This window comes from Pempheris klunzingeri, chromosome 19 (genome assembly GCF_042242105.1).
Source record: "Pempheris klunzingeri isolate RE-2024b chromosome 19, fPemKlu1.hap1, whole genome shotgun sequence".
In the NCBI taxonomy this organism is placed as follows: domain Eukaryota; kingdom Metazoa; phylum Chordata; class Actinopteri; order Acropomatiformes; family Pempheridae; genus Pempheris; species Pempheris klunzingeri.
The window spans coordinates 7,018,653-7,162,831 of record NC_092030.1 but is presented as its reverse complement, the minus strand read 5'-3'; the positions used below and the strand labels follow the sequence as shown (position 1 = coordinate 7,162,831).

At 40.7% G+C, this 144,179-nt stretch overlaps 9 protein-coding genes across 9 annotated transcripts; 6 read left to right on the top strand and 3 right to left on the bottom strand.

Moving 5' to 3' along the window:
• Positions 1-46,626: 46,626 nt before the first annotated feature.
• Positions 46,627-47,877, bottom strand: htr1ab (5-hydroxytryptamine (serotonin) receptor 1A b). Its single transcript, XM_070851018.1, has one exon. The coding sequence runs from the start codon at positions 47,875-47,877 to the stop codon at positions 46,627-46,629; it is 1,251 nt and encodes a 416-aa protein (XP_070707119.1).
• A 1,793-nt stretch (positions 47,878-49,670) lies between these two features.
• rnf180b (ring finger protein 180b) lies at positions 49,671-55,970 on the top strand. The gene is made up of 8 exons (XM_070850900.1): positions 49,671-49,722; positions 50,626-50,716; positions 51,399-51,494; positions 52,002-52,754; positions 53,315-53,443; positions 53,730-53,949; positions 54,315-54,440; positions 55,495-55,970. Exons 2-8 carry the CDS (start codon positions 50,660-50,662, stop codon positions 55,689-55,691), a joined length of 1,578 nt encoding a protein of 525 aa, XP_070707001.1. The 5' UTR covers positions 49,671-49,722; positions 50,626-50,659; the 3' UTR covers positions 55,692-55,970.
• Positions 55,971-58,637: 2,667 nt separating this feature from the next.
• c6.2 (complement component 6, duplicate 2) lies at positions 58,638-76,855 on the top strand. Its single transcript, XM_070850394.1, is given in 21 exon segments — positions 58,638-58,769; positions 59,061-59,233; positions 59,940-60,070; positions 61,134-61,272; positions 65,859-65,990; positions 66,877-66,893; positions 67,278-67,451; positions 67,626-67,767; positions 69,119-69,257; positions 69,679-69,873; positions 70,167-70,410; positions 71,092-71,214; positions 71,350-71,516; positions 72,020-72,245; positions 73,168-73,336; positions 73,549-73,660; positions 74,231-74,363; positions 74,536-74,730; positions 74,948-75,035; positions 75,298-75,542; positions 75,698-76,855. Coding segments are annotated over 21 exon segments (3,255 nt in total). The 3' UTR covers positions 75,877-76,855.
• A 1,931-nt stretch (positions 76,856-78,786) lies between these two features.
• Positions 78,787-88,600, bottom strand: c7b (complement component 7b). The gene is made up of 18 exons (XM_070850671.1): positions 88,190-88,600; positions 87,365-87,426; positions 87,033-87,108; positions 85,936-86,077; positions 85,584-85,728; positions 85,307-85,445; positions 84,961-85,089; positions 84,269-84,512; positions 83,666-83,779; positions 83,352-83,518; positions 82,547-82,775; positions 82,238-82,409; positions 81,823-81,910; positions 81,505-81,637; positions 80,847-81,038; positions 79,944-80,040; positions 79,640-79,821; positions 78,787-79,217 (listed from the first exon to the last, which is right to left on the bottom strand). The coding sequence occupies exons 1-18, from the start codon at positions 88,253-88,255 to the stop codon at positions 79,039-79,041; spliced, it is 2,556 nt and encodes an 851-aa protein (XP_070706772.1). The 5' UTR covers positions 88,256-88,600; the 3' UTR covers positions 78,787-79,038.
• Positions 88,601-95,217: 6,617 nt separating this feature from the next.
• Positions 95,218-106,679, top strand: ghrb (growth hormone receptor b). Its single transcript, XM_070850229.1, has 8 exons — positions 95,218-95,344; positions 101,173-101,308; positions 102,021-102,199; positions 103,076-103,254; positions 103,367-103,511; positions 103,958-104,048; positions 104,224-104,293; positions 104,803-106,679. Exons 1-8 carry the CDS (start codon positions 95,242-95,244, stop codon positions 105,673-105,675), a joined length of 1,776 nt encoding a protein of 591 aa, XP_070706330.1. The 5' UTR covers positions 95,218-95,241; the 3' UTR covers positions 105,676-106,679.
• A 494-nt stretch (positions 106,680-107,173) lies between these two features.
• LOC139218598 (coiled-coil domain-containing protein 152) lies at positions 107,174-111,776 on the top strand. The gene is made up of 8 exons (XM_070850230.1): positions 107,174-107,236; positions 107,862-107,967; positions 108,457-108,525; positions 108,838-108,902; positions 109,525-109,660; positions 109,995-110,122; positions 110,530-110,640; positions 111,648-111,776. The coding sequence occupies exons 1-8, from the start codon at positions 107,174-107,176 to the stop codon at positions 111,774-111,776; spliced, it is 807 nt and encodes a 268-aa protein (XP_070706331.1).
• Positions 111,777-115,205: 3,429 nt separating this feature from the next.
• nim1kb (NIM1 serine/threonine protein kinase) lies at positions 115,206-117,645 on the top strand. The gene is made up of 3 exons (XM_070850947.1): positions 115,206-115,470; positions 116,249-116,517; positions 116,878-117,645. Exons 1-3 carry the CDS (start codon positions 115,206-115,208, stop codon positions 117,643-117,645), a joined length of 1,302 nt encoding a protein of 433 aa, XP_070707048.1.
• Positions 117,646-119,709: 2,064 nt separating this feature from the next.
• Positions 119,710-120,407, bottom strand: LOC139218745 (growth arrest and DNA damage-inducible protein GADD45 gamma-like). Its single transcript, XM_070850416.1, has 3 exons — positions 120,265-120,407; positions 119,937-120,144; positions 119,710-119,823 (listed from the first exon to the last, which is right to left on the bottom strand). The coding sequence occupies exons 1-3, from the start codon at positions 120,405-120,407 to the stop codon at positions 119,710-119,712; spliced, it is 465 nt and encodes a 154-aa protein (XP_070706517.1).
• Positions 120,408-126,171: 5,764 nt separating this feature from the next.
• Positions 126,172-126,818, top strand: LOC139218865 (growth arrest and DNA damage-inducible protein GADD45 gamma-like). Its single transcript, XM_070850592.1, has 3 exons — positions 126,172-126,272; positions 126,384-126,591; positions 126,705-126,818. The coding sequence occupies exons 1-3, from the start codon at positions 126,172-126,174 to the stop codon at positions 126,816-126,818; spliced, it is 423 nt and encodes a 140-aa protein (XP_070706693.1).
• Positions 126,819-144,179: the final 17,361 nt, after the last annotated feature.

Genomic DNA, 144,179 nt, shown 5'->3' with positions numbered 1-144,179 from the left:
CTGGCATAAATGAAGACTTACAGTTCTCTAATATTTGAGGAATTACTTCATATTTCTTTCTGTGTTTTACATTGACAGAAAGTACAAAGTCAATAAATAGGCAAAGAGGACTTCGTATCACTTAAATTTAAAAAACACAGAGAAGCAGCAGGTGTAGTTTAGTGTTCCTTTCCAGATTAACACAGGTGGACATTTGGTTTTTCTGGAGGTTGAACCAGTGCCCACACAGTAATTATGACCTTTTTTTAAAAAGAACTTTTTGCTTTATGCAGCACAGGAGGCGCATTGCTGCTGCAAAATACAAAGAGGGTAAAACATTAAAGGGATTTTTCAGGTGCCACTTCATCAATAGAATAATGGGGGTAATTATCACTGGAGTGGAGAAAGGTTCGCAATTTAGATGGACTGTTTGATTGAGACTGCAGTTTAGCCACCACTAGATTAAGTCCGGAACAGAGGTGCCCATTTGTGTGTGTGTGTGTGTGTGTGCGTGCGTGATTCTGTGCGTGTATGTCCATGCCTGTGGATATGTATGCAGGAGGGAGTGGAGGGGTCTCAGGGACTTTAACCCTAGAACACTAACGTTGGGTGATTTTCATTGTTTCATTGTGTGTCTTTTTTCTTTTTTCAGTTCGTTAACGATTCCCTAATTTTTCACTAATTTTAGAGCCTTTTAAAGGGTCCCCCCATGATACCTTTTTTTGTTTTATGAGACGCTGTATAGGGCAAAATAAAAGAAGAGTACTTCAATTTGCCATGTATTGTTGTACTTTAATATATTTTGATGAGATGTATTTTTTTATCGAGTGTTTTATATCGGGTAAAATATACCAGATGTTAGTGATGGTGTTACTAACTGTTAGGTTAGTGTTCTAGGGTTAAAAAGAAAAGGGGAGCATCCTCAGGGGAGCATGAAAGCTCTTGGTGAATCAATTTTTAATATCTTACAGTCTAAAATGCATCATGATCTGTGTGCAAACTTGACATTTTGATCTGGGCATGGTGTCAGAGGAAGCTCAAGGTGTGTCAAAGATTCATTCTCTGGCGACAAGAATTATAAACAAAGGAAGCAATTTCATAAAAATCTGGCAATTACATTTTGAAATACAGTGTCATGGAACAAAGCGTTATTTGACTTAATGTTTCACCTGATGGTGGCACTAGAGGAAAGTTCCCAAAAGTCATATGGAATCATCCTCTGTCTACCACGAATATTCACAAGTATCTTCCTCTGGACCAAAGTATTGTCCAACAGACTTACTCATGGCATTTCATGGCAGTCTCTCCAATTGCTGTTGAGACATTACCTTGAAAACCAGGAATGTCAATCACTTGGTTGCACTAGAGGAAATGTCAGAGGCTTACCAAAGTAATTAGGGTACATCATCTGGGAACCATGAATATCTGTACAAAATGTTGTGCCGATCCATCCATTAGATGAAATATTTAAGTATAAGTGAAAAACTTGCTAGCGGAACCATAGTCATTCACAGGTTCCAGCCTTTGGGGATGAATATCTGTACAAAATTAGATGGAAATCCATCTAATATTTGTTGAGGCATCTGAGGGACAAAAATTTACCCCCGGGGATCAATAAAGTATGTGTGCAATTGCCATTAGATAATTGGTTGAACAGGGTTTCAGATCTATTGGGTAATGGATCATCATTATCCGATTCAGCTGCATATTGCTGAAAGATGTAAATTTGATGCTTTGCAAAACCATTCAATATCAATGTTCTTTTCTGGGAATAGGATTCAAACTATAGAGCAGCTAGACCTCTGAGAGCCCTTCATCATTTTAGAAGAATAGAGTGAGAGAGGTGACAAAAATACTTTTGATCAAAACCTCTCTAAATTGTTATGGAACTCTAAGTACCACAATCACCTAGAATAACTTTATTCAGTTACAAATGATGGTCTATCCCGACCAAATGTTGTAAGTTCATGAGTGCAAGTGACCAATAGAGTGCAGAATTATAGAATGAAAATAAAATGGAAAACACATTTTGAAAAAGACTTATCAACAGCCTAGTCATGTTGTAAAATATTAATTTGTAATATGTAATCTGGGCAACGGGACCCCTGAAAATGTGCAGTGGATATTTTCACATAGTTGTTAATTCATGTGCTTTTAGTTATGCACACAAACCTTGTTGTGCTGTAAACAGCTTCCCCAACATTTTTCTCCTCATGACTTTCTTGATAGCAAGGTAACAAAGCATGATATGTTAATGGAAGAAATAAAATCTAAAAGTTCAAAAGATAAAACTAAATGGTCAATCAACTACATACCCAGTGTATATAAACATTGAATCAAATGACCTCACTGTAAGTGATTTGACACATCATACAGCTGCTACCCATTCCAGTTCTGAACATTTTAAAAGGGCCGTATTGTTGCTCTTTACAGTGTATAAACGAGTCAGCTCATCCCCTTATGCTCACTTTTCCAGTCTCGGCAATCGCCCGAACTTAATGAGCCAGTGACCTTTCACAGCATCATTTTGCACAGGAAGACTACCGCTAAATCATAATCCACACAGCCTTACCAGATTGTATGATTTGCATTTATATTGACGGGAGAAATGTGATGATTAATGCAGTGGTGGGTGCGGTGACTGCAGCCTGGTCACAGTCAGATAAAAATATTGGGTCATTTGGGCGCCTTTTAGTCTCTCCAGCCAAACTGAAATCAGACAACTTATTTTTGTGTTTCACACATTGTTCTGATGAAGTCCCAAAGGTCTTTGTGAAGATTGGGGTCGATGACGATGACAAATCAATAGCTGCTGAGAGAAGATACCAATATGAGAAAATGCAGGAAATGTATTGAAGTTTTGCTCTTTCTCACATTGCTAAGGGCAATTAAAAAAGGTTTTGATTAGTGACACTGCACCTCAACCAATAAGAGCAGTGATACACAAGCATAATTAATCATTATGCCAAATAAACTTTTCAAATGACATTGCACAAGCAATGTTGGAGGGAACCTGAGAACATGGCTTTCATTGCCAGTGACTGCTTCACTGTAATTGTTATGCATATGACATTAAAAAACTAGAAACATTACCTTTGCCAATAGTGTATCCATGTAAAACATTAACAATACTGAAATATGATGACAACAATATTAAGCAGTCATTAGATAACTCCAAAAACATCTAAATTCCTAAACCACACATACATATACATCACACATACACATCTATATTTCTATATCTTTAGACTTGTCCGCAATTTCGTTGTATGCTGTTAACAGTTGTACAATGACAATAAAACCTCTTATGTCTTATGTATGGATTGCTAGAACAGTTGTAAATGATATTTCTAATGTATCAAATGACAATGCAAAGGTAAGGGGACAGTGGGAAAGGGGTTGCTTGTAGTGATGAATCAACAGAGAATTATCACCTCAATCTGCAGCGTTTACAGAGCTGTGTGGTGACTTTCAACTCATTGTTTAGCTGTTCAGCTGTATCTTTACTATTTTGGTTCACTCCCAGCGCTGTCATAGTTTTTGAGCCACAGCACGCAGCTGTTTTCTTGAAAATACACTCTAAAATCCACTGCACACTGGCTGGTCAGCACCAAACGACAGCAGGTGAACTTAGTGAAGCATCACGTGACCTGACAACTGCATACCTGAAGGAGTGTTCCCTAAGAAAGCAAAACGTTTTTTAAGTGGCTGTTACCTGTCGTTCTCTCAGTTTAAATGGCAGATCACAAAATCTGGCATTTTATAACCAGCTAGCGCCGTTTTGTACACTTCTGGGTATTGGGACACCAGCATTATCAGCATGGATGTGTTATCAGCTCCTTCATCGCTCTCTTTGACACCTGCCTCGTTTGTTTTGATCAACCAAAGCCAGGCAGTTACCACCCAAAGGTCATCACTGTTAACTTTGGATGGCAGAACAAAATCCTGACAGATTCACACAAGTAGCAGCTGCATCATACCCCCACTGTTGTGATTGAAAGAGCCTCCCCCTCTGTCGCCATCCCCTCAGTGAAATGACTCGAGGCGGAAATTACCACATGCCAGTGTGAAAGCTGTTCATGGAGTTGGTGGAGACCAAAACCTAGCTAAAAAAAGAGTGATTATTAGACCTACATTCACCTCCAAATGAATGGAATGTTGCTTCGTAACAGATGAATGTGTAAATACGTTTTGATACCAACTTATAAGGTGATGATATATCAATGATGTGTTCACAATTAGTTTATTCATAAGTTTCTCTGGGATTGTATTAGGATAAGCTAGTCATCCCTGAAAAAAGGGGAAATGTAAAATACCTCTTTGAAAGCATAATGTAATTCCCACTTCTGGGAATTTACTTGCAGCATCACATGTTCAGTTATCCAGTGTAATATCTACATCTACAACACGGAATGACATGAACGATTGTACAAACATTAATGGTTCCCAGTCAGACAATGTATTCTAATGACCTCTGCTGCCACCATGAGGTCCACATTGATGATAGTGAGTGAATTGTCTCAACAACTATTGATTACATTGCAATGAAAAATGCATCAAACTTTCTTTTCAGTGACAGGAACCTCAGTTATGCTTTGTGTTTATTACTATATAGCATTCTAACACACTAAGATGAACATGATAAACATTATACTTGCTTAAAGTCAACATGGTAGCATGATGATGTTCACTCAAAGTGCAGTAAGTGTAGCCTCACCAAGCTGCTAGTGCGGCTGGAGACTCTTAGTTTTATCAACGTTAGTAAAAGCTTTACAGTGGATGTAGAGCCAACATTTCTGAACCATAATCATGCAAGTAAAGCATAAATAGGTAAATATTATAAGCTCGTTTTCTGTCATTGACTGCATTTACAGTGTGACACACTAATTTAAGCCATAATGACAAATGTGCTGTGTCCAGGTAATATCTTCAGACACAGTTTAAATACATCTTGTTGACATCTTGTGATGAACATTTTTTACTTTTCTCTGACATTTTATAAATCAAAGGATTCATGGAAAAGTATTTCTCAGAATAATAAGCATCAAAATACTAGGACCATACCAAGTGTACAGTTTTAATAGTCAAATTCAAAACATACACATGCTTGTTTGGTTACATTTACCAACATTCTGCACCACTGTACTTGAATTTTGGTTTGTCCTGATTGCTCCTTAATTTAACCTCCATTATGCTAATGACATCCTATTTTATCTGTAGCTATGAATTTGAATATGATTATCCTTATCAGAGATTGAGATATGAGTCAGTCATCTTAGTCCCAGATTTAATTAAAGTAACATATTGTCCTATCAGTATAACCCAATTACCGTTAGTTTTGATTGACTGAATGAGATTTTTCTCTCCAGGACTTGAACACTATATAAACAAAACCCAAACTCCTACTGATTCACAAGTGCTGACACACTCACACACACTTCAGTGTTATTTTTACTTTACATTTTAATTACTCTCTCAGTTTTCTAACACAGCTCATAATAACTTTTGACTTTCTTGAATGACTTCTAGGAAGTTGAATTCCTTTGAGAGACAAGCAGGTCTGTACATTACGTGTTAGACATTTGTGAACACATTTAGGGATGGTTTCCGATGATTGCTCCAGTAGATTTCCCTGTTAAATTCTTTCCTACATAGAAGTAGTCAGGTCATGTGAGCTTCTCTATAATGTGGAAACCTGCTAACCCATGTCAGACCCACGCAGACAGGCAGATGGTAGCAATGGGTGATGCAGTCTGTTTCCCACCGCAGAAATGGCTGGAGGGAACAAATGAGCAGGGATCTGTGAATGACAGGAACTGTGGCATTTTAAGATTATGGTCAAGCTTTCTTCAAGTGAACAAAGTATTTCATGGCAGGTAATCACTCTTTTTTTTCTTTAGAGCTTTTGCAATAAATCTCACAAAACACTAGGAAGGTGGGCCAAAGCATTACGCCAGCTGGTGATTGCACAGCCTTTAGTTAAAATAAGTGAATATCTTTTAATTTAAAGACATCACATTGGGCTATGTAAATCTATAATTTTACTGTTTTTTTTGACATTTTATAACCTGAAGACTTAACTGGTGAAATATTTGTCAGAATAATCAATAAGCAAAGTAAACTTGCAGCCCTGGAACACACAGACAGAGTTTTAATTGTCATCAAATTTAAAAACGTGTTAATTTTTACTTGTTCTTTTCTTATTTGTGTTCACTAATTTTATATTGATGATTTATTTTAACAGTAGCTATAAAATTACAAATGAACATCAATATCGGTATCAGAAACTGCAATATCTGAGTGTGATTTTTTAAAATAAGTCCAAACTAAGCTTTTAAAGTCTAGAATGTCTCTGTAGTTTGGTTAAAAGGCATACAGTGGGGCAAAAAAATATTTAGTCAGCCACCAATTGTGCAAGTAGGTATGGTGTTCTTTGGATGCAACTCAGCATTCTTTCTCCTCCAAACACGACAAGTTGAGTTTTTACCAAAAAGTTCTATTTTGGTTTCATCTGACCATATGACATTCTCCCAATCCTCTTCTGGATCATCCAAATGCTCTCTAGCAAACTTCAGACAGGCCTGGACATGTACTGGCTTAAGCAGGGGGACACGTCTGGCACTGCAGGATTTGAGTCCCTAGCGGCGTAGTGTGTTACTGATGGTAGCCTTTGTTACTTTGGTCCCAGTTCTCTGCAGGTCATTCACTAGGCCCCCCCATGTGGTTCTGGGATTTTTGCTCACCGTTCTTGTGATCATTTTGACCCCACGGGGTGAGATCTTGCATGGAGCCCCAGATCAAGGGAGATTATCAGTGGTCTTGTATGTCTTCCATTTTCTAATAATTGCTCCCACAGTTGATTTCTTCACACCAAGCTGCTTACCTATTGCAGATTCAGTCTTCCCAGCCTGGTGCAGGTCTACAATTTTGTTTCTGGTGTCCTTTGACAGCTCTTTGGTCTTGGCCATAGTGGAATTTGGAGTGTGACTGTTTGAGGTTGTGGACAGGTGTCTTTTATACTGATAACCAGTTCAAACAAGTGCCATTAATACAGGTAACGAGTGGAGGACAGAGGAGCCTCTTAAAGAAGAAGTTACAGGTCTGTGAGAGCCAGAAATCTTGCTTGTTTGTAGGTGACCAAATACTTATTTTACCAAGGAATTTACCAATTAATTCATTAAAAATCCTACAATGTGATTTCCTGGATTCTTTCCCCCCATTCTGTCTCTCATAGTTGAAGTGTACCTATGATGAAAATTACAGGCCTCTCTCATCTTTTTAAGTGGGAGAACTTGCACAATTGGTGGCTGACTAAATACTTTTTTGCCCCACTGTATATAATTTCCTGTAAATTCATTAATGCCAGTGATAATTCTGAGATTAGACATCTGAGATTTTGAATGATTGGTTACCTTGTGTTAATAATGACGATATAGAGCTAATGCGTACCACCAAGTATTGAAAGGACCGGCCATATAGGTGACCTTGTGTACGTTACTCCTTATGGCAAACTGACAGACTTTTCTTTGCCTTGTTAAGCAAGAATAGTTAACTTGTCTCTCTATCTTTCATCATCAACATTTCTGTACAGTACAGTCGTTTTAGTGTTGATATAGACTTTTGGTACTTCTGCTTTCACTGCTTTTCATGCATCTCTCCATAAGTAGCTCAGAAAGAATGAAGCTTCAGGTTTATATTCCCAGGCCAAAATGAGCGAAAGCCCCCCCCCTCAGGCAGAGCCCATGATCAGCAGCTGGGTTCTGACATCAAACTGGGGGAAGATAGATCACAGATGTGGGAACATGGATGGGAGCTAGAGACTGAGCTGTTTCAGGCAGCAGCTTTGAAGTGGAGGCCATCCATCTATCCATCCAAACTACGGCCATGTTGTTCTCTGTGCTCCAGCTCCATCTGGTGTAATTGAAGTTCCCAGGTGAAATTGGTGATGTGATCCTACAGATGTGTTCCATATTCTGTTCAGTCATACTTTGTTTCTGAATGTAAGGCTATACATAAAATTTATACAATTTCTTTAATAAGTTAAGATGTGCTTAGAAGGATACAGAAGTAAATCGAATTTACCCAAATCACTCACATAATCAGGCCTTTAAAAGATAGTAAAGGAGTAGGCTAGAATTTTTCTCTAATTGTCAGAACACTATGAGAAGGCATGACCAAAATGCTGAATTTATTTTGGTATGGACTGAAACTCTTTAAACACCAGCTAATATTAGGATGGCCTTGGTCATCTGCAGATATGATTGCTTGCAGCACACTCAGCTATGTCGGAGCTTCTATGCTTTGACAGCTCTGTTATTCCAAAGACATTTCTGGGAAAACCAGCGACATGCTGCAAGTCAAAAAGCATCACTCCTATCAACAGTAATGAAAATACGGCCCCAGAAGAAAGTTCTTTCTGTGCTTGAATTATTTGAATTTTTTCTTTCTACACCTAGACTCCACTGCAGGCCTGTAATTTAGTCATTTTAAGAGCAAGGCCACTTTTGCCTTTGACATATTTTAAGGTATTGGGACATTGCAGCCAAAATGTAACACACCAAGGCCAAAACAATGCTGCATAACTATAAGTGAGATCACATTGTATGAAGACAAAACAGTATACAACAGATAATTAGGACAATTAGTGACAATTAGTTTACACCACAATTAGTGTAAAAATAGAATAGAATAGCAAGAATAGAATAAATCTTTATTGTCATTGTTATGAAACAATTTAGAGTTTAGCAGCTCTACGCATTAGCAGCATACAACAGTGGATCACTGTGAAGTGTTCTGAGCTAACTTGTGTTATGAGTTGGCACTATATAAATAAAATTGATTGTTTAATTGATTGATTGATTATTTGATTTTCTCATTAGTCTTCATTTTGCATTCACATTTTATCCACCATGACATGACTGAAGTTCTTGATGAAGGACAATCGGCCATGTCGTATTTATATTACCTAGCTTGAGTTCTTGACTTGCACAACCACTCTCACATCCTCACTTTCTCTCTTCACTCCCTCGCTTTCATAAGCACACACATGAATACAAAATGGCAGAGATTCTCAGACAGTACAGCTGGACAGGCACTAGCCGAGATGACTATCATTACAGTGCATCTTGTAAGTATTCCAACTCAATCAGAGGCGATACAAAAGGCCTTATCAGAGCTGACGAGCTGCCCTCTTGAGCCCCCTTCTTCCTTCTTCTGCTGATTGCAGCTATCAGTGGCTGTGTGGGCGAGATGCCGCCTGATAACTCTTCGTCTCAAATGAACCCATCGTCCATGTTATCCTTGGAGAGGTGATGTCCTCGGTAGGTGTTATGGCAAAATGCAGTGGTGTGCACACACCCAGAGGCTGAATGTTAAATGTAGTGCACTTAATGGTTGAATGTCATACACCATGTGCTGAGAAATCAGTTCATATGTCATCCCATTTTCAGTTTAAAATTACTGTTATTATATGTGTTATTTAGACCTGAGCATTTATTGTGTTTGCTGGTGAAAAAGAGATAATTTAGAAGGAAATATTTACCTCAATAGTCTACCATGAATGTGTCCATTAGTGACAAAGTCAACCTTTGATGCCAGACTGCTTGTTTATGTTGCATGTTGCATGTTGAATGGCTAATTGCAAGAAAGAATAAGATGAGGGAAAACCCTTCTGTACCTTTGCCTTTTTTTTTAATTTTTTTTTACAATTGATCATGCGCCATGGCAACCATAGCATTTGTCTGTACTATGTCAGCATCCAGCTTGTCTACCTGCAGTTTCAAATATTGAAATAAATAATAAAAATAGCAACAACAACAAATGGCATCTAATTATTATCTACAGATTATGATGCTGATACTGAGTATTGATCCCACACCTGGCATGAATATGGTAATATTATGTACCAGAGATTGCTGATGCAGTAAAAATTGAGTTGGCAGCCTGCTGCTGGGCTGTATGAATGTAACTGACAGCAGAAGTATATATATTTCTGATATTTAACAAATTGTTATGTAGCCTGCAAAAATATTAATACAGTCAGTGAAACTGGCAAACCTAAACGATGTTTTACTCTAAGGTACATTATCTTATATTTCACCTCATCATTTCATCCGCATATGCAAATTCAAAATGTGCATAAGACGAGACATATGGTGACATAATCACTGTTCTCTGTGTTATTGCTATATTGTATTGTGTATATTTTTTTGTCAGTTCAGATTGAGACATCTTGTATGTGATCAGGTGGCAGACGCTGTCAGCAGTGGTGGCAGATCATTAGCAGCTACTGCCTAACAGAGCACAGTCATTTTCAAACCCGAGGGTAGTGAGAATTATCATCATCATGTTGAGCAGTTTAGAAAGCGATCATAACTCAGTGGAGGTTCCCTGATATGAGCTGGTGGACGAAAAATGATCAGTAATAATAATAATGCTGTAATGTTTTCGGAGGTGGTGTTACCTTCACTCTCACTTGCATCACCCTGAGCTTCACACACGGCTCATTCACAGCCTGACGTTCACAGGAAATAGTCACGCAGGCATTTCATCTGATGTGGTATTAGCAGCATCTACACATGAACACGTGAAGTCCTGACCAGAAGGTGGAAAGACACACAGGCAGCTGGTGGCTCTGCTCATCTACATCTTTGTTTGTATTTCTGTCTCATCCCTTTCACTTTAACTCGTTTTCTTTTGAAAAAAAAAAAAGGAAGAAAGAAAGCTTTTATTTGTCTTTTTCTGATTAAGCTCATATGAAAAATACATCTTTTTTGAAGGTTCAATGTTGTGAGTTTTTACTAGCTTGTCTCACTCTTATGTACATTCCTACATTTCTAGTCTCTTCTCATGCACAAATTTAATATGCCTCTCTGACCAAACAACTTTTGTCTTGTGTTTTCGGATGCTACTCTAGATTCTTTTATTTTGTCTTTCATGTGTTACGCAACCCTCTCCAGGTCTCCAATCAAACAAAAATCCTGTGTCGGGTCTTCTTCCCACATGGTCCTGCAGTTTATGCCTCATCTCATCTCAAATGAGGCTTTAGTGAGGTCAATGAGGAAATATATTCTTCATCACTCTTTTGATGAATTTCTGCCAGTTCTTCCTGCTTTAATCGTCTTTGTTGCTTCCACACTGTCAAAGTTTTATTTACAAATTCTTACATCATCATGTCCAGCCAATTATCAGCATGACCACATTCCTGCACACAAGTATTCTGGTCCAGTCATTCTGCCTGAATCCATGTGTTTGGGCTTCTACACACTTGCAGACTTTGTATCAGACATGTGTATCAATATAGATGTGCCAAAAAAGATAAGATAACAATGTTGGGGTTTAACATGTGGTAAAGTTCAATTTGGCTATCAGAAATAATTAATAATTATCAAAGATAATTAATAATTATTAAAATGAATGGAACTTTGAATAAAGTCCACCTCGATTGGGGCACTACCTCGAAAAACAAGGAAAAGACAGCCGTTTTAATTGATTTAGTCTCATAGAAATACTAAACTATCAATTTGGAATTATGTTTTATAATTAATTTAATAATTACTACCAAAATTACTAAAACTAAACTTAATGGCTGCACAGTAACTACAACACATCACAATAATCAAACTCACTGTACATTAAAGCAAATCAAATACATTAACAAGGGTAGACCATGTATGCAGTAATGTTGTACTAATTATGCCCAGTTAGAGTTTGTTACCAGTCCTTAAAGGGGGAGAAGAAGAGTCCTTGAGATGAGTTGCTGGTTGCTGGAGAAAAGGGGTTTGGTTGTGTCCTTGCTGTGGTTACAGGCTGGAGGAATCCGGTCGCTCCTTGATTCTGGCTAGTTAGCAGCTTGATGCTGCTGGCGCTGATCTATTTAGTTCAGGCAGGACCTTGTGTCGCTACCATGAAGGAGGTGGCTGCTCCTGTACAGGCCACACTGAGACAGAGCGTAGCTGAGCTTAGCTCCTCTCCTCTTTAGGGGAGAGGTCAGGGGAAGAGAGAGGGGTCTCTCCTCCAGGAGAAGCATCTGAAAGAGAGTTGTCTCTCCTCCAGGGGAAGACAATGGGAAAGAGACAGTTCAGTGGGGGTGAACTGGTTTTGTTGATTTCCCAGTGCGGTGTGACTGCTGACCCAGTGCTTCACATCAGTGGTTTGTTTGTTTGTAGGTTTTTAATCTTGTCAAGTGTGTCAATGTGTCAATTTACATCACGCGGCTTCTGCTTTCAGTGTCTCAACACATGGAGATGAGGGATCAGATGACACTTAAGGCTCAAGTTGGGAGTTTCAAACACCACATTCTCATGGACTTTATAAAGATGTTGAGACACAAATGGCAGAAAGTGAGAACAAAAATAAAGGAAAGAGGCCCAAGAGGAGGTGTGCACGAGAGATAGTGAAGACTCCAGGATTTCTCTCATTACCATCACACTGTCAAATGTGCGATCGCTTAACAATATAATTAACTTAAAAGCAAGACTGAGCCATGAAAATGATGACAAAAACTGTGTAATCTCAGTGGCAGAGGACTATGTATGTTTAACAAGTGGTCCACACAGATGCACGTTGATCTCCAGGGTATGAAATCCTTTCGGTCTGCCACAGGAGTTTGAGCAGATCCCAATTTTTCTGACATATGTACCTGAGCTGAAACATGAAGAGGCCACAGGTAGGATAGCTGAAAGCTATTTCACTGCACTCACTAGATCAGCCATTCTCAGAGACTTTAACAACTATGATCTAGCCTGCCACCTTCCCATGCTCCATCAGTACGTTGACTGTCCAATGAGACGCACGAGAATTCTTGATAGGTGTTTTGGCAACATATCAGATGCTCATAGAGAGCTAGGTCGTGTGCCACTGGGGAACGTCGATCATAGTGTTATCCACCTGCTGCAGAAATGTATAGCTAAAGTAAAGCGAGAGCAATAATTAATAATAAATAATAAATAAGATACAATAATTTTTTTTTTCTTCTTCTGCCTATAGTGTGTGCATTACTGTGTTTCTTGACATGTTATCGGCACAGTGGGATGGTGGTGGTGGTGAAACCATTGGCTGGAAAGTGTATCATGTGCATGTGCTGAACACACAAAGTGACAGGCTGCCATGGCAGTCCCTGGGTCTGCATCTTCTCTGTTACTGCTTGAACACCAGTCATTCGTCTCTACTCAGTTAATGAGATGTCGAATGTTTCTTTTGCACACTGGTAATTGATCCAACTCTCCTCTTCAACTAATTGACCCATATTAATCTTTGATGTCAATGAAAATGGATTTTACTATAACGGATGGTTTTACTCATTCATGGATTGTCTCTGTTTATGGATATAAAACATTTGGAGTGATAAGTTATTAGTTTCTTAAACCTAATATGGAGTTCTGATCAATGTTGCCAGATTGTACAGAACCCACCCAATTTTTGGTTTTCATTTAGGAAAGGGTTTTTTGTATATGTGAGAGCATATACATGTAAATGAGCAGCTTCGGAAAAGATTTTAAAAAATGTTTCAACTTATTTATAACAAGAAAGAAATTACATTTGTCAGAACCTGTAATCATCACTGCCTGTCAAGCTGAACTACGAAATTGAGTGCTCTATCAATCTCAATCATACCACTCAAATGAGAGGTGATTTATTGGAACGTAGCCTAACTTTTTGTTGAAAAAAGTAGCCCACATTATCACAACCCATATCAAAAAGTTTTCTTTCTTCCCAATCTGGCATAAATTTGGGCAGATATCATAATAGAACTGTGTCATGTCTCGTCGTATCTGTTAAGTTGTCGGTGTTCTAGTCTAGCCTAGTCTTGTCTCTCACTTCCTATTTTATTTTGAAACCCTAAACTCTCCTCTCGTTTCAGGCTGTTTGACTTCCTGCCCTTGTGTGTCTTCCTGCCAGTGTGATTGTCTGCCCAGCCCTGATTGTCTCCACCTGTTCCCCATTACCTTGTGTATATATTGTCTGCGTCTCCCTTTGTGTCTTGTGCCGGATTGTCTTGTCTCGTCCAAGTGTCATAGGTCCTTATTGTTCTGAACCAAGCCATAGCTTATGCCAAGCCATGTTTGTAGTAAGTATATTTGTTTAGTGTAGTAAGTATCTTGTCCTGTAAGTTTCTTGTGAAATAAAAGCTTGTTAAAACTGTCTGTGAGCTCTCATGTCGTGCTTTTGGGTCCACCCTGTCTCTGAGCCCCGTGCTTAACAATACAATCCGGCCAGACATGGACCCAGCCGAAGTGAGCTCGCTCAAAACAGCTCTGTCAGCTACTGAGCTACTACTACTACATCCAACATTCCACGTTAGCAGACTGAAACCCGTCAAGGACAGCTCAATGGTGCCTCCTCCTCCACCACCTCGTCTGGTCCAAGGGGGTCCTGTGTTTGCAGTCAAGGAGCTACTGGCCGTTCGGAGGAGAGGTCAGGGGCGCCAGTTCTTGGTGGACTGGGAGGGTTACGGGCCAGAGGAACGGTCCTGGGTCCCAGCCAGTTTCATCATGGACCAAGGTCTAATTGAGGACTTCTTTAGACGCCACCCTGACACTCCTGGGCCGTCAGAATAGACTTTCAGTAACTGATTTTGGTGCCACTGCCTCTGTGTGGTTTAAACATTTAGGCAACATAGGCACTTGCCTAAAGCAGGAAATGGAGTAGGGTCAGGAAAAACTGGCCTGAAGTGGCACTGTAGAAATTACAGTAAATGTTTTCAGTTGCAAAATTGAAAGAGACAGCAAAAGAAGAAGCTACAGCAACTCAATGACAAGACATAAACAGAGAGGAGCACACTCAAATTTAGTGTATAGATGGCACAAATACAGTTTCACCAGTTTAAAGTGGGGAAATTATTCAAACAGCATTAATTCAGTTCAACAGAATTGCCACAATTAGTGGATTCACTCATTTCAAGTTTTCAAATGCAGGTCAGTTTTGGTGAGGAATGGAGAGCTGGGGAGTCCAAAACATAGGAAGCTATAATAGTTTATTAAGCTGTGTCACAACATCCACTTTTATTCAGTGTCCTCAGTCAGATAATAAACTTCTCTGCAGCAGATGAATGGTTTGCAGACAGTTAAAAGACAGGAGAAAGCTTGTCTCTTTCTTGACTCGACTGATACACAATCCCAGGGAGGAGAAAAAAAAGAGTACGAAGGCCAGGAGCTACTATGACTGACTAGTGTGTTAGCAGAACTAGTCCACTGGCTGTTTTTTAGATTACAATAAAAAGTCAAATTTGAGCCAACTATTCAAAAATGAGCTTTGAATGCAGACTCATAAGATGGAGCAACAGAGAGCACTGATTCCCACTGCAGGCAACATCACTCACACACTGTGGTGCCAGGCCAGCACCCCCTCCACACACACACACACACACTATATAGCACATTGGGCACAGACACGCACAGGGGTAGTGGTTAGGCGGTGGCGGTGGGTTTGGCTTGGGGCACCATTTGTCCGACGAACCTCCACTGCATCCAGTCCTACATGGCAGGGACTGTTCTCTCCACTTTCATCACTGTCTGGCTTGACTCAGCCACCACACAGGACAAGAAAGCGGCTGCACTCAGACTCTATTTGAACTCGTTCCCTGTGGAACACCAGAACATTACGAGCACTCACACTCACAAGCCATTAAGCACAAAAACATGTCCTACTGCGAACTATTGGTAAAATATGTTCACAATGACAATACAAAACATTCGTTATAATAGTATAGTAACATTAACATATTGGCGACATATTGGTCCACACCCTGAATGAACATCTGCACATCACTTTGACTTACTGAACAATACACATACTCACCAAGACTACAGTACAACTGATTTTTGATCAAAATAACATTATTTTCATGTGTAGTAACACATGTAGTTAGCCTTTAAATTGTCAACTGGTGATCACAAGTTTCCAGAATCCAAAGGGATGTGTATAGGGATATATACACTCTTGCCCATAAAGTTGGAATAATTGTTCAATACCCCCAATTTTGTTAAAGCCTGAATACACAGTTTGCAAAGGTTAATTGTGGGTTAAGTTTCACTGTGATATGTTTGGAAGAGTTTGATCAATAAAGTTGAGAAGATATACACTTTATTTATCAAGAATAAATCACATTGTCACAATCATTTCATGAGAAGAGGTAAAAAACATTTTATTCCAACTTTATGGGCAACAGTGTATATCAAAATTGTTGTTTTTATTTGTTTCTGTCACTTAACTGCTCACAACGCAGGTCATATGTACAATCCCTGTACATTATTGTACAGCTGTACATGTGGCCATATCCATATATAATTCATTGTACAATCCATACACTATTTATTCTAACCTATTTTTTCATGCACTATTTTACACCAGCAGCCTGTAGACTGTATAACTATTTGATCTTTTTATAGCAGCTGTGCTTGTGTTGTTTGAACTGTTTTTGTCTCTGTTTCTACATCTGCTTCCCCCGTAATAATTGTATGTTCATTTGTCAGTACTGTCAATACTTAATGTGCCCCAAAACTCTCATTCTTATTCTGATGATTTCAATGTTTTATAAGGTGCTTTTCCCGCTTTCTCTCTCGTGTTTACTCCTCCTCATCCTCAAAACAAGCATCTACAGTATATTTCCTCACATTGTCTTCTTTTCTTTCATACATGTACAAGTCTTACTGAGGCCGTCTTTTCAGGCCTCTAGCCGCTGAAGGAGCTTAAATGGATGCACTTCACTTGTACAGTCCTACATTTTCCCGTTTGGCCCATGTTTGTCAGCCTTGTTCCATTCTGACCATTATCAACATACCACATGACCCACATTTCACTAAATGCTTTATCCGCATGTTTCTGTGACACAATTCACCGTAACCATAGTGACTAAAAGCATATGACTTTTTGTCTTTGTCAAAGCATTTACATGCCCACTCCTCACAGGACAAAGAGCATATTTTAAGATTAAAAAGGCTGTCTGGATGGAAACCAGGTTATGAAAGATCAGGTTGGACGTCATGCTCCCTCAAGCAAACACTGAGAACTAGATCTTTTTACAGTTTACATAGAGACACGTGGAGCTCTGACCTCCTACTGTAAAACAAGTACAGTGCACGTTTCCTATCTTGCCTCAGTTTATATTACTCAAGTATTCATTTTCCAAGGCATCAGTGTCAGTTTTTAACATTTTACAAAAAGTCAAACTGTGCTGCATTGTTACACTTTCTTAATTGCATCATTCACCCTCATGGAAGAAGGCAGCTGCAGTCAGTTTGGATTCAGTGCGATGGATTCAATGGATTCCATCTGTGAGACAGGCTGAAGGCATGTCTGACAGCCAGTGTTATAATTATAAGATTATTTAATTAACTTTTTGATAGTTTTACCCATTTCCATTGTATTCCCAGTAATTGCGAAAACAATATTTACAATGATGTAGTTACAACTTTCCTTCAAAGGCATTTGATTATTTAGAAAACTACTTGGGCCTTAACTCCTGAGCCTTAAAATATAAGGCTATAAAATGTAAGCACACGCATAAAAACCTGACATGTTGATACCTTTTAAGCCTATTCCAGCAAACCAGTGGTTCTGCAGCTGGATTATTGTATTTGTTTTACATTTTTTTCTCTTGTGATGGTATGGAGCAAAGAGAGATTGGGACTACCAGCTGCCAGTGCATCTGTCAGAGCTGTCAGAGGGGACACACCCTTATCAGCAGGAGGGCTGAGGAGGCTGATCTGGCGCCAGTTATGTGAAGGAAATTCACTGCAATCACCTAGTTCTATAATTGACAACATCTGAAGCAGTCCTTTTTACGTTCCTCCAAGTTCAGGTTATAAGAGGCTCCATGTTATGGGGCGTCAAACACCCATAGTGGAAAAGGGCTACTTGTTCCTTTCAGTCTCAGCCTGCCACTTTGTTGGCTGCTATGGTCAGCTTGGATTGTGTTCACAGCAGTTAAAGTGGATCCAGAAGGTGACCCAGACTCAAGGCAAATAAATAAACGTCAAAACATATCAAAATATCCCAAGAAAGGCAGGTAACCAACATGTCCTTCTCCGTGGTCACATCCTCCTGCCTTCCCTAGAGAGTCCTGATGTGCTCCGTCGTCTTCTCAGCTGGAAAACCTCCACAGGGAGGTGTCCAGTAAGCAGGTGTGATCACATGTGCGAGCCACCTCAAATGCTTTCTTTCAATGTGAAGTAGCAGTAGTTCTACCGTGAGATCCTTTCAGATGTCAGAGCTCCTCAGTCTGCCCTTAAGGGTGAGACACCATTGCTGGGAAACTCATTTTGGCTGCTTGTGTAGTTGATCTTGTTCTTTCTGTCATTTACATCCTGGTACATATGTCTGCATTTCTGCTGATGCAGCACCTATCCACCTGTTGATCACATGTTTTTTTTTACTCTGAATAAGACCTCAAGATACTTAAGTCTTTCACTTAGGACACTGACTCACTCCCAACCCCCCCTGTTTAAACAAATAGCCCACCACGGCTTCAGACTGGGAGGCACCTGTGCTCACCTTTGACCAGCAAATTTGCACAAACAGTCAATTTCTCATGGTAGAAGTTTCATTATACAATATTATACAGTCAGACTACAAAATAGACATTGCATTCTGGGATAAGTTTCTCTTCTAATCTGTGTTACCATTTCTCAATAGTAATAGAGTGGTTGTGGATGGGAAAGGCCTCAGGTGGAGCAAAGAACAGCTCTGTCTTATTCAGACTGAGCTTCCGGGTGTTGTGCCAACATGTGCTGGGAGATGTATCCCAGACATGCAGGTTTCAGACAGGAGAAAAGACAGTTGCATTCATTTTATAACTCCCACTTCCTCATAGAGGAGGTGGTAGAGGAGGTACATATCTAATTTTAACACCTCAGGTACATTCAGAGAAATTGATTCAATTTGCTCCCAGACATAATCACTCCTTTTCGACTGCTTCTCCCTGTGTCCTCATGTTGCCCTCAGTAAGACAAAAGCTTGCATTTCTCTTGTGAGCCAACTGGAGAGATGCTGTTAAAAGGATTAGACTGGATGCTTTTACTATAAAATTCTTCTATTTAAAGCTAGATCCAGATTAGTCCTCCTATTATACCTCTATGTATATCCACAGATTGGCATCTCTTTCCAGCTGAACTGATATGGACCCATGTAAAAGGCCTGTGGTATACAGTGACAAACCCAGAGGCTCTGTTCCAAATGTTCCCTTTAGCTTTACAGACTCTGGTCTGCTGAAAAACCAAGGCCAGAGTAAATTATCTACTAAAGAGATGGCGGCAGAAATTTGACACGTGACCTACTGTAAAATCTCTCCACAAGGTCTGCTGCATATGGAAATAAACCTGGATTCCGATGAGACTGAAGCACGGAGCAACAGCCCAACGTCCCTGGGACTGTCCAGAGTTGCTTTTCCCTACCTGTCCATCAGATATCATCACATTTTCCTGCCATTTTCCACCTGGTTGCCCTACTGCACACCTGCTTCTTATTCTATATTCAGCCTCCCCAGCATAATTACCAACTACATTCCATCTTGCCTGTGCCAGACTGCCTGTATTATGCTGCACTATGGTCTCATTATCTTCGCTGTAACCCGTTCCTGTGTTTAAACATAAGAACATATCGAGACCTGCCAGCCTGCCTTGCCCCTGTTCACCGTCCAATGATTTCAGGAATCGATAGAATGATCACAATGAAACATGTTTTACATGTCTAATAATCTATAACTTAGTATGTTAAATATTTTGTGCATATTTTAATGTTACAGCTAATTTTTGAACTGGTAATTTTTTTGGTAATATTGAGCGTTCACCGTCACGTAGTCTATACCCCACAGCAGCCAATAATCCATGTTTTAATGTGCTTTCTCACAATGTTTGTTTGTTTTGCATTCCCAGTGATGTAATTGCTGCTGATTTCTTGTCTATGTTAGCTTAAAAGTCACCTTGAACGTTCATTAACAAAGCTATCTCAATTTATGATCCACTCATTAGCTCGTTCAGGAGCATTCAATCATATCACACAGCTTCAGAATATGGACTGCAACACAACTGTAGATATTGATCAGATTAACTGAGGAATTTTAGGCCTTCTCGTCTAATCAGTTTGAACATCTACTTCATGGTGTCAAAGGTTCTCGAGCAAGCTAGTAAATAGACCCTGAGTTCAAACTGAGCTTACTTAACCGTGGCAACACATGAATTGTGATTTTTAAAAAGTTGAGTTTTTGAGAAAAGTTGAGAATTGTTATCACAGTTTGAGTTTGAGATTGATTGTTTCTGAGGTTACAGATGAACTTTTAAGCACGACTGAGTAATTTTAAGTGAACCACACACAATCCTTACCAAAAAATGTGTTCAAAGGCACCTTGACAATAACTCAAAGTATGACCTCTACATCCATGAATATGGAAATAAGCCCGGAAATGATGAAGTCAATTGAACCATCACTTGATGAGTGTGAAGCATCTATTAAGCATTTGGTTAGAGACTAATGAAGGCCTCTTAACCCACATCTCATCTCCACATTCAAGACAAACTAAGTCTGACACCGACATCCACTTTGAATCATGAGGCGTGAAACCAAATCTAAAATATACACTCAGGCATCAAAGGTTTGAAATGTCTAAACGAGCTGTGGAGCTGAAACTTCTTATGGAGTTCTATTGTGTTAATTTGAAAATGTGGACTCTCTGATTGTACATCACAGCTTTTTAGAAGTAGTCTGCTGTCTAAAAAACGTCTAATTGTGTCAAGTTGCTGCCACAGAACTAATACAGGTTTGGGCTTGTGAGAAATGCTGCTCCTTAAAAACCTCCGAAACAGAATGACCACCTATAACCGTTTTCCTGTGCATCCGAGAAGTAGTAAGGTTAATGTGGTTAAACTGTCACAGTAAAAACAATTCAATGAAATGAAAGATCACTAGATCACTGGATTCTGAATTACATACTGAATTACATATAATGATGAACAGACCTGGGACCTGCGGTAATAGAATAGGACTCGACTCGATTAAGTTATATAATAAAATGTGGACTCGGACCCACACGTGTCTGGCGTCGTGCTCCGAGGCTTCCTAGGGGACACCCCTTAGGACCTTTGCAGCAAAGCAGTTGACTCTGACACAACCTATCCTGCTGTTAGGAGTCACATCAGAAAATGCTTGTATGGGTTGTTTTGTGTGAATAACCATCATCTGACAGCTAATGTTTCTTGACACTTCTCTTTTAGCATTAGAGGTACTTGTGACAGTTTTCTTTACCACCATACAGAACCAGGCTAGCAGTTTCCCCCTTAAAGCTTATTTTCCAGCTTCTAAAATGATGAACTATCAAAAATGTCTAATAAAACTATGAAACTACAATAATAAGCCAGAATTATTGTTACCTTGCATAATGTTACCTCCCATAACTTATTGTACATTTCCCCGTCGTTGGAATAAAGGAATATCTTCTCTTCTCTTCTTTTTTGATTTTTATAGTGGCACACACAGATGCTGCAGCCACTTCAGCCACTTGCCCCAACCTGTGACACGTGGTGTCTAAATGATCTAAGTGGTCATTTCTGCAATGGTGCAAAACATAAATTGTAATATTTTTTTGGACATTTTTATCCATTTTACTCTTTTTAATGAACCAAGGTACACTATTCAACTTAACACTGCTTACTCTTAACTGTTTTCTTTAATTGCTCACACCATAGCACTGAAGGATTACATTTTCACTCCTCTTGTTTTAGGAGTGAATGACAATAAATTCCACTTTGTACCTTTTGTATTTTGGTTGTTATCTTTGGGTGACTGTGCAGCCTCTTAGGGATATTAGCAGGCCTTAAGACCTTCAACTTTGTCGTGTCTGTGTGTACAACATGTGAAGCATTTGTGTTTGTACCACATTCAGGGTGAATTGAAGAGTTTGGAAGGTCAAGCTCTTCAGTGCTCCTCAGAGTTTTCTCTCTGACACGGAGACACAATAAACAGCAGCACCAGTTTTCACGCAAGCCAGCCGATGATTGCCGTCAAGAGTCTCAAACAGCTTTTATTTTTTTCTCTATGCGTCTATTGAGACGATATTTACTCTCAACTTTTATGTTGTTTCTCAACGTTAAGAGTATGAAGGGGAGGTTCATGGCCTCAGTATTATCATCATTATTGTGGCTTGGTGGACGCATGACGGCAACAATTACCTGAAATATACAATAACATTTTTAGTAAAGGATAGCAAGTCCTGCTCAGCCTTTGTTGTTTGTTGTGACTATTGCATTCACATTCTCCTTTTTAATTTCACATATGAATATGATAAATATGGATGTATATCAAATCCTTTCAAGAGACCAAAGCCAACAAGGATTTTTTTTTCTTACTCAAGTGTTGACAAATACATTCCTTCACTGTCTATTAAAAAAAAAAAAAAGTCCACTACCTAAGCTTTTTCTCAGCTTTTATGACATTTACATCACATCTCATGGTCTGCCTTAGTGGATGGAAAGTGTTCAGTTGTCATCACATGACCTTAAGATGGTTCCATACATCTTCCACTTTTAATCAATTCATTTAAGACATTTGGGAAATAATTCACTTTCTTGTTGTTAGATGAAAACATTGATACCACCCTCATATCTGTCCTTAAATGTGAAGGAACAGCCAGGACACCGTAAGCTTAGCATAAGGACGAGAAGCAGGAGGAATCAGCTAGCCTGGCCACAAATAACACATTAGATCTTATCTGAACAGGACATGTTGTGTAAAAAGGTTGGTTGTGGTGTGTTTTTTAAGTTTTCATTTTAACTGTTCGATTTTTCTACAGATCAAACAAAAAAGATTAAAAAAAATAAATGGTCTGTATTTGTATAGCTCCTTTCTAGTCATTTCAACTACTCAAAGCGCTTTTACATCACATCCTCATTCACCCATCATTCACTCAGGAGGAGACTTTTCTTTCACACACATAAGCCATGCTTCAGGAGCAAGTTGGGGTTCAGTGTCGAAACACAGACCTTCCGATTGAGGGTCGACTCACTCCACCTCTGAGGGTTGCAGTGCATGTGTGAAAGGGGCTTTAGTGTGGCCAGGCCTCTAGTTTCTGCAGCCAGTCTTTCTAAACTAAGCTATAGCGTCATATTTATTGAACAGATATTAGGCTGGCATCAATCTTCTTGTCTAACTCTCAGCAAGACAGGGAAAAAGGGCATTTCCCAAATTGCAACACTATACCGTTAAGTTTACATCAATGAAACTCAAGACTTGCAGCACACTTGTTTCACATTAAAGGCCTTTCAGTGGCTCTTCTTTTTCTGGAATCGATTTAATGTGAAACATCGGTGTGAAAATAGTTTGAAAAAATCCATACACTGAATTCACAATGTGACTTGAAATATAGGAGTGAAGCTGAAAAGGTTAGTCGATTATTCGATTAGTCAATTGACTACTATTTTAATAATTGATTAACTGTTAAACATTACCATGACAGGAACCCTAGAATGTGTATATTTGGACCATTGGTCACTTTCAACATCAGGAAAAATTGTGGCATTGTTCACAATTCTTTTGACACATGAAGACCAAACAGTTATTTGAGTCTGGGTAATGAATTAGGAAAATAATTAGTTGCATCTCTTTATAAGAGAATTGATAATTCCATACCCCCTCAGCTCCTAAACATTCTGTACTGACTGCTTAGAGATGAAAATGACATCGGAATACAGCAAACTGGTGAATTTCCCAAAATGTCAGGAGGAGCTTTTAGATGGAGATATTTAGCTGTGAGTGTGTTTGTGTGGACAGATGAGGGGTTCAGGCCGGCTGCAGAGCGGCGCCACCCTGGCCGCTGGTGAGCACAGGGCGACGGCTGACTGAGAATGAGTGTGGACAGCTGAGCGACTGCGGGGCAGCCCTGGCCGAGGGTCGTCATCTGATGACCTTGTGCTGTCTGCCATGGAAAGCTGATCTGACAGCGCGAGACCTGAGGCCGCAGACACACATGTGGAAGCACAGATAGCCACAAGGACGCACGCTGACTGACGTGGTGTCAGGAGGACTGCGAGGACTGGGAGGCGTCAGGCTGTTAACAATGACGCTTTGCACATCAATTAGATAATTAGTGCTGCCTTTTTGTCTCTTTTGAATCGGCAGTGTAGAGTTGGTCTGGTGAATAGTTAAGACTGTGACACATTAGGTGGGTCAGTAGTTCAGTCCCTGCAGTCAGTCTGTGCTGAGATGTCCAGGAGTGAGATAATGAGCTCCTGAGGTGTTACTCATGACTGTGCCTGCCCATCAACTCATGAACAGTAGATATATGAAAAGACCAAAAACTGGCACAAACTCCTCACCATTTTGTGACTGGCAGCATTGCTCTCTGTCTTAATTTGAATGAAAAATTAGATGAATATCCTGATTTACAAGTGGTTGGCTTTTATCAATTTTGATTGTATTTTTCTTTTTTCATGTATCATTTATGTTATTTTGTTCTTTTACCAGCAGGTTTTTGTGAGTTAACCAGGCTAGAGGGCAGTAACTACCGCTGAGGACACTGAGGTCATGTTATTAAAATTACGTTAGCCTGGGAACCAGACGAATCTGTGAGCTCATGTTTTATTTGGCAGTCCTCCCGTTCAGACTGATTTTCAGCCAGCCTGGCATGGTTCAGGCTGATCACAACCGGTTACTTAATATGGGGTGGCTTTTTCGTGAACAGCCAAGATGGCTGCCGCTGATGGCGTGTTCTGTTGAATCCTCTATCAGGTCAGAATTAAAGGCAGAGTCTGCAGTGTGGGAGAAACTAGCAAGAGTAGCTAATTTTGAAATTATAAATCCAAAAATATCCCACCCCCTCCCCTTAGGCTTTCCTATACCGCACAACACGAGTGTGCCGCCTGACTAACATTACTGCTGGAGGATGAGTCCACGCCAAGTTCCTCGTTTGTTCTGTGCACCACGCTGACTCGAAGCCGTGAACAGCTGTCACAAACATAGTGCTACCTTTAGCTCAGAGTTAGTGCTCACTGGGCTCAGGGGCCTAGCTTTGTGCTGTTAGCTCACTAAACGGCAGACTTTCATTTGTTCTTCAGCTCAGTGGATGTGCGCTTCATGCTGGGAACTCACGACCGTCTGCCGCTGAGCTGTAATTCAACTTTTGCCGACACTTTCTATGCCATTCTATTGTGATTGAGCTTTAGCAATATGGAGGACTATGGAGGCCATTCACAATGGGTGCTTTTACAGCATGCAGGCGGGCAGGTGCAAAGGTAGACAGGCAGGTCTTTCGTCCCATCATTTCATTCGGTCTGAATGTATGATGGTTCATTGCAGGCCTGTGACAGGCACAGATCCCGGATTTTTTTGGTCAACCTATTTTATTGATTGCTGTCAGCTTGTAATGAGAATTCCACCAATTAAAACAAAAAGTGCTTTTTGTTGAAGTGTAGATCCTGCCTTTAAGCAAACCGGATGGTACATTTTCTCTACAACTGCACTCAGAGTAAAGCTTTTGTTGATAAGGAAGATGTGTTCGCCATATTTCCGATTGGAAATTGGAAATGTTTCATTTACAAACTGGCCTTACTGGTTGCCAGAAAGATAGGGCACATGTTTTATTGCTCTGATTGGTTGTAGCTCTCTCCAGTTGCATCCAGCGGCATTTTGGTTTGCAGCCGTTGATAATGCTCCTTTGAAATCAAAAATGAACTGAGAGGTTCCAGACTGATTTGGATTTTTGAATTCATCAGGCAATGCCAGGCTAGGGTTACATAACATTAAATGGAGTTTCCATTCTGTAAAAACATACATGTTGATATTTTTAAAGCCTGATTCTCATCATTATTGACTATATATTTTAAAATGCAGCTGCTTCAATGCAGAAACCAAATAGATTGAAAATCTACTAAAGAATTACTTGTAGAGAAGCAATGTTTAGAACATGTAGGAAGATCAAATTAGCAAGAGACATGATATAGAAAATTAAGTCAGTAAATAAATTAACATAGAAATTGAATTATTCTTAATACAAACTATTCAATTCAATTCAATTCAATCACAACAGAGTGTCTCATAGTGCTTTACAAAGTTCACTGAAATAAACAAGTGTAAGCAAACAAACAATCTAGTTTGGTGTCTTCAAATCACTTGATATTGGCATCAAAGGTGGATGTGGTTGCTAGAATAAGGTAGCAATTGGCACCGATGACTGTGAATCCACAACAGCTACAGACATTATTAAAGAGCCAACATCAGTTATGCAGCAGCACACTCCAGGAAGTCACTGCGCTGGGCCAATATGTCAGAGGGCATAATTCATGTATAGAAAAGCCGAACCAGTACGGGGGTAATGTGTTCTCACTTGTGTGGTTCTGTTAAAAGATGAGCTGCAGCATTCTGGACCAACCACAAGCGTGAGAGGGAGGCCTGGCAAACACCAACATACAGGACGTTCAAGATGACATGTTAAAAACAACAAGTCCCTTTAGGGCTTACTGTGTTCCATAGAAGAACCATATGATGAAATAATCTATCACTGTTTTAGAATTTCTCCATATCATCCCATTTTTTTCCCAAGTTGTAGAAGCATAATAATGTTTTAATAAAGCAGCTTGCATCTAGTCATGTCAAGTCAATTCAATTTCAATATCCCAATCGCAAGTTTTCCTCAATGGGTTTTAGCCTTCAGGTATTTAATCTATTAGCCATGTGTTGTCTTATTGAGCTCACCATTAAAGGCCGCTTTGCTGCGGAGCTGTCTGAGCTCCAGCAATGGATTCAATTTCCTGGCATCAACGCAACAAATGTATCACAGAGTTTATAATTTCCTTCCACAAACACATTCGGTATCCATGAAGTGTACTTGATATTATTAACAATTAAATGCTGCAGCTCAGGCCCTGATGCAGCAGACGTTGCACCATGCCAGGATGGATGCTATTCTAGGCTGTATACTTTACATAACTGGTCAATGACCACCAAAGTTATTTTACCCATTTATGGGTTGACTGGACAAAGGAGGCCTAATCACTCCATAGTAAATATGGAAATAAATTAGAGAGTAGACTGACGCTTTTATGTAAAATACTTCTATGAATGAATGTGTCCGATTCTTCATGCAACTCTCAATGCTGTTTTTAAGAAAATAGTCAAAACACATTGAACCAACAACCCCCCCCAAAAAAAACCTTCAGAACAACAGATATATATAAAAAGGGATGACAGATGAATTAAGCACACAGATTGTGATACAAGATTTTCCTCTATTGTGCTGTAGCAATATATAGTCTTTTACTATGAAATGGTTATGAACGCTTTGTCTTGTTCCTTTAATGACTCCATGCATAATTAAATGTACTATTCATGAATCTTTATTTAGATGGATGCAGGGCATTAACAGTGGAGATGTCTATGGTGTGCTAGCATAACAGAATAAGCTTAGCCTAAAGGTTCACTTATTAGTTTTTTTTTTTCTGGAGTTGTCAATCACATCTTATAGTGTTCATCACAGAATGGATGGCTCGGGTGTCCTGTATTTAGGGTACATGACCAAAGATCTTCAGGTGCTGTTGGTAAGTGCTGACTCCTTGTGCCTTGAAGGCAAGATGTTTGACAGCCACTGAAGGGATTCCCCCTGGGATGCTTCTGGGTGTCCCTAAGTTAGCGGTGTCCTTCCAGTCTCAAATTCAGATGGGATTATCATCATCCATTCCTTATGGATTCCCGCACATGCCTTTCTTTACCCTCCATCTTACTAAGAGGATATTCTACTCCGTGTAGGAGGCCGCTCAGTATCAGTAGTGGTAAGTGGTAGCTTTGTTTGACTGGCAGATGACATGTCATTATTTCCCTTTTCAAAACTGCATTAAAATGCATTTAAAATTCCAATACCTGCACTCAGGGTGTCCAACCTGATACCAGTGATGTTTTTTTCCTTAAGTTACAATCTGGAAACCTTTCTGTGTGAAGCTGATTAAGCCCATATCTGTATGTGCACAGCAGTGCAAGGCAGTAACAAATCAATCCTTTATCGTTTGTTCGCGATGTTCATGCACAGACATCCATTTTAGGCTTTTCCGAACTGTAATTTTATTGTTTAGAAGGTTTTTGAAATCTTTACAAAGCATCAGCTTGATTACATGAGACACACCACTGCATTCACCTTGTTTGATTTGCTGCTGTAGTATTACTGGCGTCTATCCGCTATCCTTTGTGTCCACTTGGCAGGTTTACTCAGCTCAGATGATTGACTTTGATCAAAAAAACCTCTGCAGTTTTTGATCAAAGCACTTCACTGGTGCGTGGCTCGTCTTTCACCTTACGAACAAAAACCTGCCAAACAATAAAGAGCACTGCAGTGTTTTTCATCTCCAGTTGCCAATACTTCTTTGTTATTGTAAAGATACCATTTTCTGGGCTTGCCTCCTTTATCAAGTTTGGTAAAAATGTAATAAAAACAATTTTGCCCATGCAGTGTGTCAAAACAACCCAAGAAAAGGTGCAGAAAATATCTAAATGTAATTTTAGAAGAAGCTATATTGATTTTCGTTTTTGGTAATGTTAGCAAACTGCAAACGCTGTTGTCCACACAGTTTTACAGTACAAGCCTACCACTGGCTTCACATTCTAGTGCAGCTATTGAGAAGCATGCAGGCAGTGTATCAGCAGTAACTTTACACATAAACGTCGCAATCAACTTCAGAATAGTAAACTATTTAATGAAGATTGGTGACACTCTAATCTCAGCTCCTAATAAGCTAAAAAAACAATGAAGAAAGATGTTACAATTGTTAACATGGCCTGAAGGTTTTAGCTTTTGGTTTCATGAATAAATGCTTTTAGTGCCACATTTTTTATGAACATTAAAAGAAAAGCCATCACCCAAACACTGATTGATGAATTGTGTTTATTTTAAGCCTCTATATACTTTATTAAGATGGTTCATTATGTGATTCCGTATGCACACAAGCTCCAGTTTGTTGTCTTCCTGTCTTTCTTCCCCCACACTGTGTCATACTGAAAGGCTTTTGAAGGTGGTTGTAGTGAGCAGGATGTGATGGACAGTCTTGTGCTTGACAGTGCGGGTTAACAGTGGATGGCCAGTCAAAGAGCACTTAACAGCTCCCTGCTAGTCTTTAGTCATACTCACAGGGAAAAAAAAAGTCCAATCATTGAATTCATACTTCAGCCGTCCGTTGGCTCCGTCAGCCTGTCGGAACAGCGGCTCCACACTCTGATGAAAACGGCTACATTAGCTCTTCACATTAAGAGCTCATGAATAGATTTACATCTCGGGGTTGATTAACTGGAGGATTCTCTCTGCTGCTTTCACACCACACTGTCTTTATTTCCCCGCTGCAGGTGCCATCGCCATGAGCTTTAACACATCATCGTCATCATCGTCAACATCATCATTACATTACTGTCCTCGTCATTATCATCCTCATCTTTAGTGCGTCCGCATCCTTGTCACATCGTCGTCATCGTCACCCTCCGCCTCAACGTTATCATCCCTCTCCTCCACCTCATCATCATCATCTTCATTCTCATCCTCATCACTTTTAGTGCATCGTCATAGTCATTATCCTTATTGTCATCGTCATTATCATCATCATCATCATCATCATCATCATCTTTCAGTGGGTCCTGATCACACTGCCATCATCATCATCATCATCAGCATCATTGTCACACCGCCAACTTCATCATCATCATCATCATCCGTTATCATCCTCACTATCATCATCAATAACATTGTCATCATTGTCAACATCATTATCATCATTATTAATTATCTATATGACATATTACATGCACGCTTATTTATTGATAACAACTATATAACTAAAATAACTAAAAATAGTGTTCCCAGCTCTCGCTCAGTGGTATTTGGACCCATGAAAAATGTAAACTTCAATAAAGGAACATTGCAATGAAGAACACTCAGGCTACAGCCCCATAACAACATGCAGGAACAAATGCCTCCTTAGTTGCATTTTGAGTACATTTTACAAAGTACAAGGTCCACCATTGTAGTTATGAAAATGATCCAGTGGTTGCTCAGTATAGTATATGCAGAAAACAACAAGGACTGTTCATGCAGTTTTTTGTCCATCCGCTTTACTTATGACTCTCCCGAAAAATTTGACTTGAACATTAAAACGACACAACAAAAGAATAAATAAATAACCTAACTGAGGATATCAGAACGAAGACATTTGTTTCTTTTGTCGTCTTTGTGGTTTTAAGACACAGCACTGCTCATGAATTCTTTTCCAGCAGGTTGTCTGGGCAGATCACCTCCCCCCTTGAAACTACAATTGGGCCTCTGATAACAGATCTTTTAATATTACTCTCTTCTTCAATATCAGAGGACTGTGGAGGTGCCTGGCAGGGATATTGAGTGAGAACTAAGAGATCCTCCCTTTTGGCTTGGCCCGGCATCAAAACTTATTAGACAGATAAATGAGAGCTGGACTTGCGTTGGAGCGGGCCTCTCTCTGTGCCCGTGTGTCATTTATTTGTCCCCTGTATACCGGCTCAATCAGATAGTGGCCAGCCTTTCATGACTGCCACCATCTCTCTGCATTTGTTGACCCACACTGGCACAGCCAGGACTAATGTTGGCTGCTTCGGTGGCACTGAAACAGCCGTTTCCCTTTCACTTTGAAACTGCTTTTGTTCATGATGTTCCTTTCCCCTCCAGATAAAGCTTTGATCCAAAGGTCAGACGTGTACAATATGTGGTTTTACTTCTCTTTTTGGTGTTTTGTTCTAAACTGATTTATCAAAGTAAAATAGCCTTGTAAACCTTTTTAACACAACCTTTTTCTTTTTGTAGTAAGAGGCTCAATTTGCTGTCCTTTCTTTCACGTATGGATGATGTGCAACAATGTTATAGCAGAGGGATTAAACCTTGTCTGAAACTCTTGAAGAAAATTCTCCTCTCTTCAGTAGACAATTTGCAAGCTACTGTTCTGCCTTAGTGTGTGCCTGTATGTGTGTTTTGTTCAGACCCACACTTATCTGAAAATTCAGTCCTTAAAAAAAGACATCCTTGAGCAGTTTCCTGTAACCATGGTAATAGGAAGTGCTCTCCAATCACATCTGTGTATTGTGTGTTAGGGAAGTACACTGCTTCCTGCTGTTTTCACTGGCTTCCTCCCATTGGTGTGTGCTCAGGATTCTTCATTTGGTCCTGGAAAGACATACAGTTCTTAACCAGTGCTCTTGTTGTGTTCAGTTTTTCTCTTTTGTGCATTTTTCCTACGTACTACTACAGTGCCATCAAATTTGAATGAAGTAAGTTAAAATTTTTTTGGTAAAATTTTCCAATGAACATTAAGTGAATTAAGTATATCTGTATATATTTTATATATATACATATGTGTATATATATTTATATATGTGTGTGTGTAAATATGCGGTTTGTTCATTAATATCAGAAGAAAACACTGATAAAACGCTGAGATCGATTCACTTTGATCACAGACATTGTTTAAAAACTACACTTAAGTTGACATAAACTGAGATTCCTGGCCATTTAATGCATGGTTGTAATAATTTAAGGGTAAACTGAAGAACTAGGGAGCAATGTTTTGTGCGTGGATGCTGCTTGTTTGTATCATATACAAGTGCACAAGCACATTCGAACCAGCACCAACACACAAAATACACAATCATGCTGATGGTTTCATGCTGTTCTGTTAATTGACAGTTGCTGGCAGTTATGACTGCTAGCCAGCAAACATATATACATATATACAGATATATTGTATATATATATATATATTGTATTCATCAGGTTGATGTATACACGACGCTGGATGTGTAGATATATGGTGAGATTACCAGTTTAAATAAGGAAATGCAGTGAGAGAGGCTATATGTAAATATAACATTGTTTACAGAAAAATGCCACGGGGTGTCTTCAAGTTTTAGAATTTAATATTTTAGAATTCTTAATATCAACAAATTTAAGATCTGAAAACATTAAGAAGTAACTGTATACCAGCCTGTAATTTCTCTACCCTCTTTTATGAAAAATGTGCTGAGTTGCACATGTAACCACAGTGATGCTATCATGTACCACCCACCCTGGAGTACACTTACACATCACTGCAGCAAGGCTGTAAGTTAAACCACTGAAGGTCAACAAAAGTGAGATTTTCAGCTGGTGTTAAGGAGCTCTTACTGATATGGTATCCTAAAATATCAGTTTTTAACCCTGACTTGTGTAATAGGTGCAGACAGCAGAATGCATGGTACAACACAATGGTTTCTTTTTGAAAGAGTGATTGAGAACTTTTTATGTTACATAGCATCCGACACTTAAAGCCATTTGAAGTTGCCCCCTCGGAGACACCCGCTGACACTTCAGTGTCGTCAACATGTGGAAATAATTTGCTACAAGCAACACTCCACCATTGGATCAAACCTGGTTGCAATGCAGGTTGCTCATCAGGTCACCAGAAGCACCTCTCTCCAGATCCCCTCCCAGCCTGAGACTGCTGTACAGAGGGACCAAGACCCAATCCTGCTGGACACTGACCAGCCCATCTCGGCGCAGGCCATCATCAAGCCTAAGCAGGGTATGGAGGGACCCCTGCAGACACCACAGCCACCCAGGACCTGCAGCTCGCCTGGCCCTGCTGGGAAATCATGCTGGAGTTTGGATGTGAGGGTGGCTGTGCTTCTGGTTGCTCTGGCTGGAGCTGTAATTCTGCTGCTGCTGTACAGGCTCTTACAGCTGAGACACAGGTGTGTACATGTAGCAGAGTAGCACGTGATGAAACTGACCAACTTCATCCACACTTTTATACAATTTTTATCATATTTATTCATATCTAATTACAGGGATATTACTGTCTGCAGGGGTATCAGAATATGTACTGTCTCATGACCCAGTTGAGGCAAACATAGATAGAACGATTGTGTTTTGCTTTGTGTCGTGTCCTGCAGGCTGAGACTGGCGAGGGCGAGGCATGCTCTGGAGTACTACAGCTTCTTCCACACCGCCACCTACACACTTAAACACCCTGCGCCATGTCAGGACCTGCCTGTCAAGAGCGGGACAATCCCTGACGTTACTCTGCCTGTCCAGTCTGTAGCCCCAGTAACACCTACTGTCACCACCCCACTTCCACCCCCACTGGTGTCTTCTCCACCCCCACCCCCACTGCCACTCCCTCCACCTCCTGTCCTGCCTCCACCACCGCTACCCACTCCACCTCCTCTCCCTTCAACACCCTCTGTCCTGGCCTTCCCTCTACCCCTGCCAGTGATCCACACCACCCCACCCAGCCCTCACCTGTCGTGGGGCGCCTGCTCAGACGCAGATTTGTACTCTAGGATTGGTGCTTTCAGGCCCTCCAGGCTCTCCAGCCTCTCCACCCAATCGAAAGTTATTCTGTTTGAACACTCGTCTCTCTGACATCTGACACAAAACATGACTGAAGACGTTCTTTTGACAGACTGATAATCATCCAGGAATGTTTGTTCAAAGTACTGCATCCTGTATGTATGTAATATACTGGTTACAGGCAAGGCATGTATAAATATTTGAGGTTCAAATATTTTCAGGACTCTCCAAAACTAAAAGAAAAACAAAAGTTAGATTTTTGTGAGGCACTAAATTGTTTTTCTCTACTAAAAAGTCTTGGACTTTGTGCCAAACAAGAAAATTACAGTTTGGAAAAAGAAAACAGCAACACAGCTCTCTTAATTCGACTGGTGGATGTATTGCGTGACAGGCCTACAGTGGAAGTTTCTTTGTCTGAGCAAATTTGACAGCCTCATGTCTATTCTGAATTTGTTTTGAAGGGAAATAAGATAGTGAAACTTGAAGTAAGATTTGTTTTTGTGTGCTGTGTCCTTCACAAAAAAGTGCTAGTTTTTGTTACAGGTCAGTCTTACAGGGGACCATCGATGGAGTTTTATTTGCAAATAGTAAGTTTGTCTGTTGGTACTATAATTTTTATATATAAGAAGTTGAGAAAGGTTCAAGAAAATGGGGCTTTTTTAAAGAAATGGGATAGAGGTGAGCTTAAACACTAAACGAACAGCAACACTCAGAACTAGCTGCAGAGGTCTGGCTGATGCAGAGTCTCAGGCAAAGAGGGAGATGCAGTTGTCCAGGTGAGAGTTGACAAGTGCCTAATGGTTAGCTAGACTAGCTCCCCAGTGAAGAAGGGGCAAATCCTCCTGATGTTACACAGGAACAGAACAGCAGGTACTAGTAGTAACTACTACTAGTAGGGTAATGTCAAGGCTGAGTGGTTTGCTTGGTTTTCATTTCATCATGTTACTTTCTTTAATTTAGAAAACCCCTGACAATGTTTCTATAAGTGACTGAACTCATGAATAGAAGCTCTGAAATGGCTCATCATGGAAAAAATAAGGTGATTCATTAAACTGGTCATAGGATGTCAAAGGGCAGTATGAGGGAAGTATGATTTAAAGTGAACATGGTGTGAACTCTTTACGTTGATTGTCCTGCAAACCACAACAGAAAACTTGAGAGAATGAGTTCTGAATATGAATACCAAGAGAAAGGTTTGTCTTTTATTTTTTTGAATGCTGATGACTTATACGTCTAATATATAATGTCTTCGTTTTTACAGTGTAGCAGAGGCCATTGTTTCTCCAGGCGGGAGGCATTTCCTGAGCTGGTTTTCCTGTTTCAGACCATTCTCTACATTCTCTGTGTTTCCTCTGACTCCCTCTGTGTTAATCTTACTTTGCATTTTACTCACTTACGGTCTTCATCTGTGACTCTTTACTTTTTAATTCAAAGATTTATCTCAGTTTCAGATATGAATTTAAGCTTGTTTGTCTCTTGAACACATTCAGAGTCACAGTACAGCAATTAGCCAACCCAGACATTTACAGATGAGCACAGATTAGCTCGCTAATAGCCACGCTGGCACACAGCAAACATCAATCTGTTGCTGATATAGTAACCTTATAACCTATACTTTTGCTGATTTTATCATTACAATGTGGGTGGTATATGCAAATGAACAGTGTTTAACCTTCCTCTGTGTTATCTGTACCCAAAGCTCCCCGCTTATTTGCCAGAAAAGTCTGCTGTATGATACTACAAACTTACTTCTTTGTATGCCCACTGTGAGAAAATGATTTTGATAGTTAAATGCTGGAATCAGACGTTATATGAGCCAGTATACAGTGCATGAAGGAGGAACAGCCCGCCACAGCTGAGAGTCTAGAACCACCAGCGGGTAAAGATGGTCGTGCAGGGCATTCTGGTTGTTGCAGGTTTTCTGCTCTTTGAGTAAAAGGGAATGCCACAGTCCTTTCGAAAATATTTGCACCTCGTTAATGCATATACAGCCCTGTAAATCCCTTAAAGATTAATTTTCTTTCAATATTTAACCATGTTTTCATAACAGGCCTCTCATTTATAATTCAACGCTAGTTTGTGAATTCATGAGGGAAGCAGTTTTGGTCAATGGTTGTTGATGGGGTGAAAACCAAGACCTTGGCTGACAAGCCTCTTTAGTCTTTTCTCTAAGTCTGCTGCTGAGGCCACTGTCCCCATACTAAAAGCCAGTTAATTCAATCTGTGCATGTACTGCAGCATTGTCTCTTAATTGGTTGTAAGCTGAGCAGGAAAGACATTCGTAACAATATACTGCTGTGGCAATTAAAGAAAATGAGGGAATGTCTTGCAAGGATGAATGTAAATGTGTTTGTGTTCTACATCTGATTAATATTAATTAAAGGTTTTCACCTCAAATTGTTAGCGATCTATTTCAGAGTGCTCATGAAATTCTGCACACGGTGGTAAAAATACAGATACAGCCATTATCATCATAGTGGTTCAAGCCAAGATATCTTTTTTATTTCATATAGTTTTTTTCTGCTTAAATTATAAAGAGTAGGTTGGTGTTACACTTTCAAATGTAACATATGCATTCACATTACAACTTGAATCCATGTCATAATCTGCCGTTTTACATGGAGGGCACCTCATAGAAGTGGTTTGAAACTGACTCACTCACTGCAGTCTTCTCTGTAACACGTTACCAGCTGTTAGCTAAAACAAAATCAACAAATCAACAACAAAAAAGGCCCTAAGATATAATGTTTGTGCTTACGTTACTCCCATTTAATCCCCTTTAGGGTGTCTTGGTATTTTGATATTTTAAACATAAAAAATCTTAATAGCAAAACGGTTAGTTAGTACCCAGATAGAAAGTGAGTCCTCATCATGTCAGTGTTTGGACAGATGCATGTCCCCACTACATAATTAGCACCAAATTAAGTTAGAAAAAGGTTGTAACACTCACTGGTGTAAAAATAGTATATTATGGTAGGCTATAACTTTGTTGTCCTGTAGGTGGCGTGGTGGCAGCATGTCTAATTCTGCAAAGGCAATTATTGATATTAGCAGTGCTTGGCTTCAGTGCTTCAGCCCAGCCAATCTCCCTGTCATCAAGCTATTGAATAGGTGTTTTCATCACACATATGTCCCAAATACATGTGCTAGCAAGGGCCTGCAAAGCTAACTAATACGTTCAGGAGGCTGTTATCACCCAAAGCTGAAGTCAGGTGTCGTAGTATGAGGAGCGATACTAAGTCTGCATAGAGAGGAGATTGGGTTGGTTGGTCAAATGTGTTTGTGCCCTGTGTGGAACTAAAAGTCTACGCCGGGTTATTTTAACTAATGTAGCTTACATCAGATAGTCAGTCAGTTGACTTCAGTTACTAACTAACCTAAGCATCCTCGTTTCATAAACCTAATCACATAGTTTTGGTGACTAAACCTAAACAAACTGTGATCATTTCACAATGCTAACCATATGTTTATCATTGTTATCCTGATGACGAAGGTCTACGACGCCTGCCACTGATACTCTCTAACAGCCGTATATGTCGTTTTGGGAGTGTTGATAATATTAGATGATGTGCACCTTCTGGCCTACTGGTAGGTGCAGTATGCCCCATCTGAGGAATTCCACTGGTAGTGATAAGAACTGATAAAGGGCCATTTAATGTGCTGATAACAAAGGGGGTCAGGCGTTGACATGAACTTGACTGTGTGTCTTTGTTCCTGAAATGAATCCACAAACACGTGTTGTATGGAACGGTCTTGACTGATAGTTGACAGACTGCTGGATCATAAATCTGACCCCGACGCCCTTTAAATGATGGTCTGTCCCAGCAGCTTTTGTCTCAAAGTGCAGATTCTTAGTAATTGCATCTGCCCCCTTCTCAGTTTCTAATCTCTGCAGTCACAGTGAGAGGAAATGTTAATTGCCCTCAGTGTCTTCCTCTCTACATTACACCACAACAAGTCTTTTACTTGTAGAATTGATGGATGCAAGTGTGCACTTAGCATTGGTCATTTTGACTCAGCATGGATAATAGAAAAAAACTGAACAAATTCTCTCAAACTTTGCTCCCCAGGCACAAATCCTCTTGTTTAACCCTTTCATGTCTGCTGTCAGAGAAAACACTTGAGTATGTCAAACTCTGTTGATTCTTGAAATTGAAGAAAGAGATTTCTTTGTACGTTTTATAAATATGCAGAAGTAGGTGTTTGAGTTTTCTTACTATCAGTGATCATTGCATTCAGGCTCCATCGAGCACAAATATTATGTCACATCCTTTATGGACATGTGACATGCATTCCAAAACACCTTCAACTAGAAAAAGTGTCAGATGACATATGTTGCTGAATGCTTGATGCCTTGTATGAAGCACTTTGTAGCACAGACTTTGACAATATGATTACATACAGTTTTAAATTTCAATTAAAAGTATATTTAGTCAAACAAAGGGCTCCAGGAAGTATGTCCCCACCAAGCAGTCCGGGCTGATAAAGGCCGGTCCCCAGTGCTAACATGAAGACGATGCCTGACAGAATAATGAAGGGTGATTCTCAAGCTGAGAAAATGGTGCTAGTCAGTGAAGTCACCGTGAACAGAGGAGTGGTGCATTCACTATGTGTCCAGCAGCTGATAGTAACACCTCATTAACAGCATGTCACAAGTCGGCCCGCTGTGCTCCTGTTGAAGTGGACCAGCTAACATGAGAAAACCCCTGAGATGCTTTTATTCAGGATCAGTCTGACAAGTCTACCAGCGCCTCTCTCTGTCAGTCATTCTCCAAAAGCTTACATGGGAGCAGTCCTCTAGCAGTAATAAGTAACACAGTAATGTGTGAGAGCATCCTGGACTTCCTGTTCTCTCACAAGCCGCACTGACTAACCTCCTGGAAGAATTCAAGGATGTGACCACAAGTTGAAAGTCTTCAACATACCTCCTGCATTTAGATTTAATCAAGTAGACTTTATTTTCCACCAAAAAGTAGTATTCCATTAAAAGCCAAGTGTACAGGAGGGCATTATAATGTGGTATGATAGTGGCACCATAGCATATTTAAAATAACAGCAGACACACCTTTGTTATTCTAATACAGAAAATTCTTTATTACAACTGTTGGCAAGAATTTCAAAGGTCAACGTGAGATGTGTGAACTACAGCTGCTGTTGAGTCTGAAGTACCAGCAGCTCTCCTGCAATAGAATAAAATCCCCATGTCTGATAAGAAGACTAAGTCACCATTGGCTGTGCTACATTTGTTATATATTTAATCATATGTCTTACTCTGATGTATTAGAGGATAAGTCTGGTGTATTTTTGTCTTCCTTATTACCAATAAAAAACTAAAACCAACAGTGCATAAGTGGCTCTAAGCTCCTTTAGACCAAAATAGATTTCAAATATATAGGTTCATTTTTAAAAAGGTAATTTATTTGCCATTTTACAACACAGGGTTGCACAATGAAATAATATAGGATTGGCTCCAGCCCCCTGTGCCCTGCTAAAGGACAAGAGAGGGAATAGCTAATGAAAAAACAGCTGATCACTGTAGTTTCCAGCAAAATCACTCAAACAGGTATTTGTTAGTAGGATTAGTTCATTGGTGGTTTTGTTCTTATTACCTTATTATTTAATACAAATGGATATAGTGCTTTAGTATACCTCACTAATAATCGGCAATGCGCAGTCAAGATATCGAGAAAATTTGACTCATCTTTGAACAATAAAACTAGACTTCCAACTTCAGAATGTGTCACAAGGCCCAGACAGTCGGATTTAAGAGGCAGATGGAAAATGTCATGGATTGATCCAACCTTAATAACTCCGAATGAAGATGCCTGGTATTGATCTGCCAAGAGACACAGCATTATAAACTGTTGTGCTGTGATGTGATTTTACCCATTTTACCATTCAAAGTTTTATATTACAATTTAGGAACTGACGGCAATGAATGAATGAAGAAACAAGCGAATGAATGAATGAATGAACAAATCTACTGTGGGAGAGATGGTTATTCCCTGTTTAATAATCACAATCCCTTCTCAGCAACTAAATCAACAATATAATGCTACCTGTGAGATAGCTGATGTGAGATGTGTGATGATGTAGATGTTTTGAAGGTGTGCTCAGACTGAATGCAGAGAAAATCTTAAGGAAGCAAGTGGACACTAATTTTCCCGGGACGGCGCAATTTCAGATAAAGACCAATGAGATGAATGTGTTTCAACTTCAGCTGAAAAGTTGCACTCCTCCCAAGGCTTTACAACTCCAAGTCATGAACATACACAGGTAAGAGTAAAAAGGAGGAAAACTGGAAGAAAATAACAAACACAGTTGGAGTTTCTGGTCATGAAAATGTTGAACAGAAAGATTTAAACACCATCGTCTTCCCAACTCATCAAGCGCTGCAGTTTGGTCCGTGGCCCTGCTCCTCAGAGCACCCGTAGGTGCTCCTCTGGGGACAGTTTTGCATGCAGGGCACCCCGGTCAACTTGCCAATGACAAATGTGCAACATCCAACTATAAGTTTGCTTAGAAACAGTGCAACATTTTATGAGTTTTGGACATGCAGGAAATGATGAAGTCAGATGGCCTTTGTTGTCATAGTAACGACAATAAACATGTGGTTCAGTCTCTGATGGTATTTATGCCTGTTCTTCAATTTTCTTGACTTCACACTTGGTGGGTGTATTACTCAGGACCCAGTATCAACTGCAACCTCTTGAGATCTACGAGACACATTCATTAGTAGTGTGCTGCTATAGTACACACTGTGTGGTGTATTGACTATCATTATTACATTGTAGAAAATTCAAATATTTCAAGCATCAGTGATGCAGCTTTCGGAGTGAGTAATGGTTAGCAATGGCTTCTTTAAAAAAAAAAAACTTTATTTGGATGAGTGGTTCTTGATAATACTAGAGTTATTGGCCTGTTCCGAACCGGCACTGCACTACTTTTAAATGAGATCAGAAAACAATCCCATTTTTTTCTGCATAACTTTCTGCATAATATTTCTTACGCGTTTTCATTTGCAAATCATTTTTCACCCTCTTAGTAAAAACCATCAGCTGACGCATCCAGACCAAAAGATAAAGTTGTTCAGTGAACTTTTATCTTCTTGTGCTTAAATCAGTTGGAGAAGAGAAGGAGCACCTGCAGAAGGTATCAAACAGCAAGACAACAAACGATGAGCCTCTCTTTGATGTCCCACTTAAAATGACTGACTGATATTCAGGGTTTTTTTAACCAAACCTGGAGCAGGCTTTAGGATTTAAGAGAAGACAAGGAGGGAGAAGGGAAACCTGTGAATAGTTCACTGAGAAGTAGTTACAGAACAGTACCTGACCAAGTTATTGGTCCATAACATACATTACATAACAAACTAGCAAAGATTAATAGTGAAGACAGAAGATGGCCACAGACTTTCAGAAATGGAATATATATTTCTTTTACTTCCAATGCAGGACTGAAACACAAAACAGAAAACTTTGCCCAGTACTTGAGTTGCTGAAGCTGATTTAATAAAGATGTGCACCTAATCAGTCGTGACATTATTGTTGGAGGATCCCTGTGAAGCATCACGACCTCACAGCAGAGCCTTCATTTGTTTGCTTATTGCACCACGAGAGACACCCGTGTAAGACCAAGAATGCATCTTTGACTTGATCCCTTCATCATCACTATCAATCACTATTTACACTTTGACAACTGTGTGACTGACATTGTTTTGAGTTGCATTCAGATACTAATGTTATATCTTAAAGAAGCAAACTATACTTACATTGATCAAAAGTGTAAATTCACGAAGAACTAAATGTTAAATGGAGCAACTCTACACATTTCTGTTGCACATTTCATCCACTGTGAGCAGATGATGACAATGAGTTGCTGAAGTTTTGTAACTTTACTAATGTAGTAATGCACTAATACTAATGTACTAGTACTAATGTGACTTTTGAGAAAAAGAAATAGTTGATTCTTCATCTTACAAATGAAAAACTGAATTTACAAGTAATATAATGCATTTTTGCTCATGTCAGCATACTCAGGGGTTTTGCTGCTGGCGCCTCTTGTGGTCTGGTATGACCAGTGTCTTATGGAGACTAATGTTATGTTATGTACTCTTATGATATCACTGAATCTCTTTGCTGGATTTATTACTTGTCTACACTTGTGCAACTACAACAGTTGTGTTGCAAAACTGTAGTTTTGCATTTAGCATAATGCCATATGCAATCATCAGTAGTGGAGCAGAAAATGAAAACTTTGTCCTCATGGCACCAGAGGAAATATCATCAGATCATTAAAATCAAAAAGGTTTACTCTGGAGATGTGATCAAGTTGTTAAAAACAAATAACTGTTCTAAAGGGGACAACGACATTACTTTAAAAATCTGTAATTTCATTGTACACTTCATTTCTTTAGTTTTGTTGAGTTTATATGCTATTGTTCCTCTCCAGAATCATTTATTATTAGAGCCTTTATTCTCCATATATGCTTGTCTATAGACAAGTTTAAAATGTTTTGTATACTCAGTGAACTGCTGTGCACTGACTAAAACATTCTTTGGGTTACAATTAAGTGGACTCAATTGTTTTTGTTTTAAACCGGTATAATATTGTTTCCATTTTGCCTGCAGTTAATGCCAAATTAAATTGTCATTCATTCTGAAGAACACTACAATAGATGTATAGCTACAGGTGCTGTGGAAACTGTGGGATCCTTAAAATAAAGAGCTTTCACGTGCTGAGAATTATGATCATTATCGTCAGCAGAATATTTCATTCAAAACTAACACGTTTAGTTGTGAACTAAGCGTTTTAAACTGCACAATGATGTGTAAACTTGAAAATTAAATCCAAGAAATCTTTTAGTTTTAAAAATGATGATTTTTTTCATCTTTCAGCCCGAGTTTAAATTTCCTATGATTCCAACCCAAGGACATATAGATGAATGGGCTGAAAGCAGCACAGACTGCACCACCTTTTAATGGGATTGTCTCAGTTTTCTACCAATAAAACCACCAGAATAACTTTAAAGCTGTTGCAATCACATAGAAATTCTACATGTGGAAAATTATCTTATACGATGATTATTCATTCATTGTAACTCAATGTATAGAATGGGCACCTCTGCTTTAAATCTCCCCTATAATGCTCATAAAAATATATAACCACTATTTAAAATGAAAGGTTGATTCTTTTTTTTTTTTCAGAAGATCATCTGCAGCTTCCGCTCTGCTGTTTTCCTCAAAGCATGTTAACAACAATAGTTTCAGGAAGAAATCCAAAAAAAGACGAGGAGGCTTTATTCTCTCTTTGGGTGCTGCGAGGCTGTGAAAGCCCCGTAACGTAATTTCTCTGACAGCAGAACGCCGCCGGAGCTCCTGCAGGGCAAACATGACTGAACAGTTCAAGAGCGTATGGCTGAAATTTAATCCACACTCTTCCTCCAATATGCAGGTTGATTTACAGCCAAGAGCACTCGGTAGCAGTCTCAGAGGAAGCTCGCACAACAGACCTTAAGAATACACAAGCATCTGCCATGATACATTTAAACAGTGTTATTGTGTTTCAGAGGCTTCAGCACCATTCTGCACGTTTGTAAGTGACTTTGTGGAATTTCACTCCTGTCAAGAAAAGGTTTAAAATCCAAGTCAGCAAGACGTGTTTCTTTCTTCGAGCTGTTGTTCATTGATGTTTGGAGAAATGGTCTTTTGAAATGTCTCCTGTCAAAAGGACAATAGCAAATCTGACTGACAAATCATGCTGTTTAGAGGGAGTAAAACTTGAAGACAGCAACAATTGTGTTGTGGAGGAAATGTATCAATACTGATATTTTTTGTCTTGATGTGACAGAACACTGTAATGTGCTGCCAAACTGCAGAAGGTTTGGATCAATGGATCATGGATCACATGGAACAATCACAGTTTTCTTTATTTAATCTTTTATAATTAAGACTCAGCTTAATGCTCACTAATAATAATAATCACTGTACTGTTGGTTAGTTTATTTTATATCATGTATTTTAGCAACATATGATATAATATAATAAAAAGTGAAGCAGCACAGGCTGTGGTACAGTATGCTGACTTTTAATCTCCAGTATGGGTCAAGAACCACAGCTCCTACACATCCCTTATAATGCAGCACAGTGGCATCTTTTCGTTGGACCCAGCCTGCAGCCACCAGCCAGCCTGGTGAACACCTACTTCTTTTAAACTCTGTGCCCCCAGTTTGTAACAAGAGGTTTCTGTAAAAAAACGAGCTGCGGCTAAACCCATGATGAGATTACCCTGACGACATCACTATGACATCATCAGCATTCATTTCTCAGACCAGGCATGCCTCCTCTAGAAACCACAGAAGACATTATATAAATCACAAATCTGTTCAATGTTGGTGAATCAACCAAAATATCATAATTTATAAATTCACCAGAGAGTGGACGTGGAGTTCTGCTTTTTTCTTTGTTGCCAGGGTCACAGTATTGTTCAAATTATTAATTTGAGAGGACGATTTAATATTTTTCCTCTTTTCATTGCGTCTAGATAAATTCATTTTCCTGATAAAATATTTGTCAAACAAAGAAACACAGAAACTTCTTTTAAAAGCATAATTTCCAGTTAATTACAGTTGTTATCTGACAGTTCATGTCCCATCCCTGCCGGACTTCTTTTTCTTTTTCTGCAATGTAGTCGTAGTTTTTTCCACAATGCTGCCATTATGGTTTCAAGTCCCCACAACCCACACACACACACTGTTAGTTTATCATTTTCTTATAATCTAATTTCTAGTGGAGGTTCCATTGTGTCCAAAGATGCCAAATACGTCAGTTTTTGTCAAGAATTGATGTGTTAGACATCTAGAATATTTCCGACTTCTTTATAAAAAAGTATGGAGTCATTCTTATGAGCTGGAACAAACTAAATCAGATTATGTGCATGTGATCCTGTCAGACAGAAAGAGTTCATAAATAATAACTTTATACAGTTATTTCAGATAAAAGTAGGAAACTTATAAAAGAGAAAAGTTTGACACTCTTATCAACAGAGGCTTGTAGTGCAGTAGCAGCCTCTGTGTAACGCTGAGGAAAAAGAATAAAAAATACACCTGCTTATTGTCTGAGGTAGCTGCCAGCTGTGGACCCCTCATACACACCTCTGTATTCCTGTGTCTCAGCAGGCCTTTGATCAGGTAATTGCCCCTTCGGCCCCCGGAGTTTGCATCCCCCATATGTCGCTATGGCGACCATCTCTCCAGCATCCATCTGTGTGCCCCCTTCACGGCCTTTTTAAGATGGACTTATATGTTATGAAGCTGTGAGTGAAGGAGGAAAAGGGCAGCGAGGCGCTACAAGAACACCCCGACCACTTCAACAGCAACCTTTTTATGGTGACGAAGGTGTGTGTGTGTGTGTGTGTGTCTGTGTGTTTGTGTGTGTGTTCCTTTTTCTGTCTCCCTCCCTGGGAGTCTGTCTGTCTGCTTGCCTGCCCACCACGGCCGAGACGCTCTCCATGTCTGTGTCACCAACCCCCCTCCCGGGAATGACCAAATGCATTATTTCAAACCGTAATAAGGATCGTCTTTGTTTCAACATGATCCCGGAGCCACTGCAGATCAACACACACGCGTTGTGAGAGGATCAGAGTGCAGGCGGAGCTCAGTGGAAACAATTTGTGGGCTCAGGATGCTGTTTGAAGACACTGTGATGGGGATGACACATTTTCTGTGAAGATTTTAAGACAAGAACTTAAGTCCCACTGTGACAATACAGTCCACAAACATTACGTGTATATTAACCAATCAACAAAAATAATTTCTCGTTTCATTTCCCATTGAATAACTCACAGCTTATGAAAGTCATCTTTTTCCCACTCTCTGTGACAGAATCACATAAAATATTCTGTTTCAGCTGTTCATTGGAGCTTTGTGATGTTTACAGCAGAGACAAATTCAAATCAAAGAGTGCACCTTTCCATCCACTCTGATGTATTCAGCACACAAAGTTCAGCCTAACATTTTTGGAAACTTCTGGGTCTTCACTAGAATTTAAAATAAAGTTCTGTGAGTTTAAACGGTGCTTAGTGACTGATCCACCAACAGGTCATTTAATCTGAAGAGGTTATGTAGCCAAATGGAGTGAGTTATTTTCTGCTTCACATCCACACAGAAAAAAAGCAAATCCTCACCTGGAAGCTGCACAGCCGCATCTTTCAGCATTTAGTGTCTCTTTATGTATCTTGCTTGAGCGCGCTACAGAACTGGAGGTCAGATGTTTATTACTATCATTTCCGTGCATATCCATATCCAACAGTTTGCAGGTCCAGAGTGATAATCATCTGCACAGAAAGAACAAAAACCCTGAAGAAAAGACAGGAAGAAGCATATCTCCAAATACTAATATTCTAACTAATATACTAACGAGATTTGGGACCGAGACAGCAGCGTGGGGGATGTTTATATTTCAGTGCAGATGTTAAACTAAATATTTCAGTCTTTTAATGAGAACATAATATATAGGGAATGGTGTCCTGGATACGTGGATGTAGAATGCTGCTGCCATGGATAAATAATTTCTGATTTCCAACATCTGTGGTTTTTCTAACTGCCACACATGCAGTTTAACGTATTTGAAGAGTGCAATATAATAATGTTTGGAGTTTGCAGCTGCCGTTATCTACAAATGTCTCGGCTATTTATTCACATTCGTTCATTCACCACAAAATGTTACAAAATAATGAAAAAAATACTCATCACAGTTTCCAACTGCCTAATATGACGTCATCAAGTGTTTTCCAAGGATATAAGTCTGAACTGCACATTTACACATTTGAGAAACTGGAACCAGAGATTTTGTGCAATTTTAGCTTCATGACTGACTTTACTCAGCTTGGAAGTCGGCCACTGGAGATGTGCATTCACTTCCCCTCATTTTACCACTTATTTTAGATATAATTTACCTTGTATTAGTATTCGTTTTTATTAAACAAGGCCCATGCACAGGAAAAGAAAACAGTCATCTCTAGATTAGGAGAGATGATTTAACTAATTTCCATCTGCAGTCTTTCTGTTTGCAGAATTCAAAAGCGTAGATAGATTGTAATAGATTTTAAAATCATGACTCAGTCATGAAAAAGTATTTCTTTATTGAACATTACAGAACAGGATGAGGAACATATAGCTTCAATCACAGCTTTATCTATGCATAGGCTACAGACATGTCTGGGAATATTTCAATACTGAAAACGATGGTGATGATCGACAGTAATCATTATGAGCATCATTCTGTATTCAGAACAATGTATTTGTGCCACTTTTAAAGGCTGTCAGTCCACCTGAATCGCCATCACAGTCTGCAAAAGTGACACTTGATTATTTTCTTGAAAGCGCTCTGGAAGTCTTTGTTGAAGTATGCGTAAATGATGGGATTGAGCAAAGAGTTGGAGTATCCCAGCCAGTTAATGACATCCTCCAGCCAGCGGGGCATGTAGCACGAGTCCTGGCAAAAAGGCATGACCAGGGCGACGATGAAGAAGGGCAGCCAGCAGAGGATGAAGGTGCCCATGATGATGCCCAGAGTCTTCACCGTTTTGCGCTCCCGTGCCAGCGCGATCTTCCTCTTCGCCTCGGTCGCCTTCTCGTGCCTACTTTCGAACAGCGGCACTGAGCTCGGGGTGTTGGGCAGCGGCAGGTTGCTTTTGGAGTTGCTGTGAACTTCGATGATCTCCAGAGACTCACCGTCCTCCGCGTGCTTAACGGCGCCGTTGACGCTCGGCAACGGCCGGGGCTCCACGCTCCTTTTCCAAGTCTTGCCCTGCGCGTCACCGGGAGTCTTTTTGTGGAACAGTGCGGGGGATAACGCCAAGCAAGAGTCGGACACTTTCTTCTTCTCAGTTTTACGCACCGTCCTCCTGATCCGAAACCTGGCCGCTTTGAATATCCGCCCATATAAAACCAGCATCAGAGTCAGCGGGATGTAAAAAGCCCCGAAAGTTGAGTATATTGTGTACCAGGGGTCTTGTCTGATCTTACATTGTTTGGGGTTCGCCCTGTCCTCTGCCATGCTGCTGGGCTGGGAGCGCATGATTAACATCGGCGGCACTGAGATGGAGAACCCCACGAGCCAGGTGACACTGATGAGGACGGCGGCTCTCCTCGGCGTCCTCTTCTTCATGTAGTCTATGGGCTCGGTGATCGCCCAGTATCTGTCCAGAGCGATGGCGCACAGGTGCAGGATGGACGACGTGCAGCACAACACGTCCAGAGAGATGAAGATGTCGCAGGGAATCTGCCCAAGAGTCCATCGGTTTAAGACCTGGTAAAGCGCCGCCATGGGCAGCACCAGAACCGACACCATCAGGTCGGTGACAGCCAGAGAACCGATCAGGTAGTTGGCCACATTCTGGAGAGACCGCTCCAAGGCGATGGCCGCAACCACGCACGCGTTCCCAAATATTGCGCACAGGATGAGCGCGCCAAGCAGGAAGGATGTGACCACTTGATAACTCAGCTTCACCTCCTCGTCCTCAGGTTTGGGGGTTTTGTTGGAAGGGATTTCAAACTGAGACCAGGCTGTCGTGTTGTTTGCGCCCTCCATTGTTGGTCAGCTCGAAGTGTTAGGGGAGCTTTTGTTACTCGGTGGAGAGCCCGGTGCTCATCACACCGCCGCACCTTGAAGAGCGCATAGTGGGTCTGTTGGACTGAGCTGTGCAGCAGAGATGGTCTGAACTGCGAATCTCGGCTGCTGACGGAGAATGATGCTGCCTATTTATACCAGTGATGGAAAATGCGTCATTTGTCGGTGAGGATGTAACGGAGTCTGGCTGCTTGTGTCTGTTTTGTCGCCAGCTGTGGCAGTGAGGATGTGGGAGTTATTGACTAAACACGTATACAAACTCTATTATTTTTATGGTCTCGAGGCTGCAACTCCAGTCAATTTGCATTTTTCAAGAACTCAACTTTCTTGAAACGAGTGGATTTTGGCATTTCGGCGAGAAAATAAGTTCTTCGGCTTGTAACGCAGCTTTTGAAAACTCTGTGCCCGTCAGTTACACTTTATGAGTCTCATTTTATTTATGTTAGTGAACTGATCTGTACTGTGGGCTTCTGTTTGTCTATTAAAGAATAAGTGCAACTACACTGTAAACAATTGTAATACTACTACTACTACTACTAATAATAATAATAATATATAATAATAATAATAATAATTATTATTATTATTATTATTATTGTTATTATTATAAGAAGAAGAAGAAGAAGAGTATTTTTGATCTTGAATATATGGGTCTAATTGATTAAAAACAAAAATTAAAAGGAAAAATGTTTTGGGCTCAAATGACCAGATTAGCATTTAACATGCTGTTTATTCTCATGTGTTGGACTTTAATTTCAGTTAACGGAGTGTTAGAAGTAGTGAGTATTGCTCTTCTGTTTTCAGCACCATGGTCAGCACGCCGGGGCACGGGTATGACACTGCCACCTGGCGTTGGTCCGCTACCATAACAGTTGGATGCTTATGGATGGATGATTAGACTGAAACATATCAAGAAACATTACAAAGCAGCTTCCTTTTCTTTAAACTGTCAGCTGAATGCTTGCACAGTTCACATTTCACATTGCAGTTACATGGGCTACTTGTGCTGTAGATATGTGAGAATAGGGATTGGCCATTTGTGTTTAATAAATATGCCACTTCTAAAATGTATTAAACAGTTGCACCAAAACAAGTGACATCTGTTACTGTTCGTCCCGGCTGGATCAACCTGTGAGGCGGCTGCTGGCCCCTCTGTCTGCTTTGTTATTGTACCCTGTCTACAGTAAAGTGCTGCTGCATGCCCAACAAGGAATACTGTACTTTAGTGGAGCAAATCCCCTTACAGATTACAAACAAGAGAAGAAACACACAAAAAGAAAGGGAAAAAACAATGCTTGACTAATTGAATGTGGGACTTTTGGGGCCTTCTTGCTGGTAGTTCTGGGCAAATAGTGTTAATAGGTTCAGAAACTGAGAAAACTGTTCTTGCTGTTAGTTTCAAGGCTAAATTAACACTTATGCAACAATTGATATTTTATGCCACAGATGTTTTTTTTAAATGTTTTTACTTCATTTATCTTGGGTACATTTAGGCCAGACAAGGCATTTGTACAGTGCAATGCCATTACAACATGACATGACCATAAGATTTTAATTTCCTTTGTGAAAGACTTTGCTGAGGTGGCTGTTGGAATAACTACATTGCACTGGTTGTTTTTTCTCGTGTCTTTTTCGTTTCTTCTCTTGGCGGACTGACTCTCGAGCGTCTAGTTTTTGGTCTGTTTGACTTTCCGTAGTCTCTCAGTTTTCGTGACGTCACGGCCCCTCTTAAAGCGAAACGGCAGCTTAACTTTCTTGCTATTTTGCTCAGGTCTTCTTCGTCACTGCTACTCTAAAAGTCATCAGGTAGGCGAGTCTGAATGACAAAAATAGCCATATGCGGAGTGTTGTTTGCTAAAGACTGTTATTTTTCGGTGAAACCCCCCCACGAGAGCGCCTGTTGTTGTGGTTAACAGAGCTAAGTTAGCAGGACATTTGTGTTATTCTGCCTGTGTGATTGTTAGCTATGCACTGTACATGCTAGAACATGAGAACATTGAAGTGAAATGTCGCTGTAAATGTAGTTCAAACACCGTGAGAGAGGCCAAAAATCCTCTCAACCTTTACATTAACTTAATAGCCCTGTATGGAACCGTCAACATATGGATCAACAGGCTTTAGATAAGTAGACACTCGAAATTCCCAGCAAAAACACAGTGGACAGCCCTGTTTACTTATGGTCCAGGGCTGCTTTTCAGGGCTTTAGCCCACATTACACAATAATGAGTTAGATGTCAGTGAGCTTTGATGAACTGTGAGACAGACTGTGAGCCAGACCACATCACCCAACATCAGTGCTGGACCTCAGTAATGCTCCAGTGTCTGAATGGGAGCAGATCCCTGCAGCCAGCTTCAGAGAGGTGGTGCCAAGTGTTCACAGAAGAGAGGAGGCTGTTGTAGCTCCACATTAGTGCCCATGGTTTTAGAATGACATGCTGATAAGTCACTGGGCTGTAATGTTCAGGTGTCCACCTCCTTTTTCATAACGTACCTCATTCATTTGCAGGTAACCAACCGGATCATTTTCTTTGTGAGGTCTTAAGAGAATCACTCTGAAAATAAAGTATATAGACATGTCTGATATATATATATTTATGCATATATATTAATGCGGGTGTGTTTTCAGTTGTGTGTGTTTTGACAGTCAGTGTTCTCTACACCTGTGCTTAAAATTTGTTTGATTTATTCAGAAAAAAATATTTTATTTAGATTTTATTTGGAGAGCCTGAAGAGAGAGCGAACCATGCTCCGCTGCAGGAGGTGTCGGAAAGGCATCATAGACTCAGCATGTCTGTCAATGGTAGGTGTAAAGTTTATGTGTCTGATGTGTTAGACCCAACAATTTGGGTCTAAAGTTACTTCCCCTTAAAACTCACTTCTTGCACATATTGGGTTTATCTCCACCCAGTAAGCTGCTACATAGTTTGCTGGTGAGGAGTTGTTGAGTTTGTCTGTTAGTAAGGCAGGCAGGCAGGTAAGCCAATATAGCTTTATGTATGTTGCACATGTTAAACACAAAGGCAAGTCTGTGTTCTACAAAGTCAAAGAAAAGCTTTAGAATGACATTCAAAACAATAAGCAAAAATGCAATAAAAACAGAATAAGATCAAGATAGAATAAAATGGTTTTTAATCAGTCAACACAGATGCATGATTTAAAATGCAGTTTACAGTGCTGTAATGAGCTGAGAAACCAAACAAAGGTGTCACATTAGGCTTTGGGAAGGTTTTCACTATTATTTCATATTTTATGGACTAAATCCCTTATCAATAATATCACCCCTCCCCCCCAACAAATTATCAGAGATAATATGAGATAATAAACATCGAGATTAGTTACAGCCCTAATGATGGCTAATAGTCTATACAGTTGTTAGGGGACATCAGGTCAGAGAGAAGTCAAAGATAACAGCTTGTGTGTCAGTCATTAAAAGAAGATAGCCGGCTGAATGTCTGAATGTGTGTCTTTTTATGTCGAGGCAGGTTGAGGCCACAGATGAAAGCTCAGCTGCTGTTTGCAGCATTTGGCACGTGAACGTTGACACGTTGCCAGAGTGGATACTGACCTCGGTTCACCAGGTAAGTGTGTCAGCTCGGAAATGAAGTGAATGCAGTTTTAAGTGATTGTGTTCACTGCCATTAGATGAACGGCAAAAAATGTTGTTCCTCCTTTTTCTTTTTCATGCACTGTAATTATGTTAATTATTGCAGCCGCAATCTGTCATTATCCTGTCCAAATGCATTTACCGTAGTTTTATACATGCTGGTATAATAAGTCAATTAGTAGTAGACCTATAGAAAATGAATCGACTGCTTTTCTTCGGTTTTTGGTCTGTTGGGCAAACAAGACAAGTCTTGGCACCTTGGAAATGTGATGGGCATTTTTCTCTATTTTCTGACATTTCATAGACAAAACAATATTACAAAGAAAAAAATCAGCAGATTGGTTGATTAGAAAAATAAAAGGGAGTTGAAGCTCTATATTTTGACTAACAAACACATGAAGGGTTTAATATCTTATTTTCTAAAAGAGCCAAACCATTTCAAGATGTGGTTGTGATTTATGTGTCTGTGGTTTCTGTCTAGGCACAGTGGACTGTAGGAAAACTGAACTGCCAGAACTGTGCAGCACGTCTGGGCGGCTTCAACTTTATTAACCGCTGTGAGTGTCCCTGTGGCCGGGACGCCACAGTCCACCTCAACAAAAGCCGCGTGGATCGTGACCACAAACACTACGTTCTCATCGTCCAGCCGCGGAGGATGAGGCCTCGGAAGGAACAGGGTGGTCTGCTGACCGACGGCTCTCAGACCAAAGAGCAGTATAACAGGACTGCACTGGACAATTTACAGCTTAACGCTGCTGCTGCTGTCGTGTCCCACGGCAGTTCTGCAGAGGCCTCTAATTCACTGGCTGACAGTGAAAACACACAGTCATTTTCTTTCAGTCCTCTCTACTGCATCTCTCACAGGAGACGGTGCAGTTTGGAAGATGATGCCGCCATCAGGTCCTCATGCTTTTGCCCTGCAGGCCCTATGGTTAAGTCTGCTGTCGAGACGACAGCGGCAGGGACAGATGAGTCCACACAGCCACCCGAATGGTATCCCACAAGTCAGCAGTTTGACACTGATGGTGAAGCATCAGTCAACGCTATGGCCAGCCATTCATCTGTTTCTGGAAGGACACGATCACCTCTGGATCAACAGCTGCTGCAAACTGTGGAGGACGTGGAGTCTTCTCCAGAAAACACAGCTGTCCACGAGGAGGTTTCTGATTCCACTCCGTTCCTCGGAGGGAGATCCATCTCTGTCAGTGTAGCTGAGCAGGAAGAGGAAGTAGTGGTAAGTCGTTGGTATTTACAGTGAATTTTAGAAAGATCTGCAATATCAGGACTGTAGCCAATTAGCATTTAATGTGATATGTGACAATATATTAGCATCCTATTTATTTCCAATGTTACCATGTTTTTTATTATTTGCGTTGGATTTTTTGACGATAAGAAAAATCTTGAATTGGGGTTTTACGCTGTCTCTGTATAATGTAGGCAAATTCTTTACAAAATATCTTAAATAATCTTAATAATGTCCAATAGAAATTCTAGAATAAAGCCAGACTTTTCTTTAACCGCTGAGGCTCAGATAGGCCCAGAAACCCAGAACCCAGAAAGAAATGCCACCTCTACAAACAAGTTTATGCAGTAAAACATTAACCCTCAGACCATTCCTGAGTTCCTCCAAAGAAATTGCAATTTATGCAATTAAGAGCACTGAGACATGCCCTTAGATTCAGAATAAGAAACAAGAAGAAGAAAAAAATTGTAGCAAAATTCTGTTTATTGAGCTATCTTGAAGACGAGTCAGGGGTCAGGATTATTAATGCTTTGTGTGCGTTGCCTTCTCAGCCTCAGGCCTTTACAGCCTCCCTGGCCTCAAACCGACTGAGCAAGAGAGAGAAGAACCGTCTGAAGAGTCTTCGGAGGAAACAGAGGAGGAGAGAACAATGGCTGCACAGTCAGCTGGAGCAGGAGCAGGTGAGAGAGTTCACACTGTCCTTGAGCCCGTACACAGATCCTCACTCAGTTACTACCACTGAAATAAACATGTAATCGCAGCTCTTTTTCAGACACATCAAATAAAAAAGGCCCTGAAAGTTATTGGATGTTTTTGCATAGAAAACCTGTAAAGGTACTGAGGAAGCCATTTAACAATACACATCCTTTCTCTTTGGAATCCATGCATATTCTGTCCCCATAACGTAAATTATCAAGTAAATGTAATGTCCTCTGAAGTGATGGAAACACATCTGTGTGTGTCCAGGCTGAGAGTGTGAGCGGTTCACTGCTGGACAGTGAGGAGGAGGACCGAGAGGGCCTCACATGCGCCGTTTGTCTCGACGTCTACTTCAGCCCATACAGCTGTCAGCCCTGTGGCCACGTCTTCTGCGAGCCATGTCTCCGCACGATCGGCAAGAACCAGCCGACAAACACACCCTGCCCCCTGTGCCGCACCCTCATCTCACACACCAGCCTCCACAAAGGTGAGCCTCCGTCAGGGCTCATGCCCCAAAACAACACATGCTGTCCCCGTCTCTGATACTGCTGTTAGTTTACCAGATTAGTAACGACCATTTTGATTAGATTATTAGAAATTACAAACATTTACTGTTTTCGGCCTTTCCAATGTGAGGATTTGTTGTTTTTCTGTTTTATACAGTTGCAAATTAAATATATATATATATTTTTTTTAAGTAAGACTTCACCTTGGGCTCTAGGAAATTGCGATTAGTTGTTCTCCTGGTACCTGTGTGGGGGCGCTCTCCAGTTTTGAATGTAAGTGTGAAAACGTGTCCTCACACCCTGTGTGTGTATAGTGACAGTGGATGTTGTCCTCATTCCTCTTCAGATCTCAACCAAACGGCCAAGACTTTCTTCCCAAAAGTGTACTACGCACGCAAGCAGAACTTCCAGGGCGCTTCGTGTGCAAAGTGGCCTCTGCCCAGCTGCCGCAAACGCTTCCGTGCATTCTGGGGTGAGATGGTGTTTGTATTTGTTGTGTTAGCATATATATTTTTTCATTTATTCTATGAAGCTGTTCCAGCGTATTCTTTGGATTACTCTGAGTAACCAGGATGCTGTTTCTGAAAAAGAACAGATTTAGATTACCTCTAAATGTTAGTGAGATGTGAAATGTGAAACATACAGTACAGTACAGTTTTGAAGGCAAAAGGTGGTCACACCAAATATTGATTTGATTTAGATTTTTCTTCTGTTCGCTCGCTTTGAATTTTGTAAATTGATATAAAAAAATTCTTACTTTACAGCATTTCTTCACACGTACCTTTTGCACCGTACTATATGTCTCCATATGAATGATCTAATTTTTACACTTTCCATGACCTTATTCACTGCAAAAGCAGACGTTTTACTGCCTTTTCCCTACAATTTAGTGGCAATAAAGAGCTTAATCTTTACAGCAGAGTTCAGTCCCACAGATGCCTTAACAAACAAATAACAAATAAAACAGCACCAATACAAATCCAGTAAGATAAACATTATTACAGAGTTATCTTGCTTCGTACCATCGTATGGTGTATGGTGTTTGTAATAATATTCTACACAACACTGCAACCTCCAGCAATAATTTAAAAAAGATTACAGCACTCTTTCACTTAAAAACATCTGTTAAGTTTTCTTTTTGCCTCATAATTTATGGGAGATGCAGGATGCCAATGTTAGAATGAAAATTTTTGAATTTTAGAAAAAACGGAACCAAAAAGTTTGACGAAAAATGCACTGTGCTTTGTTAATCATTAAATTGGCAGACAATGTGCAGCCTGAAGTGGAAAATTAAACTGCAAACTGGACTTTGATGTCGTGGTTTCAGATTATTTTTCAAGAAAATGAAATGAAAATGTTGTAATGGTCATATTATATATTGAATATATATTCCATGATATTCAGCCATAAGCCACATTTCAGGAATCTTGCGAGGAAACATTGTCAACAAATAATGACATTTTATAACATTTTAGATGACTTGAATAATTTTTTAGGGTGAAAATGTTTTATCTGTTTAACTTTAGGAGAACAGAGACAGGCAGCGATGGCTGGGAGACGCTGGCACTTTGCCCACAGAGGTTTCATGCTGGGTGCTTTGGACCTCACCGACATGCGAGGATGGCTCTTCGACATCGGCCTGGTCATCGTCTACATCCACTCAGTCAACTGGATCCTGGCTCTCCTGTTCCTCTGTTTCCTCATTTATTACTTCTTCTTTTAGGACACTGAGGCGTGCTCAAGAGTTTGCAGTGCAGTAAAGGTTTTTTTTTTTTGAAAGAGATTTCACCAGTTTGAGAGCCAGACTTGTTACGTCAGTGGTAAAGTATCTCAGAAATCAATCACAGGTGGTGGTGACATATATTAAAGTAAGGAGCAGGGATCTGAATATTTGCAGGTTTGAAATTTGCACAAATGGTCAGAAAGGTTTACAATATGGATTAATTTAATAACTTAATATGGAGACTACTGGTCTCTATAGAACAGATATTTGCATATGACTGCAAAAATCTAGCTGCCGGAAATGTTCAGGTTTCCGTTTGTTGTCTGTTTTTAAGAAATATTGACCAATCACGTTTGAGCATGCAGCCTCTGTTGAGAGCAAGAGAGGCAGAACACATTGGCCAAAATACAATCTTAGGTTACCCATCGTCTGATGCTGATTTAGCTTTTAATTAGCTTTTCTTTTTTATTCGTCTGCATTCATGTGCAGATATCTGTTTATGGAGATTAACCAAATCTCAAAATGGCTGTACTGTGACCCAGACATATTTTCTCTTGCACTCAGAGGCTAAATCTTAGTCAGACAGAGAATAGCGGATGGGTTCTGAGAATGACTGACTTAAAAACTAACTTTGAAAATGTAATAATGAAATACATTTTCTGAAATACAGAAAAATGCAGCTGCTATAGTTTATGAAAATGGGGGGGAAAAAACAAAAGAGAAGAGTGATATCACACAGACATGAGATTTATAATGATATCATCGAAGTCTCTAAATTCATCTGTAACTATTTTTTTAGTGTAGCACCGACAGGATGTTAGAAGACAAAGTGGCACTTTACTGAAATGGAGGGAGAGTCAGCAATAAACGCATATGAAACTTTAAAAGAAAATCTAGTATGAGAGTCATCAACCCTTTGTAGTTTTACTCCAGTGTCATTGGAGGTCGGTGAAGTTCACTTCAGTCTTTGTGTTTCATGGAGCGATGAAATTATGTAGAGTGAAGATAAAATTGGAAGTGAGCTACATTGCTGAGAATGTTTTTCTTATTCATGTACAGGTTGTATTCACAAACCAGATGGATGCTCAGGAACCAAATATCTGACAAGTAAAGACAGATAGATAGATAGATAGATAGATAGATAGATAGATAGATAGCCAAAAGAACAGACAATCAGATTCACAAATGGGGAAAAATGCCCATTTCAGTACAGTGCCTTTGCTTAGTTTGTGCCTTCTGTCTATACGTCTGTAAGTAATATGAAACTGGAATCAAATTTAAGTTTTAGCCTGAAGTTTTAGCTCTGTGACACAGAGAATACTGTATTCATAGGAAGTTCTCAGTGAACATTACGTCTGCATTGAGTGGAAAGATTTCCAAAAGTTTGATTTAAAAGAAATGATTGGCGTTCATGTTGTTTAAAGAGTTTATTGTCTCGCTAAAAATGAATTCTAAAGGCTAAAAGTTGTATCTTTTCAGCTACCAACCACTTGTTCTTTTCTCTGGTTGAATCTTTCTTTCTTTGTTTCCCTCGCTCAACAGCTCAATATTTAAAGTAATAACGGATTAGGCCATACAAAGAAATTAATGGAAATACTTACAACTACTGAAATTACTTACAATAACTTATCGCAATGGTTCTGTGTAATATTTGTCAGTGCTTTAAATAAACAGAGACACTTCTTCTATGAGCTGAATCAGGGTTCATTTCTTTTCTAGAATACTTGAGTTCAGTGGAGGGAAAATGTTTAAACGGGTAAAAAATGTAGTGCTGCTCCAAAGTTGGATTGAAGTTGTTGTTTTTTAATGTTACAAAATGCCCAGTAAGCATCGGTTTATTCAAAGCATAATGGCAATCTCTCCATAAACTGACCTGTATTTCGGTTTGGTGCTTAGTTTAATGCCTCTGATCGGCCCTGTTTCCAACAGCCGCAGACAAATACTGATAAAGCCACTGTAGCATACGGATAACTGTGTCTGACAGACGAAGCTAGAGACTAGCCGATGAACATTTAGCTGCTCAACAGCCAGACATTTATCTCAGCTGGTGGAGACCAAACCAGAGATCCGCAGGGTCTTGTGACTGACTCACTTCCTCCACATGGAAGTGTCAGGTGGAAGTGGCCCCCTTATGCACTTGTCTCTGCGATATTACTGCCGTCATCCACACACCACCGCAGCCGCACCGCCGTGGTCGCTGACATGTTTACGAGGGCTTGCGGTGGGGAAATATTGGCCGCCTGCGGATTAATCTGAATATTGTTCCGTGCCGGAAATGTTCCTGAACATTTCAGGGACAGACTGCAGTGTGAAAGCAGATGATGTGTCACTGTTGCTGCCTGGTTGCTTGTTTTTGAGTTCTTCTGCCCCCTGGTGGCTTAAAGAATGAGTGCAGCTTTAAAATGAGAGCGCAGTCATCCAGAGCCTGTGGAGCTGACTCTCTGAAATCCTCTCCTCCCAAGCTGCACGTCTCCATTCATGTCTCCAAACGCCTTAAAGGCTCATCCCATATTATCACACTGAGGAAGTGCTGCTCGTTGTTGTCCTGTTGCCCCCAAAACAGTTCATTGTCAGTCGATGGGTGACGACTTGTTTTGCTGTTGGCTCCCTCTGAATCCCCACGTGAGCGCGCGGCGGAAGGCGGAGGAGCCTCCCTGTCGGCCTTCAGGAGGGGCTGAAGGTGACTCTCCTCTCGGCTGGGATGCAGAGGGAGCTGCTGGGGGTCCGTCCGGCCGCTGCACGATCCTTCTCCTGGGGATAACGACACACTCCCGTAGTGGGGAAGGGGGGGGGGAGGGCTCTGAGCGCTCAGCGACACCGCGAAACTGTTGCGTCTGAGTGGGTTATTTAGCTGCTTTCTAGAGGACACAGCGGCGATCAGAAAAGAGGGGGCACGTCTCTCTCTCTGTCTGCGTCGGGCTGGGCTCCGGTGGTGGGTGTGCATGCATGTGTTCTGCACCGTACGGGCGGAAAAAGCGCCCAAGATCCGCAGGGATTATTTTTCCCATCAGTAAAGTGGCGCAGACGGAGCTGGAGCGCCGGGAGAGCGCGGAGGGGGCCGTGGACGGCAGCAGGATGGTGAGCACCGACAGTCATCTGTGTTTCATGTCTGTGAGGGGTCCGTGTTTAGACTGGCTCTGCACCAAAGCTCGGGTTATTGTGTTTATCAGAGAGAACAGGTTTTTATTTTGCACGTGCACGCGCGGCTGTGGCGCAAAAGGAGCAACACAGAAACGATGGGAATCCCTTTTTTACATTTTTTTTTTTATTATTATTGTAGTCTCGCCTTCATTTGAGGATCCTACGTCCTCGGCTCGTCCAGGTCGTCCATCAGTCGGTGCTTGTGTGTGTTTCTTTTCTTTTCTCCAGACTGTCCAGGAATTCAACACCCTCGTAGCGCTGTACCGGGAGCAGGTCATCTCCGTCGGGGAGATCTCAGCTGACTGTCCGTCCCTGCGGGCTCAGATGCACCACACACGGACCAAAGGATGCTCCATGGCCCGGGCTGCACACCAGGACCTGGCAGTCATATCCGTCTCAGGGTAGGAAGGAAACACGATCATCTCACACACAGTCATGAAAGGAACAGATTCTGTCTCCATGTTATGAAACGTTGCATTTCCAGCTTTTACATTGTGTCTGCGTGACAGCAACACATCTCTGCTTGTTCCGGCTGATCCTCTGGTGGTAGTATATCATGACCATAACAATTATAAAGATAATGCTTTTTATTTAGGCCATACAGAGCTTTTTTAAACAAAGTCAAACATCAGAATATAAAGGCAGGATTAGCAGTGGTGCTCTGAAATAATGACAGAAGAAGACAGAAGAGGTAAAAAGCTGAATAAAAGTGTGGAGTGTTTTTTAATTCTTCATTCTGAAAAGAAAATAGACAACAAGAAAACAAACAGAACACAAAAAAAATCACTGTACTGGTATTAAAATCAAAAAATAACTTCCAAGTAATTTGTTAAAGTCACGTTATTACTGTTTTGTACCACAGCGCAGGCTTTTTACTCTGCTGTTACTGTAATTCACTTTGACAAAAGTTCACAGTGATGAGTTTGTGACGTTTCAAGTTAAATTTGGTCATTTGTAATGAACTGAATGGGAACAAAAGCTAAATCTGCAGCATGTTCTTGGTCAACCTGAATGTAAAGACAACATTCCCTTTCTCTGCTTGTATGATTGTATCCCCTTCTCTCTATTTCCCCTCTCCTCCTCCTCCTCCTCTTCTTCATGGTGCAGTCCAGAGGACGGAGAGATCCACCCTGAGATCTGTCGGCTCTTCATCCAGCTGCAGTGCTGCCTGGAGATGTTCATAACAGAGATGCTCAAGTCCATGTGCCTGCTGGGGGTGCTGCAGCTGCACAGGAAAAGTACAAACATTCTCTTGCCCCAAAATATCAACAATGGAAAATACAAGAGAAATAATATAACTTATATGATGGGAACATTTGTCCTACTCTTTCAATGCACTTTGTATTTCAAAATGTCGCATTAGTTCATTTTAAAAAGCATATATTTCCAGTCTCTAAGCACTGTGCATGAAAAGTATTTCCAAAATGTGTGTGAAATCTGTTTGTCAGGGAAACTAATAGATTAGATTACAAGTCCTGGAAAATCCTGGAATTTTCTGCATCTTACTTAAAAAAAAAAGGAAAATGAGTTTTTTTTAAAATCATTTTTGGAATGTTTGATGATGATTGGTTTCAGTTACATGACATTTTTGTGCCCATTTCTCCTCCTCAGCTCATGCTCGAACGTTGGCTTTTCCTTCCAGCCACCGAATCGATGAAAAACTGGAGCAAAGTCTAAAAACATATAATTATAACAACATGATAATTACAGGTAGAAATGTTAGAGACTCAGACTCCTAATCTAAAGTGTGTTTGAAATGATTATTTTCACATGTCATGTTAGATTTATTGGTCATGGAAACTGAAATTTTTAGTCATGAAAAGTCCTGGAAGTGGAAACTGTGATTTTTGATATAATATATATATATAATATAATATATATGGACTTCAAAATGCTACATTTTCAACATCCATACAGTCAAAATATAGTAAAAGGCAATAAGCCACCATCAGGCTGTCTGATGATGTTCTAGATCAGAGCTCAGTTGGAACAGCGGAGGCCAGTAGAGAGCTGTTAGTGTGTTCAACATGTTTAGATTCATTTTTCAGTGCATTTTTGAATAAAATCCAATCAAATTAAAACACTTAGAGTTACACTGAGAGGAGTGACTGTTTCTGTGACATTGATTCAAATAATGATGACACTGAAACTTGTGTTCATGATTTGACAGACACACAGATCTATATGATCTATAAGCTGACCAGAATGTCCTGTTTTATAGGTAGAAATCATCCATTGCTTCAAACATGCGGTTGTTTTGAATGTGTTTCAACTATCTGATGTCTCTGTTCGGACCCGAAGGAACGGACTCAGAGCCGAAGGTGGACTTCAGGGTGGATGAAAGCTCAGACGTCCCCATCCTCGAGGAGCGATCCTCCTCCCCCACTGACTTTCTCCAGGAGCAGTGGCTTGTGGGAACTGATATTGAAAACATAGAGAGGTACACAACGGCACCTGCTTTTTAAAATTCAGCATGATACAGCATGAACTGTATTTCCCTACAGTTGGAAATTCAGAACAATTCATCTAAATCACAAATAACTATGTGCTGAGTCATTGTTTCTTTTCCTTTTTTTTCACAGAGATATGCGAGAGATGCGAAACCTACTCAGCAAACTCAGGGACACGATGCCATTGCCACTGAAAAACCAAGGTATGTAATGTTTGGGATTACATCAGAAGTGTAACTGTTCAAAGACGCCTTTTCCAGCGACAACTCGAGGAGTCAACACGAGTCATGAGCTCAATCGTTGGGCCTCTTGATTATCAGGCTAGAATAGTTCTTCCGAAAATCAGGTTTATTTTGTGGATGTTAATATTGACCTTATTTCTATGGTGATACACTGTATTATTCTACCTCTGTAGACCTCGGAAAATTACTAAAACAGAAAAGTCCGTCCTCTCTATTTTTCTCTCACTCTATTTTTCAGTAAATGTGTGTGAAAATACACCGTTCAGACTTTGCTCCCCTTATGATGTCACAAGTGGATCTGTAGAACATGTGACCTCCTCCAGCCCTTCAGCAGGCTGACTGTCCCCGCCCACTGAAAACCTCCTGCTTGAAATGTTTCAGTTTCGTACAATGGCTGATCTCTCCGGTCTCCCTTCATCTGTTCTTCATCCGCTCAGTGGTGTAACAGTTAATAAGGTTCCCCTCTCAAAGCTCACACTCAGCAATGCACCCGCTAAGTGTGAAGCTGATCAGATGAACGGTCGTCAAGAACATCGGAGGACGGACGGACGGACAGACAGTAGACGACAGAAGTGTTAGTAAGCAGATTCAGATTCAGATTGAGCTGACCGTCTTTATGCTAAACTAAGCCAAACCACTAGTGGCAACTCTCAGCCAGAAAGCAAATTAGCATCTTCAACAGGAAATACATTATCAAGGCAAAAAATCAAGTGAAGGTGTAAAACGACCAAAGACGCCGGACTTTGTCTGACTTTGTGATGAAACAAAGCGGGATGACATGACGGGGCTTGATTCCAAAGCGTTTTCTTTTTTGTTGTTTTGTGCTCCAGATGACAGCAGCTTGTTGAATCTGACTCCACACCCGCTGGTCAGACAGAGGAAGAGACGCTTCCCCGGACTCTGCTGCATGGTGTCTGGCTGAGAGTCTGTACTTCTCTCGGCACTCATACGAACGGACACTCACTTTAAGTTAGTTTGTGGTGTATACAAAATATTCAATTTATTACTCATTTAATTGCAGTACTTTTTCCACTATTATCTGAAATTGTAATCCTGTACTATATGTCATCTGATCCTGTCCCATTTTTCATCGTGATGTTTAACTTTTTTTCCCGAGTTCTGCGACTCCGCTCGTTCCATGGGGTAGTCAGTAAGTCAGTAATGGCTAAAATAAAGCAAAAGTACAGTACCAGCTAACAGGTCTTAAGTCTGTCAGAACCATCATGGGGGGCACACGGGTAGAACTCTGTTTAGTTTTCATGTACTATTTAAGGTGAGACATCTTTCCCTTTTCTTTCCCTTTTTCTGATATATTCATTTATCACTTATCTTTCTGTTTTGTGCCATTCTATTTAATGAAAAAGCATCACGATGTACATATTCAGGCTATGCACTGGCATTTCTAGTTTTCAGCTGTCTCACTGTGTTTGTGTCACGCCTCCATCTTTGTATGTGTCACAGTGTGAGGTGTTTTAAGTCCCGACAACCTCCTGATATATTTCATCTGGACGTCATTCAGTAGAGACTCTTGCCAGGTGAGTTTCTGCTTGCCTCTGTGGTGCGACACCAAATAGACGAAGCAGTTCATCCACACTGTTGTGATGCATACACTTAATAATCCCATATAATATAAATTAACATTTATATTAATATATACGGTTAATATATACGGTTGTTAATATAAATTAACATTTATATTATATATACATTTCGTTTTCTAAAGAAAAAAGAGTGCATGTGTAAAAATAAAGCCGGTTAAGTGAAAATGTTTCAAAGCTTTGCCTGAACTTTGTCTTTTAGACATCTTAAGCAGATTTTCAGTCATTCTGCTCTCACCCAGATAATTATCCCGATGACACGTAATGATGTTGCTCAGTTTGTCTGTCCAGTACTTTGGTATCGAATGAGATGTTTCAACAACCACCGGCCAGATTAGTATCAGATTTAGTCCAGAGAGAGGATGATGGCTGCTCATTTAGATTACCCCCCTAAATTGCCTTTCGTGGTATAAACCATATAGTGTTTTCATGGAATCTCCAGTGCATGTTTATGGTCCCCAGAGGATGAATGCTAATAATTCATTAGTGTCATCAAAAGCCGTAATCTTCAATTTGTACCCTGGAAATGTCTAATGCAACCAATAATATCTAGAAAACGCCTAACTGGTGGGTTGAACATGACATTTCCCCAATCACAAGCCTACTCCCCAGAGGATAAACCCCTTTGATCTTTATGACCACATGACTTTTCCTCTAGCGCTACCCTCAGGATGGGGTTTACATTTTTAGCTCCACTGCTGGTAGGATTGTAAGTATTACAATTTACAGTATTAGCGTCACTGCCATTGTGAGTCTCATAAGGAATATTAGAAAAAGGTGAAGAGATCATGATATCATAAGGTTTAGTCAAAACAATCAGAGAAAATGTGAGGGCTATCTAATCTACCAACTGTAATCTTATCACAACACGATATTTTGCTCTTGAAAAGTAACAATCTCTCTCTATGGCTTTAAATGCATGACATTAGTACTCTTCCCCAAGAAAGAACATTTTAAACTTTCAGCTTCAGTTTTCCATCCCGAGGGCTTTGCAGATGTTCAATACACAAAAACAGCAGATTAGAAAACTGAAATGTCACTCATACAGTTCACCATCTGAAGCTTTCCACTAGAGCCATTTTCCCATTGAATGTAAGTGCTATGTAATTTGTAAACTTGTGTTTGTGAAGCTTTTTTTCTTTAATGTAATCTAAAGTGGCGATGTCTAAATTGCTGGATGCTTTGTTTTGGCATGTATAAGACTCACAGTAGGCCATGTGTAGTTAGTGTGTCCTGCAATGTAGAGAATCCACAGCTAAACCTCTGTACAGCGTATGACATTTTATAATGTGAATAAAGTTTTATATACAAATACGATGAGATTTCATGTTTCAGCGTTTGAACATTTTGAACAAAGCAGCATTCAAACTACAAATGGATGTTTTTATTGATATTTCTGTGTATGAAGATATAACATATGAGTAAATAGATAAATCCAAAGAAAAAAATATGCAATACTTCACCAAACTAAATAAAAATATGTCAGTCAATATGTGTAATATATGTTAAAATCATTCCAACCATCCACTGGGCAACACCTATACACTCTCTGTGTACACATGTACTGCTTTATTTTTGCAAAATTATGCTGAATTAACTTATTTGCCTTGTGCAATGTGAACCAGTTCTGATAGTGTCCAGTGCCAGATTGCACAAATGCTTGGACAACTAAACAAAGAGTGGAAGAAAGTTAGTTTTCTCCCCCTCAGTATCTCAAACTGTCAAGTCTCAAACATGAAACATCTGGTTTACGTCTCTGCAGCTGGGAAACTCCGGAGCTCTTAGCTTCCAGTAACCATGAGGGACAAAAGAGTTATGTAAGAGCTTTATGTGCTGCTTTGTTGTCTGATTATTACTGTTATTAGCAAACTGTATTTTTTTCATTTTGAGATGTTTTTTGGATACAGATTGGGCAATGTAAGTCAAAAAACAACTGGATTCCCTTGAGAAACCACAGGGAGGCTTTATATCGCTGCTTGCCACTCAGATTCAGATTCAGCTCTGCCTGCAGCACCGAGTCGACTTAGTGAGAAGACTCTTAACTGGACAAATATACCAACAAACGCAAGAGCCAATAATTCTATGCTTTAATATCAGCTGAAGAGGACATCTTTATATGTGGTGAGTCAGATTTTAGTTTTTTTTTACAAGTTGACTGAACTTCTAATCTAATATGTATTGTTAAAACTGCACCATGACCCTTTGTTGCTTTGTATATTTCATTCTTTTTTTCTTTTTTCTCGTTAAATGTATTCTTATGCATTACCTGAAACACTGATATCACTCTGAAAGTTGCTAAAACGCAAACGTACCTTGCCTGCATGACATTTTATGTGCATCAAAAATGTTTGTGTCGAAATGTAAAACGTACTGTTGCACTAAAAACGTTGGGAGCAGAGTCTAATAAGGCACTTTAATATGTTCCAACATATTTTTAAGATGGAGTAGAAATCACTGGAGGCTGCACTGCAGTAAAATGCTGCCGCATTTTGAACTGTACAGTAGATTTGAGTTTGGTTCTAATTAATATCTTCACACATATTTTATAGTGCTTATTCAAAGAACAATGAATTATCAGTATAATAAAAATCCAGACAAATCCAAAATCCAAAAAATAGAAATTGAAAATTAAAATAAAAAATAAAAAACTGTATTTATTCATTGATTGTGGCCTGGTTGTCATGTTGTCTTCAGAGAAGGTGAAACTGGTTTGAATTCCCTGATGGATCCCTCTAGCCAGTTGGTCCTGATGTTGCAGCTCCTCAGCTGGATATCAGCTGGGATGGCCTGCCTCTGTGACCGCTACCCCTGGAGCTCCTGGTCAGCCTGCTCCAGGACCTGCAACTATGGCACACAGGACAGACACAGGTGAGACACAGCACCGACAGATGACAGAATTAGGGCTTTTATTGTGTCATTCATGTTCTCTCAGGTTTTTCAGTTGAAATACAGATACCCAATGCAGACGACGCTGCTGTATCTAAAAATGACTTCTATCCTTTTTTGACAGAAATTTTCAATATGATGATTATTACTGGAAAAGCAGCTGCTCTCAGCTGTGTGAGAAAAATGACAGGAGAACATGTAATGAGCAGACCTGTCCAATCAATTGTCTGCTGACGGAGTTCGAGCCTTGGTCTGACTGCTCGCCCTGCGCCAGGAAACAGGCAAGAAACACACAGCCCCCTGTAAAACCCAGACAAAAGTCCTCTCATGTACAGTTTGTACTGTTTTCAGACTGGCAAACTGATCAAATCATGTTTACTCAAAGCAGTCATTTGCTGTCAATGGGCCCTACTGTGCATTGTACAAATAGAGGAGCTGCTCACAGCCAGAAAACATTAAAATAACTTGCAGATGGTGGTGAGACAGCTTCAGCTTTATCTTCGGAAAAAACGTTTTGCCCATTTTGGCCATATGATATGATACTATTGATCCCCAGAGGAGAAACTTAGGGAATGTGGCAGCATAAAGACAGAAATGAACAGAGATAAATAAAGAAAGGTAAAACCCCTAAAAATAGATGCTTAGAAGTATATAAAATGAAAATGGGAATGGAATACAAATAGAAACCATAAAAGAGCAATTTACAATGCAGGCATTATTATTAAGTATTACAGTGTACAGTAGAGTGGTGTATAATATCATAAGTAATTATACTAGACTTTTCTGCATTAATATATAAATATGATGTAGAACACAGTGTAACATATTAGACATACTAGTATATTATCATAATGAAGTGTATTATGAGAATAGTGTAGTCTAATAGTATAAAATTATTTATATAGTATATAATAAGATATAATAAATACTGTATATATTAGCAGAGACAAATTGAACATCTCTACCAAAACCCCATCATGTATAATTTATATGTTACTGTAGAAAAATACTCGTGAGGGCATGTCTCAAGTATACGAGCCCACCACCAACAAATAAAGTGAGAGATTCTGTTTGGAAAATTTAAATTAAGATTTTTTTTCCTCCATATTTTGGGCATTCAAAAAAACAAAACAAACAAACTGCTGCTCCGTCGATCCGTCTGTCTTTTCTGACCACTGCTTTCATCATGACCAATTTAAGTTGATGATCACTACGTTTTTAATTGGTTAAAAATGTGAAAGTGCACAAGACTTTTGAATGAATGAATAGTCAGTCTCTCTCACCTGTTGTTGGCCCAGTTTCGGACGCGGTCTGTCCAGAGGCCGTCCCAGTTTGGTGGATCTGCCTGCAGCGCGGAGCTGACAGAGGAGAGGCCCTGTCACCCCGCCACAGAGTGCAAGTTAGTGCCCATCGACTGCAGAGACGACTTTAAGTGCGATAATGGTATGTGGTGTTTAGCTGCTGTGTTAAAGAATAAAGGAAAATCAACATCTTTTCAGTCACAGGGGCACTTTTTTAATCCCTAGTCTGCTGTCACAACACACACACACACACAAACAGATGGATAGAAAAATATACCTACATTCTATCATCCACAAAGCATCCTTTCTGCTGCAGGACGATGCATCAACTCAACGCTGACATGCAACAGACAGAACGACTGTGGAGATAACACTGATGAGAGAGACTGTGCCGACTTCAAAGTTGTGTGTCCGGTGGAGAAGAGAGCGGCCCCGGGGGCCGACCTGGTGGGGAATGGGTAAGCTAAAGGTCAAAAAGGTCACTGCTGAGTTTACAGCTTTAGTTTTAAAGTAAATCAGCCCACATTCCTCCCTGCTCTGTTCACAGATTAAATTCCTTTGCGCTTCTCATGTTTCTCACGTGTTAGTATGTCAACACTGCTGCATTAATTATCAGATCCTGAATGACCAATGAGGATTTTTAAGGTTGATACTGACGTCAACACTTGAAAACAGAGAAAAGCTGACAAAAATATATCTTCAAAATTTTGTTTGCATTTGAAATAAACATTTTTGTTATAAAGATATGTCTCTGCTAAGATATTACAGCTGGACTATAGACTTTTTTAACAGTAAATTTTGAACATCAAGTGTCGCTGAATTAAAATTTTGTAAACCTACAGAGTGGAACATTTGTCTCCCCCTTCTGGCAGTGAGAATTATTACACATGTTGACACAAGCTTATGTTGTATTTGTACAGGTCTTCGCTCTCTGCTTTTGAATCTCCTTCCTATGAATATCAAGTTTCTTTTGATTTGGAGCATCAGAAACTTTTCAGGAACGCCTCTTAGGTTTTTCCACCGTATGTTCCACAATATTCCTAGGAGCTGTAGCCCACTCTGTCGGTACGATTGCTCCCCACTTCAGCTTTGGCAGACCAATCACTGCTGGCAAATGTAAAATGTATCAGTGCCGGGGCACCAGATACCAGATTTAACCATTTCATGCATGAATTATGTTAACCTCATTCAGGATATTTTTACCAAGTGTTTTTATTCATCTTTAGGTATTTTATAAAGATATATTTACATGTCCAGTAGTTGAAATATAGATAGTGATGCATTATGTACATTTCAGTGGACATGTGATTAATCATAGTTTCCTCCCAATATGAAATCAATACTTGGAAAATTTAGCAATTGCATGACTCCTTAGATGTTACTTGGTGTCACCATATTTTTCTTACCTGCAAGGGTCTCTTTTTATAGAAGGTTTGAACAGAAAGAAATGTGTTTCTGGCTGTCTGTCGACCATCTTGGTTTCACTCTTGCAATGGCTTGCCACTGGGTAGCAGTGTGTGAAATGATGCAATAGCCAGACTAATGTTACAGCGGGGGGACGAGTCCACAACAGTGATGAGAAGACTGGTTACCGCTCCTGGGTCCCTTGTTAGTTCTGTGCACAATCGCTGACTGAGAGCTTCTCTCAGCAAACAACTCTATCAAATGCCACAGTCACGTTACCTTTAGCTCCGGGTTACTGCTCACTCGGCTCAGAGGCTGTGCTTTGTGCTCATGATTTAGCTCCATAGATGTATGGTTAGCTGAAAGGTCAATTAGTTTTGACTTTTCACTGTTTCGTGTTTGAAGGTTTGATGCCTTGGCTGAGGAGCCAAGGGGAGCGGTACTGGACAACTTGTTTATGGGAGGAACTTGCAACATTAGGAGGCCTGCATCCACGCTGCTCTACCACCGAGTCCCTCACAACTTCGAAAGCTTGGACATTAAGGTAGTATTATTATTTGTGATATTTAATTCAGTGAAGCTGACCTAGTTCTAGACCTTTGAATCACCAACCACATCTCAGATTTGTTCAGTGACCAGAATAGGTTGTGTGTTTTGCTGAAAGCTGTTTCCATAATTATGGAAGCAACCAACCAATCAGAGTTTTGTTGGCAGCATTCAAAATGGGAATGTCATCTTCTGGGGCAAGAGCCAGGCTGAGAGCTGGTTCTTTTGCTTTTGAAATGCAACTCGAACTGGTTCGAGATGAGGTGTTAAAGTGGTTGAAAACTGTTCTTCAGTGGTTTGCAGAGAATTTCTTTTCAGCTTTGGCTTTCCTGCCACAGATAAACAAAGGGAAAGTACGATTTTGGTCATGTTATTGTTCTTGTTGTTAGAGACCTTGATTGACAAATGTGGTTGTTAAGGTTGCAGTCGTGGAGGACTTCAGCACCGAGCCCCAGCCACTGCACATTGAGCCCATTAGTGTGAAGACGTCCAGGTCATCTGGAAGCAGCCAAAAAGCTCAAGACGGCTTTGCTGTCCCTATCTTTTTCTTCCGCTGGAACTCTAAAACGCAGATCAGCTCTAACAAGGATGCCTTTGAAGCCTCAAAGAAAACGGTGAGTGACGGCACCAACAGCACACATGTATATTTTTGCAGGGATAAACTTCTGAAGACCTTCGTTCGCATGATATATTTCCCAATCCTTAAATCCCAAACTTAACATAAAGAAGTGAGGACCAAACAAAATGTCCCCACTTTACAAAGATGTCCTCATTCTCCAGGTCTGAAACATTGTTCCCACAACAATATAGACACAAAAGCACACACACTGTTGGTTTCAGCTGTTTTCCTCTTCATCATCTTTTCCTTCTTCTTCAACTTAGTTATTTCCTATCTTTCTTCCTGTAGGACTCCAAGTTTTTGCGGGTGCACCAGGTTCTACCTGTGTCCACGTTCAAGGTGAGGGACCCAGGGGACCTCGTCCTGTCGCAGCCTTTCCTCCAGTTCCTCCATGCTCTTCCGCTCGAGTACAATTACGCCCTCTACAGAGACATCTTCCAGCGCTTTGGGACGCACTACTACAGCTCAGGGACACTGGGAGGCCACTATGACCTGTTGTACCAGTACAGCCGAGAGGAGCTCAAAAGTTCAGGTACAACTGAGAAATTTAAAAAGAGAAGCTCCTGGATCTATTAAGTGAACGCAGCTTTCTTGGTAGTCTTTCAATTTCTCACCCGTAGGAACACACCCACGCTAGCTGAATGTTTGGGTTGTTTTTTTGATGCTGCTTTCCTGACATGAAACAGACCGATTGTGTTACGTATATTTTGAAAGACGTCATTTCAGTGTTTTCAGGGAGTGTTTGAGAGTCAGTTTACTTAGAGGTTAAACATAATCAAAGCTCTTTTTTTTTACCTTTTATCTAGCAGCTGGTTGTATCTTCAGAGCTATTTTGATCCTGAACATGTCTCCTCCGTCCGTGCTCACGGCAAAATCAGTGTGTGAACCCAACAGGATGATGGAGGTCATTGATGGGCCTACATTTAGCCGTGGTGTTACAATGTCAGGTTTTCCTTATGTGAATATAACATTATATTCAATGTTCCTAGAATTCTATTGATGATCTTGAACATCTCTTTTGTACATTAATCAGATGTCAAAATTACATAAAGCTACTGATATCTACTAAACTATATAAATTATAACAAAAAAATCTTTAAATACAGTATGGCTTGTTGTTGGAAACAAAAAAACACCATCCATGTCTTGTCTGATGATGCTCTGTTGTTAGTTCCTTTGTTTCATGTTGCTTTACACTTTTTCTCTCCAACAGGTCAAACAGTGGAACAAATCAAAGGCTGCCTGGGCCAAGAGACCACCTGGACTGTCATCCTCTACACAGAACATCGCAGTGTAACCCGATGCTCCGAAAACAAGATGACTCAGAAATATGAAGGTTTCCATGGTTTCCAAAATCTGTCAGGAAGCACACCTACTTTATTCCAAATTCGGCTCATGGGTTACTGGCTTTGAAAAGAACACTGATCTTATTGTCACCATATTCTTTCCTTCATGCATTTCTCTGGTCCAGGCTCATATATTAAGGCAGCAGAGAAGTCTTTCTCCATGGTGAAAGGGGGTCGAGTCAGAGAGGCAGCAGCTCTGGCCTGGGAGAGGCAGGGCCCCGCTCCGGACCAAACGTCCTACAAGAACTGGGCCAAGTCTGTTCTTGAAAACCCTGCTGTGGTTGATTACAAGGTTCACACCACTGAAATGTCTTGGCACAAAATCTGCTGATTTTTTTTTAAACTGAGATCTCAAATCTTTTTGTAATGTGATAAACAATATTCGTTTGATATTTGACTTTTTGAGTCAAACAAGTGCACGCAATACATTAACACATCCTGATATTACCTCAAGCTGACTGAAAGAAATATTTAGGAGATTTTAGTAGAGATTTTACTTTATCACCAACAGTTCAAAACAAAGTGCGAACATTTGTTGGAACAGTCAACCAGCTGAAAATGTAGGATACATGGCCACTAAAAAACATGGCTCAGTGTGGAGAGCAGAGAGAGCAAAAATAAAGTTGTGAAATCATTCATCATCTCTCAGCATTTACCATTTCACCACACAAACAAATAACTTGCAAGGTGCTTGACCTCAACTTCGCCAAATATCTTTTGAGACCCTTTAAAAAATTGTAACATTCTGAGTTTTACAAACAGGTTTATTGCTCATGGGTGTGTGTGTTTGTCCAGCTGCTTCCAATCATAGATCTGGTCCAGGGGATCCCATGTGCTGTGACGAAGAGGAGACACCTGAGGAAGGCCTTGCTTCAATACCTGCAGGAGTTTGATACTTGCAAGTGCGCTCCCTGCCCCAATAATGGCAGGCCAGTCCTCTCCGGCACAGAGTGCAAGTGTGTTTGCCAAACTGGCACATTTGGCACCAACTGCGAGAAACGAGCTCCTGACTACACTTCTGGTACGACAGGACTGCTGCTGCTCACAGTATGCTTGGTGTTCAAGTTAAATCATGAACAGAACACTGGGTGATGAACAAGACAACACAGCTGGTTTGAAAGTATTTTTCCTCACTCTGATTTCACATTTCAGTGTTTTCGTCATGATTCCCCTTGTGTTTTTCTTTGGTGGGGATTAGAGCTTGCCCATGCTAGCCTTAAGTGCTTTAACTGTCAGTCACCAATATTGTTTAAATAGAAAAGGAAAATGACTTTTCCTGCAGGAACCAGGGGTGCCTGCGATAACTCCTGGAACTTTGCAACTTAATGTAGAACAAAAAATGGCATTAGGAAATGTAAACCCCATTGGCCGTCTTTTTAATTCTCTTGCCAACACCTGCACATGCACTTTTGTTTTTGCGTAGGTCGGCAATGTCAGTTTCTCTGTCCGTGTGTTTGTCCTACATTTCACTCTGGAGCAAGATATCTTTAATTTGTTGTGGACTCTCATGGTCCCCACGTGATGCATCCCCGTGATTCTGGTTTCCTCCTGACATTTCCTCCATCACTACCAGGCTAGAATTTGCAGTTGCACACAAGAGGTCAAACTCTATAGGCTGATTGTAAAGGAAGTTACTGATCACATTCACGGTCCCCAGAGGAGGAATCCTTTGATTTTAATGATCCTATGAGCTTTGTTGTAGTAGTTCCTAAGAGTAGTATTTTAATCATTTGCCCTAGTAAGGGTGGAAATATTCTACAACTAAATTCATCAATATGATCTTGGTTCTGTCCAAAACTTTAATGTTGTAGGATGTGAAGAATACTGCAAGCAGGCCTTCAGACTTTTAAGTGTGATTCCATGCAAGAATTACACTGATTCTAACCAGGGTTTTGTTTATGCTCACACTGGGAAATGATTGCTTTGTTGTGGAATATCCACAGAGGAAGTGGATGGTTACTGGAGCTGCTGGGGGCCATGGAGTAGCTGTGGAGCCTCTATGAAGAGACATCGGAGGAGGCGGTGTGATAACCCCATCCCCCTCAGAGGGGGCCAACCATGCGATGGTCCTGGCAGACAGGAGGAGCCATGTCACATCTCCATCTTCGAAAAGTAGGACTAATTGTTCTGCAGCAATTTGAGAATCGTACACTGATTTATTTTTTTTTTTTTTTAACTCATCACTGCATAATGATCAAATCAAAACATTTCATTTTTCATTAGAATTTACATAATGTGTCAGTTGTAAATTGTCTTTATACCCAAGTGTGTAGTGCATATGCAGCATATGTAGCCTATGCTCTGGTTCGTGTTTTTGTGTCCAGACAGGAGACCTGTGACAACGATGATGACTTCACTGTGGGCTGGAGGAACGAGTTGCCTCCTGGTGTGCAAGGCTGTCTGAGACCACAGGCGCCCGGCAACAGCTTCCTCAGGGTAAAGACCAGCCCTCCAGTCTGTAGTTTGTGATTGAGAGACAGAAGCTGTTGTTTATTACTCATTAGTCTGATGGTATTATTAAGAAATATGTACTTTTCTAGTCTCACATCTTTTGTAATGTGGAGGCTCATTACTGCCAGGAAAATAAATATGCCTATTCAAAAATTTAAGAATTGTAAAAAAATAAGAATATAAAATAGTATCTCTTCGGTGTTAAAAAAGTGTTAAATCCGAATGGAGTCTGGAATACACCACTTTTTTAAAACACTTTTTGGTTTCATTACAATTAATAAAAAATAAATGAATAAATAAATACAATTAAAAATAAAAAAATGTACGTTTTTAAGTTTTCAAATAATCCTCATTCTGGGAACCAGTGTAGAGTGGGAGATACAGGCATTTACCAGGCAGAGAGGATCTGATGAAAAACACTTCTGAGTGTCATTGTGGGAATTGTAGGATCCAATGTGAGTTGTAGAAAAGTGAAAGGAGGAAAGAATGATTCCCAGGCGGATTTATATTTGTGATCTAACATTGTTTGTATTTTTTAACTTCCTCCTTGGACAGAAAGCAAAGGAGTATTATGACTTTGGTGAGGATGAGGAGTTTCAGTGCTACACTGGATTTGACCTGGAGGGTTTTCAGTATATCAACTGTCTTCCTGATGGGACATGGAGTCAGTCAAGTGGAACTTGCATCAGTTAGTCTTGTTTTCTTACTTGACAAGTGGATAATGATCTGAGAACTCTAGTAATCCGGTAACCATGTGTCTGCAATTTCTTGAAAAGTTATTCTCCACACACACAAGTTGAACATAAATATCTGCACCTGATGTCTATGTAATCTTAAAATCTGTCCTCCTGGACCTTTAGGGAAAGTGTGCCTTCCCCTTGAAATCCCTGATGACATGACACTGTTCCCCAGCAAAGACGAGTACAAAGTGGGGGAATCTGTGGGTCTGAACTGTAACGAGATGGGCCTGTTTCCAATGCCACAAGGCCTCTACAAATGTGGCGACAGTCTCACCTGGGAGCCTCCATTACCTGCTGATCTAAGATGCACTAATGGTACAGTAGATTACTAATTTCAAGATCCCACAGTCATGAAAAATTAACACAAAATGTGCACATCAAATACTACAGAGGAGCTCTAAAGATTCCAAAGGGCCTTGCAAGTAACACATTTATTGGAAGAATACAACAGTGTAATGCTTTGGTTCAAATGTTACATGTGAAAAATACTTAGCGACGATGTCTCTTGTTTCTCTTTTTTTCCTGTATGTAGAGGAACCGTTTGTTCCTGGGGGTCAGTGTAGTCCAGGAGAGAAACTACAAGACTCTCAATGTGTCTGTATTCAACGAGAGAGCTGCCTGTACGTTTTTATAAATTATTGTGCTGTATGTTTCTATGTATGTTGTATGTTTTTATATTTTATGATCATGTCATTCTTGAAAACAATTATTGTTGCAATGACATTTTATCCATGAATCATGGTATATGTAAAAAAAAAAAAATTGTCTATGAAATGTTAGTGGGGAAATTAATATATGAAACATAACTACAATATCAGCGCCTGACTGACCTGTGTGTGTGTGTGTGTGTGTGTGTGTGTGTGTGTGTGTGTGTGTACACAGGTCACAACCAGAGAGTCTCTGTATCCTGAACGCAGATGTCGGGGTCATTGTGTCAATGTCCCTCTGCTCCTTCTATGCTGCCCGCTGCCACGGTGATCCGCTCTTCTATGTTAGCGACGGCGTGTGTGGCCCAGCGGATTTGGCCAAACTGGAGTGGGCCATGTTCAGAGCCAACATGTCCTCTAAGAGCTCTGTTAAGGAGTCTTGCGATCTTGACTTCTGTTACGAATGGGAGACCTGCTCTGGTGAGTTTGTGGGACATGAACCCATTTTTACAATCAGTTTGTTGTTTGATGTGATTTCCTTTTTAGTGCAAAGTATAAAACTGTTCTTATATATATATACACACACACACACACATCACTTGATTTTCCTAACGCTAACCCACATCTGTCCTCAGCATCTAAGAAGTGTGAGTGCAGAGCTGCTCGGGACTGCCCCAAAGTTCAAGAGCACATGTTCTGTTTGAACCTGACCAGGAGCAAGAGGACTCGCAGCCTGGACCTTTGTTCTGTGGCCGCCCTCAAATGTGCAAGCTATGACTTTGAGATTCTCAACGAAGGTGTCTGTGCGTCCTGATGATCCTTCTAAAGTGTTTATTTTACTGTTAGACTCACCCCCCTGACTTTGAACGGTAAAACTAACCAGAGTGATGATAGCGTCACTAAATTGGGCTTGAACAGGTGGTTTAGGATGGTTGCATATATGGGTGGGCTAGTGCACCTCCAGAGAACATGAAATGCTGTAGGCCTATATAAAACTTTTATATAAAATATAATATTCTATATTTCTGCTTAATTTTATACTCTTTTTTTAATGCATCATCAGATTTGCACCCGTTTTGGTGTCAACACTGTAGGATCACTGGATCTGATACCAATGTCTGTCACATTACCACTTCATGTCAGATTTGCACCAAAATTAAAATTTGTGTCATTTGGAGGATGTATTGGTGAATATTTCTTGACATTTGAACAATAAAAAAAACACATAAAATAAGAGATAACAGGAAAAAGTGTTACAATGGCACATATTCTGGATTTGCAATCAATTAGGCAAACCTGGAGCGCACCAAAGGTCGGTGATGTGGTTAAAAAACATTATACTGTATAAACAAAGAACAATAATGCAATTTGATGTTTAATGTTTTTACACCAAATTAGTCAAAAGTAGGTTTCATATATTTTGTAAAATTGTTCAGTCATGTGAGAAAAATTAATTGAAGCCCAGAAGTCTCTAATCATTTAGATACTGTTCACTGAAAGGTGTAGATTGACTGTTCATGTGTAATGAAAGAGAAAAAAACAGGAATTAAAGGTTTTAATTAGTTAGACAACATTATGTTTTCAGTCAAGATAAGACACTCTGATCTTCAACATATTTCTCTCACTTTATGACACAGTAAGTTTACCTACTTTGTCTGTCGATCTGATCTGACCCATTTTTGAAAGATGGAGGAGGCAGCAGTCAGCCAAGTCTACTCATTGGTGGGAGTGGAATATTTACTTGCTTAATGTGCTTCACATGTGGTATATATGAAATACAAAATGACAACATACTGTGTTTTGTTTGTTTTTATGCACTTCTTGCTGCACTGTTTGCTCACTAGTTAATCATATAAACCATTTTAGTAGTGTGACCAAGCAATTTGCAGATACACAAGACCCAGACTAAAGTGGACCAGACAGTACTATACTAGCCTGACTCACAGGGAGTAGGCTGTGGGTACAAGCCTGCCATTAGTTCTGACACAGCAACAACAGCATCCTCTTAGCTAGCAAGCTACACATTGAAAATAGCAGTGTATACTATGTTTACTGCGGTCACAGGACCATGAGGACTTCTAAATGCACCTTAGATTTGGCACATTTTTTAACTGGGCATGCACCGCTGGCATTGACTTGACTAAAGTTCCACTCCGTTCCACCTGCATCGGTTTAACACCAGGGCCACCAGTTAGCATCCACTGTGGCTGCTGCAACAGCCTGCCAGACGGTCATGTGTAATTATTAGGGCCCGAGCACCAAGCGGTGCGGTCCGAAATAACTTGCAAGTTTGAGGGCCTAAACATACACAAAAACTCATGAAACTTTGCACACGCATCAGTCGTGGTTAAAATTACATATTTTATGGGTCTTGCAAATGGGCGTGGCAAAATGGCTCCATAGCGCCCCCTAATTTCAAGCCCCGGAACTGTGTTTTATGTACATGTACAAAATTTGGTGGGTTCATGTGTCTCTTCAAGATTTACAAAAAAGTCTCTTAGAGCGATGACCTAAACCCAACAGGAAGTCGGTCATATTGGATTTTCCGTACATTTTTGGCAATTTACAGGGGTCATAAATGTGCGAACTAGTCCGAGGGGGTTCAAGTGATCCACTTCAAACTTGGTCAGCTGGTAGAAAAGACATTAGCGATGAAAAGTTATTAAATTACAAAACTGTAACGGTGTGGGCGTGGTGAGCTGTCAAACTTCAGTGTCTCGCCATGACACAGGAAGTCGTTAATAAATAGACTCTACATGATCCAACCAGCACCAAATGTGACATGTTTGATAAGAGTGAAGACGTCTACATGTCAATATTCATTCACAGTCATAGCGCCACCTGGTGGCGACAGGAAATGCTATGTTTTATGCTATGATGTCTCAAGCCAGCCAGTTGACCAGATCCACTTCAAATTTGGTCAGGAAAGCCTCAAGACGTTGATGTTGGTCTGTAGTGAAAACTGTGAGTTTTCGTCAAAAGGCGTCGCCGTTGCGACAAATTTCGATCGAAATTAAAAGTGCAGTAACTCCACTCTACAAGGTCTTATCTTCACCACATTTATACTGCTTGATGACTGTCCGGCTTTGAAGACATGTACATGCCAATTTTGAACCATAGTCATGGCGCCACCTAGTGGTGGGAGGAAGTGCATGTTTTATTCTCAGACGTCTCTCCCTCAGCAGGTTAACCACAGCCACCTCAAATTCGGTAATTATCCACTGCGCTACCGGCCGGGTCCACTTCATATGCTGAAATATAGGACGTGATTAGTGGCTGTTCTCTAGCGCCACATAGGGGACACAGGAAGTGACCTGTAACTCCTTGATGCACTGTCCAAAATACATGAAAATTCTGAACCGCATGGAACGGTCGGTGTCCGGCAACAGGACGAAGCCGCCGCACACCCCGACATGCACAAAGGTGCGAGGGCCCTTCAACGCTGCTTGCAGCTTTAATTTAAGAATGTCTCTGTAATGGGAGTACGTAGTGACTTACTTAAAAAACTGCTTTGTAGAGCAACGTCCAGCTTTCACCACAAGCTGTCCCTTATAATTATTATTACTTATAATCTGTCCAGGCGCTTAATCACAAAAGTGATCATTTTTGTTTTATGTACTAATTCATGTGATATTAGATGGCACTGTTTGATTCATAGATTAGACTAGTAAAGCAATTATTATATTAGTTAAAGCAGATATTTCAACCAAATCAAGAGAACAAAATTGTATTCTGAAGAGTTTTATTAACTTCCTATGATAGAAATAATCTATAAAACATTTTTACTCAAATGCAAATGTCTTGAATCATCTGCCTGCCATGACAGTGTAATAATAAATGAAAAGACACCACAGGATGGCAAGGGAACATATTTACATCATTTGTTGTTGTTTGCAACTCAGTCATTGAGAAAAAAAACCAAGTTCCTGCTTTATATACATTGTGAATCTGCTCAGTGAAAAAACAAAACAGCCATCTACTCTGGACAAGCCTCAATGCTGATCACATTGACCTGCTCCCCAGCACACCTTCGGGCCCCAACCGCACACTCTGTCATCGTCACGGCAATGCCACCAACACCAGTGCTGGTGCACAGGGGGGTGGAGTCTTTGGGGCACTCTGACGCAGTCCGACACATGCATTTTCTCTCCGATTCTATAATTGGAAAAATTACAAAAACATGTACTGGTGCAGTCACACGTGTGTTCACACTAGAATAAAGATCAGGGAAGATGATGAAATTCCGAAAAATGTAGTGATAAACACCTTCAGTCAGATGATCAGACAGGTTGTAAATAAGCCCCCAGGTTAGCTCGACTTATCAAACTGACTGTTGTAAACATCATAGATTACAGACCCACTTACTGCATGTGTGACAATGAAAGTTTAGATAATGGCTGATCTGTAACTGTTATCTCGTGCGCAACTTGTCTGACTGCCTGTGTTTCGTGTCCCTTTGTCTTTTGTACTTTTTTAGTAAAGTGTTAATATAACTCATTGATATGATGGATAAAACTTAAGAAGGAGAAGTTGTAATAGATAAGAATTATCATTCAAAAGAGGGGCAGCAGACTTACCCTGACAGACTGTCCCGGGTTTGCAGTCCTCACAGGACGTGAACGTCTCCCTTGGCCAGTCACAGTCACTGTCATTGGCCAAAGTGAAGCTTCGCCCCACACACTGCAGGGCTCCAAGCTGACAAACACCAAGTAAACGGCTTTGGCTTGAGCCGAGTCTGGCACACAACTGCAGAGACGTCCTAAATGAAATGAAATGGACATATAGAAAGATGCAGTGTTTGCATTTTTTCACATTTTCATACCGTAGACCAGGCATTTCCCTGTGTGCAGTGCAGACATGATTAGCAAAAATTATACTCACGGGCACTGAAATGGCATTTTACACACACACTCAGTTTTTCCTACGTTCTCCCACAGCTTGCACTTCAGGCCAGAAGGAGGAGAGGGAACTGTGGGTGCTGAGTAGAGAATATAGAAAATGGGATTGGTGTGTGTGCACAGAAAAAAACAACCTAAAAAAAGCCATGGTCAGTATTTTTATAATAACAATAGATCACGTGACAGCATGTATATGAAATGGGTCGCTCGTGGTGATGAACCCACAAAGAATAATAACTGGACTGTACAGCCCCCCTCAGCTTTGGTTTACGGCTACAACTTTAGGGTTTTTTTTGTTCACTCTCATCGTTCTGCATCGTTTGCAGTTAAAAAGCTAAAAAAAAATCAGAACAGCTATACAAATACAGCTTTAATTTGGATAATTTGGTATTTGATGTGCACGGTAAAACCGAATATTTTGGATTCCTTGCTATTGTCGTAAGGAGAATGGAAGATGGCAGCAATGATAGCAAAACAATGTAGTGAAGAAGTTATGTGGCTTGTGCATGTAGTACATGGATCACCCATTTTTGTAACGCAAATAAAAAGTGGCAGCATTTCAATCAGTTTAATCAATTGTTGCAGTCACACTTCAGATTTGGTTTATTTCATTTTGATCGAAGCTGCAGTAATTGCTTTTTTGACACTAGGGGACAGAAACAAGTCAGATTCATTGTGATGCAGCTGCTCTGACTATCATACATAGTGTACAGTGGGCTTATCAGTGCTCGTCTGCTGAAAAAAGAGAGTGAGGAGACAGAACCAAACAGTAAATGTGCCTCCATACCAAAACAATGTGCTAAAAGAGGCTCAAAAGGCTCAGAGGAGCTTCAGAGTTGGTGAGAACTCTCTATGGGTTTTAATCCTGAGAATATATGACCTGTACCTGCTTTACAGTGAGAGGTGGCCGGAGAGGGAGACCACTGCAGACTGGGACTGCACAGGATCTCTGATACCTCAGCGTCCAGCACTGACCCCTCAGGACAGGACAGGGACACTCTGTCTCCAATCTGATAGGCTGCTTTGCTGGGTGTCGCTATGACGTCACTGTCGAGAGGAGGAAGCCCACATGTGGAACCTGGAACAGGAAGTTAGAGATTTCAAGCAAGAACACGTGAAAAAAAACTTAACATTGTGGTCCACAGGCAGTGATAAATTTAGCAGAGAGCGAAAAAGGAAGACCCAAAAAATCATGGCAACTAAAGACTACAGAATATGTGGTCACTGTTCAACAAGTGAGGCTGAGAAAAAGAGTACAAAAAAGTACAAAATGTTGTGAAATATTCAACATTTATCTGGATCCACATCTGCATTAAAGGCATGGAGGAATCTATGTTGGACTAAACTGGTCTTTCACACATATTAGCACAGGTTTAGTGTCTTGGGAGGAAGGGGGGGGGGGGTGCTAGACCTAAATTAGGCACAATTTGCAACTAATTTTAATTGACATCTATTACATTAAGTGATTCCTGAGATACGTTAATGAACAAACAATAGAAATGAATGTATCATCTCCTGACAGAGTTAATGAAGTGAAGACGTACTTTTACAAACCATCGCTCCTGTCTTCCATGTCTGGTTTTCAGTGCATTCAGCCACAGCGACTCCGCTGAGGTAATGACTGCCTATGCAGGTGTACTCCACCGTGTTTCCAACCAGGTAAAAATCTCTGGGATTCTGAGAAACACAGAATCTACACTTAAAACATGCACTTAATCGGGTGTTCTTCTATTCTGACCAACTAATCTGCAAATTAAAGAAACATAACTTCTTAACTGCACCATCTTAATACAGTTCTGTCACTGCAACCAAAAAGCTCACGGCTCAAAGTTGACATTAATGGATCATTTAAGCAAACTCACCTGAATAAATCCATTCCTGAGGTTTGGGGGAGGTCCACATGTCTTTGGTGGAGTTACAGAGAGACTGAAGCACTGAGGCTCCATCGTCCTGCAGCAAATAGGTTACAGTGAGAAAACATTGCAATAGGAGGACATGGTGATTTGATTTTATCATCAGGAGTCAAATCCTCCAGAATATCACAATACAGTCTTATTTTCTCTGTGGCCCTCATTTGAAGACTTATCAAAAGCATCAAGTGTGCTTACTTGAGGGCAGAAATCTACCATTTTGTGATACAAATCTGGTTCCTACATGATAAATCACTACATTTTAGAGTTAAGACTTGGTTTTGGCTAACGTGGGGATGGGGTTAGGGTCGATCTGTCCTACTACAACATGACAAACAGGTTTGTGTGTGTGTGCTTGTGTCCTCACTGTAAGTACTGGATGTCTGCATCCTCACAAGGTTTCTGCTCCACCTGCAATCCGGAGCAGTGGCGGCCGCCTCTGCTGGGGGCAGGGTTGTTGCAGCTTCGGGTCCTTGACCTATGACCTCCAGAGCAGGATCCCCAGGAGGACCAGCAGCTCCAGCTGCCATGGATCACCCCTGAGCAAGGAGCCGAACAAACGGCTCTATTTAGAGGTCATTTTTGTGACTTTTTCATTCCTTTCATTTTTTTTAAAATCAAATTTGGTTTTATTATTTTTTACCCCAACTTAACATTCTGTCTTTTGTTTGTTTACCTGGTTGCTCTCCAGTCACAGCTCCCCTCTCACAGGCTCTTCCTGAGGTTCCTGGCCGGCAGACGCAGCGACACTCGGAGCCCGTCAGCAGCGGCTGCCCGTTGTTCTGGCAGGGCCGACAGTGACAGGGGTGCTCCTCAGCCAGGTACTCCTCTGTGGCTCTTTTCAGCTGAAGCTTCTTCAAACCTGCACACTGCACCTCCTTCACCAGCTCATACAGAGGACGCAGCTGGAAAGCAGGTTTACAGTTTATTAATGTGCATATAAAGAGAATGCTAGACATATGAAAGCATCCAGTTCAACCATAATACTGCTAAATATCTATAAGAACAATGCTGCTCCTTAATTTCCAAGTCTTCTATAGACTAAGGATACAGATTTATTTTGCCCTTGTCTTTTACCATATAATGTTTGCAGCCATTAAGTGAATTTGTGTGCACCTTTTGCAGGCTCATAATTTTTAAACAAATCAATCTGAGACATAGTTGGAGTTAATATTGATTAGCAAGCAAGCTACAACTAGTAGAAATTGCCTGCATGAGATTTCAAGTTCAGTTGACAAAATCAAGGGTTGCTGGTTAAAAACTACTTCTGTCTGTAATAAATTTGTCTTTTTTTTTTTTCAAAGAGGTGGGACATAGCAAAGGCTCTGTTGAAGTAGAGGGTGGAGGAAATCACAACAAAACATTAGACATTAGATTAGAATAAAGCCAAATCAATGTATGTTGACAGCAAAGATAAGTAAAAAGAGTGCATAAAAGCCTAACCAAAGCTTTGTATCAACCAGTTGTGTTGTCTGTCATACCTTCTGGTCTATGACTTCAGGGAAGTCTTTGACGGACGAGGCCCAGTTGTCGTAGATCTCTCCATTAGTTTCTGGGTTTTCCAGATCCAGAACACTCAGGCTGGCTGTAAAGCCTGGATCTCCTCCGAAGATATTGACCTTAATGGGCATCTTCTTTACATTGTGTCCTGCAGATAAATGACAATAGAGCTCACGCTACACTTTGTGATTGTCAACTTTATTAATTTAATTCATTTAAATCCAAACTTGACAAAATGAAGTTGTACTTAATGGACGTCTCACTGCGTGTGTGCTTTGACAAAGCTTTCACTCACCATCGCTGGATGATAAAGATTGTGTCAGTCTTTCACAGATGGTCTTCACTTTCTTCCTGAAGAGACGCCGTTTCACCTTTCTCCAACACCTCTGGTACTCTATGTCCGTTGTACCTTTACACAAATAAGGCAATGGCGAAAGATATCAAAAGCATCAAAAATGTAAAATTCTAAGTTGATTAAAGCATCATTTTTAGGAAGGCATGACACATAAAATCCTTTAATATTTTTTAATATTAATCAGCATGTGTGCTCAATTCAATAACATGTCTGCATTATTTCATATTCTAATATATTAGCAACTATATTAGTCTTTATTTATTGATAATTGTCTAACATGTGAATGTACTTTCATTGGCTTACTTTTCAACATGTTGTCGTAGCAGGGGAGCCAAAAATCTAATTCCAGCCGACTGATTACCTCTAAACATGAACGGTTCAAATGTGGTTCTGACCAATATTGCAAATACAAGAAACAAAGTGACAGTATTCCCTAAAATAACACATCACATTCACCTCGCTTGAGATGTGCTTCATCAAGATGTCTGGATATGTAAAGGCACCGATATCAGTAGCACTAATGTTCACACCAAAGGTTCTTACTGGTTGATGAGAGCGCCTGATGGTCTAACTCCAACAAGGCTTGGTATTCGCCTCCAAGTGAGCCCTCGGAGAGGTAGTGTGTGCCGTATGTCTGCAGCAGCTGGCGGTATGCAGAGTAGTCATATGTGAAAGGCAACGATGACAAGGCCTTCCAGAAGCCTTCGGACAGAGTCAGATACTGAGGGGCAGAGTTTTGGAACTGGGCCAGCTCCACTTTATTCTTCAGGATTAGAAGTCTGTAGGCCTGGACAATAGATGTAAAAAGACTGGTGTAAGGTCACAAATAGAAACCTGTAATCTGACTGGTGAGAGGGCCCAAGGATAGCAATATTAGGCCAGTGAGCCAATATCCAGCCATCCATCCATCCTCTATACCGCTTATCCTTCAGGGTCGTGGGGGGGCTGGAGCCAATCCCAGCTGATTTTGGGTGAGAGGTGGGGTATAGAGACAGACAACCACTCACGCTCACACTTACAGGCAATTTAGAGTCACCAATTACCCAGCATTTTTCAAGGGAGACTCTAAATTCATAATATCAAATATTGCAAATGCACAGGTTTTTGAACTAGGCTCAATCACCTTTCGGTGATAGATAGTGACTTAACAAACAATTATTTAGGAGAAAAATGTCAAGGTTGCCCCTTTAAAGTAAGAAGTCTAGAATAAGTGATTTGCGAGGTCTTATCGTTACCTTATTGTCAGTCAGCTCTTTGTGGAAAGTGCGACGGTCGTGTCCCACCAAGGCGTTGGCCTGGATGTGCTGCGTGTACGACCAGGAGCTCTCGTAGGATTCGTCGCTCTCTTCATTGTCTACTTTCACCTGCAGCACAAACAAACAAAGCAACAAAGCTCAACATTTCTTTCATTAGAGCAGCTGCTGTGACAATAACTCATCATGCTCTGCTATTTACTGCATGGCTCTAAGCGTGGCAATGTCTCTCGTGAGGGTAATGAAGGAACTGTAAAATCGAGTTTGACTAAGATTACAAACTGTTATCAGCCGCAAAGTTTGAAATGCACTTTCTCCTTCGACTCACCTCAAAGTTGTACCTGAGGATGCTCTGTGGCAGTCTGTAATAGACTTTATGGTCACCACTGAACACCTTCCTGCACTGCCCTCCAAAGCTCAGAGTGTTGATCACTCCTGCTCTCAGTTTACCTGTTAGCACGTCATACCTGTAAAACATGACACAATAAATCTGTTTGATGGACTTTTATTTAATAGGTGACACGTTTTTCACCCTAAACACAACGTCAAGCTGTTATCTAAACTCACTGCAGTAAAGACCCAGGCGGAGCTGCGGAGCTACTCACCCTCTGCCTGTGAAGTCTGAGTTGGGGGGTGTTTTGTCAAAGTCACATGAGTACTGGTTGCTATCTTGATCACAGCTTCTCTCATCCAGACCATCCTCACAGTCCTGGTCTCCGTTACACACCAGAGACTGGCTGATACACTGACCTGCATTAGGGTTTCAATAAAGACTTGTCATTCCACAAAGTCTACAAAGTCCTTTTAAATGATGTAAGGTGTAATTAAATATTGAGTACTAGTGGCGCTAACAACTTAGTTAGTTAGTTGTTGTTAGTTAGTTAGTTGATAAAAATAGAAATAATAATTATGTTGTAACAAGTAGCTTTTGCTCATTTGGAATATCTGGCAACATACCAGAGGTGCAGCGGAACCTGTTTCCACAGCCTGTTTCTAGGGGACAACTTTTCTCTGGTACACATGGTTGTGTTTGTGTGGCTTCTCCTGAACATGGCACACCCCCATACTGGGCGTACACCTCCACATGGCGAGTCCGCGCCTGAAAAGGAAGTGATCATAGTGATGAATTAAGCTTGAATTTACATACTGTTTTTATTTATTCTGGCATCAATTGAGAACCACTTCTCTGAACAGGAGTTTATACTTTTTTCTGGACTTTCTTGGGACTCAATTTTGGGTCCCGAATTTTCACAACTTACTGCTGTTAGCCGTTATGAGACTACAGTATAATGAGTGGTTTACAAATACAGACATGGTATAATAACTGCAAAGTTTTTAAAACTGTGAGATTCACTTCATTTCATAACCACAAAATATGTTTGCGGGAGCAAATTACAAATCTGCAAAATCTTTCATGTCAAGTTTAACTTTGATGTACAACTTTTTTTCCCACTGACCAATAGTGAACCATCGAACCATTTTCTTGAGAAAAATAAGAGCCCAAGAGTTCAAAACAAAGGAAGCTATTACATTAGCTATACAGCTCCATTGGATGTTATATAACCTACCAGGGTATAAATTGTTCAGAGAGCTATTCCATCTGGCTAGTACTAACAAATACAATCGCCTGCTAGTTTGCCAGCTACAGCAGGTCGCCAACTTAAACTGCAAGTAGCCATTACATTACATATTTTGTGAGGACACACATAAAATCACTGTGCTACTTCCTGGGGACCAGGGATTCAGATTAGTTTGATCTGTATAATGGATTTATGTAACAGGGTCAATATTGTGAGCATCAGACACCACTTTTGGCCACAATTAATTCAATAATATAATAATAAAACTATCAATAAAAATCGAAAATTTAAATAAATTGTGTTTGCTCTGTATTCATTATATTACATTGTAATGTAAACAGGACTTGTGCATGATTTAGTGACTGGCCTCCCATCTGGGGACAAAACCTTAATCTCCACATGGTTAGCCAGTATTATAATAATGAGAACATGTCCCCACATGTACAGTGTGAATATGTGTGTGCTCTGAAGTACCTTTGTACTGGAGCAGCCATCACATTCGGACCACTCTCCATAAGCCCCCCATCTGCAGTTCACTGGCTGCTGACAGCTGAGAGGAATGGACACTGATGTTATCAATAACATTGAGTAACAAGTAATTGAGTCTTATTATCCATCTTACAGTGAATACAGGATTAATTAGATTGATGTAGCACAGGCCAAAACCACAGTCTTTTGACAACAAATTCATAATGTCCCAAGAATATGGATAATTTGGCGAATTTAGAATTTTTCACACCATCACTACGTTATTAACCAAATGATAGTACTGTAATAAGATGTGTGGTTCATGTGTGTGCACCTACAAAACTGGAGACAGAAGGACGAGCGACAGTGCCAAAGAAGACAGAGCTGCAGCCAAGTCCAACTGTGCACAAAAGGCAAGAAAACACCATAAAAATGCAATTTAATTTTATTCTTAGGCATGAGTCACAGTTAGTGGAAACCTAAATCATCAGCATTTAAAGTAAGGCTTGAAGTTATTCCCACAAACCAAGCTAGCCTAAACAAATAATAACTTTGAATGGTAATCTGTGGTTAATGAGAACACATGAAAGTTCTGTTGCGTTCCTTAGTTGTGAATTAGAGGAAAATCCAATTTACACTCCAACTTTACCTTTAAGTTGGTTATATTAGGCAAGAGTTATATTTGGAGACATATTAAACAAATGTTTATTTCATTATTAACTCAGATATTATTATTTTTTAACTTAGATGTGTTTAGATCAAAAAATCTAAGCTGGATAAACTTAAAACCTGAACTTAAAGGTGCAGTGTGTAGGATTTAGTGGTATCTAGAGTTTCCCGTCATACCTCCCCTTGTCCATCATTAATCATGTACCCCCATTTTTAACTATAACTAGGAATCCATGTATACGGCTACAGGCAAACCAAGAAGGGTAGAAGAGTAGGGTACAATCTAATCTAATCAAGATCACAATAATTCTCTTTATACACAACTGAAAACCTAATTATGAATAATATGTTCCATTTCTACTTTCCTATGAGAAAGATTTTTGTTAAAGTTTGTTGCTTTTCTCAACTTTATTACAGAACCAAAGCAATACTTTCCCATTTTTGATACATGGTAATAGTGGCACCACTCTGAATGGTAAATGAGTTCACAGTACCTTCATGATGTGCTCCTCAGAGTTCGGCCCCCTCCTCTGGTCCAGCACACAAACACTCAAGCTCATATAATCAGGACTGGTTGGGGGTGGAGGGGCGATTACTCAACAGATCCCCGAGGTTTAGGAATTCCCAAGCTGAAGAAACTCTCCTCTATCAAACCAGATTTTTACCGCCTCTGTTCACAGAATGAGTCATGGACAGAGACCAAGTGTTCTTTTCCACAGCTTCAGTCCAAAGCCAGTCATGCTTTTTTGGTTCTTCTATCTGCACTCCATTCTTTCCAATAACACAGTGAGCTTATTGCCCGTACTCCTGTTTGCTTTGTGCTGAAAGCAGTGTGATGAAATCTGCTCTTTGTCAGCCTTATTGGATTATGACAGGACTAGTTGCGTCACGATGGATTAAAATGTATTCATTTGAAATACCAATTTTCCATTTATGCCAGCATGCAAATTCTAATCTAAGCAATGATGTCCCCTTACTTCATATGTACATGTCTCATCCACCTCTACATACATCCTGCAACAAACATCTCAAAATATGCTGTACAAATTTAGGGTATTCAAGTCTTGTGAAATCTTGTTTTTATCATAGGAACAATCAAAATCACCATGAGCTGAAAACCCAGTGTGCTTGATATTGTGTAATACATACAGCTGTTTGCCCCAGAGGTCATGATCAGCAGTGAGGCTTCACAGGCACGCAGACATAATCAGCTGTTGGTGCCATCTAGTGGTAATTTAATGTCTCAGGGTTTGGCACCAAGACACAGATGCCACACTGTCTTTTATTAAAACACTTAACTTCCCGCTCAATATCAATATCAATCTCTCTTGCGATATTCATGATCATCTTCTCCTCAGTTCTCGCCATGGCTGAACTGTGGTTGGGAATGTGGGCCTGGGGCTTGTTTTGTAATTTGCAATCCAACAAGTCCCAACTCGCCTTCACCTCCCATCATAACATAGTATCATATTTTTCTATTCTTTATTATTACCACCATTATTTATCTTGCATTAGATGAACTGAACTGTTTTCATGCCTGCCTTATGACACATCTACCATTGCCTGATGTCTTTTCGTTTGCTGCCTTGCGCTGATTTAAAAAACGAAATCATCTGGTCTGATCATTATCTAGCAATTCAGCTCTCATTATTCAAGGTAAAAGGTTGTTTTTATTATCTCCAAGGGGCAACCTGTTGTAAAGATAGCAGTAACCACACCGCCACATCACCACATCATCATACCATAACAATAAGTGCAATCACATATAAAATTACATTGATGTGTTTAAAAGGTGTATTGGTCCTATATCTTGTATCTGCTTGTATCTGCAGCCAGGCGGAGGCAACGTGAACCCCTTGGACACAGGGTGGCGAGGATCTACCAGGACTGATGGGGCCCTCTGCAAAGTCCTTATACGAGTCCTTGCAAATAATGAAGGTCATTCAGGGTGAAATTTTTGCTGCTCACTTTGACGACAGCCTGCAATCGGATTCTACTTTTGATGGTAAGTGACCCCTACTAGCTGAACAAAGGTTAGGAATAACACATTTTCATAAAAGTTTTGTCAAGCTGTCAAAGTTTTGGGCTGTCCTAAACATGAGCGTCCACATGAGGCTCTAAGGTCAGCTTGTCAGTGCCAAGATATTTGAACTTTGGCACTGCAAATGATGGCAAGCTGACCTTGGAGTCTCATGTGGAGGCTGTGTGTATCAAAGGTATCATTCCACAGGTAAAAAAAAGTGAGGACAGATGACAACTGTTGTTCAAGGACGGACAAGAGAACAAACTGATCTCTGATCAACAGTATTAACCTCACATGACGTCCAGAGAAAAAGAAACAAGTAATCTAAATGGGTGCTGCTGCCTCCAGAGACACAGAAGAACATGCCATGTAGCCACATATTTCCCCCCACAAGTTGGAGAAGACCAAGTTAGAGCTGAAAGGAGAGAGAATATTGGACTTAAATGTACTGGATGGACACAAAGATGACTCCAATTATTTGACAATATCATAGTCATGTAAATATGCTAGTATGTTAGCCAGGGCAACTATCTATAATGATTATGTATCAGAAATTTGTGTCTGACAGTTTTTATTCTTCATTCATTCTTCACCTCAACAGTCAAACCTAAAGATACAGCCGAAAAATAGTAGTGCTATCACTTACATGTATTAATCACACCACTCCTCTATGATTATGGCATTTTTCATTTTAAGAACAAAAAAACTTTCAGAAACTCTACCTGTTCAGCACCAGACAGGAGAGTTCGACTAGTTGGTGATCGAAGTGGAGCATTTAGCAGCCAAAGAGTCACAGGAGTTAGAGAATGGAGACCAAAAAAAAAACTGACTCACATTGGACTTCCATTCATCAGGTTGCCAGAAACAAAACTTCAGATGAATGACGCTGCTCTGTGTCTGTTTGCTGACATATTTTCAACGACACATTACACACATGCAGACAACTTGTTTCTACTGCCACCAGGTGGCCGACAAACCCAGCTACCACAAGTTAAAGTGAATAAACAGGATGATTGACACTATTCACTCATTTTGACTGATTTAATCGCCTCTTAAGACTGTGTGTGTGTGTGTGTGTGTGTGAGTGTGTGTGCGCATGTGCGTGCTATGAAAAGTATATGGAGAGTGTGGTGTGTGGGTGGTCCCCACAGTCTGAGGACGCAGTCAAAAACAAGTTGTTGCTGACATGTGAGTGGGTGAGACTCACATGCAGGCTTTTACTGACTGAATGTGACCTGAAATGTGACTCCACCGGTTGGGAGACACTGAGGAGCAGTTCCATTACATATAGACAAACTAATAGGTGAGGTTTTACTGCAGAAAAATGTAGCTGTTCGCCTTTATTCAAAGTGTTTTACCCTTTCTTAGGTTGATCATAGTGTCTATGCACACATATTTCAGCAGATGGGAAATAACAGCTTGCACTATTCAAAACAAGTGCAACTAACGTACTTACTGGAGTTACAGTACAGATAATACAAGTAAAATGAGGAGCATTTCCATTTTTTGTGTGTGGTTTTCCTCCACTACTTTTTCCACTACTAGCATCACATACATGTACTTAATCTGCATACGTAAAACTAAGTGCAGTACTAAAAATGCAAAACTAAAGTACGTAAAACTAGATGCAGTGAAATAAAATGTGAAAAGAAGTGGAGGAAAACCGCAAAATGGAAATGCTCATCATTTTACTGTTTTATTATATGCACTGTAATTCCAGTAAGTATGTTAGTTGCACTTGCTTTTAATAGTGCAAGTTGTTATTTCCCATGTGCTGATTTACAGGTCTGTTCATACACACATACATATTTTTTTTTACATCAACATAGAAGAAAACTGACCTACACACTTTTAAAATGTCGGCCACTCTTTCTATGTATTTCTATATAGCTGTCAGACAAAAGTAGTGAAGTATAGTAGAGTCAAGTACATGAAAACTGTATTTAAGCAGAAGAAAACTTGTAATGTGCCGGTTGCCGTCCTGTAGTGTCCAGACTCCGCCGACAGATGGCGCCCCTCCCTCTGCCTCGGACACAGCAGGACGGCTCACAGCTGTGCAGCTGCTGCTCACACAGACCGGCTGACGGGGATTCTTCGACAGCGTCAACACATTCCCGCCTGGTTTTCAGAGGCTGTCTCTTCTGTTTGGGGGACTGTGGAGTTCCGCTGTGTCTCCAGCAGACCTGAAAGAGCTCCAGGACGGGGGATCAGACCGCTGTGCGGTGAGCCGCCTCCTATCTCACGTCCCTGCTGCATGTTCCTGTGAGTCCGACCCGTTTAACTCCTGCTCATCCACTGAAAGCTGACCTGCCTCTTAGCCTGTCAACACGGGCTGCCTCTGGGCTACTTGTTGTTGTTGTTGTTGTCTTGTCAGAGCTCTCAGCTTTTTATTTAACCTCTGTGCGTGAATCTTGCACAATCTCAGAGAACACAAGGAGGGGATCAGTCTGAGCTCGGAGAGAAGTGAACAAACCGGAGATGTCAGGAAGCTGAAAGCTCTGGGAAGAAGTTAAACGTGTCTGTAGAGTGTCACAAAGGGAGCATGTCAAGGTCTCAATGTGCCAAACGCATGTGGCAAGTCTGCAGGTGGTAAAAGGTGGATAGGGACTTCAGATAGCCTTCTTTATTTGTTAAGTTTCTAATGGAAATACATGTAATTGTTTACTTCTTTGAAAGCAAAATAGAACTGAAACATTCACTTGATCATATAACATTAACCAGCAAGTATTTTAATAATTGTTTTAATAGGATTTGGTCTATTTTGTCTTATGTGGTTTAGGAAATAAACATCATTTTATATTTACTATTTATCATATCCATTAAATATTTACTGGTATTTTATTGAATAAGAGATATGTTGTGCCATATGTTTTTCCCAGAAGTTAGAAGAGACCAAAGCATAAAAGGAGCGTTGGACTTACATTTATCAGGTGCACAGGAAGACGATGGATTTCAGATGCTAAAGAATGCTAACTGCTTTGCTCTTCATCACAGTGTCTTTTCAATACTTCCTGGGCTACAAATAGCCATAACTAATAAGTGTGTAATGCAAACAAACAATTGTCAAACACACATCTGCAGTAAAGCTGTTTCCTGGATGCTGCGAAGATTCATACATACTGCAATAAGTGACTCATATGGGAAGTAGAAAATACAAAACGATTTAGCTTGGAAGTATAATAAATGTACAATCAATTTGCATATTTTGCTGCAAGGAGCCTCCAGACTTTCTGTCATGGCCTTGAGTCTGTCCACAGGTGTTCATCTGAACAGAGTTTGTGCTGACTGCAGCTATGAGGGGAGTTTCGTCTGTTGGTCTTATCAGCGTGACAAATCCCATGCATGAATGTGAAAGCTTGTCTGTTCCCAGCTGTGTGTAGACCAACATTGGCAAACAGAGATTACACAGTCACAATGCCGTGACTATACAGCGAGGTTTCCAGTGGTGAAAATGAACAACACTCTCCCTCTTGGCCATAGCGCCGGAGCTACATGGAGTCATAGCAAGCAAGAGTTGCAAGGTGCTATACAATAAAAACAATGAACACAATTTAAAAACAGCGTAGAGAAAAGTAATATGAAAACATTCAATATGCACACAAGGCAAAATATACATGTGCTTGAGCTAATATATACGTGTGCTAAGCATACTGCACACATGAACCCATTAAACCTAATGCAGAGCCCGACTAATGTCACAACACGCAGAATGAATGAAATAGAGAAAGAGAGAAAAAAATAACTCAATCATGATTTATCAAATAATATTTTAATTATACGCAAATACTTAACTTTTTGGCAAATGGCCTTCATGATTGGCTAGTTGACACAGAGGTTTATTAGTTTTCTTTCCTCTGCAAATTTTCTTTATCTAACCTGTCATTTTCAGTAAATCAGTAACGCACTGTAGGATCTAATGTGGCTGTCTATATACAGGTGTTAAAGTCCTGCACTTGAGGTGTCTCATCACCACTTGAACACAACACGTGTGCTTGACAACAGCCAGGGCTCCTAACAAGAACTTCATTAAATTCAAGGGGTCGACAGCTGATTAATCCTCACGTCTGACAAACTGAAACCAGTCAATGCTTTTTTGCACGATATGTAATATTTTAAGTGATAGATCAGGCAGAGAAATGTCTTGGGGTTCCTAATCATGAAAGATGAAATGACATGAGTCCTGTATGACTTCCTAAACAGGGATCAGTAAACAAGGTCTAAATTAGGACCAGAGTGTAGTAGGGATGGATGTAACAAGTGCTGGCAGGAACCCAGGGACAAAAGTACTTTAGAAAACATGCCTCTCCATTAAGGATAAACAGTGTGACTGCCAGGAAGTAATGAATAAAACATGCTCAGATTTTGATTTAGGCCTGCTGGTCGTCCCTGCTGTTCAATAAGTGTGGTGGTGCTTATGATTCATTTTCATGTTATTTCAATTCATACGGATAAAATATGAGGCAAATCTTCTGGAGAAATCACAGTTGAGAAATTTTCAATCACATTTGAATTTTTTAAAAATGTCTCAACATGTTGAGTCTTTGAAGATTTAGATGATAAAGGAAAGTTGAAGTAGTCAAAATAGTTGCAATGGCAGAATTACAGAAACAAGTTAAATTGGCCGTTAAAATGGAAGTTTCTAAAGTGCAAGTACTAAAAGAAGTTCAAGTGTGAGCACCGAATGAAGCTGAAGCATCGTATCAGATGAAGTTAAAGTGCTGACACAAAGTGCACGCAGTGAAAGGAGTTGAAATGTCTGTTGAAGAGGAAGTGATAAACGTAAAAGAAACTACACGTGTCAGAAGTGAAGCCCCCTAAGTGAATCAGTGCAAACACCGAAAGAGTTCAACTAAAAGTGCTGAAAAGAATTGAAGATTCAGTTTGAAGTGGAAGGGTGGTAGCAGAAGTGATGAGACGCTGACAGTGGCTGTGAACGTGTAAAGATAAAGGAGCTGAAATGTTAGTTGAAGTTAAGTTGTGAGAGGAGTTCAATATTAGATCGAGTGCAAACGCTGGAAGGACTTTTTTTTTTTTTAAAGTTGCTTCAGTGTATTAAAATAGACTTTCAGTTTAAAGTCTAAGTGTCAAATAAAACTGAAGCGGCACTTTCACTATAAGAGCTGTGTGAAATTGAAGTTAGTAGTGGTTGAAATGAAGTGCCAGTATAAAGTGAAAGCAGTGAAGGGACTTGAAACGCCAGGTGAAGAGTAAGTGATAAAGACATTTCAAATATTCAGCAAAATGTTTGCAAACTCATGAAACAAGTTCATCCAGCTGAATGTTGGATAGTGCTATGTATGCACTGAAGTGGGTTTTACAGACTCAAACATGAACTCAGTTGGTGAATGCTTTTATCTAAAGCATTCTCCAATGCTGTGACCCCATACAGTCTTACCATGGGTGGACCCAGCCTCCTCTCAGGAGTGCAGGAGTGGTCCCTGTTGAATGGTGGTGGTGGGCTGGGCTTTTGTGTGTTGTGTGGTTCAGCTGGGTGGACTGCACTGAGAAACTAACATTCGCCACATGTTTCCTCCACAGCTCAACGCCATGGCTGCCGCTCTCACCATGCTTCTCTTCTCCCTTTACATCTTCACTGCTTCAGCACTGGAATCAGCCTCTGACCAAGGTCTGTTTATGAATATTGATATTCAGTTTACTTGCATTGCATAAGAAGATTAGAATTTTTAAACATTTGTGGGCGTTTGCAGACTAACAGACAGATTATGTTTAGTACATAACATACACTAACATGTTGTGTTATGTTGTTTGCAACTTTTATGCTTGGCATTAATGGTGATTTCTTCATCTGATATCTTCTGATATCCATATTTCAGTTTCCACTGATACATATGGAGTGAAATCAAAAATTGCACAACATCAGATGGAACTAGTTTTTGTATTTAATGGGCCACAGGACAATTACAGACCGGAATAATATCAATTTTCTACAGTTGCATAGTTATTGTGGTGCTTTGGCATTCAAACGTGTTGCACAACAGCGAAGAGCTACAGGGAACAGCCAGCAGACTTCCAGTGAAGTGGCTTCCCAGGAATTCTGGAGAGCAGAGAGTACTCTACTACTGAACAATGGGAAGCTGTTAAGTGCGTAAAGCCCCCCCCCCACCCCTCCCTTTCTACCAAACAGACCCTTGGCGGCAGTGGACAGGCTGTTTATTTTTACACAGATAGAAACTAGGTCTGCACTGACCATTAAAGTCACACATGGACATCCTGTGCTTTGTCTTGTTACATAACGCCGTCAGAGGTGTGGAGGGGGGACATGTTCCTCTCTCTTCCTGTTCTCCTGCTATTTTTTTGACTCTCTTTTTATTTCATGTCTTGATGTGGGTTGGAACAAGGCTGCGGTGTTCTGACATATTTTCCCCTGGAGCATAGTACGTTACTTTTCACTTTCTTAATGCAGAATTGGTAGCAAGCTGGCAGCAGGCCAACTTCTACTAGCCTGCAGATTTCTGCCTTCATCTCAGATGTTGTTGAATGATTCGGTTCGGTTTGGTGTCACTGTGGTGAACGGCTGCTTGACCTACTCAGGCTCATTACATTAGTAGCTTAATGAAATTGCATTTTGTGGATGAGCTCATTGTATAGCCCTCTACATTGAACTCCCCAGATAGTGAGTTGAGAGAAGTGAATAAATGAAGGATTTCAGACTTAACCTATGTGTTCGCTACATTTAATACCAGAGAAGACATTCTGCATGCTTAGTGAGCTCATTTTATTTAATCAAAATGATCCAAAACTGTATTTTCTGTCAGACTCAGTTGCGGGTTATTCAAGCAGCAAACTCTGGGGCTGAAAACTGCAGCTTTAGCCTGCCTCCAAAAGCAATTCAGTCCTCATAGACCCCCAAATGCACATCAGAAACATGCTCCGAGCCGGGTACAAAAACTGGTTCTGCTCTCTATAGTTAATTTCCTCATTCATGTCAACTGCACGGGAGTGAATTTTTATATAACTCAACAGTTTAAATGATATTAAGAATTAAAGTTATGCATAATCAAGGGTGTGGTCGCTTCCCCTTAGCAACTTATTCAGAGACCATCGGGAAAAAGGTGAGAAGTATGATATAATGGACATATGTATTGACAGATATGATTCATGCCTATGCATTATGCTCAGTGCCGAGGTCTCGTCCTCTTCTCTGCCCTGTGTGCAGGCAGGCAGCCGGTGTGGAACTGCAGGGAAGACAGCAGCCGAACGGCATCTCCTTTTCTCATTTGTCCCTTTCAATCTATTCATTTTGATACGGTTCCTCTTGTACTTTACCACGGTTAACTTTAAGCTGTAAGTCTAGATCACTGTAGACTTGATAGGTTTAGGTTATTTCAAACCTGATCTTGTTGGTAAACACAGCTGGTTGCTGTTAGCGCAGACTGTAACGTTCCTTAGCCTTAGCCTAGTAAATCAGTCTTTTTCACTTCACTGGCAAAGGCAAGTCTCAGTTCTGCAGCCATTCATGTTATACATTAAAATGTTTTGTTAAGGATTTTTCTATTGAATCTAACTCCGCAACACTGTAAAGTGTTTTAGTTTCTGTCAAGCAGTCAAAAAACATGTCAGAGATTACAGACAAATAAAGCCCACATTTCACATGCACCACCCACATATACTACTGTTGTGTGTGAACACAAGAGAGAAGCACATTTGTGTTGGAAGAACTGAAAATCAGACAGAAAACGGTGCCTATTCAGTCCAAAAAGAATCGCACGCAAGTTTTTTCCAGGTTAAGTTTAGGTTATGCAGCCCACTGAATATACGCAGTAATGTTCATCCCATCATGCCTCTGGCCTGGCCGCGCCTGCGAATGGCTCGTACCACAGCAATGATGTCATTCAACAAAAAAAGTCGTATCTTTTACATTGGTGGTCTTTGGGGAAATACTTTTTGGGCTCCAGGGGATTTTTCATGGCAATACTGCCAGTGACCACAGGAGAAACTGGAGGCAAGGCTACATGGGTGTGTTTTTTTTTTTTTGGATTAGCTCTTCAGAAAGGACACAATATCCATGTTTTATACAGCCTATGGTTTTAATGAGCTAATACTCCGCTTGTGTGCGGATCAGAGGCCAAAACTTAGTGGAAAATATTTATTTTCAAAAATATCTGTGTGGGCAAGGCCTGAATCTGTTATCAAGTGTAGCCTGTAACTTTATCTTGTTGTTAGTGACTTTTCATCAAAGAACTAGGTATTTTATAACCCAGTTGCTCATCTTTTAATTGATTATTAAACCAGGAGACTGTGTGTATTGTATTCACTCTGTCAGTTAACTGATGGGACCTTTTAGGAGATTGCTTCCCAAAAATCACTCCCCTCACTTTCCAACTCTATTGGAGCACCAGCCGCCGGAGGCACTACTTCTATGGGAGTGAATGGTGTTTATAGGAGGGAACAAGTGTTTTTTTACTGGTTCTCAATGTGATTACATTTGTTGACTGGAGAGGTCACCCTGTCACTCTTCAGTTTTGGGCATAAATACGTTGTTTTTCTGTCCATGGTGTGCCCATAAGGCTTATTAGGTTAGTAATGGATCTGTAATCACTGATGAGAGCGTGGTGGCCCTTAGCTAAGGAAGGAAATGGATTTTCTAAGTGCAGATGATGAGGTCTTTCCTCGGAGAGTGCACTGGATATGTGACTCTCTGACTAACCGTATAAACAAAGAATGACAACAAGCGGTGTTCCATCTGATTATGTAAAGGATCTGCTGAAGGTGTGAGTGAATCCTTCAGAGGACGTTAACGCTAGCTGCCGTTTCCTGCTCTTTTTGAAATCATGGCTGAAAGGAAACATGTCTGGGCTTATCATAAACCGACTGAGCAAGGATGTTTAGTTGCACCCAGAAACAGACTGTCGGCAGCACACAGACAAGAATCATGCTGTAAACATGTTTACTCGGATTGTGGCTTTTGTGCCTGTGCTGAGAAAACGCTGCAGATTAATATTACCATCGTCTGCGTTTTCGTCCGTGAAAGTGTCTGTTTTTTTTGCGCCTCTGATGAGTATGTTCAGAAAGAGCTCTGCGTCCACTGCTCACATGTTTACTTACACCAGAAGTGACCTCTGCCTGGCAGCTGTTGAGCAAACACAGCAGCACTTACATTGACAAGCACAAACTTCATGTTTGTGCTTGTGTGCTTGATGTGAAGTTGATCTCGTTGTTCTAACCACTCTCCCTGCCAATAAAGACCTGCTATACACAGTATTCACGAGCATCATGGAGCAATACACTTTGTTCCTTCGTGTTCTCTTTATATACTTTTCTCACTCTCTCTCATGAAGTATAGTTCCAAGTTCCAAGTAAAGCTTCTGCATTCAACATTGTAGACATTTTCAACAATGTTACATATGACAAGTTTCCAGAGCCCAATGTGCCATTTTGAAATTGTGTATTATTTCCAGATCATGCATACAAAAATATACAAATATATAAGAAAGATTAAAGCAGGAAATCTTCACATTGAAGCACCTGTAACCAGAAAAAAAGAACAATGGAGTATCAAAAGTGTTGCAGATGAATTTTCCGTTAAGTGGTTAATCATTTCAGCTCCATATATGATATTATTGAATCACTATGATTGATTATTACTGTTACTTATCCTGTTTCTTGAATCCTTCAATTACAGTCACATAGCTCATACACTGACATTTAAAAACCATTCACACGTCCTCATTTATCATGATAAGGTAAGCAACAAAAATGTTCCACATAGCTGAGTGTCAAATTGATTTTTCTCTTAATCCTGAGCTAAGCACGGTTCGGAGGAGGAGTCGAGGATCTGGTAAACAGGTTATTTTTAACTTGGAGCTCCCCTTCCCTGTTGGAGCTCCTCTTCCCTGAAGCACCCTAAGCGTGCCAGAGGTAATCATGAGTCTGCTCCTGGCGCTGCCTCTCCGCTGCGAAGGAGCCATCTTGTCCTCACGCTTCTCGGTACTCAGCCAGCACGGGCTCGTGTGTTGTTCCTGCCTGACATATTGATGTGGTCAGCAGTGCTGTCCCCACTATCACTGGTCACAAAGCCTCCTGGTGATACAATCAGCCGTGTTTACTTAACGGACTGTGACAAGAAAAGCTTCCTCAGCTCTTTGTTTAAAGGGACAGTTCATCTCAAAATCAAAAATGCATATTCTTCTCATTTTATCTCTTACTAGGAGGTAATGGTAGAGATGTTTGCCCTCTCTTGAATACAGTGGAACTGAAGGACACAAAAAATCCATTTGAAAGCCTCAGCGGCTATGTTTCCTCCCAGAAGTCATGACCTGGTTGCTAAAGATAATCCACAGGCCTCGTTGGCTGCTAGCTCACCTATCACCACTGACCTAGCTATCATCACAGCTCAGCCAAAGAGGATGTCATTGCTGTTTACATCCTGCACTGTCACAAGCACCAGCCTCTCGTCCATGAGTAGATGCACGGTGAGATGGTTCGGAATCCAGGTCCTTTATGTTTGAGAGAATGCAGACATCTCAATGGTCAATTTCTCCAAAACTCAGTAACTCACACCAAAACTAGATGGATAAATAATACTCTAGGGAAGAGGAAATCTGTGTATTTTCTATAAGCATGGTTAGATACCACTGGGAGCAAATGTAAAATTTGATGCAACAACCATTTCAGGAGGTGATACATTGCAATCAGACACAGAATAAAGCAAAAGGGATTGTACATGATGGCACTGACATAAGCGACATGGACCTTTTCCCATCTTTTCAGGAGCAAATGAGATACAATGCAGTATATCAGTGCATACTGTTTTTGCAGCTTCTTCGGACAAACACTTGAACCGTCTTGCAACACCCCGGATCTATAAAAGGCTTTTACACAACTTATTTTTGAGTTCCTCAAAAAGTAGCATATGAGAAAAATGGTTTTTACAAAGATCTAATACTTGTTTTTTTCTAGGTATTTCTTAGGGACAAGAGCTTCCATCTACAGCAAACTTAAAATCAAGTCATTTTTTAGTATACATACAAACTGTTTTGTGTTAACTGAAGTTAGGCAGGTTTCATAGTGTGAACACACTAAAGGGAGACACTTGTAGAAACGAGCTCTGTGCACACATTGTTTGGGTTCATACAGCCAGTTAAACGGGATCCAAGTCGTACTTTCTGGCCAAGTGTGTTTCTGAGTAGAGAGAAAACAAATAACTTGCTCCACGACAGCCGCTGTGGTGAACTCTCCAGCTGCAGCTTTCTCTTGAAGAGCAGTAAAAATGACTTCCAGGAAAAAGCTGATATTTGCCCTGTGGCTGGGCTGCTGAGGGAGTTAGGTTACACTTATTATTCTGTCGCTCAAGTGCAGCACAGCCCTCTCAGCAGTAACAATGATCATAAGAGTTGCAACCACAAAACAGAGTTGAACAGATCTTTACAGTATCAAAAGTAATTAGATATGCAATGACTTTCCTTGTTTTTCTCTCTCCCTCTCTCCCTGCAGTCCTCCCCCAGAGACACCCACACCTCACTGGCTGTGTCTCCGCCAACATGGAGACTTTCCGCTGCAGATGGAATGTCGGCACTTTCCAGAGCCTCTCAGAGCGAGGAGATCTCCGCTTATTCTACATTAACAAAAAGTGAGGGGGGGGGAACTTTGTCATTGCTAACAGAAATATGTGGTTTTTCTCTGCTTTCTAGGAAAGCAGGGGAAAGAAAGGAGCCTGTAGTTCAAAAGAGAAAAACTCCGATTACATGTGAAGTTAGATTGTACAAACATGTCTGATAAGTAAAGAAGTGTTGTTAAAAATACATGTAGGTGTTAGTGAATGTGGGATGTAGTTTTTAGTTTTAAAACCACTTCAAAAATCCATCGTTAGCCCCATTTTTATTCTCTCTTAACTCAAGTGCTGACCTGATCATGGTTCAGCAGGGTCACTGCTTTTACTATTCAAATGTGTACATTGTTGTGTCTGAGCTTTATCTCGGCTCACCTGCTCATTCTGTGTTGACAAGGCAAAAGTCCAGCTCAGGCTGACATACAGTTGTGGGATATTACTTTTAAAGGTGTAACAGTGGGCTTTGTAAGTGTTCCTCTCTTAGAGATTTGCTAACATTAAACAAGTTTAGTAAATTAATTTATAAATCAATGCGCACCAAAAGAGAATGAGTTTAAAGTTACTGGTTTAAAAGAAAATGAAATTAACTAATTGTCTTCAGATCCCATGAAAAGACCAAACCCGACAATGTGTCAGTCTGGCTTTCAATACTGATTTCCCCACCCTGTCTGGTACTCAGCCCTCAAGCCCACTGGTTGAATTTGTGTTCTTGTTGTCTTTACCCCACTTGCAGGCCCCATCACGCCTCTCCTAAAGAGTGGAGTGAGTGTCCTCACTACAGCACCGACAGGCCGAACGAGTGCTTCTTCAATGAGAACCACACATCCATCTGGACATATTACAGTGTCCAGCTCCGCTCCAGGGATCAAGCCACCCTTTATGACGAGAACCTCTTCCACGTCCAAGACATCGGTGAGTTTCCTGCCTTGCTGCCCACCTGCAATCATCCAGATTAGATCCTGGACCTGTGAAACCCGTGTACAGTCAGGTGCAGTTGCCCATATTCTCACACTCAAAACTTAAATGACCATCACAGGGCACTTTGGGGAATGTATACTTTTCTCTCTCTGCAAAGAGAAGGAGGAAATCCTGCCTCCCTCGCTGGGAAGGCTCTCTAGGGAGTGTAAAAACAGATTAGCTACTGTTCCACTAGCATGGAAGCTGTAGTTGTTGGATATTTTTAGTCATGCTAGTGGGATGGCTTTAAGGGTGGCAATTTCGGTCTGTCGATGGCGTGTAACGAAATCTAGCACAGACATTCATGGTTGGATGAATATTAGATGAGGATGTGATAAATTTGATTCCCTGACCTCTGATACAGCACAATTAGCAGGTCACAATGTATTTTGTCCAATGCCTCAGTTTATCACCAAATACCTGCAAAATATTGACATTCCCATCAACCTCAGTGTAATTTGTGTTTAGAGGAGATCAGCAAATCAGCGTGCTGACATGTAAACGTGACTGTATATCCGCTAAACAGTGCCAGTACTTTGCTTTACCTGTGACTAATAGGAACCAAAATGCAGTTACTCTGAGAAAGCTGCTACAGCAGAGACCTACATTAATTTAAAACAGCAAATAAAAATAGACAACATGGCCAACTCCTCATACTATTCTGCCCTTATTGCCTAGGACTGATTTTCATGGTTTCAGCTAAGAGAAAATCCTAATGCTGCAGCATACAGTGCTATTTTTAACAACAGTAAGATCCTTTCCTGCAGTAAGACAAAGGCCTTATTATTGCCTAACATAAGAATGGCATTATTATTATTTTCTGTTCTGCAGTGCAACCAGATCCTCCAGTCAGCCTGAACTGGACGCTGCTGAATGTGAGTTTGACCGGCACTTACTATGACATCATGCTGAGCTGGAAGCCGCCTCAGTCCGCAGACGTGGAGATGGGATGGATGACACTGCAGTATGAGGTCCAGTACCGTGACGCCAGCTCTGACCTGTGGGACGTGGTGGGTATTTTTAAAGTAAACTTTTTTATCATTGTCAAAAGAAACATGGATGTTTCTTAGAGGAGAGAATTGTGTTTGTAGCGCTGCTTTCATCTGCTTTCCTTCACCGCAGGTCGACCTTGTGAAAAGCACACATCGCTCCCTTTATGGGCTTCAGACTAACGTCAATCATGAGGTTCGGGTCCGGTGCAAAATGCTTGGTAGGAAAGAGTTTGGAGAGTTCGGTGACTCTGTGTTCATCCACATCCCATCTAAAGGTAAACGCTCACTGCAGAGTAAGCAGGCTGGATGGACAAAGCTGTTCAAATGCTTCAAATGTTGTTAAAAAGGATTTCCAGTTTTGCATTCAAAGCTTTATTTATTTTGGACAAAGAAGCATTGCATTTCTGTAGTTTTAATGTAATCTTCATTGCAAATATAACCAGCCATGCAGCAACCACGGCAAAAAACAAAAAAAAATGGGCCTGGTGTGATTCTGACTTTGTGCACAAAGCATTCAAAAAGCATTTTAAAATGGAATGTGCATGAGTATACGACACAGTAGAAAAATAATAATAGTCTATCAGGGGAAGACGGGTAACTTCTGTGATTCAACATAAAACCTAAACATAGCCTTCCATGGTCTATTTTCATGCCTCTGTTTGGATGATTTTGAATGCACTATACTGAGTCTATGTGGATATGTGTGCGTTTCTTTTCCCAGTGTCGAGGTTCCCAGAGGTGGCCTTGCTCATCTTTGGTGCCTTGTGTTTACTGGCCATCCTGATGTTAGTCATCATATCGCAGCAGGAAAAGTACGTATTTTACAAGCATCAGGATTTGTGTGTTGAACTGGAAGATTTTGAAACAGTGAGAGAAAGTGAGAAAGTCTGGCGGTGTTACCTGCTCCTCAGTGTTTATACTGTGGTACAAGTCAAGTGTATTTTCTGTATTCTTTTGTCACTAATGTGTCGTGTCTTTTTTTATGAGGTTGATGGTTATTCTTTTGCCTCCTGTCCCTGGACCTAAAATAAGAGGAATTGACCCTGAACTTCTCAAGGTATTCATCTACTTGTTATGATGCTTCACTACTAGCATGCTGAACATTAAAGTGATTCTTCACCTAAAAAGGATAAGGGACACAAGCAGTCAGACGATCAGGCAGGTTTTACACGGTCCAGCACTTTGTTCAGGTTATCTGAATCACTTTATTTGGAGGTAAAGCTGAAAGTGAGCTCGCCCAAAATGCCAGTAATAATCCTTCACTGCACAGGAAAACTGTGTGTGCAGCTACAGTTAGTACAGTAGGTCAAAACTGAACCAGGAAGGATGTTTTCGCTTCCAAATAAGTTTGGATAACCTGATCATCATGTGATTGCTCGTGCTTCTGTACCCATCTGACTTCTTTTTAGCAATTTCGCCTCATTCCCTATTAATGTGATGAGGACAATGTCATATCTGTGATAGAAATAATGACCAAAGCTACAAAAATAAGATCTGAGTTATAATGAGCAGGCACTATTGAACATGGCATCTTGAGTTTATCAATTTATTTTCTATATCTCACAGAAGGGGAAGCTGAGGGAGTTGACATCCATCCTGGGTGCCCCCCCTGATCTCAGGCCAGAGCTGTACAACAACGACCCCTGGGTGGAGTTCATTGATCTGGACATTGAGGAGCAGAGTGACAGACTGACGGACCTGGACACGGACTGTCTCATGCACCGCTCCCTGTCCTCCAGCTGCACTCCCCTCTCCATCGGCTTCAGAGACGATGACTCGGGCCGGGCCAGCTGCTGCGACCCGGATCTCCCTAGTGACCCAGAAGCACCACCTTTCCATCCTCTCGTTCCGAATCAAACCCTCAGTAAGGAGCTGTCGTGCCCGGCAGCCTCTGAGCCCATCTCCCCGGAGGAGAGCCCCACCTCTGGGGAGCCTCCTTTTGTATCGTCAGGCAGAGAGGCGTTGTACACCCAGGTGAGTGAGGTCAGGTCGTCTGGCAAGGTGCTGCTGTCACCTGAGGAACAGACAGAAGCAGAGAAAATCACAAGCAAAGACCCAGAGAGAGACATCATGGTGGAGAAGGAGAAAGAAAAAAAAGAGTATCAGGTCGTGGGGGTGAATCCAGATCACGGAGGTTACACCTCAGAGCTCAATGCAGGAAAAATGAGCCCAAGATTATATTCAGGAGACGTGAGTGAACCCTGCCAGCCAGCAGGAGACTCAAGTTCTTCACCATCCCCGTCGCCTCACTGTGAATCCACCCCCATGTCCTCTCTTCCAACTGCTCCCATCTACACTGTGGTAGAGGGTGTTGACAGGCAGAACAGCCTCTTACTTACACCGAACTCGACACCTGCCCCCCAGCTGATAATCCCAAAGACTATGCCGACACCGGATGGCTACCTGACCCCTGACCTTTTGGGAAGCATCACACCATAGATCAGTGGTGAACAGTGCAAAGCTGTTCTATCAAAGGCAGAGATGCACTTGGGGACAGTCTTGCATATTGACTATTGAGGGTCCCAAGGTTGAGCTCTCTCCAAAATAGCTGAAGGGTGGTTTGGGGGGGTGGTATCTGTGACTGTCCTGCCACCACCTTTACCTCCTCTGGCCCTCTGAAAGCTCCAAAGTCGACATGGTTGGAAATTTGGAACGGACAAGGAAGAGCACACAAGACTATGTTTTACTGCAGTTGTGGAAAGGCAACCGTTCCAAGGGGAACTAACACAAGCTGGGTCTGGAATCTGCCTCAAGTTCTCAATACGATGCTTAATTATTAAAGCTGCATTAATAAATTGTTGGCTGCAAGAGGAAAGATTAACTCCTCAACAAGTAACAACAGGCACATTAATGCAGCTTTAACTTAGAGTATGTTTCATAGTACTGTCTTGTGCTGTATTCCTAAGATTTTGTACATATCAGAAGCTTTTTTTTCCCATCAAATCAGGTCATATGTAATTGATATACTCTGTGAAAAATGAAAACCATGAATTAATCATGTACCCTCATTTTTACACTTTATGTTTTGATTCTCTTTCAGGCTTTAAGATCATTTCCACAATCAAAATGTTACTTTACCAATAAGTAACCCATTGCTTACATTGCCAAATGAGTCCTCCGCCTCATTTGGGTAAATAGCAAAGTTCTTGCCAGCACGTGAAATTCCTGAAAAAAGTCAAACGGACTATGAGCTGTATGTAAAAGGATCAAGTGGAGCATGAAACATTAGACTCTTCTCTTATTTTTCATACCATGCTTTTCATTTATGTTCCAAACTTTTAAATGTTTTCAGAGCTGACAGACAAAATCATTTGGACTGCTGTTCAAGTGCTGTCTTAGTCTCACCCTTTGTTTTTGAGTGCATGGGTTATGCAAAATTTTGTTTTTCATTTGATTTCTGGTAAGCAGTGCATTGAATTCAGACTAAGTTAGAGGAACATCCATGTTGAATTTTTACACTTATTGTGAAATTTGAGTTACAAGTAAACAACTTTCATACTTTTGCCTATAACCTGTCTCTTTTTTTAACCAAAGGGAACACTCTTATTCACAGGTCGCAGAATCTTTTCCAAGTAACAGTATCAGCATTGCATTGGGAAAATACTAAAGATAAATGGAAAATTGAAGTACATGAAAGATGAACGGACATAACTTACTTAATAGACTTATACCATTCTTGATAATAATAATAATAATAATAATAATAATAATAATAATAATAATAATAATAATAATAATAATAATAATAATAATAACAATAATTCCATCCTGGGCTCTTATTTACAGCAATCAATCATTTCTCACATTAACAGGAAACAGGAAGTGCAAACTAGCTATCTAACTTAGCGGTTAATTGCTAGCTCTAGCTTAATATAATAATAATTTTACAAAATATTAGTTTTTATCACAGTCGTTTGCTCGTTCTTACACCAGTACAATGACAAAGTTAAACTGTGTTAATCTTGACAAGTTTTTGGATGAGTTTACTCGATTAGAACAGGTAAGGTAACGTTAACAGAGCTAACAGCTAGCATAGCTCGCTGTAACAGCTAGCATAGCTCGCTGTAACAGCTAGCATAGCTCGCTGTAACAGCTAGCATAGCTCGCTGTAACAGCTAGCATAGCTCGCTGTAACAGCTAGCATAGCTCGCTGTTACCTAATTATGACAGTCCCTTTGTCTGTTTTTTTTTGTCTGTGGAGGGAAGCTTAGTTCATAGAGACACAGCCCACGTAGAGATAATCAGAGAGGTCTTTCAGGAATAGTAGTTCACGTAGTTATAATTTGACAACTGCAAAGACATTTATTTTAATTAACGTTACTTGTGAAGGCTAGCTACATGTTTTCACTATTTCTCTATGTGTTATATTGTACAGTATTCATCTAAAGTTAGTGTTTGAATTCAATTACTGTTCACTACATTAGTCCCTATTTTCATGTTATAGATAGATAGATAGATAGATAGACCACAAAGTCATATAAAACAAAATGAAACTCCACAATGATAGTACTGAACATTAGAAATATAGTAGAACACATCCATGTACCTCGGGGCCTTTGTGGAATAGAGAAAAGTATGTGTTACATGTAGAGCTCTTCCACTTGTCTTTACTTTTCTCTAAACAGAAAATTACAGAGATTAATTGCAAAAACAACATGTTGGAGATCATGCTGGAGGATGCCAATAGACTTGTGAAATTCTATCTGACCAAGGAGAAGAGTCTGACTGAGGGTGAGTGTTTGTCCTTTGGTTTGGAAACTGGAGGTTTTATGTCTCTTCTTGCTCTTTTCATTACAGGGTTACTTGTGGTGCTTGATGTGGTGTTTGTGTGTCTCCCTCTGCTGGTGATTCTGTGAAACGACAGCCCTCCTGAGCTGGTGTCCCCAGTTTTCAGTTCAGGAAATGAAATCCCTAAAAATGTACAGATGGACCAATAAATAGGAAATTTCTAATATGTAGCTATGCATTAAAAGACAGATGAGACCGTAGCAACAATGAGATGATGGATACTGCACTGCACACCTAGACACATTTTACGTTGGTATTAATGGAAAATACTGGATGAATGACTCAGATAGTAAATTTCTAGCCACAAAAAATAAGCAAACCATTCTAAACTGTGTGTCCCTCAGTGGGTTATGTACGGCACCTAAAAGCAATCAAACAAAACATGAAAAGTTTTTCTTCTACCTACCTATTCTCTTGATCTACCTGTTGCAGAGAGAGACAGTCTTCTCGTCACAGTGAACAGACTGCAGCTGACTCTGCAGGAGCAGTGCAACCTCAGAGGTAACTGCAATGGCCCAAATTGGACAGATAATAAAATCACTGGATATTTGAAATACTGAAATCAGTCCTTTTCAGGGTGCAGAAATATGCACAAGGCCAATCTTAAGCACTCATGTGGCACAGGTTTACCACAAGGCTTAAAGAGGAATATGGTCTACAGCTAATGAATTCAATGCCTTTGTGATATCCATTTAGTCATCGTGAACAACCGCCAAGCACCACTGCCCGAGTAATTTACATATAGTACGATTACAGATTGAATACTTTGTTAAGATTTTCTTCATATGACTTCTGATGCTGCTCACGTTGTAGTGGAGAATGAGAGACTGAAGGACAACATGGCGGACCTGAAACAACAGACTGAGAGAAGAGCAGAGGTAAGATTTTAGGCAGACGTGAACACTGACCAAATGTGGTATTGAATAAATTGAATACGGCAATGAACCAAGAAATTTAATTGAAAGGTGAATGTGTCAATTTCTGTAGCCTGTGGACAAGGTATTACTCTGTATGTCATCATGTGAATGCTCAGAAATATTTCTATACCTGTATCTGTCACTCCTGAGGACAAAAGATCTTCCACTCAGTTTTTGGAAAAAAAATCTATATAAAATGTATGTTTTAAAGGTGACAGTGGATATTATTTTTAAATCGTATTTTATTTATATTTTTCAATATAAATATGGAACATATAATTAGAATAGTATTTGTGGTTAGAGATGTAAAGCGTTATGTCAGTCTCAGTGAATCATTTTCAATGTCAGCGCTGTAATAAGTGTGATTTGCTGGGTTCATATAAATGTCAAAAGCATTGACATGTTTATTCGTTCTGACTGGTTGAAGAAGAAGATTAGTTGATTCACTCCCTTCTTACCAATATTTCAAAGATTGCTGGTGCCTTTCAAAACCTTAAAACTAGGCAGCAATTTAATTTTGTCTGCTGAGAAGTCATTTCAACAGTCAGTGAGGTGGCGTGTGTGTCGGGTGTGTCGTCGCCAGGACAGAGAGGCAGAGGTTCAGCAACTGATCTGTGAAATGAGAGCAGAGGGAGAGAGACACAAGAGGGAGCTAGAGACTGTAAGGCAGCAGTGCAGGAAGGAGGTGGAGGACGCCCACAGGCAGAGCTTCAATCAGTGTAAGACCACAAAAAACACTCAGACAGACAGACAAAGACAGTGTTCATGCCCTTAAATCTAAATGCAAGACGTACACAGTGGAGCAGATGTATCCTGAAATTTATATAGTACACTTGTGGTTGTGCTGTGGGCAAATGTGGAGTATTTCTTACTTCATTTTTCAGTGTAAAATTAGCATCAGCAAACCATTGTGATGACAATAATTCCTAAAAAAGTCCCTCTTGATATCAGCCCAAAGCATCAGAGCAGAGCAGCAGAACAGAAGATTAATAAGACAAAAACAGAGAAAAACAAAACAAGCATGTTGTCTGCTGTTGTCTTATTTTCTGTCAGTGGAAGCTAAAGATGGTGAAGTTAAGTATCTGCTGGAGAAAAAGGATGTGGAACTAGAGGAGATGAAGAAGAGGCTGAGGGAGCAGGAGAGGGAGAGGCAGAGTGAGCTCCTGAAGTTACAGATGGAGGTAAATGAAAAGCTACACTTTAATCTGAACAGTGATGGCGGGGTGATTTTTTAAAAATTAACCATGGACAGTAGAAAAACTCACAAGAATTTCCTTTTTCTAAGTTCAAAGTTTTACAGGTTTCCATGGAATACACTGATTACTGGTTTATTGATATTTATTAGCAAATAAATTCCTCCTGCCAATGAATAATGTTAACTGACGGTTGTTCTGCAAGGTTAAAGAACTCAAGTAAGACAGTTGAAATCTAGTTTCATTTATTGACAACATGATACAGTTCATATTCAGGGTGTGTTCAGGAAAGCTCTGTTAAACCAAGAGAGATTATTTTAAAATGAACTACTACAACTACTCTGCTTTCGTGTGGAGTGGAGCTCATTGGCGTTTTGCTGTGTATGTTTTGGCAGTTTGGTGCCAAGTTAGCCAGAGTTCAGAGCACAGTTCAGTTGAGTCAGCAGCAGCAGCAGCAGCAGCAGCAACACAGCTCCAATCTTCTTCCACAGAGTGTCTTCAAGAGGGTAAGCAGCCTCTCTAATACCTTCTACATCCTCTTTTTCAAGACAGAGGTTTTCTAACAAAGCTGTACCCAAACCGTCTTGGTTTTGCCAGTTTATGTCCTTAGCATGCAAACTTCAGCTGAGAGCAGAGCAACCATTATTAGATTTGAACTGGACGTCCCCACCCTCTAAGTAACATTAGGCTACTACCTAGTTTGCCCCAAAAGCTCTGTTATTTGTCTGAATAAAAAGAAATGTCTGGAAAAGAAAATTGCCTAAATGGACACCCAGATTTGATTTTCACCTCATGTTACTCTAACACGTGATTATATCCCAAACAGCCAGCATGCTGATTGGACAGGCATTAGCTGTAGCTAGCTAGCAACGTACACATAAAGCATGTGTGTGTGGACTACGCACAAAAACAATTGCCAAAAACTCCAGTTTCATTTTGTCATTTTCTTCCACTTTGTCCAAGGGACAGAGCAAATCTTCACTGAGGTTGACATTTTCCACTCACGCACACGTCTTTGTCTCAAGTTGCAGCATTCAGAGCAAATTGTTTGCATCCACTCGCGACATTATGTTTACAGTCGCACCACCTCTAAACTTACTTTTGTGTTCAGTCTGAACTCAGACATATGGGCTCTGTTGAAGGTTGTTCGCTCTCACATCCTCATGTTCCCAGAGTCTACCAACTGATTATTGAAAATGTCAAACCATCTCTGGTCCCAGTTTGATAAATGTGAGACTTTTTTTCACTGATTTACATTATTGTGTTTGAAGATTGTGGTGTGCCTTTTTCTTCACAATTTCAGGCACTGAATTAGAGTGTAAATTATCATCAGTTGCAGTCCTAGAATGAATTTGATGAACAATCTCTAAATAGCAAGCACACTACTAGTCATTTACGTGGTGCAGCCATTCACAAGAATCACTGAAGGAAAGATTTAAGCTTAGCGGCTATGTTGCTATTTATTTTGCCTCTTTCCAGTGTGTGTGGATTAAGTGTGTTTGTGTCTCCTCAGAAGCTGCAGTTCTTCCAGGAGGAGAAGAACAGAGAGATTGGGGCTCTGCGTCAGAGAATCAAAGAGCTGGAAGAGATCCAGCGTGCCTGTGGCCTCAATGAGAGCCGTCAGAAGAAGAGAAAGATCTGACCTCAGATCTGCAGGTGCACAAACCTCCTGTCCGCTCAGGGGGCAGAAGTGACTGAGTGAGGATTTTTATTTTTGTTTCATCTCAAAGCAAAATCCAATTCTTCAGTGTTCTTAAATTATTTTACACTGTTTTAAAGAACTCCAGTATTTTTAAACCTGGGCCCCATGTTTATATATTTTGGTGCCTACATGACTAATAGATATGAAAAGTTTTGGAATTGCTCCAGTAGATCACCTCAGCCAGCTGCTGCTAAATGGGGTGAAATGGCTGCAGAGTAATACTTGAGGGCAACAGCAACCGTCAAAGTCTGTCCACTAAAAGTGTTTGTTTTTGCTGACAGGCTCAGATTGTTATTCAATAATCATCTGACAACATTATGGAAAGGATATCTACAGAGAAAGAGCTGAAAAATCTTCTAGTTAAACTAGACTAGAAAGAGCCGTTCTATCACTCTCTTCAAAGCCACCAGACTCCAATGACAAAAACAGTACATTTACTATGCAGAACACAGGGCTCTGAGTGACTTTGGTCCAAACAAACCATTTAAAACACCAAAAACACACAATAACACAATCAAACTAACTGATCAAGGCAACAGTAGTCCAGCAACCCCGCAGTGTTCTGCGAGGTAAAATTACTGTTTTTTTCAATAGAGTCTGGTGCTGTTTCTAGTTAAACAATGAGGATCTTTCTTCTTAATGAAAAGGTCACTCTCTGTAGGGATCCTCTCCATAATGTTGTCAGACACTTAGCCTGTCAGTGGCAAAAACAAGCTCTTACATCGATGTACTTTGATTAGGCACAGTTACCTCAAAGGATTAACACGATCTATTGGACCAATTCCATAAATTAGAAAAAAAGAAATTCTGTTAGCCATTTTTCGACAGCAAAATATGTGCAACTTGGGCCCATGTTAGAAATACTGAAGCCCTTCTTTAACTATACTGCATATTGTGCACTGTCATACCAGACTAGATTTGTAGTATCACCTGCCTGCTTGCAGATAACCAGTGTACAGAGAGCACATTTAAACACGGGCTGTATTCCTGTCTAAGACTTTAATCCAATCAGACGGCTGCATGGGAGGATGACAGGCAGGGAGGTGGAGGTGAAGCACACATCTGAGTGGATCGTAAAGCTGGAAGGACAGCCCCATTCTGGGAATTAAAGGACTTTGTCTCCTTTCATTCTAAAACAATATGACACTGACTCATTTCTCCTATTTCTTCATTTCTTTTTCAGATTCTTTGAAGTGAAACTTATGATCCCGACATTGTGAAAAAGTAGAGCCCCTCAACTCTACATTCTGTAATTTATGTTCCAAGAGTTCACATTGTTGCTGTTTAGAAAAGTAAATGTCTGCACAGATCTTCTTTTCCCAGTTGTCTAAAACATTCATGTCTATCTAAATAGAAAAAAAATTAAAGGTCCCATATTATGCAAAATGCACTTTTTAATATCCGTTTATGATGTCATAAGGGGATCTATTGATCATATGACTCCTCCAACCCAAGCAACCAACCTCCTGAATCCATCATGCTGTTCACCAATGTATTTTCCTCACTGAAACCAGCTCCCGATAACATGAAGATGCCAAAGATGAGGGCAAAGCACATAGATTGCTCTGTTCTTCTAAAACTGGGATACATTGATTTCAAACAAATGTGTGCCAGGAGCGTAAAATGGGGGCCCTCTACCACACCCTTGTTGGGACTACACCCACTTTCGAACTTGGCCGCCATCGTGATCACAGCTACACACGGGTAAGGTTTCATGAATGTATCTTGCGTGGTTGTGAGGCTATTGGTGACAGTATCTGTCCACAGACAGACTTATAAACACACACAAAGACCTGCAAGGTGAAAACAAGGCAGAATGATGCTGCACTAAAAGGCACGGTTTCTGGATTAGCTAAAACATATCTTTGGTGTTAATCATATGTCATATGAGTCATATGTGCTGATGCACTATATCTGTAGTAAGATAAAAGCTGTGCTGATCGGGCTGTAATACCTGAACTACACTTGCTTTACATAAAAAAAGATGATTTCAGTGGGCTTTTAGAATTGGAATTAGAATTGACTGTGTCCTTGACTGCAGTGTCCCCCTGCTGTCCCTCCACTGCTGCTCACAGGGACAGCACACCTGAATGAGGACTGGAAGTGTTGACCCCATGCTTTATAATCCCTTTATCTGTGCTGCTCAGCCAGCATCTAAAGGGGACAGAGAGCTAATCTCTATGGGAACATTGGGTAATACCGTTGCATAACATTTCATCTTCACAGAAACCAGGAGATCAACCTTCGCTGCGTAACACCTTCACTTCTCTCACACAAATGTGCTCTGCTAAACCTGCAAACCAAAGCATTGTGGTCATATGTTGTGTAGGTACAAACACAATGAGTGCTTTTGGCCCCATTTTTGCCGCCGTGAACTGATAACCATTTGAAGGGATTGGGACAAACCTAAATTAAAACAGGATTAAAGTTCATGACACCATTTTAATCCTCCGTCAGTGAGGAGGAGAAGGTGAAGACATGGAGGGCTGAGCTGTGAGGGGTGTGGCCAGGGAAGCCTGCACCGACTGTACACTTGGTTGATGGCTCAAAGAGTCGCGCCCCCTCCCTCCCTGTACACTTTGCCATGAGTGTACAGTTGTGTGTTAGAGAGGACAGAGAAGGAGAATATGACAGCACCGTTCCTCTCAGTGTGATGATTTTGGCACAAACAGTGCAAACAAAGTCATTTTTCTTGCTCCTACTGGGCCAGAAGAGCAACTTTCTTATACTGCTGTTGTGATGTTTTGATGCAGAGCTGCAATTTGGAAAATTGGTAAGAAAACAATAATCTTTAGATCTTTTTTCTATATTAATCTGTTTATGTTAAAATTCTCTTATTCCAGCTATTCGCGTCTGTAGTATTTACAGAAATATGTGTGCAAAATGTTGCATTAGACACTGAAGAATTTGTATTGAATATATTGGTGTTGTCTTAAATCTTAAATAATGTTTCAGTGAAGCACTGGAAGAAGCAAGTTTAGAATATTTATATGCAATGTTAACAGAAATTTATATCAAGGAAACTTGGTTTTAAGGGATTAACGTAATTTTAATAACATTTAATTTTTTCTCAAATGCTTGCTGTCTCATTAAGCCTTGATGCATTATTTTATTGAGTTAGACTCATTCTGCTGCTGCTTTTGACAATGACAACAAGGCTTGTGGTCTCAAGTTAACTCTTTCTGGATACTTTTGAAACCACTTATACTATTTTTACATTTGTGTTATTTCCCGTGAAGTAAAGATGCTTTTAACATCTTACTAGCAGTTGTAGGGAACAGAGTAAATACTGTATGTCCATGTGCTGGAGATGCCGTAATCGTGTTATCATGTTTTGTCAGATGACCTTATCCTCAGCGTGCTGCAGAAATGCCTCGTGGCCAGTACCAAGTGACAAGCATCAAGCGACACCACAGTCTCTACAGCCTGACGGACAGCTCTGACGTCGGCCCCGAGGATGAGGAGGCCGACGACCTCACCCCTTTGCAGAAGCTCACCACCAATATGTGCAAGGATGAGAATACCATTAAGGATTTGATCATCGGCCGAAGGGTGGGCTTCTACAAGGTCCGCGGGGAGATCGGCTCTGGGACCTTCTCCAGGGTCAAAATGGCTTTCCACGCTCTGACTAAAGGTACACTTCTTTCCCAAACAACAAAGCACCCATAACCATCCATCCCTTACACCTCTGTTACATTACTGACTGGCTGACTCTGTAGATATTGCCAAATTTGAGAGCTGAAGCTTGAAATAATTACTGACCATCAGCTGGCCAATCCAACAGACTGGCCATTGCCTTTTTTAATGGGCATCGCAGGTATATACCTGGCTCGGCATGCTGGGGTGCAGATGAGTTACAACGAGAAACTTGTTAACAAATTCAATTTGAAAATAACCCAAACAGCAAAACAGTTCAAACTCACCTCCGACACTGGGTAGCAGAACTCTAGTCCTTGGTAAGGCTGCAGCTACTTTTTTCATTACTATTAATCTACCAATTATTTGGTCCTAAAAATGTCAAAAGTTATGTTGGCCACATCTAACCCATATTTTCATTATCAGTTAATCAGCCGATCATCTGTAAATTGTCAGCGTATGGTAAAACAGCTCATTACAAGTTCCCAGGATCCAAGGTGACGTTCTCAAATAGTCTTATCTGGTCAAAAGACCAAAAGCAAAAAATATTTAATGTACAATTACATTACAGAGAGCAAATTCTCACATTTAAGAAACTTGAACCTAATATTCTGCTAATGCTAATGTTTGTGAATTTATCTGAATAACTTACTTACATTGTTAATCAATTACATAACTCCGAGTGGGTCATATTCCTGAGTTGCGTCCTTTTTTAGTGATGTTCTTTTACCAGGCATTGACAGTCAGACGCCTCCTTGACCCTTCTTCTGTCTTAGACAAAGTGGCCCTGAAGATCCTGGAAAAGACCAGGTTGGACAGTCAGGCCCAGCGTCTGCTCTCCAGGGAGATCACCAACATGGAGTCCCTCCAGCACCCCAATGTGGTGTGTCTGTACGAGGTGGTGGAGACGCCGAGCCGTCTCTACCTGGTGCTGGAGTACGCAGGTGGAGGAGACCTCCACAACAGGATCTGCAACGAGGGAAAACTGTTGGACAACACCAGCAAGATCACCTTCGCCCAGATCCTTTCTGCCATCAAATATTTGGTCAGTGACACAGACACATTTCTGGGCTTGTTTTTTTGTGTGTTTGTTTTTCTCATCATGCAGTTGTAAGTCATCTCATCATCAGTACATATCCAGCTAATAGATAATAGACACTGAAGTCACAGGGAGTCTGCTCCCTTTGTTAAGACACATTTTAGAGAGCTTTGACCCACACATCTGTTTGGAGAAACTGTGCTGGTTTAAAACTTCCATTACAGTTCTAATTAATCACAATTATAAAGCTTTAAAGGCCCCAAATGCCTGAGATCTGTGTTAAGTAAGGTTATTATCAGTAGAAATGTTATCAGATGTGTTCCACATCTAGAAATCTCCAACCAGTGTGTCTGTTTTGCTGTGCAGCACAACATCAACATCATTCACAGGGACCTGAAGGCCGAGAACATTCTGTTCACCAGCACTGGCTGTGTGAAGGTGGCGGACTTTGGATTCAGCACGCGGGTTTCAAACCGCAACAACGCCCTTGACACCTTCTGTGGCTCGCCGCCCTACGCCGCTCCAGAGCTCTTCAGGGACGAGTGCTACCTGGGGCCCCCAGTGGACGTGTGGGCCATGGGGGTCCTGCTTTTCTTCATGGTGACCGGCACCATGCCGTTCCGAGCCGAGACCATGGGGAAGCTGCGGCGCTGCATCATTGAGGGCACTTACACCCTCCCCCCCTGGGTGCCCGGACCCTGCCAGAGGCTCATCAGGGGCATTTTGAAGATTGTCCCCGCAGAGCGTTATGCCGTTGACCAGATGCTGGGCTGTGATTGGCTCTTACCTGTGGAGTTTCCCTGGTCGTTGGTACCTCATGAACCGGCCAGCCCTCTGCAGAACCTGCTGGACTCAGAGCGTGGGGACCTGGAGGAGGAGGTGGAGTTGGAGGAGGAGGTCAGGGGCTCACTGGAGGAGCTGGGCTTTACCACAGAGCACCTACAGAACAATCAGCCCAAAGACACCCGCAACCCGGTCACTGGGGTTTATAGAATCCTGCTGCACCGAGCCCAGAAGAGGAGGGGCTGTGACAGTCCCCCGGTGGTCCGAGGGATGGTGAGGGACCCCAAGAGGGAGGGGCTCCGGGCCTACAGGGGCCTCAGGCACACCTCCAAACTCTGTGTGCTTTCCTGACAGACTGGTAGAGAAGCTACAGCACGGTTTTTGTACTTCTTTTATACAAACACAAAATTACTAGCCGTGATTTTGATCAGAACTTTATAAGTAGCTCTCAGTTTTTACAGACAGATATTTTTACACAGTTTGTGTCTTTTGATAAATTCGTTGTACTCCTTGCAGTGCGTCTTTTTGCAGTAGGTATATGTGAAAGTGCCTGAGTGAAAGTAAAAGTTGTGAAACAATCTATATAAATTCATTCAAAGTGTGATTCCTCCTCAGATCATTAGAAGGGTTTTTAAAGGCCTGAAGAGGTGAAGGTATCCAGTATTTAAGGGAAAAAGCTAAAGTTAGAGAGAATTTAAAAAAGTACTTCTATTTTTATGTAACTTTTTTCCTTTGGAGGATTAGATCATTACAAATGCTCATGACAAGCTTCCAGAGCCAAACAGCCCCTGAACAAACATATGGTTTATGGTTATGCAAACTATATTTGGGCAGCTGATTTTACCTTTTCAGTCCTTTTGAGTGCTCAGAGGAGCTTTAGTACATATGAACAGGATTCTGAGTTTGTTAAAGGTCTCTGTCTCTTGGAAAGATGCTTATTGTTCATGAAAAACTAAATAAAGTGGTGGAGAAAAAATGATGCATCACGCAGATGTCATTGTTGGGGCAGAGCAGGTGGCTGCTGCTGCACCCACACAGAGCAGATCTGGCGTCTTTGTGGCCTGTTTACCAAAGTTTCACTAAGTGCATGCGAGCAAATAATAGTCCCGACAGCAGCTGGCAGGACACCAGATGATACTCAGGACCCCACTCCATCTCCACAACCGGCCCAAACCAGCCAGACCCAACCCGGCTGCCCCCTCTGGCAATGCCCCCTCCTCCTTTCAGGACGCGGCAGATGGTGCGGCGTGGCTGCGGAGACATCTGCAGGCCGAACAATAGGCGCTCTGTGCGGACCGCTGGAGCTGACAGGCCCGGAGCTCCGCTATTGTGCGCTGCGCCATACACATGCAGATGAGGTCTGCTGGAGGAGGGACCGCAGAGTGTTTTTCTTTTTTTTTTTTTTACTGCAGGGACAACAGCGGGCAGATGACAGGCCTTAGCGCCTTCCATGCAAATCTGCTGAGTTTTAAACTTTTGTTAGAGTCATAACCACTCCCTCCTCCCTGACCCCCTCCCCACAAACACACACAATACACACAACTCAAGCAGAAAACCCGAGATAGATAAAGTGAAAACACATCACAGCAAACATGGGATCTTTTTGTGTTTTATTGGGCATTTTCCACTTACAATCCTCAACAGTTTCTCACGTGAAACTGTTAGAAAGATATAAATTAATTTGTTTCCAATAAAGTTCCACCAGGATCACATCTTCAGTCAAATCTGTTTTTAACATGTGTCTTCAGTACATATTGAAATGTTTATAAGATAATCTTACTAATTCTCATCATTTCTAACGTTAACATTAACTTAATTCAGCCATTTTCCAAAGTGAAACCTTTAGAGAAAAGACATTTTCAATGTATTTTTTTTTTTCATATATTTTAGAATATTTTTTGTCATCATTAAATTTCTAAAGTGAAACCTTTAGAGAATTAAGACAATTCTGGAAAGTGGGAAACATTTCCGCTGATTGCAACTGTTGACATGTTGCTCAGCAAAGAGGACGTCTTTAAAAAGTCCTTTCTAAGAACGCCTCTTTCTCAGCACCGCTTCTTCTCCTGCTGCGCGTGCTTCAAGATGCGAGATTTGCTCTGTGGGACCACAGGACGCACAACTCGCTTCTCCTTCCTCTCCAAACCTCATCCGCACAAAGAATGAGGGTCGATGTGTCGCTCTTGTGGCATACCTGACCTCATTCACATAAAGAATGAGAGTCATCTTGGCATGGACGGGACAAGAGGCGACGGTTCACGGGGGCCCCTCGGGCCGGCGCCGTGCTGCCTGGACGGGAATCCTCCTCAGGAGTATCCAGGGATGAGCAGAAACAGGGTAATCCTGTTCATCAGGATGAGTATTTCCAAATGAGAAGCTTTACAGCATCTGAGCAAGTGAGGAGCCAGGAGTCCCAGATCAACGCTCAGGGAGGCTGATCTCAGGAACCCAGTCGTTCAGACGGCGGCTCTCCTCACAGAACTGGTGCAGCTTCTCCAGAGCAGGGTCCTCCCAAGACCCGTCAGCTGGGTTCTGTTCAAACAGGAAGAGGACACTCATGTTAGACTCGTGCTTCTTTCACAGAGGCGTCACACACAGACTTCTGGAGCGATTCAGAATAATGGCCTTAACTGAGCTCTACATACCGTGATGAGGACGCAGTGGGCATCTTCAAGCTGCTCGGCCTTGTCGCCAACAATCTCAGCCAGACGCTGCATGTCGCTCACTCTGACGATGCTGATGTCGTTGTCGAAGCAGAAGGACTGGATGAGGGTGAAGTGGATCTGCAGAGCGATGTCACACTCGAACTCCTCATCCACAGCCAGGACACAGAAGGACACACTGTCCGGGTCACTGTTGACAAAATAAAAATAAAAGGTCATGAGATTTCATCCAAGACGTATCCACACTATATGAAGAGATGGATGGAAACGTGGTAAACAGGACATCTTAAGCTGAGAGTCTCATACTTACAGATTCATAACTTTTGCGCACTCGTAGACGCCCACGGTGAGGGAGTCGTTGTCTTTAGCGGACACCAGGACCTCCGCCAGGGCTTTGCCGGTGCACTGAGCACGTTCGGCGGGTTTCTGGATCAGAACCTCCTCGAGAGTCATGATGAAGATGATGAAGATATTCCGCAAAGGGAGAGCTTTTGGAAAGTTGAGTCGGAGAGTAAATCCGAAAGGGAGCAGAGTGCTTTCAAATCTGCAGCCTCCCTCTTTTATACTCTCCAGCTCGTGCGGCACGGTGAAAGCGCTGCGCCCTGATTGGCTGAGGCTGAATGGTGTATTGGTATGATAATGCTATTGTCACACTCCGGCTCGTGGCAGATTGATGGGGGTCATCGAGCCACGCACGCTCCCCCTCTGAGCGCAGCAGCCTCGCCAGAGACTAAAAATAGCTTCATTAAAAAAAAGAAGTTTGATCAGTCTGCAGCACTTTTGTGCACACCAGACACAACAGCAGGGGAATGGAATTGCAAAGATGCATGCTTAAAAAAACACTACTGCACTTTTGCATGTGTTCATTAGAGCTCGTTAACGTGCACAAAAGCTTCATATTGTCCTTTTTGGAAACGCAAAACCTTTTTAAAGACCAGTTTTGGCCCCATAAGCCAGCTTCCCAACTTAAAGTACATCAACTATGAACTCGCATCAAACTCTCCATACTGTTTCTTGATTTTTTATATTTTGCTGACTATTTCCGCAACAACATGGCGAAAGTGTGAAGCGCCCCCTCCCCCCTCTCCGCAGAGAGAAAGGGCAGGTGGATGATGCCATCTGTGGACTAGAGGCTGGCCATAAAACGGCCTCATTGTGCGCACAGAAGCCCTCTATTATCACTGCACCCCATACAAATGCAAATGGACAGCGCGTGCCAGAACGCTGTGCGTGCTGCGCAATCTGCACGACCGGCCCACGCGGACCACGTGGCCATCAGCTGTCCAGAAAATCCTTGCTAGGTTTTTATTTATTTACTCTGGGGAGTTCAGGGGCCACACGGACTGATTTCTATAGGAATACTTGTGAAGTTTACTGCACTCTTGTTTGGCATTTGGTGCGTAGATCCACCAAAACTCTTATTTCTGACAACTTTCTGTTATTTTCTGATCACTTCTAAGCAAAACGAGACTTTTACGCACAGTTGTATTCATCTGTTCCGCAGACTAGGCTCTTTCTCCCCAAGCTTAAGTGTTTATGTTTAGTATTTGGTGTGTAGATCCACTAAATGTCTTTTTGCTTTGTGTTTAAATAAACTTGTCTCTGACATCCTGTTAATCTCTGATCACTTTTACGCACGACGAACATTGAACGCAGTGCTCGGTTTCATCTGCTCCACTGATACAACAGGCTCTCCCCAATAGCTCGGTACTTATTTGGTTCTATTTTATCTGCACAGTAATTCAAAACAAATCTTGCACCAGGTCAGGCCTGCTGCCACTGCTGCGTAAATAGAGGAGGGGGGCTGGAGTGGTCCAGGAGACACAGGTTGGCGGTGATTGATTCAGCGCTATTGTTCTGCATAAGGCAGAGCGGCAGATGGGGAACTGTCGCTATGAGGGGACCCCCCCTCCCCAACCCCTCTCCTCTCTCCTAAACCCAGGTCAACCCCGACCCCAGGGCGCGCCGTTCTTTTGTCTGCAAGTCTCCACATTCGCCAGTCTGTTGTCTGAGTTTTGATTAAATTTGAATGCCAAAGAGAGGAGCTTATGGTCTAAACTTTCACAATGAAAAGTCTTATCTCTAAAAGATGCCAGACGTGTAAAGGCTGATAAAAATCACTTTCAGTTTGAGCTGTAAACACGTGCAAGAATGCTGCAAGTGTGTGTTTTGTTTGACAACAAAACTCTTATCTGTACATTACAGCAGCAGCACAATCATTGTTTATTTCAACACGGTTTTTCAGTTTCTGTCCACAATCAGCTGGCCGAGAGGCAGACATTTTGGTTTGACAGAGACACTGAACTATTTTAGGAAAGAACAAGGTTCTCTGCCAGCTCTCAGCACTATACAGCTGGATCAGGAGCTATTTTAGGAAGGATCAGCTTGCATGGCCACAGGGCAGGCGCGTGCAAATCGATACCGACCTATTGTTGCTGAAGCACATCTGCCAGACGGAGGAGGCCTCCTCAGCAGCGCGCGACAGGTGTTGGTGGTCAAAGCCCTTTTCTGGTGACCTGCGGCGACTCAGTAAAGCCCTTAACCTCTTTGTAAGGATAGAAAGTAAGTCTAAAGCTTCAGGATGGGATGTTTAGATATGTTTGGCTTCTGGTGATTCTTATTATAACCTGTGGTTTGGGGAAAACAGGCGAATATTTTAGCGGATAAAGACAAAGTACAATAATTATTAATTTTCATTGACCAAATGCATGTTTTTGAACAGACAAACTCAATAAACTTAAGTGTGATTTAGTTAAATTTCTGCCTGCGGATTTTGCTCAAGATGAAAACTTTGAATATTTGGAGCGGATTTTAAAAAGTACCATCACGCCCAGCAGGTGCTGCCTGACTTCCTTTGTCCAGCTTTCCCTTCACCTTCCCCCCGGGGACAGATGGTATCTCCCGGTTGCTATGGAGAGTGATGCAGACAGAGAGATAAAGCACGCAGGCATGTCCAGATGCCACGCGCCTCAAGTGAGGTCCTGCTTTACGCATGCAAAGCAACGGCGCGTGCCACTGCCTAATCTACAAAGAGGACTTCATGCAGTGAAATCGGTCATGAGTTATAAAAGTCTGTCTGACATCCAGTACAGTTAAAGTGGTCGATGTCTGATATACAGCATATTGATTGATTGATTGATTGATCGATTGATTGTCCACATGGGCTGATAAGACACAACAGAATGTGCAGTAACATATTGATATTCCATGTGAATATGTGAACTACTGAATTTCCAAACTTTTCTGAATGCTCCTATGGTTGGTGGGATCTGGAAACCCAGAACACTGCGTAATATAATGAGAGACAGTTGAAGGACCACACCAGTGTTTTAGAAAACTGTGTGTACGTGTCATATTTGCTGTCCATTTTAAATGCTGAATGTAATTACACATGGAGATTAAATGTCACTTTTAAAGAAAATCTAAAAAAAAAAAAAAGGGCTGAGAATGTCAAAAAGTCAAATCAGACTTGAGGTTTGACAAAGAGACATGACACTTATACTTACTTACTTACGTTCTCTTTTCATATTTCTAGATTTTAGGTCAGATTTTAAGAGGCTTCTCCCCTACCCCGTCCCGTCATGTTGGGCAACATGAAACACAATCAGACTCATGAAACTTCCTTGAATTGTGTGATCGATAGGGTGAAGGACAAGCCCGTATTCCTTCTTGTCAAATTTACATCCTAATTGCATGACAATCACAGTTGAAACCTAAGCTCGTTGATTTGAATGTGTGGATTGATTTAAGAACAATACAGCCTCTACGCTCATTGCGATTAATTACACCACTCAAACAGGTTTCAAAAGTCTGCTGGAGTAAGATGAATAGAAACGAATGGCTGACTGGACGGACACAGAAACATGCTTTAGAATCTGGTGTACATCATGAAAATCAAACAGCAGATTCTTTAAAGTTGCTTGAGGTGTGTACTGCATCACAGTGAACATCAAATCTGCAAAAACTGTTGGCAATTTTGGTTACACACAGCTCAAGGAAGCTTAAAGAGTCGGTTAGTAGATTTTCATACCATGCAAAATTAATAGAAATCAATGGCTGCCTGGAATATCAAAAATTACATTAAAATCTCTACAACGCTTATGGCATGGTTTGCCAAATGTTCAGCTTTTACGATTGAATTCTATAAAACTTTTCAAGAAAAATTAATAATCCCACTCTTTAAAATGTATGAAGAAGCTTATCAAAATGGAAGTCTCCCACCCACTCTGAGATTGGCAATGATCACACTGATCTTAAAACCTGGTAAACCGCCCGCAGAATGTTCTTCATTTAGACCAATAAGTCTGATGGGGGTCGATACTAAACTACTTTGTAAAGTCTTAGCAAAAAGATTCTCACAATTGGTTCATAATGATCAAAATGGCTTTGTAGCAAAACGTCAAGGATTCCACAACATTAGAAGAGTTTTCAATATAATTTATGAGAAATTTGATGCTAAGGATACTGCTTTGTTATCGCCGGATGCCCGTCAGGCCTTCAATAGGATAGAATGGCCATATTTATTTAATGTTCTGCCAAGTTGAAGTTGATGTTGAAACCACTGTTGCAAGAAACTACGACCCTTTGATCAGAGAAGTGAAGGCAACTCTGGATAGATGGATGACAATGCCCATGTCAATAATTGGCCGAATAAACATGATTAAGATGAGCGTGTTACCAAGGTTCTTATACCTCTTTCAGTCACTCCCTCTACCGCCACCAAAACTATTCTCTGATGAAGTAAACAGTATCTTTAATGCGTTCATCTGGAATAACAAAAAGTCCAGGCTGAGACTTCGCTTGCTGTACTTGTCATATGAAAGAGGAGGGCTAAAACTTCCAAACCTGACTGAGACACCCCCAGCCTGGGTAAATATTGAACACACATACAAACACATTATATCTGAACCTCCGCTATCACATCTGGAGAGTCTCACACTCCAAAACTTAGAGGAGAAAGGTCAAATTTCTTTATTTTATGCAGCTCTATTAGCACATGATGAGGAAACCACCACTGACAGGCTGAATGCATGGAGATCTGATCTTCAAGAGGATATACATGAAGTAGATTGGGAAAGTGCACGTTTAAAAGCCCAAACTCAATCAATCAATACAAGGATGAAACTCCTCCAATATAAATGGTTGATGAGAATTTACATCACTCCGACCAAACTGAATCGTTGGTCGCCCAACATCCCAGATACCTGCAGCAAATGTCTAGAAGGGAAGGGTACTCTGTTTCACTGTGTTTGGAGCTGTCCCAAATTACCGAAGTTCTGGAAATCAGTCATGGTGGTGTGAGGGTGCCCCTTCATGCAAGGATGTGTGTGTTGGGTATATTTCCAGAGAACTGTATTTTCACTTCAAGTCAGTCAACACTCATTGACTTTGGGCTCCTGCAGGCCAGGAGGTTGATATCTTTATACTGGAAGAAAATGGACGTACCCTCAATACATATGTGGGTGGGGGAGATGGCATCTTGTGTTGTACTGGGACAACTTACTTATATTGTCAGAGGAAGAGGAGGGGATTTTGAGAGAATATGGTCACCTTTAACTGAGTTTCTCAGATGTTACAAGGCCAATTAGTTTTGACAGTGGTGCTGAATTGCTGAGCTGTATGCCGTGTATTTATATTTATTTTTATTTATTTTTTCATTCTTTCATTCTTTTATTTATTTGGGGGGGACTATGTTGCTCTTTGTTTGTTTTATGTTGAGTATATTGTTAATTATTTCATAATGTAAAGCCCAATAAAGATATTGTTTAAAAAAAAAAAAAGTTCAGCTTTGATGTAAAGCAGTGTGGAACATGGAACATGGAAAACCCCTGTATGGTCCTCACTTGAATGGGAGTTATTGGTTCCCTTTAATTCTTCCAGAACTTTGAAGACTTTGACAACAGCAGTCTGGTCATCTTGTGTGGTTTCATTATTCCTGTAAGCTGAAAGAATCATTTAAAGGTCAGAGAGTTTCTACATCTGATCCTTTCAAGCAAAGCTGCCCCCGACTTTCTAAGACTTTTCTATAGGCACGCGTCCCTGAGGGTGGGGTGGGGGCTGTAGGCCTGTTGTAGCCATTGTGCCTCAAACAGCCAATCAGAAAATGAGCGTGTGCCGGGTCTGCAGTATAAATGCTGGCAGATTCTTGGGGGCAGCACAAACACTCTTCTCTGGACTTTCTGACCACATCAGCTGAACCGTAAGCTAAAGTGTCACCATGCAGTCTCCTGGAAAATCTCTGAAAGAAGCTCTGCTCTGTGCTCAGAGCGAGGATCGACTCACTGTTGGAGTCTACGAGAGCGCCAAAATTATGACTGAGTGAGTAAACTAAACATAACTTGAAATTGACTTAAGCATTTTCTCTGAACAGCCAATATGATCGTCATTGAATGGCAGCAGCTAACAAGAGGTGACCTTTTTTGTCAACAGTGACCCGGACAGTGTGTCCTTCTGTGTCCTGGCTGTGGATGAAGAGTTTGAGTGTGACATCGCTCTGCAGATCCACTTCACCCTCATCCAGTCCTTCTGCTTCGACAACGACATCAGCATCGTCAGAGTGAGCGACATGCAGCGTCTGGCTGAGATTGTTGGCGACAAGGCCGAGCAGCTTGAAGATGCCCACTGCGTCCTCATCACGGTATGTAGAGCTCAGTTAAGGCCATCATTCTGAATCGCTCCAGAAGTCTGTGTGTGACGCCTCTGTGAAAGAAACACGAGTCTAACATGAGTGTCCTCTTCCTGTTTGAACAGAACCCAGCTGACGGGTCTTGGGAGGACCCTGCTCTGGAGAAGCTGCACCAGTTCTGTGAGGAGAGCCGCCGTCTGAACGACTGGGTTCCTGAGATCAGCCTCCCTGAGCGTTGATCTGGGACTCCTGGCTCCTCACTTGCTCAGATGCTGTAAAGCTTCTCATTTGGAAATACTCATCCTGATGAACAGGATGACCCTGTTTCTGCTCATCCCTGGATACTCCTGAGGAGGATTCCCGTCCAGGCAGCACGGCGCCGGCCCGAGGGGCCCCCGTGAACCGTCGCCTCTTGTCCCGTCCATGCCAAGATGACTCTCATTCTTTATGTGAATGAGGTCAGGTATGCCACAAGAGCGACACATCGACCCTCATTCTTTGTGCGGATGAGGTTTGGAGAGGAAGGAGAAGCGAGTTGTGCGTCCTGTGGTCCCACAGAGCAAATCTCGCATCTTGAAGCACGCGCAGCAGGAGAAGAAGCGGTGCTGAGAAAGAGGCGTTCTTAGAAAGGACTTTTTAAAGACGTCCTCTTTGCTGAGCAACATGTCAACAGTTGCAATCAGCGGAAATGTTTCCCACTTTCCAGAATTGTCTTAATTCTCTAAAGGTTTCACTTTAGAAATTTGATGATGACAAAAATTGTTCTTTGAAAAAATAATATCTAAAGGTTTCACTTTAGATATTTAACATTAAGCAAAAAAAAAAAAAAATTGAGTACAATGTGTAAATCTGACCTAGACTCTTAAAGTATGAAAAATATGAAATGTTAAAAAAAGTTAAAACTGAAAATGTAGTAAAACACTTCCTCAAGGTTTCACTTGAGCTTTATTGATAATTGAAATACTTTGTTCACTGCATATCTGATTTTTGTAAGAGTTAAGTATAGAAATAAATTATATGAATTCAATATTGTTGTCTGACTGTACTTCGACTTTGTCCCCTGCAGACCCTTGTTAGCAAACGTGCTCCAGTCTGATTTGACTTTCGGACTTTATGAGTCCTTTTGGGGGATTTCTCTAAATCTTTCTCGTAAATTTTCAAAATTGGAACTTTGACTTACACACTTAAAATCAGTCTGCAAACATCCCTCTTTAATGCAGATCTTATCTATCCACCTCTGTGCACATTCACTCATCAATTCAGCTGCAAAGAGGTGTTCTGCAGCTCTGAAGTATTTGCTACCTCCAATTGTGGGATGCATCAACAGAGTGTGCTGCATAAAAGTGGGAACCGTGATGATGATTTTTAGTGATGAAAAAAGAAGCAACGTGTGACTAATACCTGCAGCAAGTTTAGCATGAAGAAAATACTGTGAATCCCTGTCAGTTAATGCGCTGATCACAGTGTAAGTCATGTGTTTGGATGGCGAGTGGCTTTAATTGACAAATTTCTCTTCTCTAAGGCTCAATATGGTTGTTTTTTATTGAAACAGATGTAACGTCAAGGCTGTTTGACAGATGATTGACAGTTCTGTCCTTCAATCAGCCATTAGCATGAACAGTTTACTAGATTAACTCATTAATCCAGCAAAATCACATCTAAATAAATTGAGATTAAATATTAGGCAGTGCATTTGACATGTATGTTTGAAATGTATTTATCCTGAGTGAAACAGTCGTGCAGCCGTTGCAGTACAGAGTAGGAAAAGTGCAAATATAGAATATAAAATATCACTAGAAATACAAGAAGAGAAATATCAATAAACAGACAAAACATACACAATGCCAAAATAATAGCTGTGAGTGTACAATGTAGAGGATTGAATTCAAAATGTTGAGTAATTATTTCCATGATATAGCACATAATATCACATTTTGCCATGTGAATCAGAGAGTTGTAATGATTGTAATCTATGGATAGACTAATCCAAATCCAAGTACTCAGCTACAGGCAGCAGGCGGTAAGCTTATTTTAGCAGTAGGACTGGGACAGCAGGACCGCCTCTTTCCAAGAGTGCCAGCACCTCATTCACACATTTCATCTAGTTTTGTCAAATCTGTACATCAACTTAACCCCTTACTGCCTGAATTTATTTACAATTATATAACAAAATTCATTATTTGTGTTTTTGCATTCAAGCAGATGCTAAATGAAGTGGAGATTGTTAATTTGAATATAACATAGCATAGACTAGTGCAATATAATAATAGTATGATAAAATATATATGTACATACGGATAGAATATGTATAAAGATATATATATATATTTATTTATGTATGTATGCATCTATGTATATATAATGTATACATGCATCAACCAGCATTAGTGGGATACAGAGGCCACCTCAGATGCATCAAGACCGGAAGAAGTTTATTCCTTTAAATAAATGGTCACAGGGTTTGAGTTTGCTGACACAGAGACTGAGGCACAAAGACTGGGTGAATGTCCATAAAGTAGCATTATGCTATTTCTGCTGCAAAGTATTCCTGCCATAGGAACTTTCCTGCAGCAGCTTCGCATCTGATAAGAACTTCTCCTGATTGAGAACGCTTTTCCTGGCTTTAAATATCACAGGGACTCAGGGAGCGAGGTGAGGCGTTCACTGCCCAGGGGGTTTACTGTAAAAAATGTCACATCAACGTTTACTGGAATTAATAACAGAAGTTGTAGCTTTATTTCATGATGCTGTTTTCTTTGTGAAGTCAAGAAAAATCAACCAAAGAGAAGCTGCAGCTTAATGAAGATGATCTTTTGCTCCAGGCACACGTTGGTTTTTCTTTTCGTCCACTCATTTGTGATTCAGAACCCTCAACGGGCTTTTGTGCCTTTGGACTCCAACTCTAAAGTCACTCTGACCTGCATGTTGCATGTCACTGCAAACTATTGTGGAGTCAACAGCTGCGGCAGCACCCACACCCCACTGTGACACACACACACACACACACACATGACTCTGACTTCTTTATTTCTATTGAAGTGCCCATTACAACTTGATATAATGAAATCTTAAACCAGAATTTAAAAAAAACTGACCAAAGAAGAAGAGTGACTCTGACACTGCACTCTTGTGACATGTGATTAAAACCTGAAGCAGCTTCATCATTCACTGTGCTGCACCCTTGCATGTGCATATACGCAAACACACACACACACACACACACACACGCTCCATGTCAGAACAGAAAGAAAGAAAGGGTCCAAGCAGGACCAGCTGAAATGCAATCACCCCTTTAAATCTCCATGGCGACCAACCCAGCCCTCACTCCATCTGCTGTCCAATTTAATGATGAGGAGAAAAGGGGAGAGAGGATGAGGAGGAGGAGGCAGTGTGCCTGGCACAAGCCTGCTGCCATTCATCCATTCAGGACCAAATCCTGACTAACAACAACATCCCCCGGCGGTCAGCAGAAACACAGGAGTCCCTGCAGGATGGAGCTGCATCCACTTACATCACTGTAACAACAGGATTTTATTTAGAGGCAATCACATCTGTGAAAATGTGTGTGAGATGTGAGGATCAGAACCATTGCTATGATTAGCTGAGCTTGGCACTAAGACTGGAAGCAAGGGGAAACAGCTAGCCTGGCTCTATCCGAATGTGCCTACCAACACCTGTAAAGTTCACTAAACTCATGTTTTGTCTGTGCAGAACAGAAATGTGAAGATACTCTGTAGAACTGTTCTGTTGCGGCTCTGAACTCTGTCACCCTCAGCAACCTCAGCTGCCCTCCGACTCAACCCAGGTCATAAAGAGCTCTGCTGCTGCAGCCACATGCTGCTTCTCAAGTGTCCTTTCAACATAAAAGCCTCCTCCTCCTCCCAAAATCCTTTCTGTGTGCTGGAGAGCTGCAGCAGATGGTATTGACGGGTTGCAAGCTGAGTGTGTGTGTGTGTGTGTGTGTGTGTGTGTGTGTGTGTGTGCTTGGGTGTTTCTGTGTTTTTAGTTGGTGTTTTGGTTGAGTAAGGTTATTCCATTATTTACTTATTTATTTTTGTGGCACATTTGATCAAATTATTACGAAAACATAATGACCTAATGTTTGTTAATTTTTTCAAAATAATGTTATATATACATATATATATATATATATATATTAAAACATAGTGTCTTACTCTGTATTTGCTACTTTCAGCTCTTGGCTTAAGTTATGTAGTGTTTGCACTGCATAAAATATCCAAACTCCCATATTTTCTGTCCTTTAGACTTTTGGAAACAAAGTGAGTTTGTAAAGGTGGATCTGCAGAGTTTCAGTGGTTAAGCTCTGCTGACTTTCTCTGTCTGATGGCTATGCTAATATACTTTAAGAACTATGCTAATATCGTCCTCTGTCATTACCATCATTACCATACGCCTGCTGCTGCTGTGCTGCAGGTCACCACAGGCTCAGGGTCAACCAACACACACATGCTCTGTGTGTGCACGCTCATTCAGATCTGTGTACACACACACACACACCCATTCCCTCAGTCGTCAGCTGTTGATGCTAATTTCTAGAGTCTCTGATATCCATCAGTCAGCCTGATTCCTCATGATGACTCTAATCACATTAACAAACTTGAAGCCTTCCAAGAGAATCGTGGTCTAGATTTCATTCACATAAATTTTTTAAATATCTTTTTTCATATGCATATGCATTACCCTGTGCTACGTTACCACAAGCTAATTAGATGTTAGTTGAAGGTGAAAGTAGATTAGTTTGTGTAAGATACTATCTTTAAAGGTAACCCCAGAGTAAATAGATATGAAGATAATGTTTTTTTATCTGTTTACGTCCACAGTTGCAGCTTGTAAACACAAAGTGGACTCTGAGAGCTTACATATGCACACACACACACACACACACACACGCACTGCTAGCTGTTGCCAAAACACTGGCCTGCTCCTCCATTCACTCCCTCAAGGGCCTCATTCAGCCACAGCAGCAACACTATGCGTGTATTTGTGTTGTGTTTGAGACAGCTAATAAGGCTGAATATGAATCCTGAGCGTAGGAGAATTCATCTAACCACATATGACACAAGATGGAAAACACCATCTCTGACTTTGGAGGTTCAGGAGCTGTGCATGCATCACAGTCATGTGGACCTGACACCAGTGTGTTTCTTAGTTACACAACACTCGTCTGTGTCTGTGGGCCTACATGCAATGCATGTGCTGTAGAACCAGATCAGATGGTGAAATGAGCTTGTGCTGTCCCCCCTCCATCTACTGCAAACCCTCACCAAAACAAAAGTCAGACAAAAGCTAAAGCCAACACTTCTACACCCTCATCAATGGGCACAAAGAGCAGAAAAACGACAGGAGGGGCTCTGCACAAAGGTGCACCGAGACCCCAGCCCTCTCTCCTCTTTTGTGCTGAAGAATGGCGAGGTCCAGGAGCAGCTGCTGTTGGCTGTACAGGACATTTGAGACGGTCCCTTTCACCAAACACAAAGTCTGGAGCTGTGAGTGTGCAGGCTGCAGGCAGGAGGAGGAGGAGGAGGAGGAGGAGGAGCGAGGCTGTATACAAAACGAAAGGCACACTTTGCCAAATCAGTGTGGGGCTGACTCCCCATTCATCCTGCAGATCAGCAGCAGAGGTGTGTGTGTGTGTGTGTGCTGGGGGAGGGTCTTAAAGTGAAGGAGGAAGCCTTTAAAGTTGACATGAGTCACATCAGTCACACCACAAAGGAGTCCCAGAGGTGTGCCATATGGATGCAGGCACATCATCTGGTCAGGATTCACTAAAAGAAATCCATCTAGAGCCAATAGCAGCTCAAGCTTTCCACCCAGCTCTACCCAGCGACAACACTTCTGGTTTCTGATTGGCCGTAGAGGTGTTGTCATTAACACAGTGTCTCAATTAGCCAGATAGGCAGGAGGGCACTTTGTTGTTTTAGTGCTTCAGGCTGATCTCTGCTTTGGATTGATTAGTGTTGGCGGTGTGTTAGAAAAGATTTGACTCCCTGTCTGTTTACATTTGTTACTTTGCGATTCTCCAAACTGTCATATGAATTTTTTTTATCTTTTTTAAAAGATTAATTTCCATGGGTGGAATCTCTTCCTCACAATAACAGCCTTATTCTTTGTGCACTTTTCTAAACCAATAGAGGACTCTTGGCTCAGCTGATCCATTGGGATACCAAATAGAAGAATCAGTGGAGTGAATCTAATGAAAAAATATGAATGTATCTATCAAGATTAATATAAAACTTTAGGATTAATATGAAACATCTAATTTCTTCATTTTAAAAGACGACAGACTGCAGCTTATTCAACACTGAACAGATCGTCTGTCTCTTCTGCTATTGGACATTCTCCAAATACACCTGTCTTATTTCATGGTGAACATGCTAATGGATCCCATCCTAAGTGGATATACTACTGGTAGCTTCACCCTTCTCAGTGCTCAGTGATTCTGAGCCCCCCAGTGACATGAGGCCTTATTGATCCACATGCAGGAAGTCCACATGTTGCAGCTGCACATGACACAGTTCATAGGTAGGAAATAGGAAAGAAAGAACTCTGTGAAAAGAAAAGAAAACACGATGCTTTAAGGCTGCATGTACTTCATATTAGATTACCTCACAATACCTTTAAACCCAATGAAGATTCAAAGCATTCATATTCATAAATAAAAATATTGTGAAATAGTAAATAAATATTTGAACACTAGAGGGAAAGTGAATTTAAAAATGAATATGAACCAATTCACTCATCATAATAATTGAAGTAGCTTTTACAGCCGTATCCTTCAATGTATTTAAGAAGGCGCTCTCTGTTCCTTCAGCCGCTAAAACATATTGTTACACCTTAAATCCACAACATCTTTATTCAGAATGAGCCCTTTTTAAATGTTGAGATAAGTTCTAAAAATGGATTGGATTATCGCATGGTTATATCGTTTTTTTTTGTCATCACTTTGGGTCTCCAAATACAATATATATACACGTTGTGCAAAATAATCAGTCCAATCGTACTACACAACAGTAAAGGCCTGATTAAGGTCAAATGGATAGAATGTAACTCATATAAATACAGACACACACACATATGCTTCTGTACCGACTGTTTCCTTCAGATGTTTCCTAAGTTCCCTTCCTGTTTCTTCAGTAAGTAATAACCTTAAAAATATGATTATTACATTATTCTGTCCCCTTCATCATTTACAAACAAATGATCAGTGTGCTTAATGAATGAATCTTCTGTGTGTGTGTGTTGCGCCACCCAGTGGTGCAACAGCGACACTACAGGCTGTAGTGTTTCAATTCAGCCTGATGAACACAGAGCTACAGCGCCATCTAGTGGTCATTCCTGATTCTAACTGCTGCCGTCAACACAGTCTGGTCAAATAAATGTGTTCATAAAACTAAATGAGCATGTAAATGAAATTCAGATGAGAAAATAAAGAAGCTGCAAATGCTTCAGATGTGTTTAGTTGAACACAGAAGGCAGAATAACAGGAAATATTACCTTAGAAAACAGGATGTCACACAATGTCACAGACAGACGCACGGCCAGTGTGCTTTTGACTGACGCATCTCTCTACAACTGTTTTATCTCTTTTTCTGAATTTGAGGCAACTAATTACTGCGCTGTAACTCGACGTCTTATTGATTTCACTTTCATTGTGATTTTGAATGTTGGTCTCATGAATTTCTTCGCCTTACATCAAGCACTTTGAATTGCCTCAGTCTGAAAGAGGCTTTACAGTGGTGGGATTACATTTAATTTTCTAATAGATGTATTTTATCTGTGTTAACTGAACCAGGGGAAAAATAACTAATACATTATAAATCAAAAAATAAAAGAAATGGGAGACAAACATCCACCATTCATATAATTTTACATTCTTGGGATGAAGTTTATAAATTATTTTATTTCATTCTTTTTCTTTTAATTAAGGATCTCTGGTTTGGGGGGATTGACAGGCCTGGAAGCTTTTTGTGTGCCAAAACTGTCCGAGAGAGAGAGAGAGAGAGAGAGAGAGAATAGAGAGAGAGAATAGAGACATAACCAAATACACACAAATACACACATTTACATCCATTAACAGATATATCAAAGGGAATAAAGTTTGGAATATCACAAGAGACAGATTTTAAAAAATGGTTCAAATTGATGTATCAGAGGATGACACATTCAGACTTTTACTATCCCACGTTTACCATAATGCAACTGTCATTGGACACTCACCTACATCTTTCAAAATTTGCTGTTTCCGACGCCAAATTGAGAGAACCCTGATGACGTCACTATGACCTCATCAGGGTTATTTCAAGCTATTTTCAAATCCTCCAAAAATCAGTGGAGTGCACCTTTAGCTATTTCCCGTTCACATATTAGGCTCCATGACAGAGACATATACAAAGTAAATGTTTAGAAACTACTTCCTTCTTCTTCCTGCCTTACACCTCATCCACACGTATCCTTCTGCCCAGATGTTTCCCAGCTGTTCACATTCATTCTACACCAATTGAGATGCAAAGAGAGTTTAAACTGAACTACAGTTTCCGTCTTTGGGCATAGAGTGACCACAGCCTTTGCACCAACCATGAATTACTTTACAGTTTTAGTTTTTGTATGTTTTGAATATGAATACGATGCAGTTGAGGCTTGAATATTTAAAAACAAGGTTTTGTTGCTGATGTCAGCTGCTGCAGGAAGCTGTCAAACCTGCGTCTTCCTGCGTCCAAAACAACGGGACCACCCACAGACGAGGCTGAGGCGAGGAAGCGTCAGTCCGCCTGTGTTTTCAGCTCACAGTGAGTGTTTACTGAGTCAATACAGGATCTGTGTGTGGTCGGAGGACTCTGGTAGAGATTCATCCATGTCTGCCTCTGACTGATCTGCCGTTCAGAGCGGAGTATGGCAACAAGCTAAAAGGCATTAACATCTTTAAACACTTGAGTTCATATATGGTCTATTGAGCAGAGGACAGACAGATGAGTTGGTGTGAAGCACCATGAGACTCTGCTGACTTACAGCCACGTTTTGTTCAACTTGAGAAACACAGTTCAGAGTGAAGTGCTGAGGATTTTTCTTTTTTTTTTTCTCAGTCAGACATCCAGCAACTTTTCTTTTGACAGATTTCTCAGCACCAGGAAAATAGATGTGCACTTAATAAAGGATCAATTAAAACATGTCAGGTCACTGCATGTGCTCATGACTCTGTGAATAACAAAAGAGAACACACTTCAGCTCCAGTGAGGTGCTGGTCCACAGGCTGAAGCCACAGAAAGGAGATTTTCAAAAACAAAATGAGGAAAAAAAACAAAAATAGGCAGATGGAAACTTTCTTACTGTCAAAATCTAAATGAGAGAAGCTCTGAGTTGATGAAAATACCAGTTATATTATATTATATTATATTATAAATTATTAAAATAACCAAACCAAAATAACAGAAATAAAAGTAAGTAAATAATCCAAAACATTTTAAGGTTACTGCATCATTATGACAGCTACATTTCAAATTTTCCAATTATCAAACTGTTAAAAATGTCCCCTCTTTCTAACTTTGTCTCTGTTGTTCTCACTCTATCTCCATTTCGGTCTTTTCTCCTCCTTTTCCCACTTTTAACCTCTCTCTCTCCCCTCTCTGTCTGTCCCAGGGTGAGCACAGAACAGAGTGGAAGTCATTTCAGAGAGAAATTAACACAGGAGTCTAATACTCTAATGCTACCGCACAGCAAATTGGATTTGTGCGCTTCACTGACTCTGAGTATCAGTGGGTTGCAGGACACAAAGCCTCCGTCAGAAACACAGACTCAGGGGAGACACAGCATGCTTCAACAGCTGTGTATGTCTGGTTTGGGACAGATTTTTTTTTTTTTTTGGTGTTACGTTTAGTCATATTTTCCCTTCATGGCCAAAAGTATGTGGACACCTGAACATTAAACCACAAGCATGTATCTGCTTGCTGTAACAGCCTCTACTCTTCTGGTTTCAGCCTTTCCACCAGATTTCTTTTTAATACATCTGGGGTAGATGTATTAAGTGGGGGACTGGAGAGCTCTCCTGCAGGGAATTTTGAGTGTCAAACACTTTGTCTAGTGAAAGTTTATGCATCAATTTGAGCCTATTTTGCTCCTGGTAGAAATAGATTTTGTTATGTGAGGGAAAACACAAACTTCAGGCGCCTGGTGTCAATTCATAATAAACTAGTAGAGTCTTACATTATCATTAATTCACACTCACCTACCTGGACACACACACACACACACACACACACACACACACACACACAAAGCACATGATGTGATCTGTACATGCAATTGGAGAGATGGTTACTAAGTGAATTTCTCTGTTCCTGCACATGATCCACAACATTACTGTTAACTGGAGATTCGTTTCAATGTGAGTACAGTTTGAATTTACTAGACGCTGTGCTGCTGCTGCTGACTGACATCATTCTGAGCTGCATGTATGCGAATAAGCTACAATACTCTAACAACAAGTTACAACACTCTGTGTCTGTGTGGTAGGGATAACTACATTTACCACTAAAGATTCAGTGATTGCATGAGCTCAGAGTTCATATTCATATCCTATTGAATATTTAGGCAGTAAAAAAAAGTGCAGAGGGAAAACAGCCTATAGCAGCCAGGCCCTAAATGTGTCTACAGGTTGTCAAAATAAAAATGAGCTACTTTCATTCTGTTACTGAGAGGGGCAAATGCATGTGTTGTAAATATTAACGTCCCCTCTGAAATCTACCCCTACAGACCCACACATTGGGTTGTTGGGTGGTGAGGTCTGGCTCACAGTTGGTGTTCCAGTTCATCCCAAACGTGCTGGATGACGGTGAGATGAGGGCTCTGTGCCGGCCAGTCAACTTCTGGGAAAACAATTTCTTTAAGGCACGTTATGTTGAAACCACAAAGAGCCTTCTCTAGACTGCTGCCCCAAAGTTAGGAACAAACTATTGTTCAAAACCATCATTGGAACTAAGGAGCCCTAAAAATGAAACCAAACAAATGAGGCTATGTGTGGGCTACACATAAATGTTTGTATGGAAGTAATTATGTGATGTGGTTTCTATGTGTAAAACCTATAATGAAAAAAAACATCACAGGCAAACCACCTGTTCTCATGGAAGCTGGTGCTTTTCTCAAAAATCAATAAAAATGCAACACTGGCAAGGGTCTTTCTTGGTCACTTAACACAACAGGATCTGCTTTTGTTTCCCTTTCCTGTTTAGTTATGGAATTAACTTTTCGTAAAAATGCATTCTTGGAAAAAGATATAAGACTTACACTCTCCATGTCATATATATATATATATATATATATATATATATATACACACACACACACACACACACACACACACACACACACATATATATATACATATATACATATAAATATATATACACACACATATATATATATATATATATATATACACACACACACACACACACACACACATATATATATATATATACACACACACACACACACACACACACACATATATATATATATATATATATATATATATATATATATATATATATATATATATACACATACATACATACACATACATACTTTCATAGAGAAGCGCAAACTTCCTGTTAGACCATTCAGGATGAACAACTCTAAATACCAACTCACTTGAGTAAAACAGACTCATCAAAACCTAAATCAGTAGCTCGTTCCTCATCCCCCACCTTATATTGTTGTAAAGCCGTAATGTGTTTCATTACTCTGTTGCCCTGCAGCCCCAAAGTTAATTAAGTTTGTTAGAAAATCTCTGTGTCAACACATAGACGCTTCTGTGTAAAAACAGAAACAAATGTCTTTAATGTTGCATCTATCTATCTATCTATCCAAAGTAACTAGTAGTATGAAATATATTATGTTTTGAAAGAAACTTGCCCAACACTGCATGAGGTACAGAGCAGAAAGAGAAATTGATATTTTTGAAAAATTAGTGAGTTGTTACATCCATCCATCTAATGATTCTTTAGTAAAATGCTCTTTCCTTGTCAAATAACAGCCCCAGGATAGGAGCCACATTAGCAGCTGCTATTATCATAGATGACCGATGAGCTTTAATAGTTACTCACTAGCAGATCCCAAAGCTCCCATAGAAAGCATGGTGTATTTGATATCTCTGAATTTCAGGGAAATGTATATTGAATGATGAATGTGAATTCATTTCAAAGGAATGATGCAGCCATAAAAACGCGGAGAATCCTGTCAGAGAGTTTGGAATAAGATTGATTTACTTCCTTGAAGAGAGTTAGGTGAGAAGATTGATGCCACCCTCACATCTGTCCATTAAGTATGAAGCGAGGGCCAAGAGACAGTTAGCTTAGCTTAGCATAAATACAAGCAGTCTGTTCACAGCCACACAGTCCTGACAAGAGGTCCAATTACTGTAATAAGTGAAATTGTGTGGCTATGGTCGACGCGTGTTGCCCTATTTTGACATATTTTGGGTCTGAAATGACCAGCAAGTCCAAAAACATTTAGAAGTGGTCAAGTAGATCGCCTAGTCGTGTGTGACTTTGGTGTTTTAGTTTGGATCTAAAACAGTTATTGTGTGTGTAACACAAAATATCACAAACGACGGCGGCAGCAGTTGACCAGCAATGCTCGTGTTTTGTGAGGTAAAATTACTGTTTTTGTCAATGGAGTTTGGTGGCTTTGAAGAGAGCGACATAAGGTCTGTTCCTGCTTGAACAAAAAGGATCCTTTAATGAGTATAATGTTGTCAAACACCTCCAATAGCAATCTAAGCCTGTCAGTGGCACAGTCAAGCACTTGATTAGCACTTTGATCAGGCTCAAGTCGCCCCAAAGATGTAAATAATAAATGAATGAGTTTATTACACTTGAATAGAACAGAACACACTATATTACAATACAGGCATTTTTTGAGGAGCTCATGTCATTTAGAGGTAATTAACATATGTGTGTGTTTGTCTACATAATGTCAGCTGATGAGCCTTGAAAGGTTTCCATTGGACCAGCAGCTGGGTTCACAGAGAGCGTGTGATCCTTCAGCTGATACTACACCATGAAAGTCAAAGATTGGATTTACGAGGTTTCAGCACGACGGTGGTGATCTACAGGCATGACGGACACATTATGTACACCGGCTGCATCACTGCGCTTCTGTTGAGCTCCTTAAACAATTTCCCCACAGCTCATTTTTAACCTGCCACACAGCCGTCATCATTTAGCCCCATAATTCCCCAAATTCACGCATAATCAAACAAATTAGCCTTTATGCTAATTTCTTATGACTCAATTATGTTAAAGGCCCGGCTTGAATGGCAGTCATAATTACAGTCATAATGCTGGCAGAGATATTACTGGCGAATAATACGGTAATGGATATCAAAGGAGCAGGCTTCATCTGCCGTGTAAAGACGCTGCTGAGTGGGTTAGTAGGAGTAAATAAACTCTGATGTGTTTGCTGATGAGCTGCTTTTGTCCTACAGCACTGTTGAGACTCCACAGAGGTCAGAGCAACAAACACACAGATGGATGGAAAGAGAGATTTCAGCTACACCGTTTACCTTTAATGGTGTTTTTGAGATTATCTTTAAGAAAAGATGCTCTTTTTTTACCCCATTACTCAGATATGCCCGATGTTTCAATGTGTTTCACTCTCAAACGGACTCTTTTATGTCATCCTCTGATTGTATAGCTTACTTACTTTTATGTGATGCTTTTCATTCACCTGATGAGGCCTGTTTGTTTTCAACAAAACGACTGCTTAGATTGAGCTATGTCTAACCAGAAAACAAAAAATCTGACATCGACGCTGACAATTAGGCCAGGGTTTGAATTTGAACTGTCTTTTGAGAGACACCGCGAATACCTTCAACTAAAGACTGTCTGAATGTGTGTGCTCCTGTTCTTATTTATCAGTATGTAGTGCATTTGCTTTGTTTTTGGAAATGATCAACAACAGATATATATTTTGGTCATTTATAGGCAAAGAGAACATTACAGTTCTGTACAGTTTTTTGTCCTGCTGTCACCTAAAGAGGGAACTTTGAACCTCTTTTTTTAGCAGAAAAATGTGTACTGTTTATTTGGATCCAAGTAAACTTGTCTTCTGTAACGCAAAGTTACAGAGAGAAGAAATCCCTAAGTGGGATAAGGGCACGACATTTCTTTTACTTGCAGAGGGGAGTATGGCCCAGAAAAAGTGGCTTCCACCCTTCATACTCTGCAGCTCTCAGTGAGATCCAAAAACGTCTCAATCACAGACTCAACTCCTAATTCCACTAGAGGAGGAGAAGAAGAAACAGTTCTGGCAAACATGGTGATTGATACCTCTGCTTATTACAGCAAGAGTCATCAGGAGGATCTTTTTTTCAATCATGTCTGCTCTTTTTCAAAGCCTTGGAATTTTGGCATCTGAAAACCACTGTTGGACTCAAGACAGATAGCAATGAAAAATTTACTCAAATCACTGTCAAATCATAGTTTGTGTTGACAGCATAATGAGACCTTAAGAGACCTCAGCATGAGATTTCTTTGGAGAATGATTTTTCTTTGTTTAAGGGTGGATTGATTGTTTTTGGAAACTGTTCCTTCACTCTCCGGCTCCTCCTTGTTGGGGTCGGGGGTCAAAACTGGCTCTTCCATGTGGGGGAATTTTGTCCATAACTTTCGATCACCGTTCTGTGCACTGTTGTTATCGTGTTGATGAAAGCGTAGCCTTTTCTAGGCGAGTCGCTGAGCGCTGTGATAGATGGACCAAGAGCAAACGCAGAGTAATTGCATATTTTAGGGCCTTCGGATGAATTATCCAGCGCTGATCCGTCATTATAATGCTGAAACTCAGGCCGTCATTTGCAGTGAGGAATGTTGCTCAACACTGGTATTTGCACAGCTGCAGGGGGTAATAAATTATTGCTGAAGACACGCGGACATTAGTTCAACTCCTTTATCAGAAGTTCTCAAGCAAGGTAGCCTCCTCCTTCCCTGCACGTTATCAAGGTGGCTCTCCATGTCTTTGTGCTCTGCCATTCTTTATCTTCCTTATTTACAGTATATATGTAACTGAGGTTTACAGGATAAAGGGCAGGTGTACAGTGTGTGCCAGCAAACGGCACACAGACTGAATACTGTATTCACATTCATCAGGTGGACACAAACTTGACTCCTAATGAATGATCATGTTGCTCCATAACTGCTGGATGTGCAACTAATAAGCACCCAACTTTGGGAAGTGGATAAAAATGCCTGACTTTACTTGTTTTTTCTTGAATATGAGCAAAAACAAATGTGTTGCATTCATTTTTGGTTAGTATACTTTTGTGCGTCAAACGCTCTGTGACATTAGTCAGCACGGTGAAGAGCTGCGCTCACTACAACAATGTGCTGCTTCTGGTGTGAATATCAGGAGAGGATGGATGTCCATGTGCAGATTTGTAAACCAGAGTTGGCTATAAATCTAAGCTGACATATTGGCACTAAAATCAACATGATACACTGGATGTGTGTGTGTGTGTGTGTGTATGTTTATGAGGATGTGTGTGATTTGATGCATGTGTGTGATGCTCCTAATGTCTCTCTCTTAACGACTCCTCATTCTCGTTTGGAGCAGGATATGGATCACCGCTGCTCGTTGCAACGCTGCCGCCGTTCACCGTCTGATAACTCTGTCCAATTAGATCACAGAAGCTGCTCACACTCGCCGCCTCAGCTCGCTGCCGAGGGTGACAAATATGACAATTACCCAAAGTACTAGGCGCTGCTGTTCATTCCTTATTAGAAAATCAATCAGGACCTGGAGTGCTGGTTCCCAAGGCACCCCTCACTTCCATAGCCCTGAGGAAAGGAGGCTGGAGGTTATTTTGCATTAGGTTTGGGTTTTTAAAAGAGCTGAAAGTACTGTTGGGTAAAAATTAGTAAAGAGAAGTGAGGAGTTTCCATTTTTTCATACTTGAACCCACTTAATACTAATACTCAGACCTTACAACTCTTCAAGAAGCTGTTGTCAAGAAGTACTAGTACACATCAATAAGCCACCATACAGATATTCTTCATACAAACAAGATGTTATTTTAAAAAAGACTAATAATCTACAGGCTTGCTAGCAATTACATTTGCAAAAAGTTAAGGCATCAACAAGGTAATACAATTCATCGAATAGCTGTTGAGACATTTCACAGAAAACCACAAATCTCAAACTTATGTGAAACTAGAGGGAAATTAGGATGATAAAAAGGAGTCATCCTCTGGGGAGCATGAATCATGTTGTAACAATTCATCTAGAAGACGCAGAAAATTTTCACTATAAAAGTGAAAAGTTTGCCCCTCTGGTTGCCTTAAAGGTAAAGTCAGAGGATCAGCAAAATCAGCAGGATTCATCTTCTGGGGAAGATCAATATCTGGACAAACTCTAACCACCAAAGTGATGGATAGACCAGTAGTTCCATCTATGGAGAAGCCACCAACATGGTTATAAATAGTACATAATTCAGTTTTAATGTGTGGAAAATTAGGTCTTACAACATGTCCAGAAACTGCTTCCTGGGTAAATATGTGTGAAGGAAACAAAAGATACAGAATTATAATTCAATGCACAAAATTTTGTGATTTAAATGCATGAAATGGATCAGACTGGGGTGAAGAAGACAACAATCTAAATAAGTGTTTATGGTCATATTTTAAGCCATTATTCAATCTAAATTAAACTATCTTTGACACAGTTGGTGTGAATTTAACTTCACTACTCCAATAACTGTATTGTATAGTTGCAGGCATGACATAATAACTATGCAGTGTCCTCCATCACCTTCTAGCCTATCACAAGAAAGTATTTTCTGTCACTATTTTGATGCTGTCACTATTTTAAGACATGCTGTATAATGACAGAAACAGAAACAGACAGCTGCCACGATGACAATCAGAGCCAGGTGAAAGCCAAGACCGCTAGGGTCAAAGCCACAGAGCTCAGGTAATAACAAGTACTTCTGGAATAGTTATAAGGAAGTAAGAGTCTGACGGAAAGTTTATTTTTTCATCGAACAGCAGCAACAAGAGTAGGAAGCAGAAGTGGCAAAGTAGAGGAGAAATGATGGTATGTGAAGTATTTGTTGAAGAGATAACATTTCCTCATTTCACATGAGTTGAACACAGAAATCACATAAATTCTGACATGCTGCAGGACAGACCAAACATACAAAAGAGAACATAAAGCTCCAGCTGCAGTGGAAACCTTGACCGGGGTGGATTTCTCAGTGAACTGTGAGCTGGGTAAACAACTCCACATGTGGTCCTTCAGTTCAGGTCTGAAAACAGATTTGTGGAATCTGCTCGCAATCCTGTTAATGAGGATTAGACATCCAGTAAGACAGAACACCGTCACCTTAGTCTGTCACTGGGCTAAAGCTTTGTAATGGACACTTTGCTTTGCTTTTCTTACATGTTGTTTTAGTGTTTGAGATACTTTTGATAAAAGTGCTTTTTGGCCCTGAGAAGGACATTCTTTCGATTCTTTTTTCAATGGCATGTACAGCCTCAAATAAAAAAGCGTAAACGAGAAATAAGGTTTGATAAAAATCATTTCAGCATAAA

What these genes read in the sequence shown, in the direction of transcription:
- htr1ab (XM_070851018.1), bottom strand. Translation starts at nt 47,877, where the DNA reads ATGGAGGGCGCAAACAACACGACAGCCTGGTCTCAGTTTGAAATCCCT.
- rnf180b (XM_070850900.1), top strand. Translation starts at nt 50,660, where the DNA reads ATGCTCCGCTGCAGGAGGTGTCGGAAAGGCATCATAGACTCAGCATGT. An exon ending in ACTCAGCATGTCTGTCAATG is followed by an intron (nt 50,717 to 51,398) that starts GTAGGTGTAAAG and finishes ATGTCGAGGCAG; the next exon opens with GTTGAGGCCACAGATGAAAG. An exon ending in ACGCTTCCGTGCATTCTGGG is followed by an intron (nt 54,441 to 55,494) that starts GTGAGATGGTGT and finishes GTTTAACTTTAG; the next exon opens with GAGAACAGAGACAGGCAGCG.
- c7b (XM_070850671.1), bottom strand. Translation starts at nt 88,255, where the DNA reads ATGAGCTTGAGTGTTTGTGTGCTGGACCAGAGGAGGGGGCCGAACTCT. An exon ending in CAGGTTCCGCTGCACCTCTG is followed by an intron (nt 85,729 to 85,935) that starts GTATGTTGCCAG and finishes ACCCTAATGCAG; the next exon opens with GTCAGTGTATCAGCCAGTCT. An exon ending in AAAATGCCATTTCAGTGCCC is followed by an intron (nt 79,822 to 79,943) that starts GTGAGTATAATT and finishes CATTTCATTTAG; the next exon opens with GACGTCTCTGCAGTTGTGTG.
- ghrb (XM_070850229.1), top strand. Translation starts at nt 95,242, where the DNA reads ATGTTTCCTCCACAGCTCAACGCCATGGCTGCCGCTCTCACCATGCTT. An exon ending in CATCCACATCCCATCTAAAG is followed by an intron (nt 103,512 to 103,957) that starts GTAAACGCTCAC and finishes TTCTTTTCCCAG; the next exon opens with TGTCGAGGTTCCCAGAGGTG. An exon ending in ATCATATCGCAGCAGGAAAA is followed by an intron (nt 104,049 to 104,223) that starts GTACGTATTTTA and finishes TTTTTTTATGAG; the next exon opens with GTTGATGGTTATTCTTTTGC.
- LOC139218598 (XM_070850230.1), top strand. Translation starts at nt 107,174, where the DNA reads ATGACAAAGTTAAACTGTGTTAATCTTGACAAGTTTTTGGATGAGTTT. An exon ending in AGTTTACTCGATTAGAACAG is followed by an intron (nt 107,237 to 107,861) that starts GTAAGGTAACGT and finishes TTCTCTAAACAG; the next exon opens with AAAATTACAGAGATTAATTG. An exon ending in GGAGAAGAGTCTGACTGAGG is followed by an intron (nt 107,968 to 108,456) that starts GTGAGTGTTTGT and finishes TACCTGTTGCAG; the next exon opens with AGAGAGACAGTCTTCTCGTC.
- nim1kb (XM_070850947.1), top strand. Translation starts at nt 115,206, where the DNA reads ATGCCTCGTGGCCAGTACCAAGTGACAAGCATCAAGCGACACCACAGT. An exon ending in TTTCCACGCTCTGACTAAAG is followed by an intron (nt 115,471 to 116,248) that starts GTACACTTCTTT and finishes CTTCTGTCTTAG; the next exon opens with ACAAAGTGGCCCTGAAGATC. An exon ending in TTTCTGCCATCAAATATTTG is followed by an intron (nt 116,518 to 116,877) that starts GTCAGTGACACA and finishes TTTGCTGTGCAG; the next exon opens with CACAACATCAACATCATTCA.
- LOC139218745 (XM_070850416.1), bottom strand. Translation starts at nt 120,407, where the DNA reads ATGACTCTCGAGGAGGTTCTGATCCAGAAACCCGCCGAACGTGCTCAG. An exon ending in TGCGCAAAAGTTATGAATCT is followed by an intron (nt 120,145 to 120,264) that starts GTAAGTATGAGA and finishes TTTTGTCAACAG; the next exon opens with TGACCCGGACAGTGTGTCCT. An exon ending in CCCACTGCGTCCTCATCACG is followed by an intron (nt 119,824 to 119,936) that starts GTATGTAGAGCT and finishes CTGTTTGAACAG; the next exon opens with AACCCAGCTGACGGGTCTTG.
- LOC139218865 (XM_070850592.1), top strand. Translation starts at nt 126,172, where the DNA reads ATGCAGTCTCCTGGAAAATCTCTGAAAGAAGCTCTGCTCTGTGCTCAG. An exon ending in AGCGCCAAAATTATGACTGA is followed by an intron (nt 126,273 to 126,383) that starts GTGAGTAAACTA and finishes TTTTGTCAACAG; the next exon opens with TGACCCGGACAGTGTGTCCT. An exon ending in CCCACTGCGTCCTCATCACG is followed by an intron (nt 126,592 to 126,704) that starts GTATGTAGAGCT and finishes CTGTTTGAACAG; the next exon opens with AACCCAGCTGACGGGTCTTG.